The sequence below is a fragment of the Engystomops pustulosus genome, chromosome 1 (genome assembly GCF_040894005.1).
Source record: "Engystomops pustulosus chromosome 1, aEngPut4.maternal, whole genome shotgun sequence".
NCBI lineage: Eukaryota > Metazoa > Chordata > Amphibia > Anura > Leptodactylidae > Engystomops > Engystomops pustulosus.
In genome coordinates, this window is record NC_092411.1 from 254,859,562 (window position 1) to 255,003,740 (window position 144,179).

Sequence of the window (144,179 nt, forward strand, 5' to 3'; positions counted from 1 at the left end):
AGAAAAAGTTAGCCACAAAATGAAATCTTAGTGTAATAGTTCAATTAATGTGTCTTCAATGTTTTGTTGCTGTGCCGGGTGCCTAGGACACTAAGTGGGCCCTAACAGCAATACCAGTCTGCCACTAAACCAGTCCAAAGTATACTACAAGTCTGTACAGTGTGTGTGTGCGTGTAAGACTCTCGTCATATTGGTCAATGCTTCAGGGACTTCCTGTGGACTGTATTACGTGACTGTTACTCACTCTCTCCTCCAGATAGAACACAACACGGATGAAAGCGGGCGCTGGGAGACTGGATGTCACTGGGCAGGGACGTGTTGCTGTGTTCTGTAGAATTAGCTTTAATAGAATTTGCATTTTCACAATTGGGTTAAATTATGCAAGAATTCAACTTGTTCATCCTGTGTTCATAAACCGTCGCCACCAATTCCGACACTGAGTATTTTTGCGTCTTTCGGTGTGGATTATTTCTGTGTCTGTGATAATATTGATGTATCTCCGTGCTTATGGCACGTATCGTTTATTTCTTTAACTTCAAAGGCAACGAAGATGAGAGTAGTTTTATTCTCTTTCGGGAACAATCACATCATCATCATAATCTCAGGTTTCTTTGTTACGAGGCTTATCATGCGGAGTAATGTGCTCGCTGAATCAGAAGCCATATCTCTTTTGATTAGTCAAGTGTTCTTCTCACTCTGGGGTTTATTTGGTAACTATAAAACTCCTTTCTTTTCGACTTCTCCATTGTTTTAGATAAATAAGCATGGGTCTTCTCTTAAAGGGGTTCTTCAAAATTTGCTAAAATGATGGCCTGGTACCATGATCTTGGTAAAATTCACATTTATCTGGTTAAAATGCAGTAGCGATAGAGCCATTCAGATGAGCAGCTGTGCCTATTCTGAGTGTCAGGGTCTTGAAGATCAGTCATCTGAAATTCTAAGGACGGTCCCTCAATGTTTCAGTCATTTAAAAGGAATCTATCTGCAATTGTGACCATCCAAAGCTACATACAGTTTAAGGTATTGGTCCTGAACAGGGTCGGCTCCAGGTTTTAGTAGGCCACTGGGTGACAGAGCCTCAGTGGGCCTCTTTGTAGTGAACTCATGTGGCAGCATTAAAAATTCAGAAACTAAAAAGTCTCCTGTTCCTTAAAATATTCCCTAGTTTATCATACCAGCCCCCTCATTAGATACAGTCCTCCTTACCTCCATGGATTCCTTATATACAGCCTATGTGCCCCCCCCCCCCCCAGCAACCTTGGGCCCCAGCACTTGCCCCGTGCTGGCGCCGGCCCTGGAGATCTCTGTATTAAAACTTGTGTGTGTAGTAGTATCAGCAGGACTGTTAAAAATTGATTTATATTCTGGGATTGTAGCTGGACTTGGAACACTCTGATGCCCTTGTGTGTGAGATCTTTCCACTATACACAGCAAAGCCCCTACCAGATTATTAGCTGTTGTACTAAGCCTGCTAGATCATGGGGAGGGGCTGTACTATGTTTAGTGAAGAGATCTCACACACCAGTGCAGTAGAGTGCTCCAGGTGCAGCTACAATCCTGGAATATTTATAAATCTTTTAGCTAAAATCCTGAAAAATAAGTGCAGTTTTCATGGTCTGCTACTGAAAACACACACAAAGGTATGGTTACACAACTCTTTAGGGCTGCTCCCTAACTCTATATGCAGCTTTGAATGTTAATTGGTATTTAAATTAACTTTGTAGCAATCGGAAGCCAAGTGCATGTACACGAGGAATAACATTGTTTCTGGGCATTATGTGACTAATAACCTTAATTTTCCAGCTCTTATGATCTCTACAATCCATGGTCTTTTCCATAGAACTGACACCACACTGAGTTTATGACCCTCTTCCTAGCAAGATGGTATTCAAGAGAGATTGTAGAGTGAAAAGCAGATTATGAGGGAAGGAGAAAGGATTATAGGAGAAAAGAAGCACTTTTCTCTGATATATTACACAGTTTGTTGTAGTTACTTATGATATTGATTTATGGTAAGTTTGTTGAAAAGTCTGTGACCATGTAAAATTTAACTAAACCTTTGGTACAATTTTTTTTATTGCAGAAATGAAAAGTGTCAGTGATGATAGGAAACTCTAATATGCTTCATTAAGTCAAGCATATTCTCTGTGCTTCTTCTTTCTCCTGTCGTGAGCAGTGTATCTGAGATTCTGTACATAGCACAGAAGATGAGGAGAGCGGGCTAATAAATGAATAACTGTTTCCACATCTAGAGAATATTTCCTTTAATGGTTCATCTCTCTGAGGACATTACATTATCCAGGGACTGTCTGTAAAGAGTTATGTCATTAGATCCTTTATCAGGCTCCTTTATCTCTCAGCTGTCAGTGGATTGAGGGCAAAACATTGAACATTTTACTGTAATAAAGCAAGTTTACTATTATCATCTGCACTAGTCATTTCTGATAGTTTGTTAACAGTACAGTCATTTTTAAGGACTTTGTTCATGTGAATTCATTGAAAATACAGATCACATGATAGTCATATGTGCTGCTATGAGTCTGCCATTGGGGCTGCAGCCCTAACCATGTAAAGGGAGGCCTAAAGCAGAACAACATGTGGCTAGATTAGCAATTCCTTCCATAAGGTTAGGTGATGTGGACAACCTCTATCCATATTGTCAAATGGGATACATGATAAGAAAGTTAGGGCCGGCACCAGCACTGGGCATACCCGGGCAAGTGCCAGGGCCCAGAGCTGCTGGGGGGCCCACATAAGACTGTTCATCAGGAATCCATAGGGGGGCTTTATATAAAATAACCATGACAGGGCTGTTTAGGATGATAAACTAGGGAATATTTTAGGGAATTGGAGACTGTTTTAGTCTAGAATTTTTAATGCCGACATATGAGTTTACTGCAAAGGATCCCACTGAGGCTCTGTCACCCAGGGGCCTACTGAAACCTGGAGCCAACCCTGTCTATAAACATACCTACCTTGGAAGCTTTATCATCTCGAGAGGGTAGGACACTGGGTGGCCCTGGTATCACCTCTCCATATTGAGGGGGAGTAGAATGTGTCCTTATCCCATCTGCCTCTCCCTGGTTCCCTAAACTGCCTGTTATTTTACCAGTCCATCTATCCGACTAGCATCCCACCACTGCGTTAGCCCCCTGGTCTCCGAGGCTCCATGCACTTGCATATAGACTTAATTGGGCATTCCACCCCTGCACAATCTACAAAGAATACGGAATAAACTGTATGTAAAAAAAATTTTCAGTCTATGAATCTTTACATGTAAATGACTTATCTGCGACTCTGTAGACCCTTGTCGTTGGCTTTTCTAGACCTCACGTCTACTCTTACTTTACTGACATTTTTACATAGAAGCTTTACCACCACCAGACTCCTTGACCCCATCATATACAGTATTCATAGTGTGCACCGATATACCAACGCCAAAGCAGCGAGCACATGAATATTCATTGTTCTGCACACAGACGGTCATGTAGCATCCAGGTCTTTTACATGCCTGGTGTTTATAATGTAATTAATTATACAGGACCCGCAAATTGTCACCCAATATTGTGACCCTTATGCACTGGGAGCAATGGAGGCGATTCATTAGAATACAAGGCGGGATTCTCCCTGCAGAAGTCATAGAAGACCGACCCTTTGTCATTCTGTACAGGTACGGAGCTACACAGAGAACATTATCATTTACATCATGTAGTCCTCTAATTAGTCTTATTAGGGAATATTAAGTTTTCCTAATGTGCTAAAAAAAAGTTAGAATTTCATCATTCTTGTTTTCAGTCCCACAACATATTGTAACAGGAGCGATGCTGGTGTCGTATGATGGAAATTCCCTTATATACATATAGTAGGCCAATGGCTATTCCCATTACTTGTACATGTGACCCCTCTCCTTGTTATCCATAGTGGAGGTGCCAAGAAGGAATTCTGTTTGTTATAGAAATTTCTGTAAATGCAAATCTACTCCATATCTCTGCAGTTTCTACCATAGGTTCCTCAGGATGAATCAGATTTATTCTTTTTTATTTCTCCGTGTATCAACCAAAACTTCTCTCCGGCCCTTGGTTGGGTTCAACTTTTGCATTGCAATGATATAATTCTGAGGATCTGCAATAGTAAGTGACATGCAATCCGAATCTCGATCAATGATGGTAGCCTCCAACACAAAGCAATAACACGTCCAGCGGTCCAGCGTTGGACCGGAGTTCCTTAGACCCACCAGATAAAATTATTCTGCAGGTTCACCATTCATTGTCTCCTAGAAGAATAATTATTACAGCCTCCAAATTAGTTTGTCTTCTGCTGGGGTCCATTATTAAGTTAGAAGCTGGGCCCATCAGAGGATCCTCAGGTTCTCTGGTGGCTCAGTCCAACACTGATTACTTAAGGGGACAGGAAGTGGGAGACACTACAGAGGACATTATGTTTTATGGTGGCCACTAATATTCTTTGTGGGCATACTAGGGAGCAGGTCAGCTTAAAATTCTCTTCTCTTGCCTGTTTTAAAGTCTCGAAAGTTTAGAGGTAAGCCCATGGGCATGGACAACAGTACAGTCTCTCCACAGTGATGAAAAGGGAGATCATAGATCACACTGATGTGATCCAGAAGCTCTAAATTTTGAAAAACTTTTGACTATAAGCCATCAAAGTTTGCTGTTATGTTGGACAGGACACATCATAACTGATAGATGGCAAACCCTCAACTCACTCCTTCATGCTGCTTACTACCAGGAGGCAGTGAGCATACATTTTTTCCAGGGATCTGTGGGCATGAGAAGGTGGTCTGGTGTCTGGTGTCTAGCCAAAAATGTATGGCTTATATTGTCTGAAGAAGCGGCCCCTTCCCCACACTTATACAGTATTTTTAATGCCTACCCTGCTTCCATTGTCCACTGAATGGACAATATACAATGTCCATGGCCCAGTCTTGGGCCGTGGCCCGATGGTTGAGGAACACTGCCTTATCGCATCTATCTCCCTACATACCTTCATCTATTAACTTAATGGTAATCCGTGTATTAAGGTCTAGGCTTAGACCACTTGTTGCCGTGTTGTAGGATTGACTTCCATGACTCCGCTGATTGATTCAAATAAAGATCTTCCTAAAAATCCATCAGTTCTACTTTCAGGGAGTAGCAGTTCCTCTTATGGGGACTTTGACCATTAAGGTCGCCGTGCAGATAAGTGGAGACTTATAGCCATGGATGCTCCACTAGGGGATTCTGGGAAATAAGCAAATAAGTTTTCCTTATCCCATCCAGTACTACTCTCAATGAGTGATGTGTATTACCTTCTGAAGACCCCCAACTCACGCTGCAGTGAGTTAATGCATCTACCACCAGGAAGAAGGGCAGTATGCAAATGAACCTTAGGGGCTCCAGGCTTCATAGATGTTAAGGGAGCCTAGAGCCCCTCAGGCTCATTTGCATACAGTATTTCATCCTGGTGGTAGGTGTCCTGTAAGGGGTGGCCAGACATACACAGCTCTCCCCGTTCACTGCTATGGGACTTCTAAGAACAGTCAGGCAGCAGTCTTTCCATACTTTACAACTTTTAGAATGTAGAAAGAGGGAAATGTTCATGCCCTTTAATGGGAAACACAACTCCCATCATCCAGGGCAGGGGACAGACCCCAAAATCAGTCCTGGTGATTCAAGGTTGAGTTGGAAGTTTTTTTCCATTTTTCCATAGAAGTGAGCGCAGAGCTGAGCCATTGGAATGAGAGGATTCATGGGACCAATAGTTTTGCCATAAATGCCAAGTATTGGAATATTCTATAATCTAATAGTGCACAAGAAGATGCACTCTACTTTTTTTGGGTGGGGTGTTTGTTATTACTGGTAAATGCATTCAGCGTTTTAGCAAATCAGTTAACAATATAGAAGCTGTTTAGGATTTACTGGTGTGTTGTCCTGTGATTTAGCAGATATTTAAAGACATAAATGTAACTGGATGTTTCTTGGGAAGGCGCAGTAATCGTGTTTCCAGGGATGATAATAGTGTGTGAAGTCTGATGATGCAAATGGCAAACATTTGTTCCCAATTAGAGAAGTGTTATATGGAGCAGAGGAGATGCCGCTGCAGCACGGAGGTGCTCACTGAACCGCATTTACCGCAATTCTAAAATCTACCCATGCCGTGACCTGACTTAACCTCTTCATAGATAATGGGGTAATGGTTCCATTTTTGTGACAGGCCAACATTTTAGATGCCTGTATCATTATTTGTATAGCTATATAGAATATGTATAGCTATTCTATTTCTATAGCATCTATAAACATGGTTCTTGTGTCATATTAAAGATAAGAATCTCATCTTTTAGATCACATCAGGCTTGTGGTTCTATGTTCTAAATACAGAAAGTAAAAAAAAGTGGGAATTGTATCTTTATCTGCAGCAAAATGGACCCATTTATGTCTTTCACTGCCTGTATCTCCAGTTCTGTAGCTCCCAGAACCACAAGTGACATGTTATCTTAAAGATGAGATTGTCATTGTTAATATGACATCAAAAGCATAGGGCATACATGATTCGTCTCACGTGCACATAACTTTGGAGATTTTTTTTCTAGGTACTGAAGGGGTTCAGCTCAAATGGGTTTGCAAAGAAAAAGCTTTCATAGATGACAGGCTTCATATTGAAGCTGTGGTTTTATTCCAAGAAAAACATCAGCATCAAACAAAACATATAGGAACAAAAAAATCCTTGCCTGTCCACTCACTAACCAGGGGCAGCTACAGCCTGTGTGTGCCGGTCTCAGTCTCTTCTCCTCCAGTCATGCAGCTCCCTTACCCCTCCCCACTTCCTGTCATGTGCAGGAAGAATGGATACACAGGAGACTCAGGCACACACAGGCTGCAGCTGCCCCTCCCCTGGGACTCACCACAGGCTGCTGGCAGGGTGCCAGGTTATGTGAATTAAATTTATATACAGTACTGAAATGATTCAGAATGCTGACAAAGGCATTTTTAAAATCAGCATAGAAAAGACTGCTGGGGGCAGCACGGTGGCTCAGTAGGTAGCACTTCTGCCCTTTAGCGCTGGAGTCCTGGGTTCAAATCCCATCCAGGTCAACATCTGCAAAGAGTTTGTATGTTCTCTCCGTGTTTGCGTGGGTTTCTCCGGTTTCCTCCCACACTCAAAAACATATTGTTAGGTTGTTTAGATTGTGAGCCCCATGGAGACAGGGACTGATTTGGCATGCCTTGTGCAGCGCAGCATAATCTGTAGGCGCTATATAAATAAAGGAATTATTATTTATAATCTGTCACCAGCTAAAAATCACATTTCTTGTGAGAGGTTCAACTTAAGGTAGAAAATTCTATAAAATCTACCATCAAAATCCATCATGTTAAACCATGGACACTTACTGATAGATCCAGGCACCGTGACTGTGGTATTTTTAAATTTGTTTTCCATGGGCTCCTTCCTTCTAAAATCAACTTTTAAAATTATAATAAAGAACCTGAAGGGCTACTAGGGCAGTTTTCAGAACCACTTTGTGGTGCAGATTCACAGGTTGTTACACTGTCTCAGCCTCCCCGCTGCTTGATGTAATCTCAGCACGCATTGTTGGGGTTGGGGGGCGGGAGTGCTCTTTGCACAAAAAGGCGACAAGCTACATCTTTCTATCCTGATGAGCAACATAATGGGGGTCATTTATTAAGGGCCCGATTCGCGTTTTCCCGACGTGTTACCCGAATATTTCCGTTTTGCGCCGCTTGTACTTAAATTGCCCCGGGATTTTGGCGCACGCGATCGGATTGTGGCGCATCGGCGCTGGCATGCGCGCGACGGAAATCGGGGGGCGTGGCCGAACGAAAACCCGACGTATTCGGAAAAACCGCCGCATTTAAAAACCGAAAATGTGTCGCATAAGGACCGCTTACCTTCACCTGGTCCAGCTCGGTGCATTCCGGCGCGATGAGTTTACTTTCAGCGCAGCAGCGCCACCTGGTGGACGGCGGAAGAACTACCTTATTAAATCCCGGCCGGACCCGAATCCAGAGCGGAGAAGCCGCCGCTGGAACGCGAATGGACCGGGTAAGTAAATTTGCCCCAATATGCTCAACAGAGGCATTAGGAGCCTATGGGTAGTGGATGCAGTGTGGATGCATCCTCTCCCTACATTCAGGGGGGGGGGGTCCTCAGGAGACATATCCCACTGTATAAGCTGAATACGTCTGTGCCATATGTTTTAAGGACGCATCGCAACCCACTCCCCCCTCCGTGATGTGTCTTTACAATGTATGGCACAAAGCTAAATGTGAACCCAGGCTAAGTATATATTTTCTTGAAGAGCTTAAAAAATTAAAGATCTGAAAACCATCAACCCTGAGCTAGTGCAACGTTGAAACTGTAAGGCTACATTCACTAAACCCTTGGGGGACGTTAACGTATGTATGTGTAATGTAATGTAGCCTTAGGATGGAATGAATTCCACGTTCTCTTACCAAATGGGCAAAACACAAGCAGCCTATATCCACAATAGAATTAACATGTCACTGATTCATGAGGGTGGGGGTTGGGAAAAATATGGCCTTGTACATTAATTGATGCAAAATCTGAGATCTATGATTGTTGTAGGTTGAATATCTAACACAATCCGTATCAAATCGGTATTTTATCAATATCCCAACTATGACATTAAATGCTAAAAATAATGTACAACCAAGCAGCATGAGAAATCAGATAAGGTTAGATACATAGGATAGATGAAATAGAACCTTAATAGATAAAATGGATGTTTGAAGACAGATATAGATAAATAGAGATATAAAGATAGAGAGATAGTTAGATATGAGATAGATAGATAGATAGATAGATAGATAGATAGATAGATAGATAGATAGATATGAGATAGATAGATAGATAGATAGATAGATAGATATGAGATAGATAGATAGATAGATAGATAGATAGATAGATAGATAGATAGATAGATAGATAGATAGATATATAGATAGATAGATAGATAGAGCAGCCTGACAACAGACAACATACAGGACAATCATAGACATTGGCGAGTCTGATGATTCTCTTTGTGCTGTGGCCTCTGGGAATGCAGTGAAGAGATCAGTGCGGTTTCAGATTGATCAGAATATATTTGGACCCGCACCTCCGTGCTGCAGTGATAAAGTAATAATGGATATTAAATGTCACTGATGATAAGCTGTCAGTCTCCCTCACAGAAAATTAGATAAAACCTGAATTGAGGCAAAGTGCTAAATCTCATCACAGAATGTGATTGTACGTGTAAAACATAGTGGCTAGGACTAGGCCAGTATATCCATATATTGTTATATTTATCACTTCCATGTCCGTACTTGGCTGCATTCACTTGATGCTGGAAGGTACTTGGCACTATGGCCAGGAATATGAACATATGAACAACATAATGCTACAAATAAATGAATACAACAAAACTCAATGTCATTTATGACTTAACGGATCTTACATAGTTTGCCTTCATTATGCACCAAATTTGATAGTCTTTATAAAGTAGGTGGAGTTATCTCCAAGATGGCCACCACATGATGCAACAACTCCCATGATCCCTCAGTTCTCAGTAACTCCTCCTCCCTCTTATGCTCTGACCCCAGTGATGATGTAACCGACTGTCCTGCTCTGTTATCATAGTAATGATGTGTAACTGCCATCACCTCACTGAGATGACGTCTCACCACAACACTGGCCATACCGGATGCACTGCAACCAACCCACTACAGCCAAACATAGTGGTGATCACATGACCTGCCCAGGCAGGTGCGGGACATGTGACCAGTGGTCTCTTCTGTCCTGTATGTCCACCACAAGGACAAAGTCACAGGACTGATTAAAGGGCCAGTAGCATATTAATTCTTCATTATTATGTATTTCCACATAATTTTTCTGCTAAGGGGAACAAAATCTTAAATAACAACTAATTACACATTAGCTTATATTTAATGACCCATTCATATATGGATTATGCTTATTCCTGAAATACCCCTTTAAGGCTCTACCTTATTTTCTTTATAATCTGACGTGTCTCGCTTCAAACTTTTATAACTTTTGAACACTTTAACTTACATAATGATTTTAAATTTCTTTTTGCGGGACGCATTGTACTTCGCCTTACAAATTGTACAACAATTAAAAATATTTCTTGGGGAAAATTTCTAAATTGAAACGTTTAGGGATCATAATTTTTTAAAATGAATTTGAAATCTAAGTTATTAGAATCCCCCTATGAATCATCCCATTTTCAATAGTACACGCCCCTATTAAAAGCCGCTTTTATGAAGATTGTTAACCATTTCAGCATGGTACTTAAAATAAAATAGATAAATTTTACATTCATTTAGCCTTAAAATTTTTCAGACACACCCCACATGTCGATGATACTTGTTGTATGGGTACACAGCGAGGCGCAAGAGGGAAGGAGCCCCCTGCAGCTGCCAGCTTTGCCCGATTTTGGATGGCTATGCCCCATTGTTCAAAATTTTGTAAATTTTTTTTTCTGGGGGTGGGGGGGGGGGGGGAAGATAAATTCAGTACTTAATTTTTGACTTTTTATTTTGGTGTTCACCGTATAACTGAAGTCCCATGTTACCTCTATTCAATGGGTCAGTATGATTATGGAGATACCATCCTTAGATTTTATTTTCTAATTCAGGAAAACATAAGAAAAAAAATACCTATTGTTTTGCATCGCAGTCTTCCAAGTGGCAGCACACTTATTTTTTTTTATGGTTTTTATTTTGCGGTACATGTTGTATTTTATACCAGTATGAATCTGGAGTAGATAAGCTTTATTTGACCATGTTTTATTGCATTTTTTTCTTATATGAAATAGGTAAAAATCATAATTTTTGGCCTTATTTTTAATAGCATTCCTCGCACCTCTACAATGATGATATATTTTTATTAAATGGCTCGTTACAGATACAGTGATTTTTTGGCATATGTCATTTGATATGTTAATGGGTTTTATTGGCATTATTATTTACCATATATACTTAAGTATAAGCCGACCCAAGTATAAGCTGAGGCCCTAATTTTACCACAAAAACCTGGTAAAACCTATACTATATTTTTTTACTCAAGTATAAGCCGTGTTTGGGTTTTCAGCACATTTTATTGGTATTTACTTTTTTTAAATTTAAAAACAATATCTTACTCTTTTTTTGTTTATTAGTTCCACCATAGCACATGAACAAGCAATCATGTATAGGCTGACACTGACGATAAGATCCTGTCACAAGGGTGGGGGCAATCAGGGAAGAAAGGGGGGAATTCCCAGGAGGCCATTTTTGATGCTGCTGTCCCGCTGACCGCACCATATAATGGAGCTCACTCCCACCGAGGCTGTTACACTGCTGTAAATTATAGCTGACACCCCGTGTTTCACAATGTTGGTTCAGCTGTGTTGATGAGCTGAAGTGGCATTGTCTCCATAAACTGGATAATAGAAAGAGGTCTCTGATTTTTCTTGACCCATCTATCAGAATTAAGATATAAAGGAAGTTTCTGATGATCATTAAGATATGATCCGTTTCATCAGATCATCTGTGGTCAAAAATACAAAGTCACTCCACATGGTGCCACCAGGCTGCCCTATATTCTAGAGGTATTTCCCACGCTAGGACTATGACTTGTGGTGACACATCTAACACTCCTTGATTCTTTCCATAAAGGAGTTCTCTGCAGGTTAAAAAAAACAGCATTCGTCCAAAAACAATGGAACACCAAACAATGGTTTGTGAGAGTAAAGTAGCTTAGCTGTATAGAGGATGAATAGAGCTCAGCTGTTGTACCATACGCTACCAGTAGAGGAGCCATTTGTGGAAGGAAGCAGCCATGTTTTACAAGCTCCAGACAAACCCCTTTAAATCTGCTTGGCCAATCCATCTGTCTCCTCACTTTTCCTCTGCGTCTCGTCTCTGCCAGTCTCTCTACTAGTTTCCAATTGCACAGAGAATTCAGTTGCAAATATTAACCATAACCATATATAATCTCTGAACCAATCAGCCAATACCTTCCTATGCATAATCTATAACCCATGCTTCACTCTATTACCATCTGCTCTTCTCACAATCATCTCCAGGACTTCTCCCGTGCTTCCCCCGTACTCTGGAACTCTCTACCACAATGTCAGACTGTCACATCGTGAACCTACCTGTTCAGGATCACCTACAATGCACAATAATAGCTCTGCTCCCTCACCTCGTGTCTCCATCCTCCCTCCCATATAGATTATGAGCCCTCAAGCTCCAGGTCCTCCTCCTACATGTTCCAGGTCAGCCATGTTATCTGTCTATTGCACTCATTTGTCTTATATAATGTATGTGAACCTTCCTTTCAATATAAAAGAACCATGGAATAACAAGAGCCCAAAATATGGTTTTTATTATTTTATTTTTCATAAAATATTTTTTTTTCAATATTTTTTTTTTATAACTTCATTATATCCAAGTAAATACATAAGTCAACAGGTTCATAAAAAAAAGATCAGAAATCTCTCTCGACCCAGGAGCTACATTATTCTAACATTACTACACATTCACGTATGTTCCGTATGTCCTTATAATCCGGCGCTCCACATAACTAGGGGAGCGATACAATCAGTGGGTGCACATCCATTGTCATTGGATACCGGTGGAGGGGTTATTAATGATCCTCTATACTGCTGATGACTACTACATGATGAAGGACTACGGATGTGGTATATGAGGCCATACAATAAGGAGAGCACCAGCAGCAAGGAAGCCAAGAATACAAAAGTAGCTTATCCTCCATCTCTGTTAGAAGCTCCTCTCTAATATTTAACATTGGTTATAAAGTTGTACGTCTGAAGCACAAGAAGCGATCTCACCCCTTTGTCCGCTGCAGACTGGGTCACTACAAATAATGGCTACCAATCAGTCGCCACCTTCCAACAACCATCATTCAGGACCAAAATGGATCATGTTACTGTATATTCCCATCACCTAATGGTGAATACATGTCTCATTGTGGGGGTCTGACACATGGAACCCCCCTGATCACTACCTCCCCATGTGTAATAGCTTGTCTAGGACCTCTCTCGAGGAGTCCCATGAACTTCAAATGGAGCACAAGAGAATGTTTGCCATTCTATTCTGAAGATCTATGGGGGGTTACACTAGCTGGACCCCCACTCATGCCACACTTATGCCGAATCCTGTGGATGGTTAAACAGAACCTTTAATTGCAGAATGTCTTTATAGTAGTTACAGCACAATTTTTTGGACACATGCTTTTTACTTTGAAAACCAAAAAAATGCTAAAATTCTGCCTTCCAGCAGCCACCACTAGATGGAACTCACTGTATATAGTTTATACTTTAAACTCAATACCAAATCAGTATGCCATCAGCTCCCAAGCTCCCCCTAGAGGTAAGGCCAGACAAAAAGAATTCCATCACTTCACTTGTCTATGGAAGGGATCTGGAGCTTTGTATCAGTACTACTATAAAGCAATGCTCTGACATGTATCAGGACCGAAAATGGGAACTAAAATGTAAAGGTTTAATGTTTAAGGCCAAAGCCTAACATAAAAGAGATTTGTAATCCTGTCCTGGAAAATATAATAATAGAAAATACTAATCAGTGCCTAACATTGGGCTCACCCTTACTCACTGTGACAGTATAGTAATTCCTCCCTGTGTATATACATAGGACTGACTACACATCAGCTCACAGGCACCCACTATTGCTTTCACCTAAATATATAGAGGATGTATTTTACCATTGAAATAAATGCCCTCTTATCAATAAATAAAAATATTCCTAAAAATAAAATTATTTAAAATCCACGTGAAAATAACAAGGAAAACTGGAAATGTATTTCTTCAAAAATTGAGATATTACAGATATGGCATCAGTGCAAAAATGTCTATACAGATGATGAATGGAGGGTGAGATATTATAGGAGTAGCATGGGGGATGAGCCGTGCTCGGAGGTTTTTTGGCCGCTTCCACCAGATTATGACAATTTATTCATAAGTTTCTAGGGGGAAATACAGGAAAAGCAGAGCAAAGTTGTATAGTGTGGCATCTAGTCAAGGGGGTGTGTCCTTATACAGTCTGATTATGCAGTACACACTGCAGTGTAAAGAGACAGACCGTCAACTGGCCACGCCCATCTGTCAATGTATTCTTATTTCTTTTATAAGTGGAACAGGCAGGAAGCCAAGTTATATTAGCACTCGGTGGTGTTTGTACAGCTACTAAATAATCTAAGATAGATATTTCTCGTGGCCTCAATCTCAGTCGGCCCCACAGAATTTATAGGGGCAGTAACACATGAAGGGGCAGTATAGATGTATGGACACTGTTCCATTCAAATGGTGGACATGGGAATCAAAGCCAAATGGGATCCCAGCCAACAATGATCCGTACTGGTTATTAAAAAAACGTATCTATATTTTTAGATCTAGCCTGGATGTTACCTTCAGGCAGTCATTATGTCATGATTTTCGGAAAGTTAATAGGATAACAACATCTAATCTGATGGTAGTATTTTTTAAAGGGAACCTGTCCCCAGGTTTACCCCACTAAGCTACTAGTCCCCTAGTAGTGTATGAAACGTCCATTCTAGAATTCAGGCAACTCTTCTCATCCCTTTTTCACATGAGACGAGTCAAGTTTAGTGGTTGAAGGGGGAGCATCAATAAAAAAGCCAATTACTTCTGTTTTATAGCACATAAAATATGGTTTTTTTGTGTCATATTAAAGATAAGAATCTCATCTTTAAGATCCCATAATGGTTCTGTGACCCCCAGAAATGGACATCCTCGCAAGGTAAAGTATAGGCGCAAACTGGATCTTTACCTGCAGCCTGCATTTCCAGCTAGCTCTTTAACTGCCTGTATCTACGGTTCTGTAACCATAAGCCGGAAGTGACCCGAAGATTTCATCGTTACCATGAGACAAATCATGTGTTCAGGTAATATAGAACCAATGAAATTGGCTTCTGAAGTGACCCTCCCCCTGCAACCACAAAACGTTATTCTTCTCATGTGAAAATGAGGTGAGAAGAGTCATATTTGAGAGACTTTGGGGGAGATTATTTATCATAAAACGGGTGAAATTTCATATGGAATTATAAGTACATTTCATACCATCGCTGAGGGGACTAATAGTAGGGTAAAACCTGGTGACAGGTTCTCGTTAAGCCCAGTGCAGGGGATAGTTGATCGCTGTCTGAACCCCAATAATCAAGAAGAACAGTAGCCTATAGTGAACAGGACTCCTACTATTGGCTGTCCTGTATGCCATGCCATAGAGATCAATGATCTATAAGACAGACTTGCCTTGTGTGTCACCAGTTTATGAGAAAGCTTAGTGAAAATTTGGGCAAAGGGGGAGATTGAGGGTGCAGTCACACGTCGCGTTTACTGCATGCGTTTAAAAACGCATTGCTACAACTGAAGGGAGATTTGCCTAATTAAACAGCTGTTAACACCTGCATTTACAAAACTCATGCGTTAACCGCAATGTTAACACATGCGTTAACAATGCGCTAACAACCGCATGCGTTAACACTTGCGTTTTGTATGCAAGTCAAAACTATATTTTATAATTGTAGTTCCAGACAAAAATTGTTTTTGCCCCAGTGACAATTGGAGTTTCAAATTTTTTTGCTGTAATAGGACCAAGGATTATTAATAAAGCTTCATTACAGACACCTTACAGCTGATCATTGCAGCCTGGGGCTATAGTAAAGCATTCAGAGAGCTTCACCAGAGGTCACAGTGGGCAGAGGCGTCCGTCTGTAACTAGGGGTCGTCCGTAAGTTGGGAGTCCTTTAGTAAACGCTTTGTAATTCCTGTAATTCCTTGTACGGTCTTAGCCTGTGGCATTTCAATATTATCCTTTATATAATTTTCATCCCCTGGTATTAACAAATGAAAGTTTCTACTGAATAGCAGCAAGCGGAGGTCTTGCAATCAATGTCCAATTTTAGAACTTTTTTTTTTTTTTTTAGAATGCGGATAAAAAAAAGTTGTGACATAGTATCTACTATAACTGCTGTTAGGGCAATCCGGATCATCATATCATTCCAACATTTCCAAACTAAAGTGGAACACCGAGTAACAAGCTCATACGAGCGCAGATCATGTAGGACTCCGCCAAGTTACTGTATGGCCGGGATCATGTAGTGTGGAGCTCTGTGCTTCTTTCTATATAGCAGCATTCAAGGGGGTTTCTGGGTTTAGCACAAATCCCACTAACGGCCAAAGAGACGCAGAATAAAAAAGGAATATGAGATGTTTGCACTCTCTTTTCTAGACATGCAGACCTCGTTCTGTCTAGTTCTGTCTCTGCCAGGACTGGTGTGACCCCTGTGAGGGGCACAGAGAATATGTAGCCTTAGTGCTCACAGGTTACAGAACACATCATCGAGGATATCACTATTCTTCGACATGTGATGATGAAGGCCTATGACTGACCATATCTAATGCACATTAGAGGTAAGTGTGCTTAGTGACACCGGAAAACCCCCTTTAAGGGAACCTGTGAGCAGTTTTAACCATACAAAGGTGTATACTGTGGTAGGTATTGTCCCTGGACATCTAGGGAACCATTACCGTATTTTTCGGCCTATAAGGCGCACCTCTAATAAATGCCTGCTAAGACATCTAGGTTCATATATAAGGCGCACTGGAGTACAAGGCGCAGGATCAAATGCAGTACCTAAAAATGACCAGCAGGTGGCAGACCTGTGCACAGTTCAAGCCAGCTACACTTCCCGGGAAACTTGTCTTCAGCGTGTCAGAGCTCCGATCTCAGAGGTATGGGCTGCTGGGGGTTAATGCAGGGTGATGCAGCAGGGGTTAAGCGGTCTCCCTCTGCCCCTTCTCCTTCCCTCCTCAGCCAGGGTGATATTCCTGTGGGGTACCCTGTGGCTCCTTCTCTTTCCCCTGTTACAGGGCTGTCAGATATGTGGGATTGTTACTGATGATGATTGGCTCGTGGTCGTATGGCAGCTCTGGTCTCTCCGTGCTAGGGGAGGGCAGGATGGGCACAATGTGAGTTGTGGTGCCAGGGCACTTCAGGAGCTAGGGACCCTGTATACTGTGTGGGAAGGTGCAGGAAATTTCTGGGGATGGAGCTATTAAACACTGGTAAATGTACAGTACATCTTGTCTGTAGTACATTTCTGTATAAGTTCATATATAAGGCGCACCGGCCTATAAGGCGCACCTTTGATTTCTGAGAAAATTAAAGGATTTTTGGTGCGCCTTATAGGCCGAAAAATACGGTACATTGTGTAAGTTGTTAGTAGAGACAGGATGGTGATAAGTGAAGTTATATTCCAGCTCTGCAGCTCCTGTAAGAGCTCTAGGAGGGTCTTTCAGCCTGAAGAGCTTTCTGTGCTCTGCTGCTCCACAGCCCCTCCCCTTAGCTGAATCAGGACATTGATTGGAGTATTTCATCAGCAACTCAGAGATGAGGTGCGGAGCTGTGGAACAGTTCGTTGCAAAGAGCAGAAAGCTCTTCAGGCTGAAAGCCCCGCCCAGAGCACTTGCCGGAGCTGAAAACCTGAATTTAAAGTTTACTTTTCACAGTCCTGCTGCTGCTTTCTACACACACAAAATTAAGGTTACACTAGTCTCCAGGGATTACACCTAGCACTGTCAGCAGGTTATCAAGGTCAAAACTGATGACTGATTCCCTTTGACTTAGATTTTACTATTTACAATAAAGCATTTTCCCTCTTCCAAGCAATTTGTTCTTTTTTGTAGACAAGATATGATGAAGTAATGGTCTCTGGGATTAAAGGAGTGCAAATGGTTCATTTACTACTTATAGTTAAAAAATAACTTTGCATCTAAAAGGAACTAAATACAACAAACTAAAAAGCTACATTTCCTGGCAATGGAATGGAATAAAACAATGGTTTTTTTTTTACTGAATTGAGGCAGTTTTACAAATAAATAACACTCGCGTTCCTTTGTCCTGCACAAAACAAATGTAATAATGTTACAAGGGCGGACTGCAAGATGCTCTTGTAAACATGACTTATTATGCCAGGCATTTGCATTGCAGCGCGATCGGCGCTCATTTACAATTTAGTCATGGAGCATGCACCCTGGAAAATGAAATGAAGCTTTTCGTACGGCCTTCTCCTTCCTTCTCCCTCTATGAATTGCATGAATAGGAAATTCTTCGGCTCCTATAAAATTTCCAAGTCGACGTGCCGCACGTCAGGATTGCGTTGCTGTGAGAAAGGAGGAGAAGAAGTAATTAATGACACAAGGAAACATTTGCATCCGGGGCACATTATTCGGGCTGTGACAGTAGAAAAATGGTCTGTGCTATAGATATCTACTAGAAACGATAGCAGTCGGGAAAGAAATGCCCCCTGCCTGCAGATCGGTGGACGTGCTCCGCACCCACAATCCGCTCACATCATAAGTGAGGCTTAATGGCCATAATTAACACTGGAAAGTCCTCTTCTCCCAGCCGCCGGCAATGTGTACACAGAAGTTCTGCAGAAACAGACGGAGGAGCAGATGCCACCAGCAGGTCTCACTCATGACCACGCTCGCAGGTCGGAGCGATTCAGCACCTCTATCAGTAGGGATCCAAGTCTCCTCAAGACAGACTCATATACTCAAGGGAGGTTGTCACCCCAAGAATAATACATTGTCTGACAGCATCATGCCTACACAGTAACGCACAAATACAAATGAAGGGAGAGTATGGACCAAGGACACACAACCTTTTGTGCTCGGAGGGTCACATTTTGAGAAGGAACCAATAGCAATTGATCACATGAAGTATAAAATGACATTTATAGCCTCAAAAAATAATAATTTCATAAAAGTTTGAGAAAAATTAGTGTCTTCTCTGTTCGAAGACCATACAAGCGTGTGGCCACCTCTACAGCTGTCTATAAACCACTGAAACTACACCGCCACACAGGGCCGGAGTAAGGTAGGTGGAGGCTCCTGGGCTCAAAATCTAGTGGAGGTCCCCCGCTGAATGTAGCCCAGACAGTGGTACAGATTACTATTCTAAATTATCATTAATATTGTTAACTTTGCCTTACTGACATGTTAGCCCAGCTGCTGGCCTAGTTGGTAGTAGTAGCAGTAGTAGTGACCACTAGTCCTAGTCGCCACACGCCACTGTTTCCCTAATAGTTCTCTCCCCTACTCTCACAGATTGGCATGAGTGATCTATGAAGAAGTAAACCTAAGGCTGCATTGACATTAACATATGCCCAAACGGCTACGGCCGGACAGGTATATGTCAGCTGTGATGGAGAGGAGGAAGGGTGACCCCTCCCCTCTTCATAGAAATCTACTGCACGTGGCCCGTAACACAGGGTACTGAGTTTTCCCCTCTGTGTGGCCATTGCTTTCTATGGGGGATGCATGTACAGCCGTACATACGCCGCCCCCCATCAGCCTAACTGATGGCTAGGATTTGGAGGGCAACAAGTACCGCCAACTAGTGTTGGGTACTAAGAGTTGGGGGGGGGGGGGGGAGATCTGGTGTCACTCTGCATACAGAAAGCCATCGAGTAGGGCTGGACGGGAACACACTCACTATGGGTCACAATCACAGCATGTAGGCAGAAAGGAGGGCGCACGTGCAGTACGGAGACATCACCGCTGCGCATCACTTTATGCCGTCGTGAATACATATCCCAGGAGGGAGGCTGGGACCGGGAGCCAGAAGGTCAGATTAGAATAAACTGGCGGCACGGCACGGTTACTCCGGCTATGACACATTTCCAGCAGTCCAAGCATTGGTCGTGTCTGTGTGTGAATATAAAACTTTATGAGGCTATAAAAAAAAAAAAATAATGAAAATAAAAAAAATGCAATTACCGACTTCCAGAGTTTGCAAGTTTCTGTATTCTATGCACTTCAGACTTTCAATATAAAAATCTATCAGTGCTGCTCTTATGAAAAGCTACATTTAACATGGAAAATCATCAGTCTGCTCCAAAAGACTATTTCACCTTCATACATCGAGCAGTTATTAGCCGTGATGTATCTGCAATGAGTTTACAGAAGGGGCAGCGTGTGCCAGGGAGGATTACATCCCGTGTATTACCCCGGGGTAACATTGTATCTCATTGTTTAGTCAGCTTGTCCTTAATGCCCCTCTCCTCATCCATCCGATAGATTTGCCACCTTAGGGTGACATCTTATAGAAGGTCCCAGTGACATTTTGAACATTTTTATTTATATTTTCACAGTTTTAGTGCAGTTGCCAATGACAACAACAACAGACACCTGATGGAAGGTACTACCGGAAAGGTCATCACATATACTTGCCTGTATGCATTATACTTATAGGACTGTATTATGTATAGACACTAGTATGTTACAGAGGACACTCACCAGGTGAATTTGGGGACTATTTATACAACTATTGTTTAGATTATTGTTGCAAGTTTTGGGATCTTTCCAGATAATGGTAAAAAAAAATTAGGCAATGTCCATTTAACAACTTCCATTTATATCAGACATCACCATTCAGAGCCAGACTGTACCCCGCTGGACCCCAATGGTGCCAAAGGATCCGACGTAATATCTCAAATCTGACAGCGTTGTCATCAATACATACGGGGTAGTGATGCCTTTAAGGGGTTGTCCAGCCTTTTGATACCGATGATCTATATTTAGGATATGTCACCTATTAAAAGAGATTGGTCAGTGGTCCTACACATGGCACCTCCAGAAAACAGTACAGAGAAACAAGAGGTTTGTGACAATGGTGTAGTGTAGACACAGACAGCACAGACTGTAGACAAGGATTAGGAATATTTTCCGAAAAAAAAAAATGATCTTGATCATTGGCTACTTGTAAGTCCCAATTAAAGAGCACCTCACACAGCATCTGCTACATCGATAGTGACTACAGGACAGTTTATGAAGGTAACCAAGTTGCTGGGGGATAATTGGTGCATTAAAGGGGTTATTCAGGCATTAAAAAAAACACGGCTGCCACCTTCCAAAAACAGCGCCACACCGGACCATGGTTTGGGTCGTAAGTAGTTAGAGTAAATTTATTTCTAAATTACCAAGAAGAGGAGCTGATCGAGAAGAGTTAATTACTTATGGCTTGTATGCAAGATTGCTGCAACCAGACTTGGGAATCAGTGCTGGGTTGTGTAATGTAATACTTCTAGACTAGCGCATTACTACTATTAGGCCTCATACGCACATCGCGGGCCGTAGGCTAGCCGTATATACAGCAGCTAACATACTGCCGCCACAGAAGTACATTGTGCACGGCAAGCACACGTGTGTCACCATACCATGCCATCACTGGAACACTGGATGTACTCATACACAACTCCCTATGGAGATGAGAGGGGTGAGGAGTGCTCACCCATCCCCTACTCCAGCCAAATGCAAGCTACGCCTGGCCTTACTGTGTTAGATTTGAAATTTCATGTCCCGCTTGCCAAAAAGGAAAGTGATCTGTAATATAAAGAGATATTCCCTTTAACCCCCTTTCCGGGATGTATGTATTGTATAACATCAAGAGACGGGCACAGTCTTAGGCTACATTCACACGATGTATGCCCGCTGTACCGTAGTACGGCGGGCATACATTGGCGCTGCGGAGAGGAGCAGGGGATGAGCGCTGCTCACCCCCACCTCTATCCATAGGAAGATACAGCGCACGGCACTGTATCACGGGAGAAGAAAGGACATGTCCTATCTTTTCCCGGGCTATAGAGCGGTATGGTGCCACACGTGTGCTGCACCGTGCCCCTCCTGTACAGGTCCGTGAGCCCATAGAAGTGTATGGGGGGTGTATATCGGCCGTACATATTTTGGCCGTATAGACGTCCCCCATACATGTGTGTGAATGTAGCCTTAGGCGGTGTTCACATGGTGCGTTTTTAAAGGCAACACTCTGTTTCCATCAGGTTTAGCAAACCCAATACCTCAGCATGTGATCATGGTTGGAGCCTTTCTATTGGATCTCAAATCGCTATCAAAAGGCACCATGTGAACGCAGCCTTAGAGAGATTTCATCTGACTTGGTGTCTGGGGCTCAGCTTCTGTGTTCTGTAATAAACAGGTAGCAGTATGAGCCGGGGAATGTGTTTAGCGTTGTGTACTGCACGTAACGCGCTGTATTCTTACCTCACCTAATGATGCATAACTTAATGTGACAGATCTCATCTCTTCAGTACATGCATCAGCAGACAGCCTGCGCCTGGATTATATGACTGCATTATAGAAAGTGCATACAATAGATAAGCAAACAAGTGATATAACCGCAAGCTCCGGAGAACAAACAGTCACATCCACGAGAAAGAAAATCTACGAGATAGGAACCGCCATGTGCAAATCACAGATAAATTAGTAACACTGCATGTGCCATCCCCTGTTATACAGATACTCCCATATCTCTTCTTATATTCATTGGGAGGGACCTGCCTTATCACATATGTGTTTCCCATGAAATACTTGCAAACAGCACCACGAGGGAGATGTATCAGGGCTTGTAAGACAGTTTTGTGCGTACTGGCCCTGAAATAGTTGCAATGCCAGGAGCACGGCCAGGAATTGCAACTATTCCCACCCTTACGCCTCCTCCACTCCAATTGGGAAAGGGGGCTGTTCCTAGCGGTGGAGTGAGCCGGCTTTGGGTGTTCTCTTTATTGCGTACTACCTATAGTTCCGTATAATTCTACGCCAGACAGAACCCCGCGTAGAATCATATGGCAGCGCAGTCTCCACCCCAAATTTATCTGGAGATTGGAGGCCCTTGATATAACCAGTGCATGAGGGAGGCACAGGGGAGGCATCATATGTTGGTGCACCATGTGTCTGTGTATGATACCCCCCCATATGTTTTACATTATTTACATGCAAAGCACATGGTGCCCGTTCCATAATGAACACATTCCAATGGAAATGCAATTGGGATTGGGCTAAAACCCTTTCCTCTTGCATTTGAATTGCCTTTCAAAATGCTATTCAGAAGCCACATGTGAACACGTCCTATGGTTGCACGTTTACGGGATTGTTACGGTATAATGATGGGGAAAAAAAAATATGAAACAATGAAAACTTTGCAAATAAATCAACATATGACAAGAAGAAGTTTCTAAATGGCCACAGCTGTAGCCCTGCACCTTCTATGGTCTATGTGCTGATAACCACTTTAATAGCAAATTTATTAAAAGACCGGAGCTCATATTTCATAAAATTATAAAGCATTTCGGTAATAATCACGTAATTAATCTTTAATTATCATTATGCCAAAAACATGATAGATTATTCTGTTAAACAGCAGACCAGCAAATTAATAATGTGAGGCTATTATAGGGGAATACTGAGACGGCGCCATCTAGTGTATGACATACAGTCATTAGTATAGTAAGAGTGCTCTGTAGGCCTAAGGGCCAGGACACATCTCTGATTTGTCGTAGTTATGGTACTTGCATCCATTTTTGTGAGCCGAATTGAGAAGAGACGAGTACAAAATGGATAAGTTATAGTGGAAAGACTTGCATCTGTTCTGTGTGTTTGACCACTTTGGGTTTTTGCTCATAATAACTGAAGCTAATAACCGAAGACCTAAAGGAAATGTGAACTGGGTCTCAGTCTGAGATCTGTAGTCTCCTCTGTTCTCTAGTACTGTAATATCTCATTAAAACATTGTAATGACCCCCCCTTATCGACCCCACGTAATAATTTCACACATAGAATTCCAAGAGGAATAACAGAGGAACCTCAGAATGCAGAGGTCACAATATTGTACACGCATGGGGACAATACACTTATTTACTTACAATAGTTTTTTAAACAAAAACTGAAGATACTATGATTTAGTATAAAAAAAATAATAATGAAAATGCATTTTTAATGTTTTGTTGGGTGGCAAGGGCTGAGGACAGGATGAGGTTAAAAGCAACTCATTTTTTTAACAATTTTCTACGGATTCGCATCTATTCGTTAACTAGAAAGATTGATTAAAAAAAAAGTTACAAATCTGTAAATGTAAATCTTTCTGATTTTGGAATATGATTTCGTTAAAGACTCTGAGTTTTTCGTTTCCTCGTGTTGTGAAGCTGGCAAAGAGGATCCAAATATTAAATGAGAGAATGTCCTAAATTTCGCAGGTTTCTTCGGGAGCACAGTGCGAGCACAGCGTGGTAAAACACATGTACACAAAACTGAAAATAAACTCTCCGGGGAGCTGACAAGTTGAATAGTGAAGAAATTAGCGACTATAAATTAGCAGCAGCAAAGTCTGTTGTAGAAACAGAGAACTTAAATGTCAAAAATTCGCTGCCTCATTTAGTCGGGGGCTCAGTCACGGCAGGGACGCTGCCTCCTGGCAGGCAGGGCTGCACTCAATCTACTCTACTTAGAGAATGTAAACTGGCTCAGAGCTACAGTATAACCCCAAATCCAATATGGAAAGGGGTTATACAGATATTATGATAAAGCGGACCTATCCTCTGTCCAGTGGTCACCGTGCACAACCTCATGTAAATAATAACGGCCCAACGCATTCACCCCTTCAAATAGCTTATCTTATCCCACATACACAATTCTATAAGTTTCTCCAACTGAGACATGCGTATGAAAAGACGATCAAGGATGAAAGGATTCAAACTTCAAATCACAGTGTCCTAAAAATAGCAGTAGGAGGGCGCCCGAGTAAGGGAATTATATCCTGTATTTACTCTAGATTACTGGAAGAATACTTAAAAAAACACCCTCTTAATATAAAGGATAAATGGGAAGCAGATCTGGGGGAAATTTCTGACACTCAATGGAATGTAGTATTGGAGAGTATACCATCATTGTCTCCGTCAGAGGCCCAAAGATTATCACAAATTTATATTTTGCATAGGGTGTATAAGACGCCAAGCATGCTCCATAAAATAGGAATTCGGTCTGACTCTTGTTGTCCTAGATGTTCAACTCCAAATGCTAATCTACTTCACATGATGTGGGAGTGTAGGGAGTTGGAGGAATTCTGGAAGCAAGTTCTCCATTTAATACGGAAAGTATTGTCGGTGGACTTGGAACCGGACCCGAGAGCCTGTTTATTGGGTCTGATTGAAAGTGACACCATGAAAGGAGCTACCTTGTTATGTGCACAAAAAATTTTATATCTGGCTCGTAAGGCCATAGCGGCTAGGTGGATCCAAACCTTGGCACCTACAGTGCAGGAACTCATAAACAAGGTCAATAATATAGTCAGGCTGGAATGGGGAGTGTATCTGAAAAGGAAATGTCCTAAGGCCCCTTCTCCACTGGCGTTTTTCACGCGCGAGTTCTGCGCGTGCATTTGACGCTCAGAACTCGCATTGCACTCTGTCCCATTGTATTCAATGGGTCTTTCTCCATTAGCGTGGTTTTTAACGCGCGTGCTTGCGTTCGTTTGCACGCGCGTCAAAATCGCAGCATGCTCTATTTTTGCGGGTCACGCGCGTTTTTCACGCCCCATTCAAGTCTATGGAGATGCATCAAGAACGCATTGCACTCGCAATCATTGCAAGTGCAATGCGAGTGCAATGCGTTTTAAACGTAAGGGTTGCTAGGTGACCAGAATAACATTATTTCCCCTGCTCGCGATCGAGCATTTAATTAAAAAAACACAATGAAGAACAGTGAAGAATAGAATAAAATCATTGTACACAGTGAACACAGTGACCACAGGATCATTTAAGATAAAAACACAGTGCAGAACACAGTGCAGAATAGATTACAGATGTTCGGCACATCTGCTTACTTGTCGGGAGATACGCGCGGAACGGTGCGAACAAAATAGCATGTGAAGAACAATATATATGTGTGAAGAACACATTGCAGATGTATTTAAACATCTGCAATGTGTTCTTCACACACATATATATTGTTCTTCACATGCTATTTTGTTCGCGCCGTTCCGCGCGTATCTCCCGACAAGTAAGCAGATGTGCAGAACATCTGTAATCTATTCTGCACTGTGTTCTGCACTGTGTTTTTATCTTAAATGATCCTGTGTTCACTGTGTACAATGTTTTTATTCTATTCTTCACTGTTCTTCACATCTGCTAAATTGTCGGGAGATAATATACGCGCGGAACAGTGAAGAATAGATCGCCGATGTTTGCAAATTATCAGAAGACATTATTTTTCAATTAAATAACACATTTTAATCCCAAACCATGGTCCCTTTGAAATATGCTCGAGTCTCCCATTGAATCGCGCGTCAAAAATGCGCCGAAAACGCAAAAAAAACGCAAATTACTCCAAGGAAAAATGGAACAAAAACGCAGCCAAAACGTCAGTTTTTCACGCATTGCACCCTGACGTGAAACGCAACGCTAGTGTGCAAGAGGCCTAAGAAGTTTGACAGGATATGGGGCAGGTGGTTGAATACGGCGGGATTACCAAATAAAGCTCTGATAGATCTGCGGAACAGTACTCGATACCAAATGATGTTGTTAGGCACATAATGAATAGATATTTCTTTATCTAGGTCCTCTACATTCTTTAGTAAGACTTATAAGATCTGGAGGAGTGGTCCTTTGATACAATTATAAATCTAGCCTTAAACCGTCTGCTACATGGTAAAGGGGTGGTGGGGGGGGGGGGGGTTGGAATGTTATGATGTTGTATTACTTTGGTCTTTTGTGTCATAGACTGTATGTTATAAAAAAAGTGTAAAAAACCACAATAAAAATGTTTTGATCCAAAAAAAAAAATAGCTTATCTTATGGAATAGCAATATAAGGATCTGAACGGGAATGGTATTTTCATATTCCTGTATATGTCATAAATACCTGTTACAGGTGAGACCCACATGTTATGAGAAGGGTCTGGGAGCAGAACTGTTCTAGTTGCCCAAGGGAACCAATCAGAGCTCAGCTTCCATTTTACCATAGCTGTTAAAATTAAAGCTGTGCTCTCATTGGTTTCTCCCGAATCTCATCCTGTTAATATAGAGAGTGACTTTACATGCATGAAGACCCACATCAATGTCTATGGTGTAGCCAATAATAGGCAAGCAAACATGCTCAGCCATTGTAGCAGAAGATGAAAATATCCCATTAATCGCTGTTGGTTCTTTCAACCTTTTTCTTGTTAATCCTAATATTTGCTGCAGGTTCTAAACCAGTGATGGGCAACCTTTTGAGCTTGGTGTGTCAAAATTCGCCAAAAAACCGAGCATAACTCGGGTGGTGTGTCACCTTGAGAAAAAAAAACTAATTTTGTGATATTTAGAGTTTAAATAACAAATACGTATAGTTATTTAACTTACCTGCTTAGTGACTTCTTTGTTAATCTGTTAGTTGTTTTTTTTTGTTGGTCTTTCTGTTATTTAACTTGTGTGGGGTGCCATGAACTAAGATATGTGAGGGGGAGGGGGAATTCTTCCAGTGATGGCAAACCTGTGGCAGTCCAGCAACAGCTAGTTTTAAGGACATTTGTGTCCTGAGAAGTGCCCCCCAAAGAGTGTACATCACAGCCCAGCCCAGCAGAGCTCAACTCAATAAATTAACTTACCTAACTGGCACAGGCTCCAACGACACCACGAGCCTCCTTTACTCCTCTTCAGGCCGCTTCAGCTCCTGTGTAGATGTTCCCGCGCAGGCACAGCATAGGTTGCGTCTTTGCGAGCTGGGGCTGCTCTGTCTCCACGCTCCACTCTGGCGTCATTGGGCGGCCTCCGCAGAGCAGGACAGGAGCAGCAGCTGCGATCTCTCTGACTGAGATGCAGCCGCTCGCTGCAGACCACATCGCCGACCACATCGCCAACCGACCGCCGACCGGGCCCCAGACAACAGACAACTACACTACAGCAATTTTTCTCCAGCAGCCGTGTGTCACTGAAAATGGCTACGTGTGTCAGTGCTGACACGCGTGTCATACATGTTCTAAACGGAGCAGAAGAAATCTCTGTCACTATGCTTGCACAGAACTACCCCTATGTATATACCCAGTCTACCCAAAAAATGAAGGGGCAAAACCCTGCAAACTGCACTATGTGCAGTTTGACTTAGTAGTGTGCAGGAGGCGCCAGAATCAGGAATTGTGGCACCCGTTCTACACAAATCTGGTGCCCCCTGCACTGCCCCAACAAGAGTGCACCACTTTTTTTGATGCATCTTTAAAATGGGGCGTGCTACACATTTCTGTTTTACTTTGCACCAGTCCGACTGAGCCCTGGAAAGCCCCTTTCACTGAGGAAGTTTGTTTCGCATGAGGAATGGTGCAGCCGTGACACAAAAGTGCGTGTTTGCGGCAGATTTGTGTTGCGTTTGCATTATGTTGGACGCTGTAGAAAATTGTGCACCTAAAGGGGCGTGTTACTGCTTAGTCAAAGTTTTCGCCACATCTATTAGAGTGACACAACAGAATTCTGCATAATGATAGTTCACTAAAGAGGTGCAACTGTGTGCAAACTTTTTCGTAATAGTGCTCATTGCGCCAGATAACTGAACACCGTGCGCCACTATTGAATTATCTGGCGCACCTTGCACATTTGTGATGCGAGCGGCACAAAGGCAGATTCCAACAGTTTTGAAATATCTGGTCTATAATCTTTACTTTACCTGAACTGTACCCGGAGTACAAAGATACCATAAAAGAGAAGAAAGGGACTTGCTGCTCAGAGTAACAGCACAACTTTGGTTCTTCCAGAGGAGATCAAGAAATAAAAACTGTGCTGTGACTTATTGCTGTTGGCACAGGCCCCCCCCCCCCCCAAATTAAATCTACATTTTAGGCACCTAAATAGCCTGGTTACCCACAGTTTTATGGCAATTCACTAGTTGTGCTGTGGATAACCAGGGCGGTTTTCCTGCTAAATAATATATAAATCAAGAAATACAGCTGTCACTCACTTTAAGTTCCTTTTCAAGTCTGTCTACTTCAGCTCCCAGTGTGTCTATGATGTTCTCCCCGTGTTTAAGCATAAAAGCTTCCAAGTCTTCTGGAGTCTTCACCTGTCGGATTTCCTGCAGTATAAATAGGAGAAAATATAATGATCCATATTACTTAAAGGAAATCTACCATCACAATCAAGCATGATAACCCAGGGACACTAACTCATAGATCCAGGAAACACGACTGTACTAATCATCTTATATTTATTATCCACGGCCTGCTGCCTTTTAATAGCAATTTTTATGCTAATTAGCCTGAAGTGCTCCTGGGGTGTTACCCTGCCCGGCTTCATAGGCCATTACATTTTCTACCCTTCTGCTCCCTCAGCCCTTCCCCCTCCCTGTTTGATGTAATCTCACTGCAGCAGAGGACATTTCAGCACACAGTGGTAGAAGGGAATACTCCTGCACAGCCTGTGAATCTTCTGCATGGAGGGGCTCTGGGTAACACCCCAAGGAGCCCTACAGGTTCATTAGCATAATTTTATAAGATGATTTTTTATAAGATGATTGCTTGTGAAAGATGAAAACAATATAAAAGGGCTTTGGGGTAAAAAAAAAAGTCAGCACAGGCTGCATCTATAAGAAGACCAGACCTTGTTGGCCACTTTGTATGAATGTATGAAGTGTAGGGTGAATATATTTTATATATATATATATATATATATATATATTTTAAAGACTTTTTAATGTCATTTTGAGTTGTCACAAAGTACACTGCATCCAGGTGCATCTTGGGTGGTGTTCACATGATACGTATACTGCACTAGAAAATGCATTGCAATCATTATCATTAACTTAAAAATGTCAAAAACGCATATGTTTTTGCATGATCTGTTTGCAATGCATTACAAAGTGCTGTGCACCATGTGAGAAGAGCTCTCGGCAGGAGACACATGGGACGGCGCAGCAGCAAGTTATCCACAATGATTTATATAAACAGCATAGTGGATCGGAGATCTACATAACCCACTGCAAGTTATGAATATGCAGCTAATTAATTATTACTCATCTGTCCCTGATCTCAGCATCGATGCCCCCAAACCAATCCAACAGTCACCGATGAAAACACGCGATAATGTCCGTTTTTCTCGGGCGTTAGTCTGGTCTCCGTCTTTCTGAGATTTTCCATTTCTTGAGATTCGGAGGTAATAGACTTACTTGTAACACCTGGTCGATATCCTGCTTTTCCAAGTACGACCTGGTTACTACTCGGCCATCAAAATCCACCTCGGCTTTAAACCGCACTTTACTCATTCCCATGTCTGTGGCCTTTACATCGTGAATGGCCCTGGAAAAAAACATATGAGATCTAGAGCGAACAATATATATCCTGAACATGTGTCTGGCATATAACCTGACTTTCTGTACATTTTAATACACAATTTACTTTGTAAATGGATAGAAAAAACCCTCCTCTACTCTACAGCGCTATGTACCATTAGTGCAGATTAAATGACTATTAATATACATCCGCCGCAGATGAAATGTGTTCTGGATAAATAGGATACAAATTAATCCCGGCCTTCGATGGCTTATGTTGTAGGACAATAATTGTCTGCGGTAAGTACAAGGCCCCCGGTATCGGGTCTGGTACATGGGTCTGCACATTGTGAGCTCTGGTAACATGCGGCTTGTTCTAAGCTATAACAATAGATAGTGATTTACCTTCCATTCCATTAATGATCATAATGGGGATCATTTATAAAAGCTGCTAATTCTCAAATAAAAAGAAAAAATCAAGAAAAAGTCTGTGCGTCAAGAAGCTTTCAATTAAAATCATAAAGGAGCGGAAACTTTCATCTTGCTAGTAGGAGGTGGGATAAAAAGAGCAACTTTTTTATCAATTCACTTTAAAAAAATGTATATATACATCCTGCATTCCATATGGATTATATACAACCACTAGGAATTACTGGGGGCTCAGAGGCCAGAAAGGGGGGGCGCACCTGATGCTACAAACTTCCAGCATGCATTGGTGATCTCGTGCTACTCTCCTCCTGAATGTCGCCAAACTAACAAGAGGAAGAGATTTCTTTTGCAGAAAGATTACAATAATTCAAGCACAGTAACTAACTGTGGGAACAGGGACTAAAAGTTATTTCACTAAACTTATATACTGGAATAGTGTAAGACAGTAACAACCTGTGAAGCTGCAGCATGGAGGGGCTCTGCCAATGCCCCCAGGAGCCCTTCTGGCTCTTAAGCATAATTTTAAAAGTTGATTTTCGAAGTAAGGAAGCCATAGATTAGAAATAAGATCTAGTGTCCCTGGTTTATCATGATGGATTTTGATGGTAGATTTCCTTTAAAGGCCGGAGCTACTCCGCATCCGCAGAACGCCGCAAATGTCGGGTACTCGGATGAGTGAGCGCAGCTACGATGAGCTGTGTGCCGAAGATGAAATGGTAGAAGGAGAAAAGAGGCTACTGGGGCGTGGAGTAGCTGCGACTTGTAGCCTCATGTCCGGCTACTCCATGCTCCAGTAGCCGCTTAACAAAATTTAAATATCAGCGGATTAAAGTTTTCTACCGTAAAAGATAGCCGGGATGTGAGGATTAGCCCAAAAAAGGGCTATCCTCATGTCCCATTCATCCACCTACCACCCGTTCTACCTTTATAGGTAGAATCGTGGTGGTAGGTTCCCTTTAACATCATTATAAAAAAAGGATTTTATTTTGCCTATTATTACATCTAAAACCATCTTTGCTGACAGTGCTCATACCTTACAGCAGGGTCACTCTCTAGGAGTTCAGTGAGACGCTGGACTTGTTCTGGTTGTATTGATCTACCGATAAGAGCCTCGGTATTGGTGTAAATAAGGAATGCGGATACTGCTCCTAATAACGTGCCTACGCCCAGCGAGCCCAGACTATCATAGTAAGGATTTCCTGAAAGAGATCACAAAACCACAAGAGGAATTTTGACAGCAGAAATCGAAAAAAAACCAAACAAACAAAAAAAAAAACAGCAATACTATGCAAAAATGGCACACGTCTGAAGGCAGCTAAGGTGGGTGTAACAAATAAGTGGCGCACGTTTATGGAGAAGCCACAAGTCAGTAGAAAGTCACTGTAGGCAGCACTAGAGATCAGCAGAGCGGATAAGAGTATTAGAAACCTTAAAATTGAACCTGCCTCTGTGACAGGTGACACACGATAAAACAAAGAGACGCCAGACCCCGCGCTTGGCAGAACTAACAGATGTGGCTGCCGAGATTTATGAGGTGAAAGAAAGCATTAAAAGTTCAGAAAATAGCAGCGAATACACATAATTCATGGAGATTTGCCTTGGGTGCCCCTGTCCAATCAACAAAATGTTTCCAGCAACTATATCACAGGCTGATTTATTATTAACAAAGAACCTGACACCAGATGCCGCTGATTGGAAATGGCGACTAATCAGACAGAAACCTACATCCAAGGCAGCGCCATACATGGACCTGACCCAACTATTAGGAACATATAGAACTATACAGACTACTAAGGCAAAACTATACACGGAACATCTGCAAAGAGTTTGTATATTCTCTTCATGTTTCCTCTGGGTCCTCCGGTTTCCTCCCACACTCTAAAACATACTGCTAGGTTGATTAGATTGTGAGCCAGACAGGGACTGATCTGGCAAAACTCTGTGCAGCGCTGCGTTATCTGTGTGCTATATAAATAATTATTAATATTTTATTATAAAACATGGACGTGACACAACTATCAGGGAGATGCAGGACTATACAAACTACTAAGTACTACGGCAGCCCTGTATATGTTACACGTGAATTGTGATCATACAATTGGAAGACATAATACTATATAGAGGGTGATGACACACAGACTATTATATTGTTATACATGTTACACATGGATGTGATCATACAATCAGAGGATATAATACTACATAGACTGTGATAAACGTCATAAAATACTAAACAGTGAGGAAGATTAACCCCTTCTTGGCCGATGGTCATTGGTGCCTAAATAACTAGGTCAATTTTTGACATTTTGCTAAGACTTTCTTTAAATGACAATCACAAAAATGTTTACTTTGTTTTTTTACATGACATGTGAGACTTTAACTTAATAGGATCGTTTTATTGAATACATTTTTTTTTTTTTTTTTTTACAAGTAGTAACTTTTACCAAACTATGTTATAATTATGTACAGAATTATTCCATCACCCTTTCCCAGGTTCAACTACAGATACAGATGGTGCATGTATATCTGCAAAATGAAAGTCTTTCGTGCAGCTCCTTCTACATTCTGCTTTTAGGTGACAGGCCGTAAGGGGCACACTTCAAAGGGTCTATATCTCATGAGCCCTGGCACCTAAAAACACAATTCTAGAAACAATATTAAACAAGAGAATCCCCACTTTAGGATCGTGCATGGATGCTTAACAGAATTCACTTTTACATTTACAATCGGAAAAAGACAGCTGTGCATAAAAATCAAAAATTTTGGTACAATTTTAAAAGGAATGCATCATCACATTTGCACATATACAGCCAGTGACAGGTTCCTATAGAGCCTATTAACTGACTGATCCCCTTCTTTTAGCTAAAATTAGTTTCACTTCCATCCACATAAATCACCTTTTATATCTTATATTACCTGGCATCAAAAAGGGCGTGTCCTGCTCATCCGGCCCCACCCATATAATCCTTCCCATGCCTTATGCCTCCTTACTTGTCACAGTTGATGTCAGGTGACCAGAGTGACATGATCTCAGCCCCTTAACAATAGCAAACTGTACCCCATGCAGGTATCTGACCACATGAATTCACAGCTGCCTCCATGGACTGTTACTCATCTCCATCCTCCATGGAGGCTGCTGTGACTTCCTGTAATCACAGTCATGGTGTACATCTTGCTATTGTCAGAAAGCTAAAGGACCTGTGATGATGTCACTGGTCACATGTCATGAATGTAACATAAGGCACCATGTAATAAAATTGACACAATATTTCCCATTTGTACATAGAGCTTTATATTTCTGTAGTTGAATATTAGCATACAGTCCCTAAGTACACTGGGGCAAAGCACTCTTTTGAAGAAACACAGAGCTGTCAGTCAGAATAATGGGGTGTGGCTCACTGGCAGCCTGTGAGAGAAGAGTCACAGATACCGGACATGAGTCACAAAAGCCCTTTTTAAGCAGTCATTGTTACTTAGCGTGGTCAAAATCTGGTGACAGGTCCTCTTTAAAGGGTGGATATCTCCTGTTCTGTAAAAAGGGTTTTTCCCATGAAACAAAATGGGCCCTATCCACAGGTCTTGGTGATGAGAGCCACAATGATCATGAGAATGGGGGAAAACCCCCTTAAGCATCCATACACATGGATCAGGAGATATTGCCCTTTGAAGCTGGCCACTGTCATGACGTCGATAAACATACTTTCTGCAAGGAGCATGTACAAGTAGGACATATACAGCCGTATGGCAGTTGTGAAGGTGTTAAGTATCCTATTTTGTATAAAATGAGATATAAGTGGAGATGCGATTATCTGTTTTACATATGTAGTCCCAACACAGAGACCTATGCCCAATCATGTGAAATTCTGGCGTCCCCAGAGGATTAGGAGTATGAGTAGGACCCAAAGTACCCTGAATCTTCCCAGTGATTTAGAGACTTATCCTCTATCCACAAGACAGAGAACACTAGGGGACCCTCAATGATTAGCGATGGCCCCGCCAAAGTCCCCCATGAAAATAGGGATAAGTACATGCTTGATCCTTGTTTCATTGGCTTTCATACCAAGGTTGCATGTTATAAGTATAAGGAATCACAAGGTGATCAGTGAGGGTCCGGCAGCCGGGACTTCCACCAACCACGAGAATCCGTAGAATGGGGGTCCAGTTCTCACCAATGGATGGGGGGGGGCAGCGCAAGCATGCCTCCTACCACTCCATTCATTAGTATGGGAACAAAAAAAAAAATTTGACAAACGCATTACTCAGCCATCCTTTGCACTTACTAAGTAAATGGGAGGGACAGAGATACCCAAGCACTGCACTTCCACACAATTGAATGGAGCGGCAGGATAAATGTGGGACCTACCACTCCACTGTCAGTGAGAACAGAACCCACATTGTCTCAATCACTGGGGGTCCAGTTCCCGTAATGTGTGGAGGTTCCTATGGAGATCTAAGCCACAGAAACACCTAGATATAAAGAGATTTCAGACAATGGTTCTAACGTATAAACCGCAAAACCTAAAAATTACCTGTGAGCGAAGTCAGACCCATACAAGAGGCAGCCATGATGACTCCCAAAACTGCAGCAGCATCCTCCATCAGAACCACATTAGTGCTGGGATCCTTGGACTGGATCACTAGAAGAACAAAGGCAGAGTTTACATTGCTGCAATATGGCCATGATAGGACTCTTGAATTTCAGTGTTCACACTATGGTGGACGGATCATTTATACATCAGCTGCAATGTATGGCACTGATGGCACTGCAACCTTGGTGCCGTATCAGAGAATCAGTAGGTGTACTACTAACGTACTGGTTATAGGGATTGTCAGGAGGTTGGCTGCTTGCTTCCATAAACAGCTCCTCTCCTGTCTATTGGTATTGATACTAATCTCCTTTCATTTCTATACAGCTGAGCTGCAATACCAGGACAAACCATAGTGAGACATGGCACTGTTTGGGGGAAAATGAAGCCACTTTTTCCAATACCCCCTTTAAAAAAACGTCCTCAAAGGTCATAGAGACCCGTTCAACAAGGATGTCAGCAAAGAACGGGCACATGCTATCAATCATACACCATGTTCTAAAAGAAGTTGTATGAAGTTCATATTAAGGGTTTGTTCTACATTTTCCAGGAACAGCGTCACTCTTTTCTAGTGGCTGTGATTGGTGTTGTGCATAGCCACTACTTTTGTACAATAGGTGACATAGCTTTTAGTATAAGAGATGCATACTGGGAAACATAGGGGTATGAGGCTACAAGCAGATCTAGTAATGTGAAACCCTATAACCAACAACTTGATCCACTGGACAAAGAGCTTGAAAAGCGTTGCATTGATTTTGATGGTAAATTTTCTTTAGGTTGCATTATAATTATCCATCTACAAGGAATGGACATTGGTTATTCATTTGTATTGCCTTTAGTATGGAACCAGGAGAGATTCCCTTGAAAAAGTGGATAGCCGCTCTAAAAACTTTATTGCAATAGTTCCCAACCTGTGACTTGGGATCACCAGCCTGGGATAGTAATCCATAAGACTACCACAAGGACATGTTAACCAGAGAGTGTATTGAATGCTATACTCATTTTCTAAGGTGTGTACCATCCATTTTACAGCCTACCCTGTAGCTGATAATGGGGGACATTTAAAAACCATGGACTGGCAGCACCACATTTTACCCTAAAGTACTGCAATTGCATGGCTGAATATGGCTATGGCAGGTTGGGGAGATGTGCCATATGGTGGAGACTATAGACTGCTGGGGCCTTGCACTTACCATACTCATAAAAGGACAACCCCTTCGTTCTTGCGCTTTTCCTAATCTCGTTTATAGCGACCAGGAGCGTAGCTATGATCAAATATAGAAAAAATTAATTTAGCAGAGAACCTATAAAGGATATCTAGGATACAGATCCGTGGTTCTGGGTCATCACATGCAGGCCATAGCAGCGCATAATCTGCCTCTTGTCCAGCTATGTAACATAGCACATGCATGAAGACAATCACCAAGTAATAATAGTATGGCCACATCTAAATACCCGCTATGGTAGTATAACTACTATAGTGCATGCAGAAAGAATAGCCAGGATTTCAGAAGGAAGAAAACAATATCAGACCATTTCTTACCTCCTTCAGAAACTAATGATCCCGCCAGAATACAATACGCCTGCAATGAGAAACACCATTTTTTTTCTCCCTTCGGAGCCATCTGTCAGAGTATATTATGGGGGGAGACAAGTCTTACCCAAAGTAGAGATTCTATAGGCTGCGGGTGGAGTAGCCCCATGATGCCATGGTACCAAGAGAGGCCAGCACCCATCATAAAAATACCAACGCCGCTGATCAATGAAGCGATGTAGCGCATATTGGTAAAACCGTACCTGTGCGACAGAGAGCAATCATTAATGGTTATTGTTATTAACATATTACCATTCATAAAACATACAACCCCCACAACTGTCTCATGTTTTATCACTTGTCCTCGGCAACCCCTTTTTTTCGGGTCAATTCAGGTCATCCATACACCACAACGATAACAAATTTCAATGGGCGCACTTACATTTCCCTTGTATGGTCAGAGCCGTACAAGTAGACAGAGATTTCTCAAGGAAAAATCAGCTGTGCACATTGGTGGGTTTGACTGGACAAACTTGGTCACCATTTTGCCAGAACCCAGTACACCTATATATCTGTACTGAGTTTGGACATTTACAGAGCGTGTTGGACCTAACTCGGCCCATGTAAATTCGCTCCTACATACTGATCTGTTCAGTCCCTGAATCACGGACCGTGCACTGTCCCGTTTCACAGAGTAATGATAGGATTCCTTGTAGCATAGTGATATATTATACAAAGATCCCTTCCTTCCTAGCTGTAAGCATGATTATAGTACATGATTATAGTGGGGAAGCAGAGACTCCTTATATCATATCACTATGATACAAGGAATCCCATTGTTTGTCAATGAAACAGGACATTAGATAAATAAAAATTGATTAAGCAAAGAAAACTTATTGTGTGTGCCAAAAATTCATCTGACATTTGTGGACTGAGGAACCCCAATTTTTGAGCACCACACAGCTTTTGAAGAGTCGGAACCTCTGCTATCAGACATTAGATAGTCCGTGATTCAGGGATGGACCACAGCAGTTTGTAGGAGCCCTTTGAGCCACAATGCTCGGTCAATGTCCAAACTCAGTACAGAGAAACTAAGCTACAGTTCTGTTGTACTGTGTTCTGGACACGTTTCATATTTTTTTCCACGGACAGCGGATCAGTGAAAATACAAGCCAATGTGAAAACACTCATAGAAATCAATGGCTTTGTGAGGCATACGTGGAAATCACTAAACCACGGACATGAAAAACAACGCCAATGTGAAAGAGCCCTAAATGAATGGCTGTCAGTGTAATATTCGGACAACCTGATCAGATTTTTGCTGCTGTATACCAGCAGGAAATCACTGCAGATGTGACACTGCTTCCAACATTTCTGGTACAGACCCACAGTTTGGGTTCCATTGCTCTGAGTATTTTAGGTGAAATTTAGTAAAATCTATGGCTGCGTTGACACGTGGTTTTGAAACGCAATACAACAGCTGAGGAGAGGAGCTTTGCTGAACTACATTGCTGTTAACATTTGTGTTTACAAAACACAATGTTAAAGCAATGATTTACCGACCTGTGAACATAGCATTAACATTGTGTTAACATTTGCGTTTTATAAACACATGCGTTAATATTTGGGTTTTGTAAACGCAACATGAACAAGTTGCTAAAGCATTGCTTTAACTTTGCGTTTCGTAAAACACAAATGTTAACAGCAATGTTATTCGGCAAATGTCCTCAGCTATTGCATTTAAAAACGGCATGTAAATGCCACATGTGAACGCAACCTAAACAGCAGCTAACCCTCTGTGTACACCGATCGCAACCCCAGACTAAAGGGGGTCTATGTGATCTGTGTCTAGCGCAGTTCCATGTATGGCCACAGAAGCATTTTGTAATAACATGTTGAATTAAATACTGCAAAAAAAATACAAATTAAGAGCGGGCAGAAGCATTTAATGCTATTATTATGATTGCCTGCCCTTTTGCAGTGGTTTTTTTTTAAAAAAAAGGAAAAAGTAATTTCATTCTGTCTATTTTTTCTAATCCTTTCCCTGCATAGGCTATTTAGATCTAATCTTATTACTTTAATGTTATGCACCGCAGCTGCTGATGAAATTGATTTAATCCCCTTTTTTTAATGCATTCAGATGTTTAATGAACAGGGTAGTGTTTAAATATTCGCCGAATCCCATCCCCAATCTAATTCCTCTTGTCGTTATGAGCCATTTCAGAAATGTTTTGATACATGAAATACATTTTCATGTTTAAAATTTTACAGCTTTTAGAAGCCCAAAAAGCAGGTAATTATGATCTGAGAAGGGGCTGTGCTTCCTATGCAGAGGCGCTGTGCACGAGGGCGACTGCCAGGCAGGTGGAAGGTGCAGAGGTGCCAGACCTGTCCTCTGCAGAACGTTGCGCCGTAAGCAAACAAAGTCGCTAATGTACACAGAGTGGGAAGGGGAAACAGAACGTTACTTAAAACATTGAAAACTAATGCAGGAAATTGTTTGCTGAAATCGTAAAAAGGTGCATTTATAGTCATATAAAGTGATTGGTTTGGTTATTATGTAGATGGGGTAAAAGTGCTGTATTTTAGGAAAAAAATTTTTATAGATAACATTTTAAACATTTAACATGAATTTTTGGGAAACCTGTCACCAGGAATGTCATTTTAGCTGGTTACAGGTTCCAATTACCTATGATGTTCATTTTAAAAATGCCTTTTTCATCATTCTGAGTCACTTCTTTATATAAGTTTAATTCACATTACCAGTCTCTCTGCCAGCAGCATGTGGTCCCTGGGGAAAGGGCAGCTGCAGCCTGTGCCAGTCTCCTTTCCTGCACACTCATGCAGCTCCCTAACCCCTCCCCCCACTTCCTGTCATGCCCGTGCCTCCTCATGCATCCTTCCTCTACTTTACACCATCCCCCTCCCTCCCCTGCCAGCTCAATGCACATGACAGGAAGTGGGAAGGGAGCTGCATGAGTGTGCAGGAGACACACAGGCTAAAGCGGCCCTTTCCCCGGGACTCGCCATAGGCTGCTAGCAGGGAGCCAGGTAATGTGAACTAAACTTATGTAAAGTACTAAAATTAAGAAAGCTGACAAAAGGCATTTTTAAAATCAGCATAGCATAGGCTCCTGGAACCTGTCAGTAGCTAAAAAAATATCACATTCCTGGTGACAGGTTTGCTTTAGCTGTAAGGGTGTCATACAAATTACGTGTTACCTGATGGCAAATCCAGCAGATTTCGTCTTGTTTTTGATACTTGCGAAATGGCTGTGTGATTACCCTTGGGGTAAATCCTGTTGCTATTCTGCAGAACGTGTGCAGATACCCCATTTACAACTCGGGGTTTAATCAACGAGAATACAAACCCTTCAGCTAAATAGATGGCTATTAAAAGGAGCTTCGCCATTATCACTAAACTTTACTAGTTTTGTGTAAACTTGCCGGGACTGACGGGTCATGTGACTTCCTGTGTCCTGCTGTCTTCCGGTGGATGGAGTGTACTGTACAGTCATTACTGTATGAATGTCCCCTCTGTGTTAAACATTTCCATAGCAGTGGTTGGAGTGGAGAGGCAATTACTGTGGATAGAGTAATTACTGCACTGCCTCCTCCATCCCCTGAAACACAGCAGGACACAGGACATCACAGGAAGTCAGGGTAAGTTGTACAGTGGGGGAAGGGGGGGTATTTAGACAGCCAACAATTGTGTAAGTTCTCTCACTTAAAAAGATGAGATGTCTGTAATTGACATCCTAGGTAGAACCTCAACTATGAGAGACAAATTCTGAAAATCACATTTTTAGTCTGATCATGTCTGATTTTTAAAGAATTTATTTGCAAATTAATAAATTGGAAAGTAAGTATTTGGTCAATAACAAAAGTTCATCTCAATACTTTGTTATATATCCTTTGTTGGCAATGACAGAGGTGTAATTTTTCCTGTAGGTCTTTACAAGGTTGGCACACGCTGTTGCTGGTATGTTGGTCCATTCCTCCATGCAGATCTCCTCTAGAGCGGTAATGTTTTGGGGCTGTCACTAGGCAACACAGACTTTAAAGGTTTTTCTATGGGGTTGAGATCAGGAGACTGGCTAGGCCACTCAAGGACCTTGAAATCCTTCTTACGAAGCCGCTCCTTCGTTCCCGTGGTGGCGGTGTGCTTGGGATCGTTGTCATGCTACACGGCCCAGCCAAGTTCCATCTTCAATGCTGGATGGATGGAGGTTTTCACTTAAAATCTCACTGTACATAGCCCTATTCATTCTTTCACATACACGGATCATTCGTCATGGTCCCTTTGCAGAGAACAGGTTTATACTTGTGTATAAGCCGAGTTTTTCAGCACAAAAAATGTGCTGAAAAAACTCACCTCGGCTTATACACGAGTCAAGCAAAAAATAAAAAACGTAATACTCACCCTCTGGTGTCCGGATCGTTGGCGCATGTCCCAATCTTCAGCGCGAGGCTCCTGATCTTCCGCGCGGGTCCCGGCGGCTCCTCTTCTCGCGTCCATGCAATCTGCAGCGGCGCACACTATGCACCCGCCGGCAGGCTGCATGGACGCGACTCTGCCTGCGAGAGAACAGAGAAGAAAGAAAAGAGAAGAGGAGCCGCCGGGACCCGCGCCAGCGATCAGGACGTCGGAGGGTGAGTGTTACGTTTTTTATTTTTTTTTGGCAGGGGGCTGCCTGTATACTACATTGGGGGGCTGCCTGTATACTACGTGGGGGGCTGCCTATATACTACACCCTTGGCTTATACTTGAGTCAATAGGTTTTCCCAGTTTTTGGTAGTAAAATTAGGGGTCTCGGCTTATACTCGGGTCGGCTTATACTCGAGTATATACGGTACTTTGGTTTCATCAGACCATATAAAATTCTCCCAATACTCTTTTGGAACATCCAAATGCTCTCTAGCGAACTTCAGATGGGCCCGGATATGTACTGGCTTAAGCAGGGGGGACACGTCTGGCACTGCAGGATCCCAAGTTCCTGGTGGTGTAGTGTGCTACTGATGGGAGCCTTTGTAACGATGGTCCTAGCTTCCTGCAGGTCATTTACTAGGTCCCCTCCTGTGTGGTTCTGGGATTTTTACTCACCATTCTTGTGATCATTACATGGAGCCCTTGATTGAGGGATATTATCAGTCACCTTATATGTCTTACATTTTTTAATTACTTGTTCGACAGTTGAATTCTTTACACCAAGCGGCTGCCCATTGTAGAATCAGTCATCCCTGCCTGGTACAGAGCTTCAATTTGGTTTCTTAGAGAGCCAGTGGCTCATTGTAATTAATCCTTTGTAAAAACACAATATAACGCAATACAGTAGTATTGCGGTATATGGTAGGAATGATCAGACTATCTAGGGTTAAATTTTTCTAGATAAATAATAGCAAGATCAAATCAAAAATTCTAATCACCCCCCATTCTTTCCCTAGAACTGATATAAAACTAAATAAACAGTCAAAATCACTAACATGTTAGGTATCGCCACATCCGAAAAAACGTCCGATCTATCAAAATATAAAAACAATTATTGCCGGTGGTTTACCACATAACAGAAAATAGCCCCCAAATGTCTGAAAGAAGACTTTTACACCATTTTACATAAAATAGAAAAATTTATAAAAAGTGATCGAATGGTTGCACAGTGCTCATAATGGTAGCAATGAAAACGTCAGCTCATCGCTAAAAATTACACCTAACACCATACATCGAAGTATGAAAAGGTATTAAGGTTAAATGATGCTGAAACCAATTTTTTTTAATGTATTAAAACACAAATAAACCTATATACATTTGGTATCCCTGTAATGGTACCGAATCAAAGAATAAAGCAGAGGCGTTATTTGGAGCGCACAGTGAAAGACTTAAAAACTGAGCCAAAAAGAAAGTGACGCAAATGCGTTTGTTCACCACATTTGGAATTATTTTTCAGTTTCCCAGTACACGGCATGGATTAATAAATACCATCACTGAGAAGTAAAATTTGTTACGCAGAAAATAAGCCCTCACACAGCTCTGTACACAGAAAATAGCAGAAGGTATAGATTTTTGAAGGTGAAGAGTGAAAAATGAACAGAAAAACGCTGCAATACGAAGGGGTTAAAGATCAGACCATGTGATTTCTAGATTTGTGGTCACATTTTGTCTCTCATTAGTTGAGGTTCTACCTAGGAGGTCAATTACAGGCCTCTCTCATCTTTTTAAAGAGAACCCGTCATGCAAAATAACCCCCCTAAACTAAATATATTTTCATAAACTGCCATTAGAGAGCATTGCCTCTATCCCTTCATTGTCCCTCTACATGCCTGTAAACCTAAGCAATGAGGTCCTAAAGCTGTATGCAAATGACCTGTGAAATGTCCAATGAAGCATTAGCATATTCAAGCTGTCCATTCTATTCATGAGTGGGAGGTACAGCCACACCCCCAGTGCATGACTGACAGCCTGTATAATGATGTGAGGCTGTATAATGATGTGCTTCCTGGTGCTGGTGGCCACGCCCCCTGCAGCCTGTGTGTGCATGTGTATGTGTATAGGAGAGATACAGCAGCTCCAGGCAGCCATGTTACAGCAGAACATGTCAGATTCATGTGTAGCTGATGTCTGTGTCTCTCACCTGTATATTAGGAGGATGCAGCATGTCAGCAGATGCAGCACACACACCAGCAATGCTTTACTATACATTACACATAGACATGAGCAGGGGGAGGAGAGGGGAGGGGTAACAGGGGTGACATCACTGCCTCTGACCATGTGACCAGCCTCATTTACATGATAAAGAATAGATGATTTTACAATGAATAATGTATGAAATAACTAGATAAAGCCTGGGATGGGATCCTTGTGAGCTGCTCCAACAAGTAGTAGTGACAGGACTAGTGGCAGAGACCTGATGACAGGTGTCCTTTAAGTGAGAGAACTTGCACAATTGGTGGCTGCCTAAATCCTTTTTTCCCTACTGTATATGAGGGTCTGGTACTTACTTACTATAGGGATAGTGGCCAAGACCTTTAAACCAGTGCATTTCCTAAGTCAAGAGCCTCTTGGTTTTGTTTTTTTTTGATCCAGGTATAGATCACACGCAGTGGTGACATATAGTACAGTGGTCACAATGCCACGTGTGATGTTCATTCACGCCATAGTCTGGTGTAACTAGGGGAACATCAGGGCTCCCATCAGTAGTTCTGATATGTAAAGTACAGTAAGTTCTTGTAAAATAACAATTCTGAATACTCTGGGTTGTGCAATATTGTCAGGCTGTGCACAAATACATCTTAGGCTACATTCACACTGGCGTATGGGGGACGTATATACCGCTGACGTATATATGGCCGATATATGTCCCCCCCCCCCCTAGACGGCAATGGGCGCACGGCGCCCTACGGGAGCGGTACGGTGCACCGTACCGCTCCGTACCCCGGAAAAAGATAGGACATGTCCTATCTTTGTCCGTAGTACGGCGCCACGCGCCATGACTTCCTATGGAGAGCGGCGGGGGTGAGCTGCGCTCACCTCCTCTCCCCGTGCACTGCCGTTGCCCGTTACGGGCGTGCAACGGCAGTGTGAATGTAGCCCAAGACTGGTAAAACCCAGCTGTCAATTCAGTTCAAACATTTCTAGTAGTAGTTAGATCTATATGAAAGAATTTCATTTAATGAAACATACAATTATTGGCCAAAACAGACCAGTGTGATTTGTGCAACATTTTGAGTGACATCAGTCAAAAGAAGAAATCTCTTCACTTCCTGCCTCACACAGCGCTACACATTGTAGAGTGGTGGCGATTGGTAGTGCAGCTTAGCCCCAATTATTCCAATGGAGCAGAGCTGCACACAGACCACGTGATGAAAAGACGTGGAAGTGGGCACATGTCGGGATTGTCCAGGTTAGAAATCTCATTGATCCGAATCCTAAGAATGAGGTGATCACTTTTACATTTCTGAGAAAAGCCTTCTAGCCCTTACAGTCAGTTTAAACATTTTTTTTTCTTTCCTACATTTGGTATGACCAGAGTTTAACACAATCTTTTAAAAGTCCTTTAATGCACTTCTAGGAGGACAGCATCCAATGAAAAGACCATTCGGTAAAAAGACATTTATGGCGATTGTATGTACACATTAAGCTCTAGAAGGTTTAGCACTTAATTGTCACTACATTTTCTACAAACTGTACATACATCAATCTCAGAAGTGACTACAAGAATCTCTGTAATACATCTTTATCAGAGCAAAGTTCCTTTTTATCTGCATTTCTGGCTCTTATCATCCTCCCTCCTAATCTGCTTTTCACTGCTGAACTCCATCTTGCTAGCAGAAGATATATAGAGGGGAGGGGGAGCAGTGCGTCACAGCAGCGAGGTCTCCACCCTCCAGCATAGAGAGGATTTCATAATAAAAGTATAGATACAGACTACAGAGAGATTTGCTACAAAATTAAAACATAGCTTTTGACAACATGAACAGTGCATACGATAAAAGTAAACATTGTTGTCTATTTTATTAAAGAAATCTGTGTCCTTTTTCCTCTGCCTTTCTTCCTTATTTTAGCAATTTGCGTCAATCAGCTTTTTGTCCTGTACCCAATGACAGCTGAGAAAATAACTTTACAAATGGTCTTTAAACAAACACTCTTAACACCTCACAGAGCTGAATCAAGGGAAATATTCCCTAGGCATGGCAAGAGTTAATCATTAGTCCTATTTGCTTGAGGTGGACGGGACTCTCAATGCTTTCAGATACACTGCTCACTACAAGGAAAAGAGCAGAAACAAGACAAGTTGCTTTCCGTAATGAGGTCCCTACAAAGTTTACTTTTAGGAATAGAAAGAGTGAATATGTCAGTTATATGTCTGAAGTGGACAGACCTTGGGCTCACTAAAGGAGAAAGAGGCAGGAAAAAGGCATAGAGAAGCTTCTTACCTTAAAGGAAAACTAACATCAAACTCCATCATGATAAACCAGGGACATCACTCATAGATCCAGTCACCGTGACTGTGGTACTCTTCTTATATTTTGTTATCCATGGCCTCCTTCCTTCTAAAATCAACTTTTAAAATTATGCTAATGGATCCTTCAGGAAGGAGGGAAGATAACCACCATGTCACGGTGCCTATAGCTATGAGTAAGTGCCCCTGGCTTATCATGCTTGATTTTAATAATAGATTTCCTTTATTTATAAGAAAGATATGTCGTAGTTAAAGGACATCTAACACCAGGATGAAAGATTGGATGAAATTGAGCCTGAGGGGCTCAAGGCCCTATTACCACCTATGAGCCCCTCAGGCTCATTTGCATACAGTCCTTCATCTGAGTGGTTAATGTCCTTTAAGATGTAGATGTAGCTGTTTTTAACACAACCTTTCAGCTAAATTATAGAAACCATCACAAAAATACTAGTGGCGCCATTGTTAGTCCTACATTGAGGCGCTATTTTTTCTCCATCATATGACACATCTGGTACTGCACTGAGGTTTATGTTCTGAATGGTGACAACATACAAGTGAACCGAGAGCCATACAAGAAACAAAGATTTCCATTTACTGCTTACAGACAGAGCTCATTAGTCAGTAAATCCATCCTCAGATCTTGTTATAGGCCAGTGGTGGCAAACCTATGGCACGGGTGCCAGAAGTGGCACTCTGAGCCATTTCTGTGGGCACCCAGACCATTGCCCCAGTTCACCAAATCTACCAAATCTTCCTGCAGTCCCAGGCAAGTTTAGAGATGCTGCTCTTAGCGCTATTTTAAAGCAACACTTCATTGGCTGGAACTGCGGGAAAAGTGAGAAGGTGTGGACAGAACTGCAATATCTTTGGAGGTCCTCCTACTGGACCCACCAGTCTTCCTCTACAGAGAGACCCTGGTGAGAAGCTATATGATAGTCTGAATTTGCCTCCTTCTTTCAATTGTATTGGTGGCCTCAGGGGGCCGATACGATTGAAAGATGTGGGAGAACAACAGGTAGCAATAAGTTACTGCTTAAAAAGTCATGTAAGCACTTCATGGTAAATAAGTGGATTTAGCTTGTAGTTTGAGCACTCGGTCTCTAAAAGGTTCACCATCACTGTTATAGGCTATTAAATACTAATTTACTGTTCTTACGGGTGTCCAGGATCCGGGGTCCGCGCAGACTGTGAAATACCTAAAGCCAACAGTGCCTGCAATATACAAGCAGAGAAGTTTTCAGGCCACATCCAAAGAAAGTACCTAAAAGTAAAGTTTATTAACCCCTTCACAATATACAGTTTGTGCATGAAAAAAACACAAAAAAAAGAGGAGCTGTTCGGGGCATCGGAAAGGTTTTTGTTTTTTAAATGTGCTAGGCAAACGGGCTGGCCATACACTGCACTGCCGGGGGCTGGCTGGCTATACACTGCCGTGGCTATATACTACCGGGGGCTGGCTATACACTGGGGAGGCTGTGACCAATAAATTCCCCACCCTCGGCTTATTCTCGAGTAAAAAAGTTTTCCCAGTTTTTAGTGGTAAAATTAGGTGGCTCAGCTTATACTCGAGTATATACAGTATCTGGAAGCAGAGAAATGTATAACAATAGATGGTCCCTTTTGCACTTCGAGCCTTGATATTGTCAAGGTAATTAATACCGATCATAAAACTGTAATAAAACAAATCACAAGTATAAACTAAGTAATAAAACTGTGATGCAAAGGCGACAAAGCTGCAGCTGCCTGTTCTACCACTGATGCCTTGTATTAGATGACAATCACTCGACTCTCCCCTTCAGAACTGGATATAACTCCAATTCCTTACATGCTGTAATCGATACGGATGCTGCATTTAAGTGGTTTAAGAGTGGAAACCACTTATAAATCCGACTGGTTCCCATGCATCATGATAACAGACCTCCAAGGGTTGCCATAACAGACAGGAGAACTACCAGCAGCGACAGAGCTGGTATGGAAGCCTATTTGGCCCAGCTGAAACTGGGTCTTATAGTCAACTGCTATAAAGTATCATATACCACAATACATACTGATGTATATTGTAAAAGTAATTGCATACTCATGTACTCCCAGAGAATCTGCCATCCAAATTAACGCACCCAAATAAATACTTCATTAAAATCTATTATTAAGAAGCATTGCCCTTACCCCTAAATGGTTCCTCTCCATGGCTGTAATGTTAAAAAAAAATCAGCTTGTAAACTCATATGCAACTCCCCTGATGCGAGTTCAATCGCTGTTAGTGAGTCCTGCATATTCATTGTTCCCTGTACTGCCCTGTCACCCTGTTCCTGATTGACAGGTCTGATAATGTTGCCGGCATTAATACTGCAGAATAGTCTGTCAATATTCAACTACAGACAACATACACAGCTCTGTTTAGTGTTCCCTTCTCACCTCTGTAAGATTTAGGGCTCATTCACAAATTTGCGGCCGCATATATGTCCACATAGACGGCAATAGCGTCACGGCGCAGATCCGGGCCGCACACCGCAAAAAGATAGAGCATGCTCTATCTTTCGGCGTGTGTGCGGCCGTGCGCCGCTATTCTCTATGGAAGGAGGAGGGGCCACCTCCTCCTCCCCTCCAGCACACGGCAGTATACTCACATAGCGGGCATACCGCGTGTGAATGTACCCTTAAGAGAATTCCTGTGGATGGGGTGAGAAGCTAGTGACAGATGAGCAGTGACTGTGTGTGACTCAGATGTTGGCTATATTTAGAGAAATCAGCCTTGCTCTTCACCCCTCCATCAGGAATTCTCTTCAGCAGAGTCAGTGAGGAGGGTTTGGCTGTATAATGCTGCTCCAATGCCTCCATGACTGGAACAATAAAAGTCTATTTTACAAGAATGATGGCTCTAATCTCATGAATAGCAGAATTAGTGGAACATATAGAAATACACCTAAAAGGTAATGTGTGAGGTTGCTGGGGGGGGAGGGGGGTTGTTGGTGGTTCTCTTTAAAAGTCGGAAATCAATTTCCACAATATTTAAAATATACTTAAAAACCCCTTTTCCCATTTCTTGTGAATAAAAAAAAACCTAATTGGTAGTGCCATGGCTGTAAAATAGCACATTAATAAATTATGCTGGAACTTTCCCCGTGTAACTGCTGTGGAAAAAAAATTTATCTAATTTGCTGTTTTGAAGTCACCAAAAAAGAAGTGATATATATTACCAAATAGCAAGAAAAAACTGCTGCGCCTCACCAGGCAAAAACAAATCTTCCCTATATACAGAGCACAATAAAACAATGACTACACCAAGGTTATAGAGGAAGACTGGTCATACACAGTAATATCTTGTGAATGCAGCGAGCGCGGGACAATTATCAGACATAACGGTAAGTATCTGCTTATCTCTATGCAGTCATCTGCCTCGCGTCTTGGGAGTTTTCTTACACTAATAAAATTTCTAGGCTACAAACATCTGGATAAAAAGGAAAATTTTATATGGTTACTGGCACTCGGTAAAAATTAATAACCTATTTAAAATTTTTCCGTGTAATTATGTTTCTTTGATTTAGCAAAACATTTTATCTGACATTTCTCACTCTGGACATGAACACCTGCTAACTCTGTAGAGGTTTTATTTGCAGCAGTTACCTTGTTTACAGCTCCATCCTTACATCAGTACTGACAATAGATGATGTCACAGCTTATCCCCTCCCTGTACAATGACCTCTATATAGATAACACTGACCCATCATTACATCACTACTGACAATAGATGATGTCACAGCTTATCTCCTCCCCCCTCCCTGTACAATGACCTCTATATAGATAACACTGACCCATCATTACATCACTACTGACAATAGATGATGTCACAGCTTATCCCCCACCCCCTCCCTGTACAATGATCTGTATATATATAACACTGACCCATTATTACATCACTACTGACAATAGATGATGTCACAGCTTATCTCCTCCCCCTCCCTGTATAATGACCTCTATATAGATAACACTGACCCATTATTACATCACTACTGACAATAGATGATGTCACAGCTTATCTGCTCCCCCTCCCTGTACAATGACCTCTATATAGATAACATTGACCCATCATTACATCACTACTGACAATAGATGATGTCACAGCTTATCTCCTCCCCCTCCTGTACAAGGACCTCTATATAGATAACACTGACCCATCATTACATCACTACTGACAATAGATGATGTCACAGCTTATCTCCTCCCCCTCCCTGTATAATGACCTCTATATAGATAACACTGACCCATCATTACATCACTACTGACAATAGATGATGTCACAGCTTATCTCCTCCTCCCTGTACAATGACCTCTATATAGATAACACTGACCCATCATTACATCACTACTGACAATAGATGATGTCACAGCTTATCTGTTCCCCCTCCCTGTACAATGACCTCTATATAGATAACACTGACCCATCATTACATCACTACTGACAATAGATGATGTCACAGCTTATCTCCTCCCCCTCCCTGTACAATGACCTCTATATAGATAACACTGACCCATCATTACATCACTACTGACAATAGATGATGTCACAGCTTATCCCCTCCTCCTCCCTGTACAATGACCTCTATATAGATAACACTGACCCATCATTACATCACTACTGACAATAGATGATGTCACAGCTTATCTCCTCCTCCTGTACAATGACCTCTATATAGATAACACTGACCCATCATTACATCACTACTGACAATAGATGATGTCACAGCTTATCTCCTCCTCCTGTACAATGACCTCTATATAGATAACACTGACCCATCATTACATCACTACTGACAATAGATGATGTCACAGCTTATCTCTTCCTCCCTGTACAATGACCTCTATATAGATAACACTGACCCATCATTACATCACTACTGACAATGGATGATGTCACAGCTTATCTCCACCACCTCCTGTACAATGTCCTCTATATAGATAACACTGACCCATCATTACATCACTACTGACAATAGATGATGTCACAGCTTATCTCCTCCCCCCTCCCTGTACAATGACCTCTATATAGATAACACTGACCCATCATTACATCACTACTGACAATAGATGATGTCACAGCTTATCCCCCACCCCCTCCCTGTACAATGATCTGTATATATATATATAACACTGACCCATTATTACATCACTACTGACAATAGATGATGTCACAGCTTATCTCCTCCCTTTTCCTCTATATAGATAAGTGACCCAACATTACATCACTACTGTAAATTTACTACTGACATTTACAAGAAAGTGGCCAAGTCCTTGAAGAATTTCCTGGCTACCAAATATCATGAATAATTGGGATACATTCCCTTTACACCCAAAAATCATGTGATGTTCACAGACCATGCAGCAGCGCCTGTAGTCTCCGTGTGGCAGAGGATCAGTGGATGAGAGGTGCTGATGGATGACTGATGGAGCCAGTGATAGGAGCGATTATACTTGTATGTATAGAGGATCCCTATAGTGGACATGTGCCACCCAGTCCATAACAGAGACTAGGCGAAACAGGGGAGCTGCCAAGCACTGACAACAGAAGAAAAGGATGTATGTGCTACTGAGACTGGACTATATGGACTGTGCCAAATCCTTCCTGACATGGGAACAATATAACATGTAATAAGGTGACAATAATAGCAACAGATCAGCAACAGCCAACTAGTGACATTCTGCTGCCCAGACTCACTTGATGAAAGGCAGCGCCACCTAGTGGCAATAATACTTCAATACACAGTCAATTAAATATCAGTAAATAAAGGTGTGTTTTATATACAATTTTGTCATGGTTTTTGATATCCAAACAGTCCATAGGACACATCTCTGATCCCGACACACTCCTCCTCAGTATCTGCAGTAATTGGCAAGCGAGTTTTATTTTGCCCCTTTTGCAGCTGCTACATGGGACTGCCCCATGAGATGTGAGTGTCCATCAGGGCACATTTTAAGCTAATGAAATTAAATAGTGAAGGTTCAGATTTTTTTTCCAAACTTTCTGGAAAGCTGTATATGTTCATTCCTGGGAAGCTAGATGGCCTATTAGTGGTGGGTCCTGTGTTATCTCTGTACATGTTATCAGATGACTGCTGAAAATGTATCTCCATAGAACAGGAAGCCTATTGTGAGGATTTTCTAATTATTTTGAATCTACGCTCTCCTTTATCTGTTCTCATTTTAGGAGTGAGAAAGCAAAAATGGATAATTTAGCCATAAAACTGAAAAAATTACATAAAAAAATAAGAAGAATTCATTTTTTTCCCCGTAAGAAAGAACAATAATTTTAATAGAGCCCATATTTTTGTGTGTCCCTGTGACTTTCTACATCCTTCTTGGATATGTTCAGAATAGTGGAAACCTGTCAATAGTGTAACTTACTGAAAATAATAATTTAACAACTTATTTGTCAATTTCTGCATGGAAACATTCCATACAATGTATACAGTATCTTTATAATCTCTTATGCAAAGATAGATCCTGAAATTCACAGAGGATAGAAGTATACGGCAGCCTCTTACCTGGTTGCATGTATCTGCTAAGGAGTGAATAGCTTCGGAGAACATACTGGCCGATCCCGTGTACACCCAGGCCAAAAGCTTAAAGAAAAAGTTTAACCCATTTCTGTATTCAAAAGAAATAAAAAGATTGGAATAGGCAATGTTACGCGACAAAATGACTGTATGTAGCAAAAATATATATGTCCAGAGCATACTACAGACCAAAACCCCATAAGTGTGCATTCACACATTGCACACTCAACTGCTTCATTATCAGGTTTGATGTAGTATTGTAAGGGTGCATCCACACGTGGCATCTTCATTGCGTTTACAAATGCAATGCAAACGCCCAACGGTGGAGCTTAGCTGATCGCATCTGCGTTTCCATTGTTGCAAAGGCAATGCAAACACCATGTGTGAACGCACCCCGAAGAGGAAACCTGTTCAGTAAATTCAGTGATTCACCTTTTCAGTTCATGTCTTCTCAAAAAAAAAAAAAAAAAACAACACCATAAAACTTATTACGACGCGGTTGAGATGCAGTTTTAACTGCAGCGTGCGAATGCGTTCGAACCAAAGGCTGGGGTATAACTCCCTGCATTAGACGGTGCCACAGTAGGATTTTAGAAAATAAAATTCACATGCTGGGACTACAAACTAGGATTAAGGCTACATTCACACATGTATGGGGGACGTATATACAACCGACGTATATACGTTCCCTCCTAGCCGTCAATGGGCGCACGGCGCCGTACCACTCCGTGGCTGGTGGAAAGATAAGACATCTTTCGCCGGAATACGGCGCTGTGCGCCATATGTTACCATGGAGAGGGGCGGGAGTGAGCGGCGGTGCTACAGTACGTCGAGCACACGTCTGTGTGAATGTAGCCTTAAAAAAAATGCTCCAGCACAATGAAAGAAACCCAACTTTATTGCAGATAATTCAAGTTATCCAACAGTTGCCAAGGTAAAACCAAAGGGTTTCAGGTGCCTCTAGCACTCATGTTTAATTGAGCCTTGAGGTAACCTACAAGATATATTGACAGCTTGCAGGTTGTAGTCCCAAATGGGTGCGTTTGTGTGGTTTTAAAACGCAATGCAACAGCTGCAGAGAGATTTGCCTAAATAAATTGCAATGAACATTTACAAAACACAATAATTAACGCACGTGTTAACACTTTGTTAAAAAAACACATGTGCTAATGCAATGTTACCGCATGGCGTTAATGGTTGCGTTTTGTAAATGCAATAAATCTCTCTTCGGCTGTTGCATTGCGTTTTAAAAACACCCTACAGCTTTGGGACTACAACCTGCCACCTGTCAATATATCGTGAAGGTTTACCCTTTTCACTTGAGATCCACAGAAATTCTTGACAACGTTGCCCTAAAAATCACTACATTTTCTGCATATTTTGCGAAACAGTCAAAAATTCTCTGGCGGAAATAGCATACACACCTGGACAAAATTGTTGGTTACCCTTGCACAACATGGTTCCTACTTAGAACATAACAGAAAAATCCATGTCAGGACTTGCTTTGCTGCATCTGGCACCGGGGGGGGTCTTGAATCTGTGTAGGGTACGAGGAAATCTCAAGACTAGCGGAGGATTCCAGAGAGAAATATGCTGCCCCATATCAGATGCAGGACAGGATAATGACCCACAACAGACAGCTAAAATCACCCAAGAGGAAACCATTAGACTGTTCTGAAGTGGCTCCTATGAGCCCGGACATAAATCCTATGGAGCATCTTTGGAAGGAGCCGAAACCTTCACACCCCAGACACTGGAGCAGTTTGCCCCCAAATACCTGCTGAGAGGTGCAGAAGTCTCATTGACAATTACAGAAATCGTGTGATTGCAGCAATTGCCTCATAAGATTATGTAACAACATATTAAGCTAAGGGAACCATCAGTTCTGTCCAGGACAGTTTCCATGAGTTTTATTTACGTTTTTTCAAAGTCTGTCAAAGCCTGGAGGAAAAGCAACGTCTGCCTTTCATTCGTTCATGTTCATAAAAATTCTATTTATTTTTACTTGTCAGATTCAAGTTATTTCTGTGACCATTGTGGGTTTTTCTTTCATTAAATGTAGGGACCAACAATTTTGTCCACGTGTGTATACAAATGTGCTACAAAAGCCACAACATTCATTTTGCAGCAAAATACTGAATTCCTGTCGCGGATTTTGTAACATATTTGCTGCAGATTTCTGCTGCGGAAGGCTTTTCTGCTATGGAAAAATTCGATAAAGAAAAACGAAAGCATATATGTGTTCCAGGTATGTCACCTATAAGAATGTAGTATGGCACATGTGAATAATACTTACATGCATATAGCTACCATAACAACTTTCCCAGGACCCTTTAAGAACATGGATGCTGTACTTAACCGGGGCTGAAACCAAACACAGACACAATGCATTCAGATTTATATTGAATTTGTCCACAAGACCAATAGATTGATGATCCTTCACCAATGAAATGTCATGGATAACAAGAATACAACAAAACTAAATGTATCGAGCACAAGTAACTTTCTGTATGTTATGAAAATGTTAGATACAATGTTGGGCAGTTCTCCTTTAATACTCGGCCTCTATGGGTACAGTCCCCAGGAAAAGTGTAGACTTCCCAGCACTGCAAACTAGAAATGAGTTTTACTTTCAGCAAATCAATAACGGTGATTTATGGCTTCATTATTCCACAATATCTCAGGTCATTACCCTAAACTTCTATTAGAAAAGAGATAGCGATACATTAGACATTTCATTTGTGGCTCTAATAGCCGCATTACAAAAAAAGATACCAACTACTTGGAGCTGAAGCACAGGTTAATGTCAGGTTAATGCAGAAAAAACCCAATACTGAGTGCAGAGATACAGACAGTGAGGACACCTTGTCAGCCACCATCATTAAAGGGGTTTGCCCATGAAAGAAAGTTCTCAACTTGGAATCCCCTAGTGATGATTATACAATAAAGATCATTTTAACCCCCTTACTTTACAATTTTACTCAGTTTTATTGCTGTTTTAGCTCCTATCACTCGGTGATGGTCAGTGTAAGATTCCAGGGTGTGAACGAGGATTATCTAAGCAGTCACTTCATGACTCCTCTGTGCTATGAGATGCTGTGTGCTGACAATGTGCTTAGATTATCAGGGCACAGGTTTATACACACTTCATTTAGCTTCTGAATATTCACAAGTATCCGACACACAGAAAAAGAGATGAGACAGATCAGAGATGATGGGATCCATGAGATGCACATGACACACTTCAGCTCTGCTACAGCTGAGCTATAATAACAAACACAGTCAGCTATAACAGTGAGCTATAGAACACCCAGAGTGCCTCACTCCCCTGGATAAAGGCAGAGTCTTGCCATCAGGAATTGTCTGTGTGTGAGCTTCCCTTGTAAAGCAGGGGGGGAGGGACAGAGATCAGACTGCATCAAGCAGACTGGAGAAGCTATTCATGAAAAGAATCTGTCCTGCCCGACCATAAAGATTTTATGATTTACGGTTAGATCCCGGGGCAGCAGAGATTGTATACTCCAGGACAGGATGGAATTAAACTACAATTGTCAATGTAGTCTCTTGCACCAAAAACTACACAGGGAGAAGTGCTATAACCGGATCTTTCTCTCCAATTTGGGCTGCATTTACACAAATGTATGCCTGCCCTGCTCTCTTCATAGAGCTGTACGGCATACGGCTGTGCACACGAGGGAAGATAGGATAAGTCGAAGACAGGAAGATAGGACGGTGCCACACGTGTGCCGATCCATGCAGCCATTGTCGTTTATGGGGGACATATGTATGGCTGAAAGCTTGTGGTCGTCCCCCATACGTTCGTGTAAATTCCGCCTTATACAGACATTTACTTTCAGCTCCATCCCCTGGTTGTATAGAAGAGCTGAACAGTGTAAATCTCAGGCTCCCACCAGTGTGAAACCAATACCATATACACTAACATTACTGTTCTTAGCTCAATGTTTTGATCACAAATTTTAGTAATAATTCTAAAACAAAATATCCATACCTTTGTAGTTCCTAGAAATTCTTTATATTCCTTCAATAACTTCTGATTTCTAAATAAATCTAAATAATGAAGATAAAACATGATCTTGGTTATGCATATCGTGGGAAAGGAGGAGGGATGGGAAGTTTACTTAAAGGGGTTTTCTAGGATTATGCTAACTGGTGGGGATTGTGCTATTGGAATAGTCACTTGTGGGTGGGGCAGCTATATGTGTGTATGTAAAAATTGTTTTAAAAAAATCTATAAAAATAAAAAAAAAAGGACACACTTCAGGCACCTTAATGCAGTCTGCAGCAGGGACAAAATCTGAACAAACATTGCTATCTTTGTTGTGAATTTCATGGTGTTTATCCAATGGATAGATTTTACATTTGACCATAACATTCACACAAAAACCGACATGTGGTGCAGATTCTAAATTCTGCAAGATGTTAATGGGCCAGAAAGAAAACTCCTAATGGGGCGTATGCAGGTGTGTGGAGACTTACAGCTTAATGCTCCACTGGGGGATTCTGGGAAATATGCAAATATATTTTCCAGGAAGGGATAAGGAAAGCATGAGGCATCTTTTCTAGGCAAATGGGCAATGACATGGTAGCATCCCATCGCTTTCAAAGGAAGAGCAACTTTGCCACGAATTCTACTTTGGAAAATGGCAAATTCTGTCATGTGAACTGTGCCTTAGCCTTATATCAGCCACTCCCCAGTCCTAGAATACACACAGCAATGTTGCATTAACCTTTTCTTTATTTTTTTTTTTTTTAACAACTCACTTTCTCTATATGCAATTTCCTCTTCCTTTCTTAACTTTCGTTCCCGGTAAATGGCTTCCGGGCTTCCCCAAACTTCCATAGCTCTGTGTAAAGAATTATCTCGCATCTTATACAATTGTCCAATGTTCATCCATATACATCATTTCTGAATAGAGTTGACAATTCCATCTTATGTCATGTAGTGTGTTTTAGATAAAAATAAGTCATCTAATAAGTGTAAGGCCTCATTCGCATTCCTTTTATGGCAGCCGTGAGCTCGCCACAGCCACCATTGACTTCGGTTATGTACGGGCACGGTGCAGTGGGGCCATTTAATCTTATCATATGGTGACTAGGTGGCCATCCAGCTACAGAGACCAGTGTGGTGAGCAGCGCTCACTTGTCCCAGCCCCACCTGTCCAAAACAGGCCACAAATATTCCCTTTTGCGGCCCATTACAGCAGAGGGTTGTGTGCTTGAGACCTAATGACAAGGTAAATTTATCATCTAGCATCAGCCAGTGTTAAAACTTTTAGTCTCCTCTATGTTTATACGGTCTATGGTCTCATGCACACAACCACAGTGTGGTCTCACCGGACCATGACCGAGCCAAGCTTCCTATAAAATGCTCCCTCCTTCCCTGCTACACCCGGGTATGGAGCGAGCATGCAGAATTTCTATGTGGAATGTCTCTGAATTCGGCCATTTTTAAGGTAGCCCCTATCTCCAGGGGTTAAACAGTAGCCTTATGAGGTTCTATTATGTACATTAGGTGTATAGTACACACAGATACAAGAGTGGACCCAGGTGTCACAGGCTGAGGAGCCCGGATTTCTGTGTGGCCCCTGGGTTGTCTATTAACCACTATATTAGATTATACCAACTATAAAGAGCTGAAAGAGACAACAAGTGCTAATGGTGTACTTATTTGTATATGTCCCCTATGAGTCGTAAAGCGCAACAGAATATGATGGCGCTATATAAATAGGAATTATTCTTCTAATTAAAAAGCACTACAATGGTAGCATGTAATAAAACCCATTCTGAGGGGCTGATAGTGTGTGAGCAAAGCACGTGTCCTATCTACTTACTTTGTTTCTACATCTGATCTTAGAAACACAGTGAACGATTCAGAGTCGTCGTGTGGACTCCTCCGCCTAATCTTCCGCAGTGGCTCCAGGTCACTGATGTTAAAAAGGGAGAAATAATGGAGGTTAATGCGGATAAACAGGATTTCTTTTGAAAAGAACGTCATTAAAATGCAAGATAATCTGTGCGTTACGAACAGCGTATTAACACAGCTTTTCCCTTTTCTCCCTGTTCAGTCCCAGCATCAAGTTACCACTTGCTTTTCCGGAAGTAAATAGGTATTCATTTCACTACAGGCAGTCCCGGGGTTATGTACAAGATAGGGTCCGGAGGTTTGTTCTTAAGTTGAATTTGTATGCAAGTCGAAACTGTATATTAAATCATTGTAGATCCAGACAAAAAAAATTTTGGCCCCAGTGACAATTGGAGTTTAAACATTTTTTGCTGTAATGGGACCAAGGATTATCAATAAATCTTCATTACAGACACTTTACAGCTGATCATTGCAGCCTGGGACTATAGTAAAGCATTCAGAGATCTTCACCAGAGGTCAGAGGGGTCTGTCTGTAGCTATAGGTTGTCTGTAAGCCGAGTGTCCTTAAGTAGGGGACCGCCTGTATTTGTATATTCCAGTATATTGTGCTGGTGCATAAGTGATGGCAGCCCAGCTATCATGTTCCTGGGGTTGCTGATCATAGGCATAAAGATGGGCTTTAACCCCTAATAGCTGCTGGAATTGTCACCTTGATGTAACAGAACATCAAGATATGACAATGGGTTAAATGAGAAACCTATAACTCCTGTTCATCTATGATGTGAGGCTCATTTTGATACCTGGGTTTAAGGCAGAATTCATTCATAGCTCGCACCCCGGTGATAAAGTTATTCTTCATATACGTGCTTCCATATTCTCTCTTCTTCAGCACCGCTTTCACTGGAACAAATACACAATCATAAGTAAAAACCTAAAGTGAAGGTTTTCAATGACTCCATCAGACTCCATGACATATTGTTAGAGACGCTCAGCAATCAAATAATTATCCCTTTGAAACAGCAAAAAATAAATTCCACCCCGATCAATGAAAAATCTTGAATAACTTCAGTATAAATAGCAGATACCAGCACCTCAAAGTGTTTTTTGACCGCGAGAAATGTTTTTATTTTTATGTAAAAATCGATGAAACTCTTGATTATTATCTCTCATTATTAACATATGATTTCAATGGAAAGAATATCCAGCATAGGCCAAGGAGCCAAAGTCCACCATAACAAAATGTAAGAAAGGGGATCACTTACCTTTGACTTGAATAGGATCTGGGGGTAAAGTAAATTTTTGTTCAGATTTTCCAGGATCCAGTCCTAATAAAGACATGAGAAATAACGTTACCAGACTTCATCAAAAAATATAATGAATCTTTATTTCTATGGCGCCATCATATTCCGCAGCGCTCTACAGATTATGGGGAACATATACAGACAGAATAAGACACCTAGGAGTAATAATAGGGCCCTGCTTGGAAAAGTTTACAATCTATGAGAAAATTCTGCATTTTTACCATCATTGTCTTGTACAGGATTATATTTATGGTCCATTTCTTATTGAACCAGTTGATTTTATATTGTGCCCAACAGCCACAAACTCAAGAAGAGAAAGATAGTTTACTGGTTACACCAGAGCAGTCTAGTCAATGTGAAGTTCAATGGAGTCAGCAGTGGAGTCCAATGAGCACTTCCATAACTCCATGGAGTTCCTGCTCCTGGTGCAGGGGGCTGCAGGGAGGCGAGGGGGAGCGCCAGGGGGCTGCAGGGAGGCGAGGGGGAGCGCCAGGGGGCTGCAGGGAGGCGAGGGGGAGCGCCAGGGGGCTGCAGGGAGGCGAGGGGGAGCGCCAGGGGGCTGCAGGGAGGCGAGGGGGAGCGCCAGGGGGCTGCAGGGAGGCGAGGGGGAGCGCCAGGGGGCTGCAGGGAGGCGAGGGGGAGCGGCAGGGGGCTGCAGGGAGGCGAGGGGGAGCGGCAGGGGGCTGCAGGGAGGCGAGGGGGAGCGGCAGGGGGCTGCAGGGAGGCGAGGGGGAGCGGCAGGGGGCTGCAGGGAGGCGAGGGGGAGCGGCAGGGGGCTGCAGGGAGGCGAGGGGGAGCGGCAGGGGGCTGCAGGGAGGCGAGGGGGAGCGGCAGGGGGCTGCAGGGAGGCGAGGGGGAGCGGCAGGGGGCTGCAGGGAGGCGAGGGGGAGCGGCAGGGGGCTGCAGGGAGGCGAGGGGGAGCGGCAGGGGGCTGCAGGGAGGCGAGGGGGAGCGGCAGGGGGCTGCAGGGAGGCGAGAGGGAGCGGCAGGGGGCTGCAGGGAGGCGAGAGGGAGCGGCAGGGGGCTGCAGGGAGGCGAGAGGAAGCGGCAGGGGGCTGCAGGGAGGCGAGAGGAAGCGGCAGGGGGCTGCAGGGAGGCGAGAGGAAGCGGCAGGGGGCTGCAGGGAGGCGAGAGGAAGCGGCAGGGGGCTGCAGGGAGGCGAGAGGAAGCGGCAGGGGGCTGCAGGGAGGCGAGAGGAAGCGGCAGGGGGCTGCAGGGAGGCGAGAGGAAGCGGCAGGGGGCTGCAGGGAGGCGAGAGGAAGCGGCAGGGGGCTGCAGGGAGGCGAGAGGAAGCGGCAGGGGGCTGCAGGGAGGCGAGAGGAAGCGGCAGGGGGCTGCAGGGAGGCGAGAGGAAGCGGCAGGGGGCTGCAGGGAGGCGAGAGGAAGCGGCAGGGGGCTGCAGGGAGGCGAGAGGAAGCGGCAGGGGGCTGCAGGGAGGCGAGAGGAAGCGGCAGGGGGCTGCAGGGAGGCGAGAGGAAGCGGCAGGGGGCTGCAGGCAGGCGAGAGGAAGCGGCAGGGGGCTGCAGGCAGGCGAGAGGAAGCGGCAGGGGGCTGCAGGCAGGCGAGAGGAAGCGGCAGGGGGCTGCAGGGAGGCGAGAGGAAGCGGCAGGGGGCTGCAGGGAGGCGAGAGGAAGCGGCAGGGGGCTGCAGGGAGGCGAGAGGAAGCGGCAGGGGGCTGCAGGGAGGCGAGAGGAAGCGGCAGGGGGCTGCAGGGAGGCGAGAGGAAGCGGCAGGGGGCTGCAGGGAGGCGAGAGGAAGCGGCAGGGGGCTGCAGGGAGGCGAGAGGAAGCGGCAGGGGGCTGCAGGGAGGCGAGAGGAAGCGGCAGGGGGCTGCAGGGAGGCGAGAGGAAGCGGCAGGGGGCTGCAGGGAGGCGAGAGGAAGCGGCAGGGGGCTGCAGGGAGGCGAGAGGAAGCGGCAGGGGGCTGCAGGGAGGCGAGAGGAAGCGGCAGGGGGCTGCAGGGAGGCGAGAGGAAGCGGCAGGGGGCTGCAGGGAGGCGAGAGGAAGCGGCAGGGGGCTGCAGGGAGGCGAGAGGAAGCGGCAGGGGGCTGCAGGGAGGCGAGAGGAAGCGGCAGGGGGCTGCAGGGAGGCGAGAGGAAGCGGCAGGGGGCTGCAGGGAGGCGAGAGGAAGCGGCAGGGGGCTGCAGGGAGGCGAGAGGAAGCGGCAGGGGGCTGCAGGCAGGCGAGAGGAAGCGGCAGGGGGCTGCAGGCAGGCGAGAGGAAGCGGCAGGGGGCTGCAGGGAGGCGAGAGGAAGCGGCAGGGGGCTGCAGGGAGGCGAGAGGAAGCGGCAGGGGGCTGCAGGGAGGCGAGAGGAAGCGGCAGGGGGCTGCAGGCAGGCGAGAGGAAGCGGCAGGGTGCTGCAGGCAGGCGAGAGGAAGCGGCAGGGTGCTGCAGGCAGGCGAGAGGAAGCGGCAGGGTGCTGCAGGCAGGCGAGAGGAAGCGGCAGGGTGCTGCAGGCAGGCGAGAGGAAGCGGCAGGGTGCTGCAGGCAGGCGAGAGGAAGCGGCAGGGTGCTGCAGGCAGGCGAGAGGAAGCGGCAGGGTGCTGCAGGCAGGCGAGAGGAAGCGGCAGGGGGCTGCAGGCAGGCGAGAGGAAGCGGCAGGGGGCTGCAGGCAGGCGAGAGGAAGCGGCAGGGGGCTGCAGGCAGGCGAGAGGAAGCGGCAGGGGGCTGCAGGGAGGCGAGAGGAAGCGGCAGGGGGCTGCAGGGAGGCGAGAGGAAGCGGCAGGGGGCTGCAGGGAGGCGAGAGGAAGCGGCAGGGGGCTGCAGGGAGGCGAGAGGAAGCGGCAGGGGGCTGCAGGGAGGCGAGAGGAAGCGGCAGGGGGCTGCAGGGAGGCGAGAGGAAGCGGCAGGGGGCTGCAGGGAGGCGAGAGGAAGCGGCAGGGGGCTGCAGGGAGGCGAGAGGAAGCGGCAGGGGGCTGCAGGGAGGCGAGAGGAAGCGGCAGGGGGCTGCAGGGAGGCGAGAGGAAGCGGCAGGGGGCTGCAGGGAGGCGAGAGGAAGCGGCAGGGGGCTGCAGGGAGGCGAGAGGAAGCGGCAGGGGGCTGCAGGGAGGCGAGAGGAAGCGGCAGGGGGCTGCAGGGAGGCGAGAGGAAGCGGCAGGGGGCTGCAGGGAGGCGAGAGGAAGCGGCAGGGGGCTGCAGGGAGGCGAGAGGAAGCGGCAGGGGGCTGCAGGGAGGCGAGAGGAAGCGGCAGGGGGCTGCAGGGAGGCGAGAGGAAGCGGCAGGGGGCTGCAGGGAGGCGAGAGGAAGCGGCAGGGGGCTGCAGGGAGGCGAGAGGAAGCGGCAGGGGGCTGCAGGGAGGCGAGAGGAAGCGGCAGGGGGCTGCAGGGAGGCGAGAGGAAGCGGCAGGGGGCTGCAGGGAGGCGAGAGGAAGCGGCAGGGGGCTGCAGGGAGGCGAGAGGAAGCGGCAGGGGGCTGCAGGGAGGCGAGAGGAAGCGGCAGGGGGCTGCAGGGAGGCGAGAGGAAGCGGCAGGGGGCTGCAGGGAGGCGAGAGGAAGCGGCAGGGGGCTGCAGGGAGGCGAGAGGAAGCGGCAGGGGGCTGCAGGGAGGCGAGAGGAAGCGGCAGGGGGCTGCAGGGAGGCGAGAGGAAGCGGCAGGGGGCTGCAGGGAGGCGAGAGGAAGCGGCAGGGGGCTGCAGGGAGGCGAGAGGAAGCGGCAGGGGGCTGCAGGGAGGCGAGAGGAAGCGGCAGGGGGCTGCAGGGAGGCGAGAGGAAGCGGCAGGGGGCTGCAGGGAGGCGAGAGGAAGCGGCAGGGGGCTGCAGGGAGGCGAGAGGAAGCGGCAGGGGGCTGCAGGGAGGCGAGAGGAAGCGGCAGGGGGCTGCAGGGAGGCGAGAGGAAGCGGCAGGGGGCTGCAGGGAGGCGAGAGGAAGCGGCAGGGGGCTGCAGGGAGGCGAGAGGAAGCGGCAGGGGGCTGCAGGGAGGCGAGAGGAAGCGGCAGGGGGCTGCAGGGAGGCGAGAGGAAGCGGCAGGGGGCTGCAGGGAGGCGAGAGGAAGCGGCAGGGGGCTGCAGGGAGGCGAGAGGAAGCGGCAGGGGGCTGCAGGGAGGCGAGAGGAAGCGGCAGGGGGCTGCAGGCAGGCGAGAAAGGCGATAGGATTATTTGTCTGTTCTGGGGAATGGGGGGGTGGGGGTGTCTCCAGTATTTGTCTGTTCTGGGGGAAGAAGGGTCCTCCAGTCCTCCAGTATTATTTGTCTGTTCTCTCTCCAGTATTATTTGTCAGGGGTCTCCAGCTTTAGGAGTTTTATGCCCTGTGGGTCTCTAGTTCTATTATCTGCTCTCTAGGGACTCCAATATTTGTCTGCTCTGGGGGTCTAAACTATTTTAAGCCTGCTATGTGGTCTCCAGTAGTAACATTATCTGCTCTGGGGTCTGCACTACAATTGCCTGCTCTAAATGCAGTGTGTGTTTGCTGGAGTGGTATTTATTGCTGTACTGTGGTATTTATAATGTCTTGGGTGGCATTTTGTGCTGTTACTGATGCAGCCCCTTAAAATGAAGCAGTATGATAGTATGGTCCTTGGACCAATAAATATTGCTCACCTCTGTTCTATTCCTGATCTAATTATTTAGCCCAGACATTTAAAGCAAATATTGAATTTTTTATACTTTATTATAGGTTTGTGGAGTCTGAGTTGGTCCATTTGGTGGAGTCCAATTGCACCAAAGCGGTCACCATACAGCACATGCACAATAAATCCGGGAGCATTACCCTGGCTTCACTTGTCAGATCACAAAAGCAGGCGCTAATGTGCCTCATCGGACACACATCTAGGCAAGTAATTTTACTTTACAAGTAGTATTTTTTTTTACTCATCCTGGATAAAATATAACTCTTCTCTGCTCAATTTTACATGTTGGAGGATTTTTTAACAGATAAACAGGCAAGATTTTACATAAAGGGGGAGGAGATAAGCTGTGACATCATCTATTGTCAGTAGTGATGTAATGATGGGTCAGTGTTATCTATATAGAGGTCATTGTACAGGGAGGGGGAGGAGATAAGCTGTGACATCATCTATTGTCAGTAGTGATGTAATGAGAGGCCAGTGTCATCTATGTAGAGGTCCTTGTACAGGGAGGGGGAGGAGATAAGCTGTGACATCATCTATTGTCAGTAGTGATGTAATGATGGGTCAGTGTTATCTATATAGAGGTCATTGTACAGGGAGGGGGAGGAGATAAGCTGTGACATCATCTATTGTCAGTAGTGATGTAATGAGGGGCCAGTGTCATCTATGTAGAGGTCCTTGTACAGGGAGGAGGATCATTGGGTTTAGGACCATCTCACACAGTAATCTGTATTATACACCGCAGAACCCAGGCCGTGCCCAGCCCTCATCTATGTAAGCCAAGTAACCCCCTTGGTGGCAGCACAGTGGTATCTTATCAAACAGGGTATCAATATCAGTTAATGTGACAGCGGCAGAAGAATTGGTTCCATAAAATTTGGCTCTTTTGAAGCCGAAGATTGAAAATGTGATTTTGTTTTTCTTCATAAAACTCAGGACAATCGGCGCTGACAGAAAGCAAGCAATGAATAATTCTAAACACATACATTTATCATGAACCATCACAGAAAAAGAACAAAACTTCCCCGAAAATGCAAACAACTGATGGATTTTCAGGGAAATTAATATCCGTTTGTTTTGCTAATGACGGCAGATGTTTTTGTCTTATAAATCTTATGCGGGGGAGATGGAGCTTGAAGTATTGCTGCTTAGATATTCAGGATCTGTAATAAGTGACTAGTTTGTTGCCTTAAACTACTTCTAGACGTGGCGGGAATTTAAGGATTTTAACTATTTGGCGACTGAATGTACAGGAAAAAAAGAAAAAGTAGGTTTTGATTATTTCACTGGGATTTCGACAGGGTTACAATTAAAGGGATATTCTCACCTTGTAACGTGGTAAAACTGAGGGTTGCACAAAATTTTGCCATTTATCACTGTCCACAGAAGGGGCATAACAAGCCACTTGGTGACGACTCTGGCCCCCCACCAATAATGAGAATAGACCACCAACAGTCAGAGAACAGGGGTCCATTCTCACTAATAGGTGGGGCAGCAGGGGGAACATGTATCCTGCAGCTCCCTTCAATACTATGGTAGTGTCAGAAATTGCAGAGCACAGCGCTTGGTTATCTATGGTACTCTCATGCCAGAGATACCCCAGCGCTGTGCAATTTCCATCGCTCCCATACTATTGAATGGAGTAGCAGGATACATGCTCGTCCTGTCGCTCCACCAATAAGTGAGAATGGGATTCCAGTTTCAGATCAGCGAAGGGTCCCAGTAGTCAGACCCCCAACAATCAGCTCGTTATCCTGTGAATAGGCTCCAACTTGAAAAATTGTTACAACCCCCTTTAAAGATTGTGAGTCTGACCAATTCTAAGAATAGAGTCAAATGCTAAATTTCTGCCCACCTGACTGCTATCTCCCAGCCAGCAGCCCCATACACTAAAATGTAGGTGTATTATAGTTCCCATGAAGTGAGTGCAGCCAGGGTCAGGATACTTATAGTAAGCGGGAGACTTATGCCCAACATAATGAGAGATGGCTTCAAAAAGTGCAGAGCCATCAGTCTAAAACCATGGAAAGCCCCTCCGGCACCTTAACTCTTCTATGACACTTGTATGATATTTTGGACGGTGGAGCATCACTCATTTATCCAAAGTTTATGTATTTATCATATACAAAGGTGTGTGATGAAGCCCGTCCCCACGGTAGCTTAAACCTCTTGATCTATCTACCGGCCATGACATGCTGGAGGACGAAACTACGCCAGGTCAGGCATAACATAGTTTTGCATAAAAAACTGTGAACATTCAGATATCAGAAGTGCGCAGGCACGAGGCGACTCCACCAGGGGCCAGACCTTTTCATGCCCCCTTCACCCCCATATGGTGTGGAAGAGGCACAGTCGTAGGATTAATCGCAATTTCTTGCAGTGATTATTCCAGGGCTTCTACATTAATAACTGATACATTTCCCTCAATGTTTCTGTATGGCTGGAGGCTTGTACCACTGCGGCTAAAGCTTTGTGTGTAATGTAACAAGGGGAACGCTTGCTGGGGCTAAAACCTAGTTCACACTTCAGTTATTTGTACCAGGTATTGTGAGACTATTTCAGGAAGTTCCTAGCAGGCCTCTATATCAAGGGGTGAGACTGTTACAGAGCATGGCATGACTCCGCTGCCAGATCCTGCCATTGTGCCGCCAAGTTACACAAAGACATTTCCTATTTACAGTGAAGGAATGACTTGGCACAACAAGTCCCTTGATATTTCGTTACCTCATGCAAAGTCACCAGGTTCTCCAGTACATCGGGCACGACTGCCAACATTGGTGCATTGCAACTACAGGTATACCTCGAGTTGTATATTTCTGATTCCTGCATGTGAGGCTACATTCACGTGCGCATATGATGTCTCCCCTCACAGCGACCAAGCGGGGAGGCCGTGCCGCAAAATATAGGACATGTAGGCTGCTTGCCTTTCAACGGAGAGGGGAGGGGTGAGGAGCGCAATCTCCTCCTCCCTTCTCTACCCGTGTCTGGTCTGAGTGAGAGCTCCTTACCCCTCCCCACTTCATTGAAAGACGAACATCCTATATGTCCTAGAATTTATGGCGCAGCCCAGAGAAACCCACTTGGTTATAACCCTGCGATTTTTATCCTTATTTATTGGCTTGGCGGCATTTGGTGTAACAGGTGCAAGAACTGCAGAGTAGTGGGGAACTGGACAACGGGGTGTAGACCAGTCACACGCATTGGTTAGACCTGTAGCATCTGCATAACAAAATAATCTTATTTTTTTGCCATTTCTTTCCCGTGTGGATTTAAAACCGATAAAATGGAAACTACTCAGTCTGATGGGAACAAGGACTTTACAATGTCCTCCGGTTTCCTCCCACACTCCAAAACATACTGGTAGGTTGATTAGATTGTAAGCTCCATTGGGGACAGGGACTGATCGGACAAGCTCTGTGCAGCGCTGCGTAATCTGTGTATCCTATATAAATAAAGGGATTATTAATAATAAAATCCCTGCAGACTATAATCTCTATACAGCACAGAGTCCTTTATTCTCCACTGTGACACAGAAGGTAATAATTGACTAGACGCAGTTCACACCTCCTGTACATGACACGGCCCATCTATATCTGTACTAGAAATCATAACCCTGGACAGAGGTCAGGGCGGATCTACAGACACGGCTACTGCTCAGGAGGTTTAGACATTTACTGGAGATTTTACTTCCCCTTTTCATTGTTATAACCATTTTTCAAATAGGTTTTTAGGTGAAAACAAGCGAACAGCAAGAAACTTCTGAAGTGATGATTGGAGAAGTTGTTACTTTACTTTTTTTTTTTTTTCTTGCCCAGACAACTTTTTGACATTACAAAAAAGGATTTTGGAGTTCAAATTCCTGCCTTCATCTTCTAGTCTTTAAACCCCAAAAACATTTTTTAAAAGAAAAAGCAACGAAAGGGGTTGTGCCAGGCATTATTGTTATGCCCTATCCACAGATTAGAGATAACATGCTGAGGGTCATTGTCCAACTACTGGAAGAACCACTGATCACCAGATCGGGAACCCTTGGGGGGGGGGGGGTTTACTAAATGATGGAGGGGCAGGTGGTGCACGTCCTCAGCCTCTCCATTCAATACTACAGGATCAATGGAAATTACAGTGCAAAGAAGCAACACTCCCCTGCAACTCATGTGAAAATGAGATGAGAAGAGCAATATTTGCCTGACTTTAGGGGAGTTTTTTTGTATTCGGTAAACAGGTATAATTTAACATAAAATAGGGAATTCTAGAAAGGACATTTTGGATACTGGAGGGGGTTAGTATCCAAGATAAAAGATACTGTAAAAGAGTCTGAAGTGACATCCACCTACAGCCTCTAGACTTGACTCATCTCAGGCAACATATGACTCTTCTCTGCATATTTTCACATGACTTTGGAGATTTTTTTTTTTATAGGTAAATGGGCGAGATGTCACATAAAAGAGGGAATTATAAAAATAACTTTTCATACCGTACCTGAGGGGCCAGCATTTTAAGGGGGTAAAAAGTTCTCTTTAAATGATGACACGTTGGAATCTATTTAGTGTTTTTATTCATCATTAAGTATTTAGTTTGTAAAAAATGTTGTCCACTGTCAGCAAATAAATTAATATTGTTTGTGTAATGAAAAGTTATAAAATTTCCCAGTTAACTTTCTGTCTCAATTCCTCACAATTTCTACATCTCTGCTTGCTGACATTTAGCAGTCAGCTTCATTGTTTACTTCCTGTGGATAAAAACCAGGCCATAATCATGTAATGTCACACAGGTACACCACTCGTTCGTATCACAGACAGTAATCAGTGCTGTGCGCTATAACGAGCCGTGCACCTGTGTGACATCACATGACCAGGGCCAGATTATCATCCACAGGAAGTAACCAACGAAGCTTCCTATAGAATGACAGCAAGCAGAGATCTAGAAAACTGTGAGGAATTGATACAGAAAGTATATTGAAAAATTATACAGCGTTTAATTATTTTTTTTAAAGTGGACAACCCCTTTAAGACAATATGTTTCTTAGCTTGATACGTAAAATTATAACGTGTAAAGAAATGTGCAGTCTTCTCATTTACCCCTCTGGAATTTGCAGGGTAAAGAGATGTCTATGGATATGTATGACATGTGGCTGACACGCAGTAACCACAGATCATACTTCAGTTTATAACCTCAGGGTAAATGTAAGGTGAGAATCTGATTATTACAGAAAAGGGAAAACCAGAGCATTTTGGGTCTGATTATGGGAGAGAGATCCCCATATGGGAGATTTTACCTGCTGTGGGTTTCTCTGTTGAGCTGGTGGCATTGAGCTCGGTTGGTCCAGATCCTTCCTTGGGTTCATTTGAAGAATAAAGACGGATTTGTGCTTGAACCGGCAGGCGACTGGACGGCATTAAACACAAAAGTCCTCTACTCTTCACAGAGCGCTGCCATCCTGCAGAAAGACACAGGTATATCAATAGTGAGGAGACAGGGTACTGCACACAATACAAGAACAAGCACCACACCCGACCTGAGGAGGAAGAGCTACAGAACCAGAACCAAGACCACCGCAGACCTCCTGTAGGTGGCGCTGTAATGCGTTTACGTGACACCCTTTAAGGGCAATTAGGGCTTCTCCCTCCAATCACACAGTTCTATATATGTCACATAAGGGATGACTCCTTTAAGGAAGCAACAGAGTAAAGCATCACATTAAAATTAAAGTAATTTAACCGATAACTGGCAGAAAATTGAATATCCTTTTAGGTCTTTCTCGTCCTGTCACATGACCCGAGTACCATCTGACCGGCATTATTAGTGTCACAAAGCCCATTCACGAGACTCCTAGTCATGCGAATGAAGTAGATGAGGTTTACGAGGGTCTTCTGTGAAATGAGACATTGGTAGATGGTACAGGACATCATTTATAGGAGCACCAGAGGTCGCAATAACGACTGTATAAGCGTCATAGATGCGTACACATGCGGTTTTACTCGCTCAAAAAAACTTTTCTGCTCCTATTGGGTCACGAGCTGTCCATTCATTAGCTGCAGCTTCGCGGCCCGATGTTAGATACGGGGTCAGCAATAGTCTGATCTGGGGGGAGGATTTGGCGGCATCACCCATAAGCCACATTCAGACGGCCATGTGCTCCCCAAATTGGATACTGAGCATGGCAAACCCCTGTGCTTGGCCCGATTGCATATGTGTTTCCATAGAAATGCATGTGATTGGTAACCGGGGCTCTTTTTTTTACCAATCGTGAACGCAGCCTAAGGGTGATGTCACACGTGGCGTTTTTAGGCCGTTTTTAGTTAGTGCATTTTAAGATCATAAAAAACTCATGCTTTAAAAAACGCATCCATTTTAAGAAACTGATGCATTCGTTTTTTACTATCTGAAAAACTAAAAACGGCCTAAAAACGCCACGTGTGACATCACCCTAATGCAGGATGTAAGATAACTATACTTGTCTCAATTGGCTATTTAATCACATAAAACACTGGCAGTAATTATATATATATATCTATCTGGCAAGCCCTGTGCAGCGCTGCAGAATCTGTGCAGAATAGACGTCTTGTAACATTATACACACCTTGGAGTTATTTATTTGTATTAATAAATATTTCCTCCAAATTGGCAAGAGGAGGTTTATTAACCCTGTGAAATGTTAGTGCAACGTCTGAGGAGCACGGTGTTCATACAAGAGTCGTCCTACAGGAGAGTTTCACTGCACAACCAGTTTAAGAAAAAGCCTCTAACAATACATTATCATAAAAGTTATTTCACAACTGCCCCAACCCAAAATTACTGGATGCAACCGGCAGCCTCTTGTCCTCCATGGAAAATGTGATGTAGTGTGTACTCTATATAGAGGTTACAGGTTTTTTTAGGTTTGTTCTTAAGTTGAATTTGTATGTAAGTCAGAACAAGTATATTTTATAATTGTCACTCTGGACAAAAACATTTTTTTGCCCCAGTGACAATTGGATTTTCAAAATTTTGTGCCATTGTGGGAACAAGGATTATGAATAAAGCTTCATTACAGACACCTTACAGCTGATCATTGCAGCCTAGGACTATAGTAACATCCAGAGAGGTCACCAGAGGTCACAGTGGGCAGAGGGGTGCGGCTGTAATTAGGAGTCGTCCAAGTTCCTCAAGTTAGCGGCCGCCTGTATAAGTTTGATATTACAGAATAGATAACACATAAACAAGTATTCATGGTAATTTTGCCGCCCCCCCCCCCCCCCCATGGGAAGTGCTGGGACCCACTTATCCACCGTGTTATGGAAAGCTCCAGAAAAAGTACCACCAGGTATATCCCCTTCTAAGATAAAAGTCATTTGAAGTAAGTCCCCTACTTAGGAACACCCGACTAACAAACAACCCCTAGTTACAAACGGACCTCTGGATGTTGATAATTTACTGTACTTTAGCCCTAGGCTACAATAATCAGCTGTAACAGTTATCACAGGTGTCTGTAATGAAGCTTTATTGTTAATCCGGATTCTTATGACAACCCAACATTTTTAAAATCCAATTGTCACAGAGACCAAAAAAATTTTGGCTGTGGTTACAATTATAAAATATACAGTTCCAACTTACATACAAATTCAACTTAAGAACAAACCTACAGAACCTATCTTGTACATAACCCAGGGGCTGCCTGTACATACTGTAGGGATCTTTAGTGTCATCACATTCTCTTAGGCCTCTTTCACACTGATGTTGTGGGGAGGGTTCATTCCTCCACCTCTCCAGACTAACGTTTGCTATGCCCGGGTGTAGCGCATGTTCGTCTGAAACTAGAATTAAACAAATTTGTGACATAATAGACACATAGGGGGAGAGTCCTCACAGTTTTCTGGCGTATAAGGAGTGAAAAAAATCTGTGTAAGAATTTGCAATAACAATAGCAACTACGCCATCTCCACACGATGTGGGTGTGGAGGGGGCATAGAGGGGCGCGGCGGTGGAGGGGGCATAGAGGGGTGCGGCGGTGGAGGGGGCATAGAGGGGCGCGGCGGTGGAGGGGGCATAGAGGGGCGCGGCGGTGGAGGGGGCCTGTGTTCTTTTGAAAAAACTGCAAATTTTCATTTGTTGGTTTTCACACAAAAAAACATAGCAGGCAAGCCCCTTGACATAACCGGCGCAACAAGGGGGTAGTGTAGCCGCAATCATACGCCGGGATATGATAAGTGTCCCCTGTATCTCTTATCTGGTCCCAGTGATCTATCAAGTGATTGGGAGAATAGGGGACTGGAAGACCAATTGTAACACAAGCTCTACCCACACTCCATCCACTTCTATGGCACTTCAGAGACCACTATCCCATAAGACAGTGGTGGCGAACCTATGGCACAGGTGCCGGAGGTGGCACTCAGAGCCATGTCTGTGGGCACCCAGGCCTGTCACGCCAGCACAGAGTTTTCCAGAAACTTCCTGCAGGAAGAAGAAGTAGGTGTAGAAAGGGCTGAATTATCATTGGAGCTTCTGCCCACGATTCTTCTTTCTCAAAAGGACCCAGGAGGAAAGCTACATTGATTATCTGAATATCCCCTCCTTCATTTAAAGAGGACCTGTTACCCAATTTATCGGCATTAGGAGCTGCTTACTGAAGTAAGCAACTCCTAGTGCCCGATCAAACGCCCCAGTGTTAAAGTGATAGCGTTAACGGAAACCTCCGGTAATGCTATCTAACACTGCGGCGGGGTACAGTGTAATTGTCGGACCGCTCACAAAGCTGTCCGACGTATTCATGAGGGGGCGGGGTTGGGGCGTGGCTGGGGCGGTGACTGCCGCCTAGCGCGCGGCAGTCACTGCCGGCCTATGGAGCGAGCGGGGCGGTCCGGGAAAGAGGCAGCGCCTCGGACCGCCCCCTCATGAATACATCAGACAGCTTTGTGAGCTGTCCGATGATTACATTGTACTCCGCCACAGTGTTAGATAGCGTTACCGGAAATTTCCGGTAACGCTATCACTGTAACACTGCGGCGTTTGTTCAAGCACTAGGAGCTGCTTACTTTAGTAAGCAGCTCCTGGTGCCGAAAATTGAGGTGACAGGTCCTCTTTAATGGTATTGGGGTCCTCAATATGCCAATACTATTGAAAGCTGTGGAAGAGGAGGGAGCAATAAGTTGCTGATTTAATGACCCTGTTGGCACTTTGTGATAAATAAATGGGTTTTTGGCTGTAGTTTGGGCACTCAGCCTCCAAAAGGTTCGCCATCACTGCCATAAGATATCCTATAGAAGGAAATGGAGTGGAAGTCAAGCATGCACAATAGCCCTCCACTCCATTGGTACAAGGCGCTTCCAGGGACTTTGGGTCCCCATTCTCCTAATCTCTGTGGGTCCCAACAGTCGGGATAGAGGTTAAAAGATGTATTCCTAGAATGAATAACTCTGTAATACTGTTACCTTTAGGCTAAATAGTGGCCTCTTTGGACAACATGACGTCAACGATATGGTCCAAAGAGGCCAATAAATGGCCAACGTGGGGCGAGTCATCCATGTCTCAGCACTTTTCAGGACTCGCAGGCTGGAGCAGGACTTTTGGGGTATGTGAGAAACCATCCATTCTTCATAGAGGTGGCCCAGGATGTACATGGGACCTCTATAGGATATTAACTTGCCTCTGGAGGTCACATGGACTGGCAATACACTCAAGAAGAAAGCAACACATCCATTGGAGAACATTCACTATATGCCATTTAAACTATTCTAGAAGCGTGCCCTAGTATATACAGTACAGCAGAATGAGGACAGATGCAAAGTCCTGTGTTACCCATCATCTTGTTCTGAATAAAATGTATGTGACTAGAGAACAAAGCAGTGAGCGCTGGAGGCTTTATGTTCTGGAGACCAGAATCATCTGACCAGAGGGTGAAATCCAGAAGCTGCAGCTTTATCACAGAGCATGTGCCCCAGAGCAGAGCTCAGCAGTGCAGGGATATAATGGAGACCACATCATTACAGCTTATTATAGCAATGGTCTGGTCATTCAGCACAGCGCTGCTTCCAAATAATACGGGTAAAGGGACTGAAAAGGAGACTAAATAATCCTTTCTTATGTGAAATCTCCACCAAAGTCATAACAAAATGAGCAGAGAAGAGTCGTATTTGTCGGAGTTGAAAGTGTAGATGCCACAGGAGAGGTGTCACATCAGATGCCCCCATCTTCAGTTCTATAGTATCTACAGTAGATACATAATTCTGGTATCCTATTAAAGATAAGAATCTTACCACAGGATAAGAATCAGACCACATGTCATCTACAGAACCAAAGATATAGACAGTTAAAAATTGGAAATTGGATCTTTATTTGCAGCTCATATTTCCAGATATGTATTTACCTGGCTTTAGGTTGTTTCTATATACCACCATACCAGGAGACATAGCCCACTGTCAGGGCAATAAGGAGGTCTTACAATGGCCTCTGGGTCTGCCATGTAGGCAAGTATTAGGCCCCCTATTAAGATGAGGTGTCTGCCTGTCAGTGTTTCATATAAGTGATGATCACAAGTGCGGAAAGAAACAATGTAGTAAATCTAAATAAAGTATAAAAGAAAAATCTCAGTTTCCCGAAATACATTTTATTCACCATTGCAAAATTAATTGTAACTTAAAAAAAAACATAACAGGTCTCACTGAATCCATACCGATCTAACCAAATCTAGCTGCCTTATTTGTCTTATCTGGTAAACAGCAGAGAAGAAAAAAAAATATGTAGAAAAATAAATGGAACCAATAAATTAAACAACTCATTTTCCAAAAAAAACTAGCCATTGCGCAGCTCCCAGAAAAAAAAAAAAGATTTTTAGTAAAAAGTGATTGTATTATGCAAAGCTTGAAATATACAAATAAAAATTTTGTATCAGTGTTACTATAACAATCCGGAGAATAGAGATATCCTGTTATTTATGCTGCATGATGAATACTGCAAAATTCATAATCTAAAAAACCATGAACTGTACAGACAGTCCCCGAGTTAAATACAAGATGCATAGGTTTGTTCTTAAGTTGAATTTGTATGCAAGTCAAAACTGTATATTTTATCATTGTAGTTCGAAAGAAATTTTTTGGACTTTCAAAATTTTTTGTTGTAATGAGACCAAGGATTATCAATAAAGCTTCATTACAGACTCCTTAAAGGTGAACACTGCAGCCTGGGACATTAGTAAAGCTTCACCAGAGGCCAGAGTGAGCAGAGGGGTCCATCTGTAACTATGGGTGGTCTGTAAGTCGGGTGTCCTTAAGTAGGGGACCGTTTGTATTTCTGTTTTTTTCCAATATTCCTACACAAAAACTAACAAAATCTAATCAATAAGTTAGTCATACCCAAAATTGATGCCATTAAAATCTACAACTAATCGCACAATACGGCTACATTGATGGAAAAAAATGTCACTCTCTGCACGCGATAAGGGGAAAAATGCTAAATTGTTGTGGTCACCAAAAGATTAAACTTTGGAGAACCCCTTTAATGTGAGGTGAGCTGCAGTAACACAGCTTGGCCACTGAAAAGAGAAAAGAGCTGCGTTTCAGGCTTTTTTCTCTTATCAATTCCAGCCCCGGAAGCTGAACCTCCACCAATACGATACATATCCAATGGAGAGGTCAGAATTATCAATATACCAGAAGAGCCCTTTGATTATAGGTAGTGATGAGTGGATGTGAACCAAACTTTGCGTTTCGGGTACCCCAGACCTGACCCTGAACTTCATTAGAAGTTCAACCCACCACTGCTACCATTAATGCTCAAGATGGGTCCACTAGTTATTTCATACATTATTCATTGTAAAATCATCTATTTTTTATCATGTAAATGAGACTGGTCACATGGTCAGAGGCAGTGATGTCACTCCTGTTACCCCTCCCCTCTCCTCCCCCTGCTCATGTCTGTGTGTAATGTATAGTAAAGCATAGATAGGAGGATGCAGAATGTCAGCAGATGCACTAATATACAGGTGAGAGACACAGACATCAGCTACACATGAATCTGACATGTTCTGCTGTAACATGGCTGCCTGGAGCTGCTGTATCTCTCCTATATACACACACATGTACACACAGGCTGCAGGGGGCGTGGCCACCAGCACCAGGAAGCACATCATTATACAGCCTCACATCATTATACAGCCTCACATCATTATACAGGCTGTCAGTCAAGCACTGGGGGTGTGGCTGTGCCTCCCACTCATGAATAGAGTGGACAGCTTGAATATGCTAATGCTTCATTGGACATTTCACAGGTCATTTGCATACAGCTTTAGGACCTCATTGCTTAGGTTTACAGGCATGTAGAGGGACAATGAAGGGATAGAGGCAATGCTCTCTAATGGCAGTTTATGAAAATATATTTAGTTTAGGGGGTTATTTTGCATGACGGGTTCTCTTTAAGTAATTTGTCTCCCATAGCAACCTATCACATCACCTCAAAGCAATGAGATCAAGAATCACTTGCTAAGGGGCTGTCACACAGTGCGTTCTTGGACCATTCTTGAACCGTTTTTAAATGCGTTGAAAATACATGCGTTTTGTATGTTTACCATGCATTTGGCCGGTTTGAATCCGTTTTACAGCTGCCTACACTTCTAGAAATAAAGATATACAGGTTCAAACCAGCCAAACACACGGAAAACATGTAAAACGCCTGTGGTTCCAGTGCGTTTAAAAGACGTCCAAACACTGTCCACGAGCGCACCGTATGACAGCACCAATAAAGAAACCCACACTTTATATAGGACATTATCCACATTGTAAACCAGCTGTATACACCGGCGGTTTTGAGGTTAGTAGAAAGTGAAACTGAATGTGTGTCATGGGAAAACCGGTCTGGGTAAGAGGGTGGTCCATTATGAACTAAACCAGTCACAGGGTCTCTCCCATATACAACACAGACCCCCATTCATTTCTGTGACAGTCATATCCTTCCCCCGATTTCCATGTAAATTGCCCACCATGAGCCTGCGGGGGGGGGCTCCATATAATCTGCTCAGTACCAGTAACAATCAATCCCTATCCCCATGGGGCCCACAATCTAATCAACCTACCAGTGTGTTTTGGGAACAATAGGAGAGGTCCTCCAAGAACACAGCTCTTTATACTGATACACAAATCTTAAAATATGCCCCGATTACCCCCAAGTATTCCCAACAACATCAGCAAAATGAACGTGGTCATTCATTCATCTGCACAAATCCTAGCAAAGATCTATCACAGATCCAAATAAATTGACTTGCTCACAAATAGCGCTTCTCCTCTGTAAGGGATGAGTCTGACATTGCAGCACAGTCCAGATCTCTAGATTATGAGCTGCAATACCTGGCACAACACAGGTACAGGGGCGGCGCTGTTTCCTATTAATAACCCTGGACATAACATGATATTGGGGTCACATACAGATAACAATATCCAGTATATCCTCTGCCATTATACCCAGTACTGAGGAGCAGCTGTAAAGTTATGTCTGGCCTCCTCCAACCACACACACACAGAAGCGTACCCACCATGACAGGCCCGGCCGCAGCTCGGCTGTACCGCATGAACACGAAGGTAAAGCCGGCAGAGTGAGGACCAGCCCCGGCTGCGGGCAGACACCCCCGCCATACTGAAATCCGGCTCCTTTCCGGCGGCAGCCCCAGTTCATCCAGCTGTCTGTGTACCTGTCAGCAACCCCGTCACTAGAGCAAGAGTAACAGTTATGAATGCCGGAATTGTCTCCAGCGCCATTTTGTTGTAGACACTACTATTAGATTCAGTGCAAATCGCCTACAAGAAAATGGCGATGAGAAGGGGCTATGTTGTGCCGCTAGGAGGATTTCTGTTTGTGTACGTCATGTGACTCATGTGACATAGCAGACGAGCGACAATCTACATTGTAGCGCCATCTATCGGGGATTGGCAGGATAACTCTATTATATTATTTCACAGCTTTATTTATATCAAATCAAACAATACAAAGTGCTATGATCATATATATATATAGTATTATAGCACTCTTTTCTTTTTTTACTTTTCCGTCGAGTTCTAAAAGCTGTGTGAAAAACTTTTTAAATTTTTTCACACATTTTTCTGGTTCAGCTGTAGTGGTTTTTGTTTGGTGAGATATAATTTTATAATTTTCATTTGTATCATTTTCGGGTTTTGTGCAACTTTTTAATCACTTTTTGTAACTTTTTTTTTTTACCAAAGTGACAAAAACTGCATCTTTTGTGTTGTATTTCTTTTTTAAGCAATCATTAAGCAGGAATATAATTATAGATCTGCACTTTATGAACCCAGTGATACCAAACATGGGAGAATTGTATTATATTTTTATTATAATAATTTAAATGGAATATAGGGAGTTATTGTTACATTTTTATACTCTCTCCATACTACTACGGCACGGGTCAGGAAGGGGTTAAAAGTTTTCTTTTTTTTTTTTACTGTTTTATTTTGTCCAAGGAGGGGACCAGAAGGTTTGATGTACCTTTTATATACCTCAATACAATAGTATGACAGTGTGAGCTGGCTGTAGGCTACAGGCTGTGGCAAGCCTCCGGGCCCTCACTAGGTCCCTGGCTGCCGTGGTAATGCATCGGTGCCTTCCGATCATGGCACAGGGTTCCAAGAGCACTTGCCCCTTTCTGTCCAGGGGTTTTGTTAAACCCTAGTCAGGTGGTGCTCACTCTCCAATCACACTCCAGTTCACATAAAGGAATACAATTGGACGATAACTTTAGCACAGTTAACTCTTGCCTGTTCAGGCAGGATCTACCACTGTTAACTCCTGATGACCAGGTCTAGGACCTTCCTGGAGGGTTCGCGACTCCCTCTGTCAGCTCCTCACCTGTAAAGGGCACTGTTCGTAACTACCCCCTGGCCATGTATTGCATATGTATATGATTCACAGTTGCTAATGAAGGTCTTATGACCGAAAAGCCAAAATGGAATACATGTGGATTGCTTGTCAATGTTTCCGAGTTAATATTGTTGACAACTATATAGCTTCTAAGACACGGTGGTAACAACTGACCGCAGCATCTAAGGGGTTAAACAGCCTCAATTGGTGATTGCATTGGCTGTGGCCTCTGCAGCAGGGGCTCCCTGTCTCTGAGGGCGCGTTCACACGTTCCGCTAGCGCCGCGTTCATAACGCGATGCTAGCGCACAGGGGGCGGAGTTTGGGGCGATCGCATATGCGTTTCCAGAGAAACGCATGCGATCGGGTTATTAATCGCATGCGTTTCCCAGGAAACGCATATGCGATCGGCCCGAGCCCCGCCCACTGTGCGCTAGCGTCGTGTTATGAACGCGACGATAGCGGAACGTGTGAACGCGCCCTCAGGATATACCAGTTCCTGCTCTGATCGCATTGGTCCTGGTTCTGAACCTGTGCAATTTTCTCAAGTGTGTAGCGCTAAAGCAGCACTCAATGTACTATACCAGTGATGGCGAACCTTTTAGAGAGCGAGTGCCCAAACGACAACAACAACCCACTTATTTATTTCAAAATGCCAACATGGCAATTTAAGCAATAAGTTATTGCTTACTGCTTAGTCAAAGCTTTCAATCTATTGGCAACCTGAGGACATCAATACAGTAGAAAGAGGAGAAATTTTGATTTTTGTAGTGTCCCCCCATGGTCCCCTGTACAGGATGAATGCAGGGCCCATGGCAGAAGCTCAAATTATAATCCAGCCCAGTCCACATCTTCTCACTTCTTTTGCAGTCCCAGGCAGCCAAGGATGGGTTGCTTTAAAGGAAACCTACCACTTGTAGTGGCAGGTTTCCGATGGCAATACCGAGCACCAGCTCAGGGTGAGCTGGTGCCGGAGCTTATTTTAGTTAGTGTTTTAAACCGCGGTATCGCGGTTTAAAACACTTTTTAAACTGTATAGCCGGCGCAGGGAGGTACGCGCTCGGCGCTTACCGTGCACGCGGCTACATAGGAAGTGAATGAGAGCCGCGCGCACGGTAAGCGCCGAGCGCGTACCTGCCTGCGCCGGCTATAACGTTTAAAAAGTGTTTTAAACCGCGATACCGCGGTTTAAAACACTAACTAAAATAAGCTCCGGCACCAGCTCACCCTGAGCTGGTGCCCGGTATTTCCATCGGAAACCTGCCACTACAAGTGGTAGGTTTCCTTTAAAATAGTACTGAGTGCACAATGTCCTCTGTGGCCTGGGATTGCAGGAGGAAGCCATGGGTCCTGTATTATAAACTCTATGCTGAGGACCTGGGTGCCCACAGAGAGGGCTATGAGTGCCACCTCTGGCACCCGTGCCATAGGTTCGCCACCACTGTACTATACCGTTCTTGTCCGTGTAGGGGTTAATACGTTGTGGATTATCTATCATTTTCACTTACATCATTGATGTTGGAGTGATGCCTTTTCTACTTTTACAGTTTACATTGCTTATTTTTGTCTAGTATTCTTAGCTATAGAGTTGTAATTGATATGTTGTGAACCAAAACTGCAAGTCCATATTAGTTTTATGTGCTTTTTATCTCATTTATCTCTGGGGTATCTGTTGCAGTTTCTATGAAGTGAGTTCCCCCTAGTGTTGACTACAGGAAACATGCCTGGAAGCAGGAGATGCTTATGAGTGATGGCTCCTCGCACCACTAGGACCATAGCAGGGATGTAACTAGGAGAAGCAGGACCCCATTGCAAACTTCTACATGGGGCCCCCTTTCCCACTTAAAAATATACAAATTACACTCATTTACATACCTATATACATTCATTCATGCACACACATTTATACACTCTTACATCCATACGCACACATATAGAACATATATACCACATATACACACAGTGCCATATACAGCATATATACACACATACAGTATATACACACACATCATATGCACATCACAGATACATACACATATACAGTATATATATATATTACATATATGTTATATACATATTATGCTGTACAATGTGCAGTATAATATGTATATAATGGTGCACATCCTCCATTCTTTAAATGGACTCGACTTTAAATAATCTGTTCCTTGGACACCTGGGACTCTCTCCAGAGACTTCCAGGCCTGTAATGCAGCAAAATCTGTAACCAGAGAACCAGAAGCAGACGGTATGAATTCTAAGGGTGATGGCACACATGGCGCTTTGGATGCGTTTTTGGTCCGTTTTTAAGCAGTCGATTAAAAAACGCATCCCTTTTTGAAAAACGCTTCCGTTTTTGACCAATTATCTTAATTAAAACTGTTCAAAAACGCATGCGGTTTTTTAACGGACTGCTTAAAAACGGACCAAAAACAGGTTCAAAACGCCATGTGTGGCACCACCCTAAGGCTGGTGCCACACGCACCGCTTTGTCTGCGTTTGAAAATGCAGACAAAGCCTCGCCTACCGGGGCGGCCCGATCGCATCGGCGTTTCTATGGAAACGCCTGCGATCGGGAACGAGCCGCCGGTGTTTTGCGTTAATTTAATGCAAAACACCGGCGGCTAGTTCCCGATCGCAGGCGTTTCCATAGAAACGCCGATGCGATCGGGCTGCGGCCCGCCCCGGTAGGCGAGGCTTTGTCTGCGTTTGCATTTTTAAACGCAGACAAAGCGGTGTGTGTGGCACCAGCCTAAGGGTGAAGACACACATGGCGTTTTTAGGCCGTTTTTGGGCCGTTTTTAGTTAGTGCGGTTTCAGATCGTAAAAAACACATGCGTTAAAAACCGCATCCGGTTTTTGAAAACGCATGCGTTTTTGTCAATTTTTTCGAGTTTGTGCAATTAAAAACGGACAAAAATGCATGCGGTTTCAAAAAACGGATGCGTTTTTAAAAACAGATGCGTTTTTTAAGATCTGAAAATGGCCCAAAGACGGCCTAAAAACGCCACGTGTGTCTTCACCCTAGGGCAGTGGTGGCGAACCTATGGCACAGGTGCCAGAGGTGGCACTCATAGCCCTCTCTGTGGGCACCCAGGTCCTCAGCATAGAGTTTATAATACAGGACCCATGGCTTCCTCCTGCAATCCCAGGCCACAGAGGACATTGTGCACTCAGTACTATTTTAAAGGAAACCTACCACTTGTAGTGGCAGGTTTCCGATGGAAATACCGGGCACCAGCTCAGGGTGAGCTGGTGCCGGAGCTTATTTTAGTTAGTGTTTTAAACCGCGGTATCGCGGTTTAAAACACTTTTTAAACGTTATAGCCGGCGCAGGCAGGTACGCGCTCGGCGCTTACCGTGCGCGCGGCTCTCATTCACTTCCTATGTAGCCGCGTGCACGGTAAGCGCCGAGCGCGTACCTCCCTGCGCCGGCTATACAGTTTAAAAAGTGGTTTAAACCGCGATACCGCGGTTTAAAACACTAACTAAAATAAGCTCCGGCACCAGCTCACCCTGAGCTGGTGCTCGGTATTGCCATCGGAAACCTGCCACTACAAGTGGTAGGTTTCCTTTAAAGCAACCCATCCTTGGCTGCCTGGGACTGCAAAAGAAGTGAGAAGATGTGGACTGGGCTGGATTATAATTTGAGCTTCTGCCATGGGCCCTGCATTCATCCTGTACAGGGGACCATGGGGGGACACTACAAAAATCAAAATTTTTCCTCTTTCTACTGTATTGATGTCCTCAGGTTGCCAATAGATTGAAAGCTTTGACTAAGCAGTAAGCAATAACTTATTGCTTAAATTGCCATGTTGGCATTTTGAAATAAATAAGTGGGTTGTTGTTGTCGTTTGGGCACTCGCTCTCTAAAAGGTTCGCCATCACTGCCCTAGGGTGATGGCACACGTTCAGTTTTTCAGATGCAGTTTTTGAAGCCAAAAGCAGGTGTGGATCATAATGGGTGAGACAAATAATTGAAATGTGCTGCTCCTCCTCCTACTTCTACTCCATTCCTGGTTTGGGCATCAAAAACTGCATCTAAAAAACTGAACGTGTGACATTACCCTAAGAATGATCTTTCCTATATTTGTTGACATGTGCATCATTAACCTCTTAACACTCTGCGAAGTGACTTCGCGCTCAGTATCCGGAACAGATCGGAACAGGGCCAGCATCGGAATATACTGGATGTCAACTGTAGCCAGTAGCTGACATCCTAGTGCAGCGATGGCGAACCTATGGCACGCGTGCCACAGACGGCACGCAAAGCCGTTTCTGTTGGCACGCATACCGTCGCCGGTAAGCCTCTGCCCACTGCCCGTAAAATTTTGTCTATGCGAGCGGCGGAACTACGCACCGCTCCATAGACAGAACCGCAGAGTTTTTGCGCATGCACGGTAACTTGGGAAGCGCTGAAAGTTTCAGTCGCTCCCATAGAAACCGCGCATGCGCAGTAATTATCCCGGGCCGCTCCGCTCTGCTCCCTCCCGGTTCGCTCCACTCTGCTCTGTCCCGGTCCGCTCCGCACTGCTCTGCTCCCTCTGTCCTGTTCCGTAGCCCCCCTCTCTACCGCTCCGTAGCCCCCCTCTCTACCGCTCCGTAGCCCCCCTCTCCTCCGCTCCGTAGCCCCCCCTTTCCTGCGCTCCGTAGCCCCCTTCTTTTCCGCTCCGTAGCCCCCCTCTCTTCCGCTCCGTGGCCCCCCTCTCCTCCGCTCTGTAGCCCCCCTCTCTTCCACTCCGTGGCCCCCCTCTCCTCCGCTCCGTAGCCCCCCTCTCCTCCGCTCCGTAGCCCCCCTCTCCTCCGCTCCAGGCGTAACCTGCATGCATTCCTGGAGAACCTTCCTGTAGAATAAAAGAAAATAAAGTTTATCTGTGTATATGTATGTAATATGTATATGTATGTGTATATGTATGTAATGAGTATATGTATGTGTATATGTATGTAATGTGTATATGTATGTGATGTGTATATGTATGTGATGTGCATATGTGGGTGTATATGTATGTGATGTGTATATGTAGGTGTTTATGTATGTGATGTGTATATGTCGGTGTTTATATGTGTATATATATTCTGTATATATATATATATATATATATTCTGTATGTATTTTATACTATATGGCGATAAGCTATATGCATTTTATACTACATGGCGGCATTCTGTATGCATTTTATACTACATGGTGACACGCTGTATGCATTTTATACTATATTACGTATATGGGGGGGGGGCGTCTCTCTATGGCTCGTTTTCTCAATTAAAACCTTGTTATTCTAGTTAAATTTTTGTGTTGGCACTTCACTTCGGCCTCTAAAAGGTTCGCCATCACTGGTATAGACAATCAATAGCACATGTGAACATTAAAGGGAACCTGTCACCAGGAGAGCCATTTTTAGCACTCCCCCAGTCCCCACAGAGCATAGTACATACACTGCCAAAGTGTTTTTGTATTAAAAATAGGTTTTACAGAAAAAAAGATATGTTATATTGTACCGTTCATTAGCATCTGCTGTGTGACTAGGCAGTTGCCCAATTGGGAGGGTCTGGAAAGGAGCAGTCCCCCCCCACCCTTGGGAAACATGTGTCCTTTTCAAATATATGAATAACTCCCCACACTCGGGATTGGCTGTAGAGGAGCAGGGGGCATCGCTAAGCCAAGTGATGGGGTTTTTCATATATTTGAAAAGGACACATGGAGGAGCAGTTTCCCAAGGGTGGGGGGGACTGCTCCTTTCCAGCCCCTCCCAATTGGCAACTGCCTAGTCACACAGCAGATGCTAATGAAAGGTACAATATAACATATCTTTTTTTCTGTAAAACCAATTTTTAATACAAAAACACTTTGGCAGTGTATGTACTATGCTCTGTGGGGACTGGCATACCTCCCAACCGTCCCGTTTTGGGCGGGACAGTCCCGTTTTTTAACCCTTGTCCCGCCTGCACGGACCGTTAAGTGAAAGTCCCGGTTTTTTTGCGGTTTCACGGATTTTTCCGTTTTGTCCCGCCCCCGAGTCCCGCCCCCCCCCCGAGTCCCGCCCCCGAGTCCCGCCCCCGTCCTGCTCAGGATACAGAGAAGCCAGGGGGCGGGGTGCAGCGTCCTCCTCCTCTCCAGCTCCCGGGCTGTCTGCTGCAGAGCCGGCACCTCCCCCATCCCCTCCCCTGGGAGGCAGAGCCCTCCCTGTCCTCAGGCTGCCACTTGCAGGCACATGGATGGATGGATGGATGGAGCAGTGCAGAGTGTCATGTTCTCTGCACTGCCCCTGCACAGCAGCCCCAGGGGATCAGCCTCCGTGCAGGCAGGAACTCTCCAGCACTGCTACATCAATAGCTCCCTGCCCCCACCTCCTCCTGCTCCTCACTGAAGTTCGTCTGATGAAGCAGAGCCGAGTGTGTGCAGCTGCTGCAGTGTGATAACAGGTACTCTACAGTGACTGCAGGCAGCAGCTAAAGGGTTAAACACTTTCCTCCATAGACCCCCTGCCCCCATCCCTAACCCCCCCAGTGCCCTTCTATTCTGCTTTTATTGTACCATATACTTAATCCCTTAACCCCTTAAGGACGCAGGGTTTTTCTCTCATTTCTCGCTCTCCAACTTCAAAAATCCATAACTTTTTCATGTTTCCGTGTACAGACCTGTGTGAGGGCTTATTTTGTGCGTAACAAATTTTACTTTCCCGTAATGTTATTTATTTTAACATGCCGTGTACTGCGAAGCTGCAAAAAATTCCAAATGTGGAAATTTTTTTTTTAAAAACCGCACGTGTCACGTTCTTGTGGGCTCAGTTTTTTCGACTTTGACTGTGCACTCAAAATAACACGTCAGCTTTATTCTTTGGTTCGGTGCGATCGCGGCGATACCGGATTTATAGGTTTTATTGTGTTTTAATACATTTTCAAAAATTAAACGAATGTGTGCAAAAAAAAAAAATAAAAAATTTTTGCCATCTTCTGACGCTAATAACTTTTTCATATTTCGGTGCACGGAGCTGGGGGTGGGGTCATTTTTGGCGAAATGAGCCGACGTTTTCATTGCTACCATTTTGAGGTCTGTGCAACATTTTGATCATTTTTAATTTCATTTTTTATGTGATGTAAAAAGGTGTAAAAGTCGCATTTCGGACATTTGGGCGCCATTTCCCGCCTCGGAGGTCACCGCCGCCCGTAACCGTTTTTATATTTTGATAGATCGGGCATTTTGGGACGCGGCGATACCTAATGTGTTTGTGATTTTTACTGTTCATTATGTTTTATATCCGTTCTAGGGAAAGGGAGGTGATTAGAATTTTTAATATTTTATAAATTTTTTTTATTTTTAAAACCTGTTTTTTCTTTTTTTTCCACTATTTCTTAGACCATCTACGGTACATTAACCCTAGATGGTCAGATCGCTCCTACCATATACTGCAATACTTCTGGCTCATTGTAACGAACCTGCAGAAGCCATGTAGCCTCGTGTCAAAAGAAGACCCGAGGCTACCACGGCAAACGATCGCCGCCCCCCGATGACGTTCGGGGGCACAGCGATCGTAAAAAAGACTTTGCCGGCGACAATGACCGACTGCGGTTATTAGCGGTGGGGGTTTTCTGCAACATGCAAAACCCCCCACCTTGTATGAAGAGGACTCAGCCCGTGAGCGCTCTTCATATACTCCTTATACTCTCTGCGTCGTAGAGCTACGGCGCAGAGCGTTAAGGGGTTAAAGGGGTTTTCCCACAAATACAAGTTAGGCTCTATCCATAGGACAGGGCTTAACCTGCTGATGTGTGGGGGTTTCAGTGATGTGACCCCCATAGATCATGAAAACGAGGGGTCTGTTGGGGTCCACATAAGGTCCATGTCATCGCTCTATGACAGTAATGGAGCAGAATGGTCATACACGGCCGCCTGCTCCATTACTCTGACGGAACGATTTTTGCGTTTCCATATTTCACTCCCCACTTTCAAAAATCAATAACTTTTTTATTTTTCCACGTACAGAGCTGTGTGCGGCCTGTTTCTGCGTAACAAATTATACTTCCTAGTGACAGTATTAAATATTCCAGGCCCTGTACTGGGAAGCGGGAAGGAAAATATCAAATGTGTTTTTTATGGCTTTCACTGCGCGCTCAATAGGACTCCTCCCCTTTACTGCGCTCCATAGGACCCCTCCCCTTTACTGCGCTCCATAGGACCCCTCCCCTTTACTGCGCTCCATAGGACCCCTCCCCTTTACTGCGCTCCATAGGACCCCTCCCCTTTACTGCGCTCCATAGGACCCCTACCCTTTACTGCGACAACGAGCATGTCCCCCCCCTAGACAACGAGGATTTCCCCCCCTAGACAACGAGCATTTCCCCCTGCTAGACAACGAGCATGTCTCCCCCTGACCCCTAGACAACGAGCATGTCCCCCCCCAAGACAACGAGCATGCCCCCCCCCTAGACAACGAGCATGTCCCCCCCCCCAGACAACGAGCATTCCCCCCCCCTAGACAACGAGCATGTCTCCCCCCGACTCCTAGACAACGAGCATGTCCCCCCCCTAGACAACTAGCATTTCCCCCCCCCCTAGACAACGAGCATGTCTACCCCTGACCCCTAGACAACGAGCATGTCCTCCCCTGTGGCTGCGTGCCCTTTTTTGTGTGTTTGTGTTATTTTTGTCTTCCAGGACCGTGCCTGCTGTGGACTGCTTCGGATTCGAAGGATTACGTCTATGACCGACATTTCTAACAAATAAAATGGTCAACGAGGGTGTGTCTGTGTCTTTTGTTCAATAAAATTTTCTGAAAACGGTGTGATTATTTATTTTTTTGCGACACTCTTCATAGTTTGCCGTAGTAGTGGTGCCGGCTAGGTGACGGTGCTCATTACTAAGGGCTGGCCTTAGTGTTTGCACTACACTAACGCCCATACCATTACCCCGGTACCCACCGCCACCAGGGGTGCCGGGAAGAGCCGGGTACAAACCAGTACCTGACCGTCTATAGATGGTCAGGTGTTGGGGCGGCTGCAGGCTGTTATTGTTGCGCTGGGATAGCCCCCTAACAGTGGCCTATCCCAGCTCAGTAATAGCAGGCTGCTGCTGCTTTTTTGTATCAGGCTGATTTGAACAATAGGGGGCACCCCATGCCGTTTTTCCCCCCCATTTTTTTGTAAAAATGGGGGAAACAGCCTGGGAGCCCCCTTTAAAGGGGGGACCCCACGCATATTTTTGTCAAAAATTTGAAGAAAAAACGGCATGGGGTGCCCCCTATTTTTCAAATCAGCCTGATACAAAAAAGCAGCAGCAGCCTGCCATTACTGAGCTGGGATAGGCCACTGTTAGGGGGCTATCCCAGCGCAACAATAACAGCCTGCAGCCGCCCCAACACCTGACCATCTATAGACGGTCAGGTACTGGTTTGTACCCGGCTCTTCCCGGCACCCCTGGTGGCGGTGGGTACCGGGGTAATGGTATGGGCGTTAGTGTGAATTTGCCAAAAAAATTAAGGCAAACACTAAGGCCAGCCCTTAGTAATGAGCACCGTCACCTAGCCGGCACCACCACTACGGCAAACTATGAAGAGTGTCGCAAAAAAATAAATAATCACACCGTTTTCAGAAAATTTTATTGAACAAAAAACGCAGACACACCCTCGTTGACCATTTTATTTGTTAGAACTGTCGGTCATCGATGTAATCCTTCGAATCCGAAGCAGTCCACAGCAGGCACGGTCCTGGAAGACAAAAATAACACAAACACACAAAAAAGGGCACGCAGCCACAGGGGGGGACAGGCTTGTTGTCTAGGTGGGGGACATGCTCGTTGTCTAGGGGGGGGGGACATGCTCGTTGTCTAGGGGGGGACATGGTCGTTGTCTAGGTGGGGGTACATTCTCGTTGTCTAGGTGGGGGTACATGCTCGTTGTCTAGGGGGGGTACATGCTCGTTGTCTAGGGGGGGTACATGCTCGTTGTCTAGGGGGGGGCATGCTCGTTGTCTAGGGGACATGCTCGTTGTCTAGGGGGGGCATGCTTGTTGTCTAGGGGGGGCATGCTCGTTGTCTGGGGGGGACATGCTCGTTGTCTAGGGGGGGGCATGCTCGTTGTCTGGGGGCGGACATGCCCGTTGTCTGGGGGGGACATGCTCGTTGTCTAGGGGGGGACATGCTCGTTGTCTAGGGGAGGACATGCTCGTTGTCTGGGGGGGCATGCTCGTTGTCTAGGGGAGGACATGCTCGTTGTCTAGGAGGGCATGCTCGTTGTCTGGGGGGGGCATGCTCGTTGTCTAGGGGGAGTGGAATATGCCCCCCAATTATATACATAAATATACATTGGTGCCAGTGGATGCGTTGAAGGTATGAGCAGTGGCGTGGCCAGGGGGTGTGGTTAGGGGGCGTGGCTAGGGTGTGGCTTCTGTGGGTAAAAAAATCGCCGCGGCGCTCTTCGCGCGCCGCCATTTTGTCCCTCTTTCTCCTCCACAAAAGTTGGGAGGTATGGGACTGGGGGAGTGCTAAAAATGGATCTCCTGGTGACAGGTTCCCTTTAAAAGAGACACCTAACCAAACACAGCAGGTATACGTCGGTACAAGTTATATATCTTATAACGCTTATAAATTTGAGAAAGACTTTAACCCCTTCAAGATGCAGCCATTTGTAACAAGGCTCAGTCCCATTTTTTGGATTCTGACTTGCGCCACTTTATATGGTTATAACTTTTGAACACTGTTACTTATCAAAGTGATTCTGAAATGGTTTTTTTCCTCACATGTTGTACTTCACTTTAGTGGTAAATTTTGGCTGATAAGTTTTGCGTTTATTTATAAAAAAAAGTGATGAATAGTGATGATAAAAAGTGATGCAGATAGATTTACCACCTAAATAAGTTACTGAATAACATTTCCCATGTGCCTACTTTACATTTTCATAATTTTTTAAATGTCTGGATAATTTATTTTGATGTCACGCGGCTTACAAATTGAATATCGCTTTTCCGTTTTTTCAGAATTGACTATTTTGGGGATAATTACTGTTTTGAATGAAATTTTAAATATTAAATATTAAACATTTAAAGAACCCCCTATATCAGTGATGGCGAACCTTTTAGAGACCAAGTGCCTTCTACTGTATACCGGGTTGACATAACACCACCTGGGGACTAACTTCAGCCTTTGTGGTTGGCAGACAGCTGTGCACATGGCCGGCACCAGCACTGGGAATACCTGGGCAAGTGTCAGGGCCCAGAGCTGCTGGGGGACACACATAAGGCTGTACAAATTAAACAGAGGGGGGCTTCCCTGATAAACTAGTAAATAATTTAAGGAACAGAAGACCGTTTTAGTTTATTTTTAATGCTAAAATGTGAGTTCACTGCTGTCGCCCAGTGGCTTACTGAAACTTGGAGCCGACCCTGATGTGCATGTGGTAGTGTCCTTCAAGTTACTGTCTAATAATGTAAGTTCTGGTTTGCACTGCATCCATGTGCCCCTCTTCACTTGTACCTCACAACAAAGGACCCTTTCCACCACCATACAGCCAGTGGGCTGTGGCACTCGGATGCTGTATAAGTGCACCAAGTGTTTTGGTTACTGTATTGCATCAGCATTTGTAAGACAAAACCTAAAACACAAAACAGGTGCAAACATTTCCAATATAGCTAATCACTGGCCCACAGCTATTAAAGTGTTTGCTCCAGTTTTCTGTCTGATTTTGCACTGAAAATAATGTGCAAACTGCTTGCACATGTATTTATGAAGTGTCTGTGTCAGTTTTGTGTCGCGGCTGCCCTGTTTCGGACAAGAAAAAAAAATGTGCACTTAGAGGGGCTGTTACTGCTTAGTCCAAATTTGCTCTACATTTAGTGTTCATATGCAAAATTGTTTGATTATTTGTGCAATCACTCCAGCATCAGCGGTCCTATCCCTGGACAACAATCTAATTTCTAAGGGACAACATAGCTACATTTATGGGGAATTATCTTCAGACATACATTCATACATTTTTCAATAACATCTAATTAAAGAAATGTATTGATGTGGCAGATGAATTATGATAATTATGTCAATGCCCATATAAAAATGACCCTTTAATTAATGATAATACAACACATAACTTGTATTGCTATAAAGAACTGGATAATGGAACAATATGGACCATAGGGTGGCCTTAAATGGATTTATATTATTTAATATGCTAATATTTATTACTATTAGGCATGTATTATATTGTACCACCAGGACCAGACTAAGAGTGTTTAGAGCAGTAAATCAAATGGAACCCCCATACTGTGCAGGCCAGGGACACATCCTAACAAGGTCAATTAGGGCTAAGATACATAGGGTGAGGTTTATCAAGGCTTGAATGCGTGAAGGGGGCGGCACACTAGCTATAATCTGCGCCCAAGGTTATAGCGCAATCTACAGGAGTGCGGGAGTGCTGCTGCTTGTCAGATACTGATGGTTCTCCACTTAAGGACACCCGAATTACAGACGGATCTCTCTTGCCCCCTGTGACCTCTGGTGAAACTCTCTGGATGCTTTACTAATATTGCAGTAGTATTGCAGTATATAGTATTAGCAATCGGACCCTGCAGGGTTAAATTACCCTGGAGGATCTGAAATAATGGTAAAAAAATAAAAAATGAAAAAATAGTAAAAAGAGTAAAGGTTTAAATCACCCCCTTTCCCTAGATCACATATAAAAGCAAATAAACAGTAAGAATCAGAAATATGTTTGGTATCATCGCGTCCCCAAATGTCCGATCCATCAAAATATAATAACGATTTTTCCCGGTGTTTAACCCCGTAACCGATAATGGCACCCAAAGTAGAAAATGACACTTTTTTGCCATTTTGAAAAATATAAAAAATTCTATAATAAGTGATCAAAAGGCCGTACAGTCTTCATAATGATAGCATTAAAAACATCATCAAAATTTGCAAAAAATTACACCACCCACAGCTCTGTGTATTGAAGTATGAACTTATAAATAACTAATAAATAAGTTATTAGTCCCAGAACATGGCAAAATGAAGAATTTTTTTTTTTGTACAGAAGGTTTTAATTTTATTAAATGTATGAAAACATTATAAAACCTATACAAATTTGGTATCCTCGTGATCGTACCGAACCATAGAATAAAGTAGACTGTAATTTGGGATGCTTAGGGAAAGCTGTAAAATCCAAGCCCACAAGAATATGGCGCAATTGTGTTTTTCCATCATTTTCACTGCATTCAGAATTTTGTTCCTGCTTCCCAGTACATGGCATGGAATATTCATTAACAGCACTATGAAGTGCAATTTGTTACGCAGAAAACAAGGCCAAACACAGCTTTTTACATGGAAAAATAAAAAAGTTACAGATATTTGAAGGTGGGGAGTGAAAAATGAAAATGCAAAAACAAAAAAGGGTCTCGTCCTTAAGGGGTTAATGTTTATGACCTCTTTTTAGGAAAAAATCATCAATATCAAACCAGTGAGAATCACCTTTTTAAAGGTCTTGTTCCTCGTTCAGTGACCTGAAGCAGTGCCATTCTGAGCCACTACAAGGTAGATGGCGCTGTGCTACTTCCAGCACTGATCAGTGGGGGTGCCAGGAGATGAAATAAGTAACACCAGCCTACAAAAATATTAAGAAAAAAACAAACCACCATGGTAAATTGTACAATTTACGTCCTATGCAAATATTTCAACTTGTCAGCATCAACTTTTTACATAGATAAAAGCCTCAGTAAATAAATCTCACTAAACTCACCCCAAATCTGGGCAGAAATTACATTAAGCGGTTTCATTTTCTCGGCATCAATAAATCCTGCGTACAACTGCCCGGCAGAGAAACAAAGCAATTGAATTTGTCTTGAAATATTATTTACCATCCAAAGCAAATGCTGCGAAAAAAGGGCAACTCCAAATTGCAAGTAAAGCCGTTGTTTACCTCAATCCCACTAGAAAGCCCCTGATATTTCCAATTTTCGTGCCGTCAAATGTATCATTTTTGCTGATTTAAGCACAACGCTCCGCAGATATGGATCCCTGAACTTACGCTGCCAGCTAGTGGTATGGATAATTCACTGCTCTGATCCAATTTTACAATCAGTGGGGACCAGTAAATCGCTGCAAAAAAGAAAAGTCGAATGAGGTCCTTTTTCTTTAGTGTCAGCAACCTGTGATGATTATGTTTATTAGATTTTACTGAATGGGCTTCACATTTTCTCAAATATGCAGGCGAGCTTTATTTCCCCTGGAGTCTTGCATTAGCATTTCTGTGCCTCAGTCCCTGAATAGAAAACAACAATAAGTCTTTCAATTTATTATAACATTGTGCAGAATGACGCTGCTCCCTGGGAGATCTCCACAGTTGGGGAATAGGAGTAAATTTTAACTTAAAGGGGTTGTCCATTTTCAATAATTGATATGGTTTGTGTAAGGAAAAGTTATCAAATTTTTCAATACACTTTCTGTATCAATTCCTCACAGATTTCTAGATCTTTGTTGCTGTCCTGCTATAGAAAGCTTCTGTGTTTACTGCCACTGGATAGAAATGTGTCCATGGTCATGTGATGTCTCACAGGTGCACAGCTCGTTAGTGTCACAGAGAGTAATCAGAGCTGCGTAATATAACGAGCCGCGCACCTGTGTGACATCACATGACTAGGGATATAACGAGCTGCGCACCTGTGTGACATCACATGACTAGGGATATAACGAGCCGTGCACCTGTGTGACCATGGTCAGATTTCTATCCACTGGAGTTAAACATAGAAACTTCCTATAGAATGACAGCAAGCAGAGATCCAGAAAACCACGAGGAATGGATACAGAAAGTATATTGGAAAGTTGTTTAACTTTTCCTTACACACACAATATCAATTATTTTCCAAAAGTGGATAACCCCTTCAAGTTCTAGTTTACATACTGTAGATCCCTGCAGCTGGATTACTAGAAAGCAGAATTTTACCATATTATGTAGGAAAGTGTGTGGTGAAATCAAAAACATCAAAATGAACAAAAATTTGTTACCTTTGGAACAATGTTTTAAAAACGTGTCAGTTTTTGACCATTTACCATGCGTTTGGCTGCTAACAACGTGTTTATCTATTACGATAACTGGGAAAAACGGACAAAAATGGATGCGTTTTTAAACAGACTGAAAACACATGCTTAAAAAGGGACTAAAAATGCCATGTGTAACATTACCCATACTGATTTTGTACCCAATGCCCTGACCTGGCCTTAAATGGATAGACAAACCCTGAAAAATACAACTGCACCCCTGGTTACACACCCACACATAGTGGTGGCGTCCATGACCAAAGGGATTTTGAAGAACTGGTCCAGACCTAAACCCCAAAACCCTTAAAGGGGTATTCCCATTTCAGCAAATAAATGTTATTGTTTGAGTAATGAAAAGTTCTACAATTTTCCAATATACTTCCTTGTGGTTTTCTAGATCTCTGCTTGCTGTCATTCTACAGGAAGATTACTATGGTTACACAGGTCCATGGCTCGTTATAACCCACAGACTACTCTCTATGATACTAACAAGCCGTGCATCTGTGTGACCATGGTCAGATTACTATTCACTGGAAATAAACAATGAAGTTGTAACCAATGAAGTAGCGATCTAGAAAACTATGAGAAATTGATACAGAAAGTATATTGGAAAATTGTATAACTTTTCATAATACAAACAATGGGGCCGATTTTTTAAAAAAGTGTCCTAAGGTTAGACAGTGCAGAGATGGATTAGACCAGTGGTGGTGAATCTACGGCACGGGTGCCAGAAGTGGCACCCAGAGCCCCTCTCTGTGCGCACCAAGGCCATCACCAGAAACTTCCTGCAGTCCCAGACAGCCCAGGACTTGCTATTTTAAAGTGACAGTGCCACTTGGGACTAGTGGAGGAGTGGGAAGGTGTGGACAGATCTGGATTATCAATCATTGTAGCTCCTGCTCCGGCCCTGACAATTCTTCCTGTTTATGGGACCCTGGAAGGAAGCTACAATAAACATCCAAACTTCTTTTATTTTCTGCTTTATTGGTGTCCTCATAGGGCTGATATGAATGAAAGCTGGGACAGAGCAGGGAGTGTAAGTCGCTAATTAAATTTCTATCTTGGCACTTTGGGATAAATAAGCGGGTCTTGGTTGTAGTTTGGGCACTCGGTCTCTAAAAGGTTCGCCATCACTGGACTAGACAGTCTTAGGGTGAAGACACACGTGGCGTTTTTAGGCCGTTTTTAGCTAGTGCGTTTTCAGATTGTTAAAAACGCATGCGTGTCCGGTTTTCCGAATGTGCGCAATTAAAAACGGACAAAAACGTTTAAAAAAAAAACTGCATGCGTTTTTTACGATCTGAAAATGTACTTGGAAAAAACGGCCCAAAAACGCCACGTGTCTTCTCCCTTCGTCTGGTTCTGGGAGATAAATCTGGTGCAGTATAAGATTGTCTAGTTCTACTCTGCTGCTCCTATGAGTTGGCTTATTTTACGCCAGAAAATAACACACAATTCTCAGTGTCTGCAATTTTTCTGGCGCACGGACCTTTATGGCGCAAGGCCACGTCCCTTTTGTCAAGCTAGTCATAGGAAACCCAGAAAACTGTCTAAAACCCTTTATAAATTTGTAGCAGACAGTATTTTTTTTTAGTGCAAACTACAACAGAGTTATGTTGTAGACAAATGAATAAATCTCCCCCATTCATTTGCCATAATGGATTGCCCATTTAATACCTTTTTTTTGTTTTTTTAAAAATAAATTTACCTTTTGGCCATGTACTAGCCGTTTTTTGTTTTTTTTCAATGGTTAACTCACGACCACAAATATTTCTATGGGCTCACACACGTTTCCATGTCCCCGAGTGTGTGCCCATTAATTAAAGAACAGGTTCTATTCCTACTTAAGTTTTCAGCCAGGGCAGTCCTCTTCTGCTGCCGTCTGACACATGAAGAGACAGCTTTAATCTTTCCACGTGGTACCAGGAACATCTCTTCCAAGGTCTTCAACCTAGATAGAATGTCCCCATGCTTGGACTTTCCCACTGTTGATATTGATGATTACTTTCAGTGCATAGTTTCAAAAATTGTATGACTTTTTTTCCATTACTGTACTTCTGCTATCACCTAAAGTTCTAAGTTAGAGCCATGTGTATATTTAATTTCTCAAAAAAATTAAGTTTAACAAAGATTAAAAAAAAACTTTTGTTTAGGATATTAATTTTTAGGGTGGTGAAGCACATGGCATTTTTCGTGTGTTTTCAGATCGTAAAAAACGCATGCGTTTTTGACAGGTTTGACCAATTATCTTAATTCAAACTGGTCAAAAACGCACTAACTAAAAACAGCCCAAAAACGGCATGTGTGTCACCACCCTAAGGGGTTGTGTAGGATAAATGTATTCAAGGGCAAAGGAAGACAAAAAAGCTAATTTTTATCCTCTGCTCCAAACACCACTAGAGCCAGTAATAAGTCATAGCAGCCATATGCCGTCTTTGTGATCTAAACACTGCTGCCTCTGTACACAGAGACCAGGATCCATGGGACCCATGCACAAGAGCAGAGGTGCAAGTGTAGGCTGCCAAACACTGTGTCCACTATGACCAATCACTAGCCTCAAGTTTCTCTAAAATACTCGAAATGTCTGGCTTTTCAGTATTTATGAAATAGGTGTAGGCTGATGCTACCATCTCACCTGGAGCGTAATGCTCAACTTACCGTAACTTATTTCCATGAAGAATGAAAACGCAATGTGTTTTTGTATGTTCATCATGTGTTTGGCTGGTTTGAATCTTTATTTCTAGTAATGTAGGCCTCTGTGAAATAGATTAAAACCAGCCAATGGACTGTGTGATCGCACCCTTAAATAAATTGTGATGGTAGATGCAGCAGATTCCATGAGTGAGGACACATCCACCTGCGCTTGGTCATAGACTCCAGAGGCCACTAGCCACAAATTAAATGGTGCAGAACAACATGTGATGTCGTCACGTGTCACTTGGGTCTCATCTCCTGCAACAAGACGGCAAGAGAAGAAAACAAAGAATAATAGGGTTTTTTTTTATTTACCTTTGGCTGCTGGGGGGGGGGGGCAGCAGGCACTGTGACTACTGGGGGGTAAAAAGCATTGAGACTCCTGTTGACACGCACTATGGCTACTGTTGGCAAGAACTGTCACTACTTGGGTGAACATTACTACTCCTGGGGGCAAACAATGTGATGACTGGGAGCAAGGACCAAGACTATTGTTGGCAAACACTGACTATGAGCAGCCACTGTAACTACTGGGGGAAAGCACTGTGACAACTTGGGGCAGGCATTATGACTCTAGTTTTAAAATTTATTTTACTTGCAGACCTATCGACTTCCATGTCTGTGGCTCAACTAGTAAAAAAACAATAGTCTTATTTAATGATGCTCTATAATTGTCAATTTATGAGTAGTAAAATAAACCACACAACACAGACACACTAAGTAGAGATGACAGGTCCTCTTTAACCCAGATCAGTCCATTTATTACACTGCAGAACAGTATTTGGTTGTATTGGTGCAAATATGAATTTTATTGCATTTTTTTTGAATGTGTACACTTTAAAAAACAAATTGGACATTTTCAGAACCTACTTACACCTCAAAATTCTCTAAAATCACCTTGTAAATGAGATTAGGTTCTATGTACATATGAATAGTAACCTTCATACAAATCAGAAGGAAAACATCTCAGAACCATAAAGTAACATTTGTTTTAATTTGTACAACGTCAATAGGTCTATGTTCCCGGAAAGCTGAATCTAGAACATTAAGATATCTAAGTATTCTCTCTTACAAAGTTGTTCGATCTCAGACAAAAACTGTGCAATTTTTTTTTTGCAACTTAAGTATTAAAAAAAACCTCATGCTGCACCTTTTGTAAGGCGGTCACTGGAAAGAAGATTTCTGACAGAACAAGTGTGTACAAACTAGGCTCATGTCAGAGGGTGTAGCATTCAGTCTTACATTCACCTATGGGGGAGAACGAGAGGGATCACTCTAAGAAATTGTAACAAGTGATGTATAAAAAGGCAGAAGAGAATTCAGCATTGTGTGCCTGGACCTGTGCGGATGCCATCATAATTGTAAACCATCTGGATATCGTACGGAGAGCAGAAATACCAGCTGCTAATGCTCATTTACATACATAATGTATAATTTAATTAAGAATAACTTATGCAACGGTTGGCGCTAGTCGGCTTATAAAAGCAATGCTGCTCAGACACAATCTTCGGACAAAGTCTGGACATGCTGGTTTCATTACAAGGTGCTCCAAGATAATCCTCAGCTCTGTGAACAGGGTCCTGGAAAACGGGATTAAACATACTTGATATTAGCTGACTGGACAGAAAAACATTATGTACTATCAAACCCTTATGTATTTTCTACCAAGGTCTGTGTAAAGTGTTGTAGGGTCTAGGGAATTTTCATACAAGGCCCCATGAGGTATAAAAACTGCACACGTTGAGGATTCTATGCGGACAATCCGCGGCATATTACAGTAGCATTTGAGAGAACCTGCCATGCAAATCAACCCACCCCAAAAAAAGACTTATTAAAAAGAATTGCCCTTATCCCTAAATAGTTTTTTTCCATGGCTGCAATGTTACAAAAATCAGTTTGTAAATGTATATGTAATTCACCTGAGGAGTCATTCATACTAAGCGAGTCCGTATAAAAATTTATTTTCCCTGCCTCCTTGTTCCTGCTTGACAAGTGCTATGATATTCTGATGTATGGAACATTGAGAGCTCTGTTACATCATTCAACACTTCATGTCATGTGACCAGGGTGATGTCATCTAAGCTCTGGTTCCATTTGCAACATATACCCCATGTATGTATCTGATGACATTAAATGACAGCCTCCATGGACTTTACTTCTCCCCATCCACCATGGAGGCTGCTGTGATTTCATGTGATCAGACCCATACACAAGGTAGACGATCCAAATGGAACAGGACTTTAGAGAGGACGTGGAGAGGAGTAGAGTCTGATGCCAGGGAATATAAGATAAGGTTGATTTATTTGGATGCAAGGGAAACAATTTTTTAGATAAAAAGGGTGTCAGGTAGTTAATTGAGCTCTATGGAGACCTGTCACTAGCTGTAGTTGGGAAAATGTGGTAGTGACAGGTTCCTTTTAAAGGGAATAGGACTTGGAAAAAAATAAATGTAGATGTTACTTTTCTAGACATTGAATTCTATGGGAGAGTGAAAATCTGAATCAACGTGCGTAAAGAGATGGAGAACAAAAAAACCCCAAAAACTAAAAATGGAAGGTGAACGGAAAGTCTTCCTTCCACCATCCATTCCCCATCGACAGAAATGTATGGGTGCAATTATTACTAGGAGGATAAATAGCATTTTTTTTTTTCACAATTTGAAAAAAAGGTGGGAACAGAATTTGGAGAACGCAGGTGTGAACTTCAGTATTCAACATTATCAAACTGAACTTCCTACAAGACAAAAAATGAATCTCATTTACATACATAAGGATAAACACTTACCGGCAGTAGGGATTTCTCCTGGAGGTATAGCGCAGCGTCAGGAATCTATAGTAAATAAAAGGCTGCAACAGGCTTCCCTGGCCACTAAAATAAAAGCAAAAAAAAAATACACATAGGTATGCATATATGGAATCTAATGAGGCTTCTATTACACTTACATGATGCAAAACATATACTTTATGCTACTGAGAGTTTTATGCTTTGTTTATCGTGGAGCGCATAACAGTATTCAGCTACTTATGTTATTTTGCCTTCATTGTATTCATTTCTCCGTAGAACTGAAGGGGGAGTTGGCACTACCTTTACAGTATGGCCAAAACATAAGGGGGACATGTACTATGCCTTGTACACCAGTTTTCTTGTGGACAAGGCTTGAAAAAAAGTTGCAGGGACTGCAACTTTTTGTTAGTTTCCCGCCATCGTCTCCTGAAGTGGGCGGGCCAGAGGTGGGTGCCGTATTTACTACAGTCTCTGCCAGAAAATTTGCAAAGTCTACATCTGTAATCTCTGGAAATTCCAGATTTACCAAGAGGTCAGCGCATCTTCGTAAAACCAGCATGCATTGCAACAGTCTTAATAAATCCCCTCCCATTGTTTTTCGCTTTACATATAATATCTTATTTTTGTCTTTTACAGCATTCAAGAAACAGTGCGAGTAATGTGAAGCTGTAGGACTTTGGAGAAATCTCTGAGGGCGACACTCAACCACCCACAGGGTCCATATGGACCAGTGGCTTAGTGTCCCAAATCGCCCTGTATGAATTCTTCAGCAGGAATATTAAAAAAAAAACCTTAATACTCACCTCCTTTGCTCCCTTCGGCACCCGCGCATTGCAATTAGTGCAGCCGATGTAGGACAACCCGTTACACTGGGCATGTGCCATGAGTACGACGCAGCACAATGAGGCTGGAACATTATCCCGGCATCACAAACACTGGGAGGAATAGGACCTGTTCCAAGTTTTGCGTTTCGGGTAGAAGACAGAGCAAAGGAAACCACAACTGTGTGTATGAGCCCTTAGAAATTAATTTGTCGGTGTGCTTTCCACTGGATCAACAGAGAGCAGGAGGGACAAAAACAAGTGCAAGGAGCCTTGGATAGATCAGTATAAAGAAAGAGGAAGGAATCTATGGTGACACATTGTGAGTTGTGCTGTTGCTAAATTGTTTTATTTGAAGAAAAAAAAAATTCTAAATATTTTAAAGGAGGGGGGGGGGGGGGGGGTGAGGGGGGGGAGAGACATTCTTACCTGAGCAGCATGAAAACTGTGGCTGGCATTAAAAAGATCTCATTACAGGCAATGAACTTCAGAATATTCTGCTGATTTGAATTCAGTTTCTCCAGAAGACCCCGGACAAATGGCATACTGTTAGCACCCTTGGCCTGATAAAAAGATATACATTTAAAATATTTCACAAAACCCAATGTCATCTAGAAACTTTATCACAAGGGCTCAATGGGGCAGATTTACTTGCCCAGTCCATTCGCGATCCAGCGGCGCGTTCTCTGCGCTGGATTCGGGTCCGGCCGGGATTTAATAAGGTAGTTCCTCCGCCGTCCACCAGGTGGCGCTGCTGTGCTGAAAAGCATCTGAACGCGCCGGAATTCACCGAGGCCGTCTGAGTGCAGGTAAGCGCGTCCCGAGTGACACATTTTCCGTTCTTAAATGCGGCGTTTTTTCCGAATACGTCGGGTTTTCGTTCGGCCACGGCAAGTCGGAAATATTCGGGTAACACGTCGGGAAAACGCAAATCGGGCCCTTAGTAAATGACCTCCAATATGTTTAAAGAGGACCTGTCACCAGATTTTAACCACCTTGAGTAACAATGCCTGCTGATAAAGGGTTACAAGTTCTCCCCATATCACCTAAAAATTAGCTGCACTGTACCTTAATTACAGACGTTTTTTTTCTGATATGCAAATTAGCTTTTGTGACTCATGTCCGGTATCTGTGACTCTTCTCTCTCTGAGGATGCCAGTGAACCACACCCCATTATTCTGACTGACAGCTCTGTGTCTATTCAAATCTCTACTTTTCCTCCTTGTACTTATAGGCCGTTTGCAAAGCTCTATGTACCGATGGGAAATATTGTGTCAATTTTTTTTAACACGGTGCCTTGATATGTGATCAGTGACATCATTGCAGGTCCTTTAGCCTTCTAAGAATAGCAAACTGTACACCATGTATGTGATTACATGAAATCACAGCAGCCTCCATGGAGGAAGAGGAGGAGTAGAAGTCCATGGAGGCTGCTGTGACTTCATATGATCAGATACATGCATGAGGTACAGTTTGCTATTATTAAGAGGCTAGAGTACCTGAGATGATGTGACTCTGGTCACATGACATAAACGGTGACCAGTAAGGATGCATAAGGCATGGGGAGGATTTGATGGGAGGGTAGCGGGGGGAAGGGGGGGGGGTCGGTCCAGCAGGACACGCCCCCTCTGATGCTAGGTAATATAAGATAAAACGTGATTTATGTGGATGTAAGCAAAACAATTTTTTTGCTAAAAGAAGGGCATCAGTCAGTTAATAGAGCTCTATACAAGATTGGAAACCCTATCAATAACTACTCATTTGCACCCTAGTGGGGAACAGAAATAAAAGAGAATTTACACCCTTAACACCCCCTGGGGTTAGAGGTTCTGCGACTCCCCAGACCTAGCAACATTAATGGGTTTTTGCGGTGCCTTCAGCAGACTCAACACTATTTCACATGATGTTAACATTTTTTTAATTTTTTTTTTTAATATTTGTTAAGCAAAAAATATCAATTTTTTAAAATTGATTTATCTAAAACACAAAGCAGTGACCACATAGTGATAACACGGCTGTGCTTACATCACAGCTATAAGAATGCACCAGGTACATAACACTAGACCCCTTTCCTCTATAGCCCTTAACACCTGTTATCTATAATGGAATGATAGAATGATTGCAAATGTCTCCAAATTCTGGCATCTCACGAGTTTACAAGACCAGGAGTAGAATCCTGATAGATTTGTTATATCAGAGATATTATGTCTTGCGACATGCAACTTCTATATTATGATCTTGACAAGAGACAAGGTATAAAACTAAACCAAACATTATATAAAGAAGAAACCTACATGACAAAAGATGCCAGCGAGACAAGATAGTAACAAGTGAGGACACAATACTCACATCCAGGACCTTCTTGGTATACGTAGAAGCGTGCAGCAGCGAAAACAGCAGAACTGGGAATATACTCACTGAGAAACGTATTAAGGAACTTTACTTTGGCCATTGTCCCTTAAATATAACCTGAAACCCCTTCTGTTTACGATCATCTACAACATTCAATACTTGCACTTCTCTGCTCCCTCACCTCATGAGCCCATCTACCCTTTCATATAGACTGAGCGCCCCCAGCAGGCAGGGTACTACCTCCACTACTGCCTATGGAGTTTTGCTTTTATTGTACAGGAAGTTCCTGGGTTATGTACAAGATAGGTTTGTTCTGAAGTTGAATTTGTATGCAAGTCTGAACTGTATATTTTATAATTGCAGCTCTAGACATTTTTTTTGTTGTTGCTGTACAATTTTCAAAATCTTTTGCTGTAGTGGGAACAAGGATTATCAATAAATCTTCATTACAGACACCTTACAGCTGATCATTGCAGTCTGGGACTATAGTAACATCCAGAGAGCTTCACCAGAGGTCAGAGGGGGTTGAGGGGTCAGTCTGTAAGTCAGGTGTCCTTAATTAGGGAACAGCCTTTACTTATCTTTATGCAGTGTATCTGAACTCCTAATCAAACTCCTACAGCACCATGGAATTAATGCTGCTCTATAAATATCCAATAATAACTTTAAAATCACAAGATATAACATTTTATTTCTTTATCATTCTTTTGCTATTATTTTTTTAAGGGATCGAAACCGATGTAGTTGGTTTTGTATTTATTTTCGGTATATACACATCAGCAACCAACAATCTTATAAATATGAATGTTAGATAACTGAACCGAAATGCGTGCTCCCAATTCTCCACCCTCCCGATTATCAATGTCACCCTCTAACATAGTCATTTTATAAAAAGGATACTTGTGACAGGGTAGGAATTGACAAAGATGAGTGAATACAGCAGGTAGTGGCAGCTATCCTCTAACAGAGCCTGGCTCAGAAATGCCCGGCTCAGCTGGAAGTGTGGTAACCTCTGGTGTAACCGCAGGGCACTGGTGAGGGCATTAGCCAGCAAGGCACGCTGATAAAAACTGGCAGCTTCATGTAAGCTAGAGAGGGGAAAAAAAAAAAAACAGGGTAACTACAGACGCTACAAGCAAATCTTTACCACATTTTAATGATGAATGCACATTATTACAGTTACTGTATAAGGAAATGGGAAAATGTTAACATCAAAAATTTCAGCACTTTCAAATTTCTAAACAACTGCTCCTTCCACAAACATAATTCATCCAAGAGCTAAAGAGCATTTTTATGAATTCTACAGGTAAATCAGACGCAACACTGGAAAACTGTTCTTTTTCATATTAAAGAAAGCTCAGTGTGTACATACCCCAAGGGTACATGCACCAGGTTATGATCACGCCGGACCTGGCAAAGATTTCCTTCCCATGCAAGTATACTGCACCAGAATTACTCTGGTTATGCGCTGGTGCATGGATTAATGAGGTTGATGCACAAGTCTTAACAATTACCCCTAAAAATTTTATTTCTGAGGAACAATTCACAATCGTTTCCCTTCTGCTCATAAAATATATACACTCACATAATAGACATTCATAGGTTCACTATGAACATGGCCAGTACGGTTACTTTATGTGCAATTACCAGAATACAGGGTTTGTCCAAGTATGTTAAAAAATATATAGGTGGTTTCATGGGGGCGCTGTGCAAAAAAAAAAAAAAAGCCCAAATAACATATACTTACTTTTTCTGCTGCTCCTGTGCCACTGTTTGTTTACAAGGGCAGCCAACAACTTCCGCCCGCCTGGCACATGCACCCATCTGCTGTCCCAGCAACTGCTACACATCTAAACTAAAGTTATATCAGGCACTGGGACAGGGGATTGGGGTGCCAGGCGGGCAGAAGTTGTTGAAGCCTAGCGTGTCTGACCTTGTAAACAAAAAGGGGTACAACACTGCCGCTGGGCGTTGAGGGACACAGAGAGCGCCGGAATAGGCAAGTAGAAAGCTTTTTCTTTTTTCAGCCCCCTCTAGCCCAGCTATATATTTTTGAACATACTCTGACAACCCCACAGACAACCCGCAGACAACCCCTTTAAGGGGGGTGGCAGAAGAGAGATCCTTTTAGATTTGCAAAGGAATTCTAATCGTATTGAAGATTTACAAAAGGTTCAAGAAAACCTACCCTAAAATAGGAAGAATAAATAATGCTGAACAGTAGACTGTGAACCACCGAGACAGCCACATAGCCGTGTCTAGTTTATTCGCCATCAGGAATTGCTACAGGAGAAAACAAAAGAAATAATTGTTATCAATTTTTACTTAAAAAAAAAAAAAAAAAAAAAAAAAGTAAAAAAACTTGGTATCAGTGACAATTTACCTTTATAGGTTTTACATTGTCTATATTGTCATAGATATCAATAATAAATATGATACATTTCTGACTGTCTGTAGCCACCACTAGGGGGGGATGCAAGTTTACTGCATAGGAAATACATAGTATATCAATAATAAAGATACAGGCAGCTAGAACCACACATGGTTTGCTTAGAATTAGGATAATGGAACAGGAAAATACAAACACTATAAAGATATAAAAAGGATACATTAGCACAGAATGACAGTGTTAGGTATAAAGAGCTAGACATTAACATGATGTACTTTCTATGCAGTTGAATTCTGTATCTAAAAAAAAAACATATATACAGGCTTTGGGGTAATTTTCTGATGTATTAGGATAGGAGATGTCTTCATTATCAGATTATCGGTGTCTGACCCCACATAGTGAACAGCTGATGGGCTGATAGGTCATTAGTGTTAAAAAATAGTCCTCTATTCCGCAAAACAGAATTTCAGGCTAATCATCTTGCAAACTGACGTTCTCAAACCAGGACCAAACAGTGGTCCAAACAACCTCACTATAAACCAATAGGCCAGAACTTCTATGGTATGAACTGCGCAAACCATTTATTACAGAACAGTCACTGGATGTGGTAAACCCTTGTCTCAATATGCAAAAAACACCTATCATCACTCACAGATGCTCATCCAAAACACAAGGACATAATTATGTGGAACCTTCATCTTGCCAAAAACGTGAGATTAACATATAGCAGCAACAAAGGAACATTGGTGGGAATTTAACGTGTGCAGGCGTTTGTTTAAAGAACCCCCCTTTTTGGCTGCGTCAGATACATCAGGACACTTAGGCTAGCAAAGTTTCAAAAAATAAAAACTTTAAAACGTTTAAAGGGGTTATCCGGGTTTAAATTTTTTTTTATGGCCGGGCTGGGGAGGGCTATTTAAACATAATAAACATGTACTTACCTCCTCCGGTGCTGCCGATGTCCCGCGCCGCGGCCGGTCTTCTCCGTGCGCCGGTTTCAGTACAAGGGCGCACAGGGAGCTTCCGGCCGGCCAGATGCTCCCATGCGCACCATCTCCCAGCGCTTACAACGCTGAGAGATAGGGACGGATGGGAGGAGCCGTCCACAACGCGGACCGGAAGCTCCCTGTGCGCGGCTTCCGTGCTCCTGTTTGTTTACAGAGGCACGGATCGAAGTGACCGCGGCGCGGGACATCGGTGGCGCCGGAGGAGGTAAGTCCATGTTTATTATGTTTAACTATCCCTCCCCAGCCCGGCCATAAAAAAAATTTTAAACCCGGATAACCCCTTTAATGTGCAGAGAGGCTAGCCCTCTCCACCAACGCCTGCACCCCTTGGCATGAAAGGGAAAATAATGAAAATTACTGGCAGTTTGCAAGTAATTACAATTATTTCTGGACCTGTACACTAAAAAACTGACGTAACGTCCTGATAAATATTAACCCATCTTCTTCCCGTGTTTTGTGACATTTTAACAATAAAGAAGGATTTATATTTTTTCATCGTACTCAATCCTTCTTTATTGTTAAAATGTCACAAAACACGGGAAGAAGATGGGTTAATATTTATCAGGACGTTACGTCAGTTTTTTTCGTGTTGTGCCGGTGTACTACCATTTCTCTTCCTGCATGCGCTATACGGCTATAGATCAGTCTTTCCGTGCACCAGATGATCTACACAGAAGGAGTACAGCCTAGATGATCCTAAGGTTGGGTGAGCCGGCATTTTTTTCGCTTTTTTCTACCTAGTAGTCAAAGTGTTATATGTTTGTGTCTGGATTGAGCCGACAGCCGTTGTCTCCCCGTAATACCTGGATCACACACTTTCATTAATAATATTATGTCACAGCACGAGGAATTGGACACAGAGTCTACGAGCCAGAATACCTCCCATAATGACACAAGGAGGAGTAGAGCAGCAGCCATTTTTAATACAGGCTCTTCAGAGTCTGACTCTGTGTCCTTGGACTTTGTACATTGGGACAAGTTGTTGAAATTAAGTGAAAAGGAAGCTCGAGTTTGGTGGGATGCGGAAACTTTAAGCTCTTATATAGAGAAAAATATGATACCCAGAGGGTTAAGAATTAAGAAGATACCCACCACCGAATACTCTAAAGCTTTCCTGGAGAACTGGCATGAAGCCTTGAGTGAATGTTCGCTTAAACTGATGCGACTTATAGTGGAACAAGAGCAAATTATCTTATCTGAAGTTAAAACAGAGATTGATGATTTGAAAGAATCGCTCCAAAAAAATCTACCGGATCAAATTTATCTACAACAAACAAAAGCAATTGCAGAAAAAGTGAAAACATTGGAGGACAGCATTACCGCAATAAAAAGGAAGAAATTTGAACGCGATACCATAGATTATCGCAATAATGAAGTTTATGAATGGAAACGACGAGAGCAAGGGCCTTATACCAACACAGGCACGCCCAGATCCATTTTAAAAAATCGGAATAAAAGAAGTAAAAAGAGAAATTATAATTCTCGAGTGAGTTTTTCAGACACTGATGACTCTATGGACAGTCTATCCTCTAGCCAAATGTCTTACCAAAAGGGGGCAGAATCGAGTGGAGCAAGACCAAAAATCAGAGATAATACAAACAAGTCCAAGTCCGCAGTGAATCAAAAACCAGGTGATACACCGTCAAAAAACGGATCAGACGGTCGGGACGCAAACACCGTAAACATGGGTGTGAAGACTCGGGCCAAGAAGGACAAATAACAGAATCTGTTATAAACCTGTCTAGTAGGATCCTCTCCGATCATCAATTAAGAATATTAGCTAAAGGCCTCAAGTTCTCTCCTACGGTGGACTTTAATTTATTTAATACTCTACTGGACATTAACAAACTAGCACGTAACATCACTGTTAAGAGACATTTTAGTGATTCGCTCATGTCATGTTTAAACACAGAGGGGTTAATGGAGGATGTGGTACCTGTAGATAATAAAAATAATGATTATATAGCAGACCTAATGAGATCTGATGTAAACATCAGCAACTTTCACGATCAGAGCAATATATTAACACTAAGGTCTCTCTCGTGTGAACAGCATGAAGTTAATAATTCAGTTAATAAGGAATACCATGTTTCTAATGCAGATTTTTATCCCGTCAATTCCCGGGTTCCAGTTTTGGATAATTTCCAAGACATAGTGGAGAAAGAACTGGTAGCTCTCCATAAGAGGGTTAAGGAAAAAGGTCATCGGTATAGGCATCATAACTTAACCAAAGGGGAGAGAGAGGCACTACAACAACTGAAAGAAGAGTCGGATCTGATTATCAGGTCGGCGGACAAAGGGGGGGCCATAGTAGTTATGGATGCTGCCCTCTATAAACGCCTCAATGAGGAGATGTTGAGTGATAGTAATACCTATCGCACCTTAGAGTCCAATCCTACTAGTCTAGTTAAAAAACGCTTGTCTAAAATATTAGAAGAGGGTCTAACATTGGGTGTTATCACACAAAAAGAAAAAGATTACTTGTTTGTGGAGGACCCTATTACGCCAGTTTTTCATTCGCTCCCCAAAGTTCATAAAAACATCTTCCCGCCACCTTTAAGACCTATAGTGGCAGGGATAGGGGGAATAGGAGAGAGACTGGGCGAATGGTTAGACCATTTCCTTCAGCCCATCACCAGAGTCACCCCATCTTACCTACGGGACACAAAGCATTTGCTACAGATCATGAATAATTTTGAATGGCATAAAGAGTATAATTGGGCGTCGTGTGACGTTACCGCTTTGTATTCATCCATACCGCACGAACTAGGACTATTGTTCCTACGCAGACATTTAGATAGCTATAGTACTTATAGCACAACATTGAAAGAGTACATTTTGCTCGTTACTGGCTTTCTATTACAAAACAATTTTTTTTATTTTGACGGCAAGTATTACTTGCAAGTGGAGGGGGCCCCTATGGGGGCCAAGTTCTCCCCCTCCCTTGCGAATATTTATATGTCGCAATGGGAGGAGGCGTTCATCTTCTCATCATCCAACCCACACCAGGCGTCCATAGTATGGTTCGGTCGGTACATAGACGACCTGGTGTGGGTTTGGAAAGGGTCAGAAACATCCTTTACTAACTTTGTCAGTTACCTGAATGACAACCATATGAATCTAAAATTCACATCTATGTTCGGGGGAAAGTCAATCCCATTTTTAGATGTTACTCTAATAGGAGAAGACAACAGAGTCAGAAGTATACCCTATAGGAAAGAGATGGCTAGAAACACTACTCTGTTAGCTTCCTCTTGTCACCCCCCCCCATGTAATACAAAATATTCCATATGGGGAACTGATACGCCTAAGAAGGAATTGTTCTGATAACGACGATTTTGAAAAAGAAAGAACCACACTTAGGGCTAGACTTCTCCAGAGAGGTTACCAAAATTGTTACATTGAGAAAGCTGAGAACAAGATATTGAATATATCACAACAGGATTTACTGGTAGAAGAGTTAAACTCAAAATCTAAAGACAATGAAGATAAAAATAGGAGAAGTAACTACGCCTCTACGACACGAAAATCAAAGACTCCCATAATTTTCTCTACAGCCTATAGCAGGCAATATAAAGAAATTACTAAGATAGTTCAAAAATTCATTCCCATTTTACTACAAGATTCTTGCCTGCATAATATACTGGAGGGTGGTATTAGATGTGTAGCCAAGAGGGCTCCCACCTTAGGTAATGCTCTCTCACCCAGCCTTTTTAGTAGTCAAAACTCTGGGGGAACATGGCTAAACACCAAAGGCTGCTACAAGTGTGGCCACACACAATGTAAAGCATGTAAATTTGTTGCGGTAGATACAAGTATTACATCCAGTAGTACCAACAAGAGCTATCCTATTCGATCATATCTTAATTGCAATACCAGCAATGCCATTTATTCTATTAAGTGCACTAGTTGTAACATTCAATACATAGGCCATACCACAGGTCCTCTGAAAGTCAGGATACGCCGCCACTTGTCAGACATTACTAATGAGTCAAGTGGCATTTCAGCGGCCTCCAGGCATTTTAGAGAATCTCATAATAAATCCACATCTCATTTCATATGGACTGGTTTTGAGAAAGTTTCACATCCAATTAGAGGGGGTAGCATCAAGAGAAAACTTTTAAACAGAGAGAGTTATTGGATATTTGTAATGGAAAGTAGAGTACCGCAAGGCATGAACAAAAGACAAGATATCATATTAACGTATTAAGGCATTGTGTGCTGTTTTGTGTGTATGCTGCTTCTCATTCTATAGTCCATTTTGGACTATTTTGCACCATATTGTGTGCATACATATATTGGTCTAATTGTGCCGTGTTGTGTGCACACATATATGGATTTAGCCTCACAATGCTGCTTATATGATATTCTTTACATGTAAAAAACTATGCAACACTTTCAGGTTTGCTGTGTTTGTAAGTCTCTTTGTTACCCCTTCAACACCAGCTCTATAACATCTATAATATAATATTTGTCATGTTCAATTGAGTGGTAATAGGCTTATGTCTCACTTAATTATATCTTTTACATTAGATTATTGGTATATTATCGTGTGCTAAATTCAGTCCATGTAATATAGTCTTGTTTCCAATGGTCCATTTCTATTTTTGTATCTCAACAAATTAGTTTGTATACATTAATAGTATCTAGCACTAACATATTGTTTATTTTATGTATTCATAAGCATTTTAAACTGATTGTTTATTTACCTCTGCCGCACAGTCCCGAGATGTGCCTCCGATCATGTGACTAAGGGGGTGGAGCTAGGATCACGTGATTCGGAGGCTCGACCGGAACTCTGTGACGTCAGCTTAGAGGGTTTTCCCTCCGGTCTATTAGCCAGCTGAGTAACATAAAAGGCGGCTGTTTTTGTATGTTAGACAGGTTATGATTAAGACGGTGTCCGTCGAAACGCGTTAACCCATCTTCTTCCCGTGTTTTGTGACATTTTAACAATAAAGAAGGATTTATATTTTTTCATCGTACTCAAGTGGTGGTCTTCGTGTTGTGCCGGTGTACTACCATTTCTCTTCCTGCATGCGCTATACGGCTATAGATCAGTCTTTCCGTGCACCAGATGATCTACACAGAAGGAGTACAGCCTAGATGATCCTAAGGTTGGGTGAGCCGGCATTTTTTTCGCTTTTTTCTACCTAGTAGTCAAAGTGTTATATGTTTGTGTCCTGATAAATATCCCCCATTGTCTGCATAACTGTCCTGATCTATTATTTCATAGTATAGCACAGTAGCCACACGCTATACTACAGCCTGGATACAGAGAGTCCATGTAGTACTGTAGCCACACGCTATACTACAGCCTGGATACAGAGAGTCCATGTAGTACTGTAGCCACTCGCTATACTACAGCCTGGATACAGAGAGTCCATGTAGTACTGTAGCCACTCACTATACGACAGCCTGGATACAGAGAGTCCATGTAGTACTGTAGCCACTCGCTATACTACAGCCTGGATACAGAGAGTCCATGTAGTACTGTAGCCACTCGCTATACTACAGCCTGGATACAGAGAGTCCATGTAGTACTGTAGCCACTCACTATACGACAGCCTGGATACAGAGAGTCCATGAAGTACTGTAGCCACTCGCTATACTACAGCCTGGATACAGAGAGTCCATGTAGAACAGTAGCCACTCGCTATACTACAGCCTGGATACAGAGAGTCCATGTAGTACTGTAGCCACTCGCTATACTACAGCCTGGATTCAGAGAGTCCATGTAGAACAGTAGCCACTCGCTATACTACAGCCTGGATACAGAGAGTCCATGTAGTACTGTAGCCACTCGCTATGCTACAGCCTGGATACAGAGAGTCCGTGTAGAACAGTAGCCACTCGCTATACTACAGCCTGGATACAGAGAGTCCATGTAGAACAGTAGCCACTCGCTATACTACAGCCTGGATACAGAGAGTCCATGTAGTACTGTAGCCACTCGCTATACTACAGCCTGGATACAGAGAGTCCATGTAGTACTGTAGCCACTCGCTATACTACAGCCTGGATACAGAGAGTCCATGTAGTACTGTAGCCACTCGCTATACTACAGCCTGGATACAGAGAGTCCCTGTAGAACAGTAGCCACTCGCTATACTACAGCCTGGATACAGAGAGTCCATGTAGTACTGTAGCCACTCGCTATACTACAGCCTGGATACAGAGAGTCCATGTAGAACAGTAGCCACTCGCTATACGACAGCCTGGATACAGAGAGTCCATGTAGAACAGTAGCCACTCGCTATACTACAGCCTGGATACAGAGAGTCCATGAAGTACTGTAGCCACTCGCTATACGACAGCCTGGATACAGAGAGTCCATGTAGTACTGTAGCCACTCGCTATACTACAGCCTGGATACAGAGAGTCCATGTAGTACTGTAGCCACTCGCTATACTACAGCCTGGATACAGAGAATACACAGGTCCATGTAGTACTGTAGCCACTCGCTATACTACAGCCTGGATACAGAGAATACACAGGTCCATGTAGTACAGGGGATTGAGGACTTCGAACATCATATAACATGAGCCCATCTGTGATCGACACTCTTACTCCTGGATACCACTCCGTTTTACCATGTCTGGATCATCCCTCATACCCGATTTCTGTCTCTGACGGACACACGTACAAATGTGGACCTCCCACCTGTTTTATTATTTTCTTGCTTCCATGTGCACATCTTGTCCCATGTAGACATCTATCTATGTCTATTTTGTCTTGCTTCCATTCTGCTTATCCACTTGTACTTCTGATTCTGGAGTTTCTGTATATACCCCATGTGATCGTGACTTCTATTAATTATACAATTATTTATTATATTATGCTTTAGACTTATCTACGTTATTACTGTCCCCGTGGGGCCCTGATGCGACTTGGTCCGTTCCGCCGCCTGTATGCACATGTACTTCTCCATATTACTCTCCTGTTCGATGTACTTTACTTCCTGGCTACCTCAGCGGTCGATAGGTTTTGTCAATAGGTGATTTTTTGTCGTTATCCTCTTCACTATTTATTTCTTTGTAGGGATAACTCGCGACGTTTATGGTACGTGATACCTACCTGGCATCTATATTCAGTCCACAATCTTTGACACTATCAGCACTTTATTTGCGCCGTTATTTGCGTCGCCATATTGTATACTCCTTGTCACTTGGCTCTATACATTACTTTTATTGTATAATAAGTATTTTATATGATTCGCTTAACTTAGATACGCAAACAATTAATACACATGTATTTGTAGTATTTTGTATATATTCTATAGCACTTGATATTATTCAGCACTTTATCTCTTTAGCACTTTAATTGCGCCGCTATTTGTATAACGATAATAATTTTCCTGTTTCCCTTTTTTTCTCTTTTTTTATTTACATGAGCTTGATTGCCCTTTATAATGTAACCTAGAGATATAGATGGTACATTTGTTGTGATAACCTCGTGTGCGGTTTTTCATATTGGTATGACCTAAACTCACGCAATGATTAATCCTAAATTGGTTTGGTCACAAATCACTCTTTTCTTTCTTCCCATGCGCCGCCAGTTTGTTGTATTCATCTTTTTTGTGCGCCATTTGTACATACAGATACTGCTTCTAGTTCCCTGCAACATCACCTACGTTGCCATGGATCTCCTCTTGTATTGGTCCGTGCTGGACGGGGTGTGCTGCGTTTGAGCATGGACCGCATGAGTCATGTGCTTACTGACGCACTTTTGGTTGAAACCGGAAGTGACGTCGCGCAATACTGGCGTTCCGGTCGCATCAGGGTATCCCTTTGGGGCTATTTAAGGGCACACAAACCACTACACCTTCATCCCCTGACGAAGCCCGCCAGACGGGCGATACGCGCGGGGTCTTCTATCCTCCCCTGGTCTTTACCAACGGTAATGTAGTCTTGATACATATATGAGATTGTGGCTTGTTATTACTTATAGCCTTTATTGCATTGATATTGTATACCTATTCTTCACCCATCTCATCTTTCTACTATTCCTTTGAATTAACATACTACCACTTCCTGGGGAGTTTTTGTGACTGTACACCCATTTTTCTGGGTTTTTAAATGTTTTTACCTATGCCCTTTTTTTGTTTAATAAAGAACTTTTCCTATATACACATCTGCTTTTTTTTTCTCTCATTTGTTTATTGACTTACATAGAGGTGTTGACTTTCTTTAGTATTGATGATTTGCCCCGTTTTTCAGTTATACTGTAGCCACTCGCTATACTACAGCCTGGATACAGAGAGTCCATGTATTACAGTAGCCACTCACTATACGACAGCCTGGATACAGGGAGTCCATGTAGAACAGTAGCCACTCGCTATACTACAGCCTGGATACAGAGAGTCCATGTAGTACTGTAGCCACTCGCTATACTACAGCCTGGATACAGAGAGTCCATGTAGAACAGTAGCCACTCGCTATACTACAGCCTGGATACAGAGAGTCCATGTAGAACAGTAGCCACTCGCTATACTACAGCCTGGATACAGAGAGTCCATGTAGTACTGTAGCCACTCGCTATACTACAGCCTGGATACAGAGAGTCCATGTATTACAGTAGCCACTCGCTATACTACAGCCTGGATACAGAGAGTCCATGTATTACAGTAGCCACTCGCTATACTACAGCCTGGATACAGAGAGTCCATGTAGTACTGTAGCCACTCGCTATACTACAGCCTGGATACAGAGAGTCCATGTATTACAGTAGCCACTCGCTATACTACAGCCTGGATACAGAGAGTCCATGTAGAACAGTAGCCACTCGCTATACTACAGCCTGGATACAGAGAGTCCATGTAGTACTGTAGCCACTCGCTATACTACAGCCTGGATACAGAGAGTCCATGTAGTACTGTAGCCACTCGCTATACTACAGCCTGGATACAGAGAGTCCATGTAGTACTGTAGCCACTCGCTATACTACAGCCTGGATACAGAGAGTCCATGTATTACAGTAGCCACTCACTATACGACAGCCTGGATACAGGGAGTCCATGTAGAACAGTAGCCACTCGCTATACTACAGCCTGGATACAGAGAGTCCATGTAGTACTGTAGCCACTCGCTATACTACAGCCTGGATACAGAGAGTCCATGTAGTACTGTAGCCACTCGCTATACTACAGCCTGGATACAGAGAGTCCATGTAGTACTGTAGCCACTCGCTATACTACAGCCTGGATACAGAGAATACACAGGTCCATGTAGTACTGTAGCCACTTGCTATGCTACAGCCTGGATACAGAGAGTCCATGTAGAACAGTAGCCACTCGCTATACTACAGTCTGGATACAGAGAGTCCATGAAGTACTGTAGCCACTCGCTATACTACAGCCTGGATACAGAGAGTCCATGTATTACAGTAGCCACTCGCTATACTACAGCCTGGATACAGAGAGTCCCTGTAGAACAGTAGCCACTCACTATACTACAGCCTGGATACAGAGAGTCCATGTAGAACAGTAGCCACTCGCTATACTACAGCCTGGATACAGAGAGTCCATGTAGTACTGTAGCCACTCGCTATACTACAGCCTGGATACAGAGAGTCCATGTATTACAGTAGCCACTCGCTATACTACAGCCTGGATACAGAGAGTCCATGTATTACAGTAGCCACTCGCTATACTACAGCCTGGATACAGGGAGTCCATGTAGTACTGTAGCCACTCGCTATACTACAGCCTGGATACAGAGAGTCCATGTATTACAGTAGCCACTCGCTATACTACAGCCTGGATACAGAGAGTCCATGTAGAACAGTAGCCACTCGCTATACTACAGCCTGGATACACAGAGTCCATGTAGTACTGTAGCCACTCGCTATACGACAGCCTGGATACAGAGAGTCCATGTAGTACTGTAGCCACTTGCTATACTACAGCCTGGATACAGAGAGTCCATGTAGTACTGTAGCCACTCGCTATACTACAGCCTGGATACAGAGAGTCCATGTAGTACTGTAGCCACTCGCTATAGTACAGCCTGGATACAGAGAGTCCATGTAGTACTGTAGCCACTCGCTATACTACAGCCTGGATACAGAGAATACACAGGTCCATGTAGTACTGTAGCCACTTGCTATGCTACAGCCTGGATACAGAGAGTCCATGAAGTACTGTAGCCACTCGCTATACTACAGCCTGGATACAGAGAGTCCATGTAGTACTGTAGCCACTCACTATACGACAGCCTGGATACAGAGAGTCCATGAAGTACTGTAGCCACTCGCTATACTACAGCCTGGATACAGAGAGTCCATGTAGAACAGTAGCCACTCACTATACTACAGCCTGGATACAGAGAGTCCATGAAGTACTGTAGCCACTCGCTATACTACAGCCTGGATACAGAGAATACACAGGTTCATGTAGTACTGTAGCCACTCGCTATACTACAGCCTGGATACAGAGAATACACAGGTCCATGTAGTACTGTAGCCACTTGCTATGCTACAGCCTGGATACAGAGAGTCCATGTAGAACAGTAGCCACTCGCTATACTACAGCCTGGATACAGAGAGTCCATGTAGTACTGTAGCCACTCACTATACGACAGCCTGGATACAGAGAGTCCATGAAGTACTGTAGCCACTCGCTATACTACAGCCTGGATACAGAGAGTCCATGTAGAACAGTAGCCACTCACTATACTACAGCCTGGATACAGAGAGTCCATGTAGTACTGTAGCCACTCGCTATACTACAGCCTGGATACAGAGAATACACAGGTTCATGTAGTACTGTAGCCACTCGCTATACTACAGCCTGGATACAGAGAGTCCATGTAGAACAGTATCCACTCGCTATACTACAGCCTGGATACAGAGAGTCCATGTAGAACAGTAGCCACTCGCTATACTACAGCCTGGATACAGAGAGTCCATGTAGTACTGTAGCCACTCGCTATACTACAGCCTGGATACAGAGAGTCCATGTATTACAGTAGCCACTCGCTATACTACAGCCTGGATACAGAGAGTCCCTGTAGAACAGTAGCCACTCACTATACTACAGCCTGGATACAGAGAGTCCATGTAGAACAGTAGCCACTCGCTATACTACAGCCTGGATACAGAGAGTCCATGTAGAACAGTAGCCACTCACTATACTACAGCCTGGATACAGAGAGTCCATGTAGAACAGTAGCCACTCACTATACTACAGCCTGGATACAGAGAGTCCATGTAGAACAGTAGCCACTCGCTATACTACAGCCTGGATACAGAGAGTCCATGTAGTACAGTAGCCACTCGCTATACTACAGCCTGGATACAGAGAGTCCATGTAGTACTGTAGCCACTCGCTATACTACAGCCTGGATACAGAGAGTCCATATAGTACTGTAGCCACTCGCTATACTACAGCCTGGATACAGAGAGTTCATGTAGTACTGTAGCCACTCGCTATACTACAGCCTGGATACAGAGAGTCCATGTAGAACAGTAGCCACTCGCTATACTACAGCCTGGATACAGAGAGTCCATGTAGTACTGCAGCCACTCGCTATACTACAGCCTGGATACAGAGAGTCCATGTAGTACTGTAGCCACTCGCTATACTACAGCCTGGATACAGAGAGTCCATGTATTACAGTAGCCACTCGCTATACTACAGCCTGGATACAGAGAGTCCATGTAGTACTGCAGCCACTCGCTATACTACAGCCTGGATACAGAGAGTCCATGTAGTACTGTAGCCACTCGCTATAATACAGCCTGGATACAGAGAGTCCCTGTAGAACAGTAGCCACTCGCTATACTACAGCCTGGATACAGAGAGTCCATGTAGTACTGTAGCCACTCGCTATACTACAGCCTGGATACAGAGAGTCCATGTAGTACTGTAGCCACTCGCTATACTACAGCCTGGATACAGAGAGTCCATGTAGAACAGTAGCCACTCACTATACGACAGCCTGGATACAGAGAGTCCATGTAGAACAGTAGCCACTCACTATACTACAGCCTGGATACAGAGAGTCCATGTAGTACTGCAGCCACTCGCTATACTACAGCCTGGATACAGAGAGTCCATGAAGTACTGTAGCCACTCGCTATACTACAGCCTGGATACAGAGAGTCCATGTATTACAGTAGCCACTCACTATACTACAGCCTGGATACAGAGAGTCCATGTAGAACAGTAGCCACTCGCTATACTACAGCCTGGATACAGAGAGTCCATGAAGTACTGTAGCCACTCGCTATACTACAGCCTGGATACAGAGAGTCCATGTATTACAGTAGCCACTCACTATACTACAGCCTGGATACAGAGAGTCCATGTAGTACTGTAGCCACTCGCTATACTACAGCCTGGATACAGAGAATACACAGGTCCATGTAGTACTGTAGCCACTTGCTATGCTACAGCCTGGATACAGAGAGTCCATGTAGAACAGTAGCCACTCGCTATACTACAGCCTGGATACAGAGAGTCCATGAAGTACTGTAGCCACTCGCTATACTACAGCCTGGATACAGAGAATACACAGGTTCATGTAGTACTGTAGCCACTCGCTATACTACAGCCTGGATACAGAGAATACACAGGTCCATGTAGTACTGTAGCCACTTGCTATGCTACAGCCTGGATACAGAGAGTCCATGTAGAACAGTAGCCACTCGCTATACTACAGCCTGGATACAGAGAGTCCATGTAGTACTGTAGCCACTCACTATACGACAGCCTGGATACAGAGAGTCCATGTAGTACTGTAGCCACTCGCTATACTACAGCCTGGATACAGAGAGTCCATGTAGAACAGTAGCCACTCACTATACTACAGCCTGGATACAGAGAGTCCATGTAGTACTGTAGCCACTCGCTATACTACAGCCTGGATACAGAGAATACACAGGTTCATGTAGTACTGTAGCCACTCGCTATACTACAGCCTGGATACAGAGAGTCCATGTAGAACAGTATCCACTCGCTATACTACAGCCTGGATACAGAGAGTCCATGTAGAACAGTAGCCACTCGCTATACTACAGCCTGGATACAGAGAGTCCATGTAGTACTGTAGCCACTCGCTATACTACAGCCTGGATACAGAGAGTCCATGTATTACAGTAGCCACTCGCTATACTACAGCCTGGATACAGAGAGTCCCTGTAGAACAGTAGCCACTCACTATACTACAGCCTGGATACAGAGAGTCCATGTAGAACAGTAGCCACTCGCTATACTACAGCCTGGATACAGAGAGTCCATGTAGAACAGTAGCCACTCACTATACTACAGCCTGGATACAGAGAGTCCATGTAGAACAGTAGCCACTCGCTATACTACAGCCTGGATACAGAGAGTCCATGTAGTACAGTAGCCACTCGCTATACTACAGCCTGGATACAGAGAGTCCATGTAGTACTGTAGCCACTCGCTATACTACAGCCTGGATACAGAGAGTCCATATAGTACTGTAGCCACTCGCTATACTACAGCCTGGATACAGAGAGTTCATGTAGTACTGTAGCCACTCGCTATACTACAGCCTGGATACAGAGAGTCCATGTAGAACAGTAGCCACTCGCTATACTACAGCCTGGATACAGAGAGTCCATGTAGTACTGCAGCCACTCGCTATACTACAGCCTGGATACAGAGAGTCCATGTAGTACTGTAGCCACTCGCTATACTACAGCCTGGATACAGAGAGTCCATGTATTACAGTAGCCACTCGCTATACTACAGCCTGGATACAGAGAGTCCATGTAGTACTGCAGCCACTCGCTATACTACAGCCTGGATACAGAGAGTCCATGTAGTACTGTAGCCACTCGCTATACTACAGCCTGGATACAGAGAGTCCCTGTAGAACAGTAGCCACTCGCTATACTACAGCCTGGATACAGAGAGTCCATGTAGTACTGTAGCCACTCGCTATACTACAGCCTGGATACAGAGAGTCCATGTAGTACTGTAGCCACTCGCTATACTACAGCCTGGATACAGAGAGTCCATGTAGAACAGTAGCCACTCACTATACGACAGCCTGGATACAGAGAGTCCATGTAGAACAGTAGCCACTCACTATACTACAGCCTGGATACAGAGAGTCCATGTAGTACTGCAGCCACTCGCTATACTACAGCCTGGATACAGAGAGTCCATGAAGTACTGTAGCCACTCGCTATACTACAGCCTGGATACAGAGAGTCCATGTATTACAGTAGCCACTCACTATACTACAGCCTGGATACAGAGAGTCCATGTAGAACAGTAGCCACTCGCTATACTACAGCCTGGATACAGAGAGTCCATGAAGTACTGTAGCCACTCGCTATACTACAGCCTGGATACAGAGAGTCCATGTATTACAGTAGCCACTCACTATACTACAGCCTGGATACAGAGAGTTCATGTAGTACTGTAGCCACTCGCTATACTACAGCCTGGATACAGAGAGTTCATGTAGTACTGTAGCCACTCGCTATACTACAGCCTGGATACAGAGAGTCCGTGTATTACAGTAGCCACTCGCTATACTACAGCCTGGATACAGGGAGTCCATGTAGAACAGTAGCCACTCGCTATACTACAGCCTGGATACAGGGAGTCCATGTAGTACTGCAGCCACTCGCTATACTACAGCCTGGATACAGAGAGTCCATGTAGTACTGTAGCCACTCGCTATACTACAGCCTGGATACAGAGAGTCCATGTATTACAGTAGCCACTCGCTATACTACAGCCTGGATACAGAGAGTCCATGTAGTACTGTAGCCACTCGCTATACTACAGCCTGGATACAGAGAGTCCATGTATTACAGTAGCCACTCACTATACTACAGCCTGGATACAGAGAGTCCATGTAGTACTGTAGCCACTTGCTATACTACAGCCTGGATACAGAGAATACACAGGTCCATGTAGTACTGTAGCCACTTGCTATACTACAGCCTGGATACAGAGAGTCCATGTATTACAGTAGCCACTCGCTATACTACAGCCTGGATACAGAGAGTCCATCTAGTACTGTAGCCACTCGCTATACTACAGCCTGGATACAGAGAGTCCATCTAGTACTGTAGCCACTCGCTATACTACAGCCTGGATACAGAGAGTTCATCTAGTACTGTAGCCACTCGCTATACTACAGCCTGGATACAGAGAATACACAGGTCCATGTAGTACTGTAGCCACTCGCTATACTACAGCCTGGATACAGAGAGTCCATGTAGTACTGCAGCCACTTGCTATGCTACAGCCTGGATACAGAGAGTCCATGTAGTACTGTAGCCACTCGCTATACTACAGCCTCGATACAGAGAGTCCATGTAGCACAGTAGCCACTTGCTATACTACAGCCTGGATACAGAGAGTCCATGTAGTACTGTAGCCACTCGCTATACTACAGCCTGGATACAGAGAGTCCATGTAGTACTGCAGCCACTCGCTATACTACAGCCTGGATACAGAGAGTCCATGTAGTACTGCAGCCACTCGCTATACTACAGCCTGGATACAGAGAGTCCATGTAGTACTGATCGCAGGCAAGAGATAAGGAGGGCAATAGGCCATAAAATGACCGCACCGACTATGTTTAACTTATAAACCAATTCTGGAATGTGTCAAGAGAAATCCTAGTGTGGAAAGAGTTAATATTTAATAGGTTTTAATTGAGAACATTATTTACTGAGGTGACAGCAACCAAAGGTCACAAATCTGCAATGTCCCCACACATCATAATAGTGTTAGACTAGATCCATATCACCTATATACCCCAAATCCCCTAGCACTCACAGGAATGCAAAGCACCAAGTGCCCCGTGTGTGGGAAATGAATGCTTGGCCACCGCTTTAATCACTTTTAAGGAGCTTTTGGGACAGACATCACCTCCAACCCCATAAAAATAAACTGGCCCACATTTATTACAGCCACCAGTTTTTAGTTCCTTTCAGTGGAAACTGCTTGCAAATGTATCTATAAAGTGGGCGCTGCACTATTCCCAATGCAACACAAAGGGGCTGAAAGGGGCGTTCCAGTGCTCAGTCGGACCGTGCGCCACATTTACCATGAAGAGTCCGACAGAATTGTGTGGCAAACCCCCCAATAAAAGTTGGTGCGCTCAGGTGTAGGAGCAGTGCAGGGGGCGCCAGAATCATGAAGAACGTGTGCCAGAGACACTACGCGGTTTTTGATAAATATGGGCCGCTGTGTGCTATGGTGAGACCTGTGCATATGGAGAACATTATGGGACCTTGTAGGTTGCAGATTCCCATAGTGGTTTGTAGATAAGGGATAAATAGTATTAGTAGAAAAGCCCTTTAATTTCTCTAGTGACTTAAAGCTGTTTTCTGGCCCCATCTGTATTGGACGCACCTCAGGTCATTAATGTGTGACAAAAACACAAACACTCTTTCCTTTTTTCACTTGGTACAACATTCTTTTTTTTTTTTTTTTTAAGGTACATAAAATCATAACGGACCACAAAAAGATGGAAATCTACTCACCACTGCGCCTCCCTGAGGAGCGCTGTTAGGGGCAGAGTCTGCCATGTCTGCTTATTCTGGAATAGACAAGAAAAAACAGCGACTTAAAAAGGTAACAGTAGTAATAGTAAAAGCTATCAGGGGGGGAAGACTAATGTGACAAGCACCAGGTGGATCCAGTCCCATCCATTCTCCTATGGTTATAGAGACTGATGGTGATAGTAGATACTGTTGGTCTCAATGTCTTGTAGCAAACATAACTTCTGACAACAAATATACAAGCAATATACCTGCTGTTCTCCTTATTAATCTTTGTGGACCAGTTCCCTATATTTGATAGAACCAGACAATGTGCAAATCAGGGCTCTCATCCTTGGGCTCTGTTCACACTGATGGAAAATCCATAATGTAACCTGAAACAGCCGAGTGGCAGACCCCCCCCCCCCCATTACCAGTAATATCACTTCTAGTATTGTACATGAGTTTATCTTATCAGTTCTGTAAATCCGTTCATTGACCTGAAAAAGTAAACAACTGAAAAAGATCATTCACCCCTTACATCCCTATAATCATAGTAATAGGTAAAACACACAACATATTTTGTGTTCTTTAGAGGGAATATTCTATTTGAGATATATTTATAATCTAAAGGTATCTATTATTGTACTGCATGGAGTATGATAATAGTTATAATGTTAAATTATAACCTCCCCTATTACTGCCATAAGAGGTGCACATTACCGATATCATCTACTCATATATATGGAGGAGGGCAGAGGCCAAGTCTGGAAATTACAGAGAGAATCCCTAAAGATAGCAGCCTGATGGAACAGGCCACAAGTGTTGGAGCGGAGGTGAGCATATCACATAGACAATAGATGATTAAAGGAAATCTACCACTACGGATCTACCTATTAAAGGAAATCTACCATCATTGATCATGGACCATAAACCAAATCTACTTACATGCTGGTGTGTGCCCACTTTATTAGGATCTGCTCTTCTTTTAACTTCTTATGCCCTCGATTTTGAAGAAAATATGCTTTAAAGATTATGCTAATTAGCCTGAGGGTCTCCAGGCTCCATTAACTTCTATGGAGCGTGGAGCCCCTCAGGCTCATTTTGAAACTTTTTTTCGTAAAAACTATGGCATAAAAATGTTAAAGAAGAGTGGATCCTGACAATGGGGACACACACCAGCATGTAAATGTACTTGGTTTACAATCCATAATCCTGATGGTAGATGTCCTTTAAGGTAGATCCAGTGGTAGGTGCATCTAAGTATGTAAGGATAGCCCTCTTTAGGGCTAATCCCTTACTCCCCTCCATCTTCGCTAATGTTTAATCAGGGTAATATGCAAAGAGGCGGAAAAGCTGGAGCTGAGGCTACGTGGCGCGGCTTCTCCACGCCCCAGTAGCCTCTTTGATTGTGCGGAGCTGCGCGCACAAAACACAGGCCAGCGTCTGTGTGATCTAGGCTCCAAAGCCAGAGCTACTGCGCAGAACACCAGCTTCGGGGACGAGTGCACACTGAAGATGTCTGGGTAGGAGGATCAAAAAGGCTACTGTGGCGTGGTGTATCCGCGCCGTGCAGCCTCATCTCCGGCTACTCCACACCCCAGTAGCCTCTTTAGAAAATGTGCATATTACCCTGATTAAAGATTAGAAAAAATTGAGACGAGTAAAGGATCAGCCCTATAAAGGATTATCCTTACATATGTTAGATGCACCTACCACCGGATCTACCTTAATAGGTAGATCCGTAGTGGTAGGTTTCCCTTAAGGTAAAGTTTTAGGTTGGAGAGTCCCTTGAAGAAGCATGTAACATCTGTCTGGCTTCTGCACGTCATATGAGGTGAGGATTTCGTCACACCAGGGGAGGGACTGACCACAGTTGTGCCAAGTGGGATCTGTAGATTACACCACACTGGAAAAACCGGAAATCCAGAAACACAGACCTTATTACAAAAAATACGGGGAGGAAAGTCAATTATACTCCTGGCTCAGCCCAACCACAGTGTGAATGAGACGCCATTTATCTCCATACACTGATACACTAATACCCATCTTATACCCAGGGCATACGTCATCTGTATGGAAATGGCCCTGTAGACGGAATTATAATCTTTGATATTTTAACCCTTTATTTGCATCATATTAAAAGGACATTCTCACCATTTACTCGGTGGTAGACTGTCCAATAACGCACCCTCGTTATCTGCAGGGCATGAGGGATCCTCTGAGGGATACATTGCAAATCTTACGTTATGGGACAGTCTACCACCGAGAAAATGGTGATGGATGTCCTTAAAGTATTTCTTGGTCTCTTGTGATACAATGTAGCAGGAGCAGGGGATACATTATATCCATAGGCTTTACATGAGTATAGTCTTATATAGATTAGCCTGGCAGCAGCAGCCATGTTCCCCCCCGTGTTTTCATTTTCGGAAAGGATCCCACAGCTGACAGAAGGAGGGTAAGGGGTACAGGACACCAAGTCACCTGAAATGAATATCTAGTTCTGGGGATAGGTCATCAGTATATGAGGTACAATACAACTAGTAAATCCCCTCCCTCTGCTCCAGAACTGCTGCTCTGGTTCTCCCCCATTGTCTATGTTCCTTAGTTGCGTCAATGTCATCCCCAGGTCCACACGTGACTGGTGCGGCTGATCACCGGCCTCAGCGTTGTGCAGTTGAGGCTGATGAATGCCCACGTTGGTCGATGGGGATGACAATGAACAACCAAGTAAACAAGGACAGTGGGGGAGGAGCGGAGCAGCAGCGCTGGAGCAGGACTTCCATTTGACGCCATTTACCATCTTTGACAAGTCATTATTATATGTGTCCAATACCCCTACCCGGCTACTTTCAGGTGTATGATGGGTCCTGGGCACAGGGCATAGGTCACCTAATTAGAACAGGAAATTCCTTATAATCTTTGATAATTTAACCCTTTATTTGCAGCAGATTAAGGATTTCTTGGTCTCTGCTATGTGGCACCGGTGATACAATAAGGACACATCACCACACAATGTATATAAAGCAGGTGATACATTGTATCCATCGGCTGGACATGACCCCAATCCCCGCCTCCTGTGCCCATTCATTCTCCATGATGCCCCGGTGCCTGCCCCCTGCACAGCGCCGGCTCCCCGGGCCCCGCTATACACTCCGCGCCCTCCCCATCACCCGCTCTCACCGCACTCAGCTCCCGGCACCGGACACTCGCTTCCTCCCGCAGCGACAGTAACCCGATGACGTCACTCCGCGGCTCCACTAATCACAGCAGAGAAAGCGGGGCAGGAGGCGTGGACGCACAGCGGCAAGGGGGTGGGACCTGTCGCGAAACTAAGGACGTCATGGTGATTGGCGGGAAAAAGAACCAATAAGAGAGAAGAGAGGAATGACAGTTCTGGAAGGTTCTGGATGCAGTCACGTGAGGTCAGAGCCGTAGGATGAGGATGGTTGCTGTATAGCGGAGCTTAAGTCATGTGACTGGTCATGCAGCTCCGGCCAGCGCTATGTAGTGTCAGATACTGAGCCTTGATGTGAAAATACCATTCACACGAACGTGTTCTCCGCTCCTGTATCTCCGTGCTGTATGCATGTGTATATATGTGACGATTTTTATCCGTATTTGCGCGTATGTCACTGTATCTGGTGGTCTGGCAAATGATGGCTGGCTATTGGCTGGATGACAGGATGCTCCTCCCACTGGTTCTGATTACTGCGTGTATATACTATATACAGCACATATGCTATATGTTTCCATACACTTCTATGTGGCTTAGGGAGTGGAAATACATGAGAAAATAGGACATTTGTATACGACTCGCTTACGGTACGGCGCGCTAAATGGATGTCCAGTGAAATGAATGGGCCCCTATGCTGCCCTTATATACAACTGTTTTCATACATCTGTGTGAACGCAGCCTTAGCCTACAGTCACTTGGACACGTGTGCCTGGCAGCGTGCTGGAAAATAACACCTCACTGCCGGAGAAAGAGCGTGCTCTATGTTTTTTGTGGCCACGGCTCGGAATGGTGATTACTTGTACTCACCGTACTGATTCAAAACGCCATGTGTGCCGCCGGCCTTATACTGTTATAGAAGGCCCCTATCACACGACGTATGAAATTTTAAAAAGTCATACGGCTGGTGTACATCCACATTCTTTTTAATGGGCAATACTACCCCTCATTTAAATGAATGTATTGCCCACTGTTCCGTGAGTGGGACGTAATTTTTCACGTATTTACATTTTTGTACATCCCCACATATTGAGATCCCATTGAAGTCTATGGGACCATAAAAATGATAATATCCAGGGATCTGAGGTTGTGCAGGCTAGTAACATCATTTGCCAACCCACTGTATGTTATACGGAATGGATACCGTATATGTGCACACATAGTTAAAAAAATGTATATTCGGCAAAATATGGCACGGAAATGTATTACTGAGGATAGCCTACGTGATTGAGAAAGGGGCCAAAGGCTGCGTTGTTCCGAGGCTGCAAAAAAATGGAATAATGGGGGTGGGGCATTAACCCCTTAAGGACCAGGCAATTTTTTTGTTTTTGCGTCTTTATTTTTCACTCCCCATCAAAAATCTATAACTTTTTTATTTTTCCATGTAAAGAGCTGTGTATGGGCTTGTTTTCTGTGCCACAATTTACACTTCATAGTGGTGGTATTTAATATTCTATGCCGTATACTGGGGAGCGGGAAAAAAATTCTGAATGCAGTGAAAATGCTGAAAAAAAAAATTTGAGCCATTTCTTGTGGGCTTGGATTTTACGGCTTTCACTGTGCGCCCCAAATAACATGCCTACTTCATTCATTGGGTCAGTTCGATCACGGGGATACCAAATTTGTCTAGGTTTTATAAAGTTTTCATACATTTACATAAATTAAAACCTGTACAAAAAAATAATTCTTCATTTTGCCATCTTCTGGGGCTAATAATTTTTTCATACTTTGCTGTAGAGAGCTGTGGGCGGTGTAATTTTTTGCGACTTTTGGTGACGTTTTATTTTTAGGATTATACGACCTTTTAATCACTTTTTATTGAATTTTTAATATTCTTCAAAATGGCAAAAAATTTCTATTTTTCTACTTTGGCCGCTATTTCCCATTACGGGGTTAAACGCAGTTATAATATTTTGATTGGGCATTTTCGCATGCGGTGATACATAATGCGTTTATGTTTTTACTGTTTATGTATACGACTTCTAGCGAAACAGGGTTAATTACAATTTTTAGGTTTTTTAAATATTTTTTTTAGTATTTTTTTTATTTATTTGTTTTACTATTTTTCAGACTCCCTAGGGTACTTTAACCTTGGGTTGTCTGATTGATCCTACCATATACTGCCATACTACAGTACGGCAGTATTTGGGGATTTTGCACACCATCTATTATAATGTGCAAATCGCATATTGTAATCGCCTAAAACATGATAGCCTCGGATCTTTGTGTGACCGAGGCTGTCATGGCAACGGATCCCCGCTCCCCGATGACGTTACGGGGAGCGACGATCAGAGCCAAGATGGTGGAGCCCACGAGCCGCCGGCTCGTTAATGCCGCTAGCAAAGGCTAGCATCGATCGCGGGGGTTAGCAATGGGGGTTTGCTTCATTGTGAAGCAAGCAGCCGGTGAGTATGAAGAGGGCTCAGTCCGTGAACCCTCTTCATACTCCCCCATGCGCAACAAGACCTAAGGGTACGTCTTATTGCGCTATGGAGTTAATGAGGATTTCTACGCCAAAAAACAGGTGAATTACCGACAGTAACACCAGAAATTGCGATTATACATTAGTATTGCAGGATGTTATCATGAACAAGCAATCAGATGATTGCTTGTTCATTTCCCATGATGGAAACTGTAAAAAAGTGAAAAAAAATATGTTATTCAATAAAAAATAAAGTTAGAAATCAATAAAAATGTCCATAAGCCATAATAAAAAATAACTGTTATAAACCCTCCAAAAATTATGATTTTTACCTATTCAATCCCACAAAAATTGCAATAAAAAGTGATTTAAAAAAACATATGTACTCCAGAATGATACTGGTGCAAAGTACAGCATCTCCCGCATAAAACAAGCTCCGTAGCCAAAAAAGTAAAAATGTTATGCCACTTGGAAGACCGCAATGGAAAAATGGTAGATTTTTCCCCACATTAGGGTTTTATTTGACAAATTTAGTAAAACGTAAGAAAAAATATTCATGTCTGGTATCCCCGTAATCGTATCGACCGATAGAATAAAGATAACAGGGTTATTAGACTAAACTGTGAACAGGGGGGGGGGGGAGTAAGATATCCAATACAGAATTGATGCTTTTCTACCCCTGCCCTTTTTTAAAAAAAAAAAAAGTTCCTAAATTTTTAACAATACTCACCCCAAAATGGTAAGACTGGAAAAAGCTTCTCATCCCGCAAAAAAATGCAGTCACATGGCCCCAATAACAAAAAAGCTTAAATTTTATAGCCTACAAAAGGGGCCAATTAGGAAACTAAAATCCTGGCGGCTGCAGCGCCCTCCTTCCCTTCTGCGCCTCGCTGTGCGCCCATTAAACAAGTAACGGCCACATGTGGGGGGTCGCTGCACTTGGGAGAAATTTCATAACAAATTGTATGGTGGTTTCTCTTTTTATTTTTTGGAAATGTGTAAATTTTAGGGCTAAATGAACGTATAAGGGAACAATATGACCATTCTAAATTTCACCTCCATTTTGATTCAATTACTATGAAGATTTCAAGGGGTTAAAAATCTTCCTAAAAACAGTTTCTGATAGTTTGAGGGGTGCAGATTTGAAAATGAGTTGATACATAGGAGGGGGGTTGATGCTAAATATGTATTTAATAATAAATAATACTGTATTTATCCCCAAAATAGTAAAATCTGAAAAATCGCTATTCGATTTGTAAGCCACGTGACGTCAAAATAAATTATTCCGACATTTCAAAAATGATGAAAATGTAAAGTAGACATATGGGAAGTGTAATTCAGCAACTTATTTAGGTGGTAAATCTACCTGCCTGAAAACGCAATGACTTTGATTTTTTTTGTAAATAAACACAAAACTCATCAGCCAAAATTTACCACTAAAATGAAGTACAACATGTGGGGAAAAAACTATCTCAGAATCGCTTTGATAAGTAACAGTGTTCAAAAGTTATAACCATATAAAGAGACGCAAGTCAGAATCCAAAAAAATGGGACTGAGCCTTAAGCTATAAAATGGCTGCGTCCTTAAGGGGTTAAAATGGATAATGTTTACTCTGGACCATCAATAGTTCTAGTTTTCTATGTGATGCCCTCCTCGGGACAGATAAATCCCACCCCATATGGTAATTAGGCCCCCCCCCCCCCTGGCTAGTCCAGGGTCCCTGGTCCAGTTTATGGTATTCTTTCTGCTTGGCTGGTTAGGGCAGGGAAGCGATCATGTTCTGTACAAGTATGGCTGTTGACTGTAAGTTTTGGCGGTTGCCTTTAGAGATGAGCGGAGCTGATGGCCGGGATAGCGCTCGGGTCTCCCCTTGGCCAATCATTGCCATGGCTAGTTGTTAGGTGTCCATTTGCCGGATTGGCCGTTTGGCCACCGATATGTCATGGTCAGACAGTCAAACCTGTACTTGAATATCGGGAATGTCATCTTTACTTGTATTCCAGCGTTCCACTGTATACCAGGGTCTCTACGGTGTATTTTTGGGGATTTTGTTGGTTTCTGTAAAGATATTATTATATGTCATTTATAATAAAGATTAAAATATATTTTTTTTACGTAATGTCTTATTTTATGGTTGTGTATGTGTCTGTGCTGATAGACTTTGTGGTTTTTTAATAACATTAGAGAGGCTTAAAAATAGTGGTGCCCAAACTTGGAAAATCTTGTTTATTTACCTAAAAGGTCTAGTAACAACCTCCAGTTACCAGGCTGTTATAGGCAGCGAACAGAGTCCCAAAACAGGCTTGGGTTGGGGCAGAAGTGAGTCAGTAAACATAGACCATCATCAAGGCAAGGTTGAAACCATTCTACTTACCCTTTAACCCCTTATGAGACTTGGCCTGAGGCCTCATACACACGAATGTTCTTTCCTTAGTCTCACAACGCCATGTATTTCTATGGGCTCATACACAAAGCTGAGGACCTCAGCACCTCAGCACCGTGACTCCGCCTAGTGCCCCTGAGAGCAGTGGGAATGTCCCATATTGCCGACTTTATGGAAGGAAGTTAACACTGTCCTGCCCGACATAGTGAATCAGCCTATACTGTTTGCTACAAAAATGAGTTTATTTGTCTATTGGATGTAATCTCCATCAGCTCCATAGAGATGAACTGGGCAATCGACCAATCGACTGGCTGCTCTGGTCAGCGACAAGGGGTCCGACTAGGGTATATCGGATCCCCGTTCTTGTGATCTGTGTGGGTCTCATCACAAAGACCCCCACCATCAGCAATAGATTCACAGGATAGGGCAGTGATGGCTAACCTATGGCACTGGTGCCAGATGTGGCACTCAGAGCCCTTTCTGTGGGCACTCAGGCCATCACCAGAGATGACTCCAGGCTTCCTGCAGTCCCAGACAGCCCAGGACTTGCTGTGCACAGAGCTATTTTAAAGTGACAGCTCTACCTGGGACTATTTTTTGCTTTATTGGCGTCCTCAGGTGCTGATATCAATGAAAACTGTGACAGAGAAGAGAGTATAAATCACAAATTAAATTTTTGTGTTGGCACTTTGCGATAAATAAGCGGGTCTTTGTTGTAGTTTGGGCACTCGGTCTCTAAAAGGTTTGCCATCACTGGGATAGGGCCTAACTTGTTTTGCGGGCAAATCCCTTTAAAGACTCTGTAAGGTCTAGAGTTTATTTTAGCCAAAAAAAGTAGTATATGGTGTACCGTATTTTTCGGACTATAAGGCGCACCATCAATAAATGCCTGCTAAAACGTCTAGGTTCATATATAAGGCGCACCTGATTATAAGGATGAATGACCAGCAGGTGGCAGACCTGTGCACAGTTCAAGGCAGCTTTTGTCTGTAAGTAGGGTTCATATATAAGGCGCACCATTGATTTCTGAGAAAATCAAAGGATTTTTTGTGCGCCTTATAGTCCGAAAAATACGGTAGTCATCTCCAATGATTGTAATGTAGACCGGGTCTCAGTAAGATGCAACCTAATTAGAATTTCCCTCTGCTTTGGAAACTCATGGGGGTAATTGTTAAGGGGTTAGAAATTCTGTCGCTATAGAGACCTTACGTTGTGTAGAAGTCTGGGAGCCCTGAAGGCAGAAGCTCTAACATCCACAGAGAAGAAGATGTAATATCTGTACGTTTTGGTTACCTCCAAACGATATAACAATAACCTAAGGTGAATGGTAACCAGGACACATGACTGCCCATAACATTTCTAGTTACATATTCCTTCTGTAGGAAGATTTCCAGGTTTTCTGTTTGTGTACAGTATAATATTCTATGCGGTGACTTACGCCCCAGGGTCTCCAGAGTCTGGAAAGTCTTTGGAGTCTTAATTATTCCGCTCTCATTATGCATCAGCATTATTAGGGGATGTAAGCTGTGACACTAATTCATCCTTGCATCTTGTGTGTTTAATGTGAGGGATTTATTGGACCTGGTTATAATTTCTATTCTTGGTCCAATGTAAAATGTGAGCGACAAGATCAAATATCAAATTACCAAAGAGACCCTAAGATTGGTTTCAATCTTACACTATACGACTCTACACAGCAAGGAGACTCTGGGCATTTATCATAAGACAGTGCCTTCTGAGCTAATTAGATGGTTTTTTCATATTCTTTTTTCTATAATACCTTATACATTATATACAGCTTGATATGTAACACAAGAGACATTAACCCTATTCCTCATGCACACCAAACTATTGGGTCGGGTGTATGAGAAAGCTGGTGGGCAGCACCCTCTCCATACAGGGTGGGTGTTCGCTGCATATTACAGCAACCACCCACTGTTATCATCTGAACAGTGCAGGCATCAGGGTTTTAAATCTTTATTTGTTTATATGCCCATAAAAGCCGTTGGCACATGGCTAACTCAGCTGTGATGGTGCCGTTACTTACCCTTGTTAGTGTTATAAACCGCGGTATCGCGGTTTTAACACTTTTTAAACTTTAGAGCAGAAGAGGCTTCGGCGCTGCGTGCGCACGATCGTGCGCACTCCTGTATAGGAAATAGCGGAGATGTTGCGCGCGCATGGTCGCGCGCAGCGCCGAAGCCCCTTCTTCTCCAAAGTTTAAAAAGTTTTAAAACCGCGATACCGCGGTTTATAACACTAACGAAAGTAAGTACCGGCACCAGCTCACCCTGAGCTGGTGCTCGGTACTTACAGCTTACCCCTGCCATTCTAAGTGGTAGGTTTCCTTTAAAAGATCTTGTGCTAGATCCCTATTAACTGCCAGTATGACTGTAGTATGCCAGGGGGTTCTGAAAAATAGAACTAAAATTGAACACCACCCCCCCCCCCTTAGTTCAAATCACCACCCTTTCCATAGAACTGATATAAAAATAAACAGTAAAAATCAGAAACATGTTAGGTTTCAGCGCATCGCAAAAGTCACAATCTATCAATATATAAAAACGGTTATTCCCAGAGATGAACCCATTTAGCAGAAAATAACGCCAAAATACCTAAACGCCACTTTTTGGTCATTTTGCAATTCATGAAAGTTGAAGTAAAAAGCGATTACATCCCGCAAAAAGTAACACCTTACACAGCTTCATCCGCCACAATAGGAAAAAGTTATTAGTGTCAGAATTTTTTTGTACAAAAGGTTTTAATTTTTAAAAATCTATTTAAATACAATAATCATCCTGTCATCCCTGTGATCATACTAACCCAAGGAATAATGGGTAGGTGACATTTGGAACAAAAAGTGAAAGGTGTAAATGTATAGCGCAAAATTTAATTTTTTTTTGCCAATTTCACCACATTTGGAATTTTTTTATTTATTTCCCAGCTGCCCAGTGCATGGGATGGAATTTATGGATTTTTAAAGGTTGGGGGACAAAAAAACTAAAACACAAAAGCAAAAAAGGGACAAGGGGTTAACTTTTATATTTAAAGAGTAGTGATGTGCCAACCAGAATCGCAATGTTCAGGTTTGTACTAAACTTCATTAGAATCAAGAGCGGGTTTGGAGCAACCCCCCCCCCTCCCTCATGTGTTAACTCTTTAAATGTCGCTGCTCTCTGATTAATTTTGAAAAGTTTGCTCATCACTATTAGAGAGCTGTATGAAGGATTGTAATCTGTGGGACAAATTGTACTTTGAGGGGTAGGTATTTAATATTTGTGTAATGTACAGAGAAGCTGAAAAAAAATTCCAAATAAAGTGCACAATTGCAGTTGTACCATTTTCTTAGGGGCTTTGTTTTCACTGTGCGCTCCAAATGTCACTTCTGCCTTATTTTATTGTATATACTGTAGGTTTTTTTATGTTTTAGCACACTTTAAAAAAAAAAATTTACAAAAAAAATTGCTCTCCATATTCTGACACCAATAACTTCTTCATACTTTGGTGCATGATGTGCCAGATAAATCCCCCCCCCCATGGTTTCATCTTCCGTCATAGTTACCAATACTATAGGGTCATTGGCCAGAATAATAATAGTAGTACTGCACCTCACTCCACTTGGAGTAAATAGGCTGCTAAAGTAGGGCAACCAGTCCATAGATAAATAAAACAAAAACAAAGCTACTTTCGGATAAATTATGGACATTTATTAAGTGAAAAGCAATCCAAATAGTAAATGTATGTAACGTTTCGGTCTTAACCAAGACCTTCATCAGCTTTTCTCTCTGGTGGAAGCCTTCTGATTTCTATGAAGCAGTCAGCTCCGCTTTATCTACTCTTCACTTCCCCTGCAATCCGTGTCTGATGAAGGTCTGTGTTAAGACCGAAACGTTACATACATCTACTTTTTGGATTGCTTTTCACTTTCCAATATTTCCATAATTCATCCTAAAGAAGAAGCACCAAGTTTTGGTTTTATTGGCCAAAATAAAACTAAATTAAAGCTAAATAAAAAAATAGTGTATTTTTTTCTGGTTATTGTCATAGAGACATAGATTTTTCTCTTGTAACTTATTGGAAACATTATTTGTATATGGATTTGTCACATATAAATCTATAGTATGCATCAATACTATACGGCCTAGCATCCTTATGGGCATTCCTCATCTCTGAGTGCATCAGTCCCTCTAACCTGAGGCCATAATCATGTTTGTAAATCATTAACAGATGACGGATGGGGCGCATCTTTACAATAAGTCCCTTCTATGCCATTTATTTTCTGGAAGGTTTGTGTATAACCTTGGGTTACACCACCATGTTATCCGACAAATAGAGATTGTCTTCAAGAAAATGATGATTAGTGGTAGAAGCTCAGTGCGAGACAATGTGGTCTTCTGCGTTCTCATCAGGAGGACTAGATGACATAAAACTGAGTGGACACCGTGCTATAAAACAGCGTTACAAATATCAGAGATTGTCTATATGGAAGGCAGGAGCTGGGGGCAGGGATCCTATATATTTATGGTAGAAGTTGAGTGCTGAATCCTTCTTCTTAAACCTCCTCTTTTTCCTGCCTGCTCCTGCATTCCTATTTTTCTCCATTGTGCACCCCCTTGCCCTCTGTAGGTGAGCCCTTTTCATACATGGTGTCACCCAATCGGTGCTGGGACCGATGGCGGCAATGCGTGGGCCTGTCATTCAGAAAAATCTGTAATAGATAGACCGTTTGAGATAACCAACAGATCTGCCCTGTAATGCAATAAAGTAGTATTACAGTATATGGTAGAACCGATCAGACCCCCTTGGGTTTAAGTACCCTAGGGGGCCTAAACATACGGTAAAAAAAGTTTAAAAAACATTCTAATCACCCCCTTTCCCTAGAACTGATATAAAATAAATAGACAAATAAAATCAAAAACATTGCTGCGTCGCAAAATATCCTGATCTATCAAAACATAAAAGTGGTTATTTATGGAGTTGAACCCCTTAACTGAAAATAAAGTCCTACTCAAAGATCTAGGCCCAGTGACTGTGGTAATCTTCTTATATTTGTTATCATCCTTCTAAAATATTAAATCAACTTTTATGATTATAGTCTGAAGGGCTCTGTGAGTCTTTCCAGTGCCCTCCAGTGCTGTAGCATCACAGGCTGTTACAATGAGCAGAGCAGGTCTTTCCTCCTCCTGCAATTCCTGCTGACGCTAGCTTATAAAAGAAGAGGGAGGGTGAGACGTGCAGTTCTTTGTAACAGCCTATGAATCTGCAGCATGGAGGGGCTCTGGTAACACCCCCAGTCATTAGCATAACTTTTAATTTTGAAGGAAGCAAGTCATGGATAACAAATATAAAAATATTACCAAAGTCATAGTACCTGGATCTATGAGTAAGTGCCCCTGGTTTATCATGACAGATAGTGATAGTAGATTTTCTTTAAGGGGTTAAAGACCTGTCTTAATCTACTTTAGTTGGATGGGGATAATAGTACTGAGTTTAGGACTTTAATGAAATAGCTCTTCAAATTCACTCCAAAGTGAGTCTTCCAGTCTATAGTGTATGTCTGACACCAGGGAGGGCTGCGGTGTTAGAAACCTTGATCCAATTTCTGTGGGAACACCATGCTAGAGCAGTTATTACTGAACTAGTAGAAACAGACTGTTTGCATCACTGCAGAATTGATTAAGTTAGTCTAGATTGTTCTGTGAACTATATATCATTGCTATAAGATTATGGCGGGTGTATATAGAGACATGGAAATCACCCTGTGAGATATGATTGCATTACTCTGCGATTCCAATATCATTCTGGTGCAGGAGATGTTCTTACTGGATGTCTAACAATCAGGTATTGTAATTGGGATTTGGCCTTCCGGTTGCTCGGGCCCTCCTGGTGCCTTGTCAATAGCTGTTAAATGGCTGTAGATAGATCTTATTACACACAGCAATAATGTGTTTTTTCATTATTTAGTTGTCTTCTCCAATCTAATGGTGTATTTATCAGAGCAATGGAAACCTCTTTATGTGCGGTGCAGACACTCCACAGACATCTGTAAGTGCAGCCGTCATCTATTGCATTGTCACTTCCCATTCTACCAATGTTCTCTTTCAGTAAAACACATTGCTGAGCATCGTATTCATTAAAGGTGGACACAGCCTAATGCTAAAGCAGGGTTTCAATTTCAAGAAGGTCTCTAACAAGTTCAGTAAGGATGTACATCATTGTAGGCAGAGATCTGTCTAGGATTCAGACTAAAGGGGTTTTCCAGGAAAGTAAAATGATGTCACAGCGCTGCGTCTTGGGACACTCCTGCCCCCTCTGCACTTCCTGTGCCAGGACCACTAAAAAGTAGGGAGGCCACTTTGCCAACTCCTGGTTGAATTGGTGACCCATATAGGGTACCTTTCACAGGACCATGTGTTCACCCGAACTGTACCTGCACTGCCGGGAATGCAGCCGGGTGCAGAAGGGAGGGGGAGTGAGTGATCCTCAACCCTCCCTTCTCAATAGGAAACCTTACAGTCACACATTCAATCCACTAACACTGCCCTGACATTGTAGGGTGGGCAATACGGCCACTCAAATGGAGGAAGGTATTGGCCATTGAAGTGAATATGGCCCTGCGCTATCCATATTGAAATGGTAAAGTATAAGTAGCACAAGGCCCTGATGTGCAAGTGGCCTTAGGATGTATTCACTTTTGTTTTTTGTTTTTTACATGCTTTGCATATAAGCCAGGAAATCTCCCATAGTAAAAGGCTGTGTGTATCCATAGACTTATAACGGCAGATGTAAAATACCCGTTCTACGTCTTTCTGCACAGTATATAGGAAACGCACAATAGCATGTGTTTCCATTTCCATTCCACTTTCTTTTGAGCAACATATACATTCAGTGAAGGCCATAATAGACAATGGGGGATGGATGCAAAGTATTGCGTCCATTACTTAACTCTGCTGAGCGTATATTCAGGGAGGTCCCCAGTGATTTAACGGTCCATTTAAGCTACATCACTGGGGGAAATACTCCGAACACCAGCAGCAGCCATTGTTCAGGCTTAATTTTAAAGTTAAAAATATTATATAATAAAAGATTAATTACCTCTTTTTGAGAAGCAGAATGAAATCTCCATTAAGATTCTTCTGTATATATTTGTATATACTGTAATGTTTTACAATTTAGCAACTGTTAATGATTTTCCATATTATTAAAGTTCTAACATTTGTATTTTTGGGGACTATTAAACCCACAGCTAGAAACTTAGTGGCACATTTGACATGAAAAAGTCATAATTCCTGGTGCACGGACAGGATTTGTGACTTTACCTGCACACCACCCTCATGCCAAGTGGGCGTGACGGATCATTGGGAGGGTGCATTTACTATAGCCTGGTGCAGGTGAAAGCACTATTGTACGCCAGGCAGGACCTGTGGGGAATTAAAGGACACCTGTCATCAAGTCTGTGTCACTTGTCCTGTCACTACTACCTGTTGGAGCAGCTCACAAGGATCCCATCCCAGCCTTTATCTAGTTATTTCATACATTAATCATTGTAAAATCATGCACTGGGGGTGTGGCTGTGCCTCCCACTCATGAATAAGCTGGACAGCTTGAATATGCCAATGACTCATTTGACATTTCACAGGTCATTTGCATACAGCTTTAGGACCCCATTGCTTAGGTTTACAGGCATGTAGAGGGACAATGAAGGGATAGAGGCAATGCTCTCTAATGGCAGTTTATGAAAATATATTTAGTTTAGGGGGGTTATTTTGCCTGACGGGTTCTCTTTAATATGAGCACATGGTGTGCTGGAGCCTCCTCGTATATCCAGCTCATTGTCCACTTACTTAGGCAATATGAAGACTGGCACACAATGCCACACGATGCCTCGTCCTGACACCTGGCATTATTAGGATGGCATAAGGGTCAAAGATACAGGCCGTGCACCAGGAATGACCTTTTGTATAATGCATGATAAATAACCCCTAAATAATGCTACTTCATGAGATTTTTTAAAACCCAGATTCCAGATAAAATGGGGGGGGGGGGGGGATTTGGGACACCCCCATTCTCATTACTTAGTTGGCAAGTCTCTCTAAAATTGGTGAGATGGACATTTTCCCAATGTAAATGGGAACAAAAATGGTTGTACATGACTGGCACCAGATGTACAAGGCTTATGATGCTCTAGACTGGGTTTAGTAATTGACCAGTTGTATCCATAGTATAGATGTATAGTATAATGCGGCTGTCTGATGTCCATGTGAAACAGGACCAAAGCTGTAGACCCCACTCTTCCTGTTTGGAAATGTGATTGTCATCTGATTTCAGTAAGGGAGGTGCCGTTGATAGTAATGTATTACTAATTACTCTATAGTCCTTTCATGCTGCATTGTGCCTCCTGACCTGCTCACATTCTCCTTCCCTGGTCCTGTGCTGCTCTATTCTTACAATTTATGTTTGCATTTTCCTTTCCCTAACCTTTGACCGTCTTTTTGTCAGCCACCTTGTGCTCTAGTAGTGTGGCCCTGCTTCTTGTCTAAACGTGCGACATTAATATGTCATGTATTAAGGGTGTCGCTCATTATTGCCTAGTATCAGGGCTGACAACCTCTGTTTTCTTGTGTTCTTTTGACTTGACATAAATCATTGTCAGGAGATGTAAGTAATATTATCATTAAATCTAACAACCTCAAATAATACACAGAAAGAAATACACCTATATTAATAAGTTACGCTTGAGGACTTGTATTTTGTGGGACAAGTTGTATTTTCCAATTTCTCCATGTTACGGATAAATAAGAAATTATAGGTCTACCAAAATTAAAAGAAGTTTATTAGTAAATCTTTCAAGTGTGCATTGAATTATAATAAAGAAAAGTGATGCAACTATCCAATTGTCTTATAAATTCTAATATTCAGGTCTTAAATCTTAAGGGCTCTTTCACATTGGTGGTTTTTTTTCACTTCTGTGGTTTAAGTGATTTCCACATATGCCTCACAAAGCCATTGATATATATGTGTGTTTGTATTTGCACTGATCTGTCCGTGGAAAAAATTAAAATGAATGAAACATGTCCTATTTTTTCACTGATGTGGATCACAGAAGGTAATAGAAGTCTATGTGGCTTTTGGGATTTGACAGTATTTAACAGGGGATTGTATCACGCGCGATTGGATTGTGTCACAGCGGCGCTGGCTTTCATGCGACAGAAATCGGAGGGTGGGTCGTCGGAAGATCCGACTGATTCGGACTCAGCGCGGGATTTAATTTTCAAATTGTGTTCCAAGATCAAGCACTTACATGCACCAGGAAGAAGAAGGTGAACCCTGGCGGACCTGAGCGGGGAAGCAACACCTGCAGGGTATCGGGCGGACAATCTTAGTGAATCGTAGCACAGTGCATTATCGTTAGAACAATGCACTTTCTGTGAACTCCTCAGACAGGTAAGTAAATGTGCCCCATTGGGTCCTCAAAATGAGTCTGAAAAACCAGGTGTTATGTTTTCAAAGCTTAAAATGTTAAATCTTCCGGTTTCTTTGCGGAGATGGTGACAAAATGGATGCATTTTGGAGAAAAAACGAGCCCTAAAGGTAAGTGGTAGCCAAATAAGAACACTTGCGTGCATCCACAAGCTGAAGACCTTCATGATAGACACATGATACACATCACAGAATCAAAACTATGAAGAACTTTGGTCGGATTGAGGCAAAACTGGTCCTTCTTTGACCACAGACAAATAAAGATTAATTAATTTGCTTTTAGGTTTAAATACTATTGAAGTTTTAGAAGAGGATGTCTACTTGCTAATTTGTTCTTAGAGGGAAAAGGTGTTTTTAAGACAGCGCTCATTCTGGAGGTCCTGGACGCGTAAGAAGCAAAAGAATGTGTCCCGTCAGTGTACATGCATAACAATAGGGACTGTGCCCTAGCATCCTACCACACGAGTTGTTTTATCCCTCCTCTGGGACCACATTAAATACCTCTTAGTCATGACCATGCTGTACGTAAGTGACTGATGGCTGTCAGACAAAGAAAATAACTGCAAACCTGAGCTAAAAAGCTGTGTGCTGAGGACATATCCCTTTGACCTTTCGGATACTAGTTTGGCATTTTTTCCACAAATTGCTACATAAAATTTTCTGCTGTCCAGAACCTGATCCCTATTCTACTCCAAGACATGAAGGGTCAACCCTTGACGGCATCTCAGGACCGCGCGTCATTGTGGTCAAAGGAGGAATATAATTCATATGACTCCTACCACCCATATTCTCCAATTTGCTTCTCTCTGAAAGTGTCACATAGATTTGAATTGAAATGTGGTGACTGCTGAAAAATTTGCGGTTGTATGGATTTCTAAAATGTTTCTGTTTAAAGGGAACCTACCACCACAATTCTACCTATAAAGGTAGAACGGGTGGTAGGTGGATGTATGGGACGTGAGGATAGCCCTTTTTAGAGCTAATCCTCACGTCCCCGCTATCTTTTTAAAATCTTTAATATGTAAATCTTCTAAGCAGCTACTGGGGCGTGGAGTTACCGGACATGAGGCTACACGTCATGACTACTCCACGCCCCAGTAGCCTCTTTTCTTCTCCTAGCCTGACATCTTCGGCGCGCAGCTACGAGGAGAGAAGTCGACGTTCTGCGCATGCATCTACTGCGCATCCTCACATCCCGTACATCCACCTACCACCCGTTCTACCTTTATAGCTCCCTACTATGTAACTAGTGGCACATGATAGGGGTCATTTAGTGGCTCTGTGGTGACATATAGTACTCACTGGCGTGATAATTCATCAATGCACTCAGTACAGAAGGTCACCAGTGTTGAGCGGACCCGAACCGCAAAGTTGTGGTTCGTTCCCAACTTCATTAGATGTTTGGGCCCGGGACGGATCACAATGACCCCAATCTCCCCACGGCATTAATGCCTGTGTTCAGTGCTGGAACTGATTGTGGACATTACATTTTAGATGCCAACGGTGCTGTCACTGGCGCCAATCTGCCTGGTGCATGGTGCTGTCATTTTGGGGAGGATTGTTACTCACCAATGATGCTGGCAGGTTAGTGCCACTGGTCATTTAAATGCTGCCAGGGTACCTCGGGTATTACTGGTTGTGGAGGTCGAATTTCAATGGGTCTGCTCATCACTAGTCACCATTTATTTTCTGATTGGTTGGGGCAATAAGCGTGCCAACCACTACATAACTATGACCCCTGTAGGTAAACGTTATTGCTGCCATCATTGATTTAAGGTTATTGTATTTCACATAATTATGGGTAATGTAAAATATGTTATACAAAATAATTTATTTAGGGGTACTATATATAATAATGAATTGGGTGACTGTTTATGTTCTTTTTAATTTACTGTATGAGTGTATGATTTATATGGGGTCTATGGGATGGTTAGTTGTGGTGTCAGGTATATTTGATGTATGTTGGAGACCCAGTTTTGTCAGTTGTATTCTGAGGGGTATATATTATTTAGGAGCACAGTGTGCGGCATTGTTGTGATGCAGGGGGAACTATTCATGTCATCTTGATGGTCTGCTCCTGGGTCTGTACCTGATAGAGTAGAATGGTCACCTGTGAGTTGCTGGATGCCACTTCTGACAGTGTCTGTTCAGTACTGTATTCACTAACTAATCTCGTCCGAGCAATGAGCCGTTTCTAGTACGCTAATACTTGAACGAGCATCAACCTCGGACGTGTATACTCTCTCATCTCTAATCACAACACATCCTGAGGAGAGAAAAGCTTCAAGCTACAGGCAGATAAGTTCTTTATCCAAGGAAGGAGAGTGAGATACAGCAAATCTCATAGTGTGAGAGCAGAGATGTAGCAGGGCTGACTGTGTCATGTGCATCTCCTGGATCTCTCATCTCTTTTTCCATGTGTTAGTTAGTAGTACAATGTTCAGAAGCTAAATTAAAGTGTATATAAACTGAATTTTACTAAACAAAACTATATATATCAATCTATTGAGCTCCTCCTGCTCTAAAAAATGAAATAGGTAGACTGCTCTTCAATTTCTTCGTGACAGGTTCCCCCAGACTATCTGTACAGTTTTTTATTATTTTTGCCTCGCACACGACAGCGCTATTCTGATTCTGCAATTTCATACGGTACCATCTATGATTAATGAGTTGCCGTCTAGTGCAGCAGTCTCACCGGTGACATTGAATCTCAGATTGTTATTAGAATATTCTCCTCCTCATTATACATTCAGATGGTGTACTGCAACTTTCAATTACAATACAATGAAAGCTATGTGGACCACTCATACAGTTATCCCCTGCTTAGGATGCCATTAAGTCTCTTTCTATCTATCAATTGAGATGTAACTTCAAATGGATTTCGCTAATGGTTATGTAACTCAGAATATATGTCATTAAAAGATATGTATATATGTCATTTACTGACATGTAATGTGGAATCATCATTCACTTATAGGTGACTCCTGATGTAGGGCACTCAGTATGTAGTTACGACCGTGTAGATTATGTACAGTAGAAGATACCTAGCTCTAAATGAATGGCAATGGCAATTCCAATGAGCATTGTCTATTATGATGAATGCATTAAATGTGGCTTCCTCTGATGTATATCCACACCCTATACATTCAGTGGCAATAAGCATCTATTATATAGCACTCATATTGTAATGTGAAGACCTACCGGTGTGTACTCCTCTAGTGGATTGCATGCTCGAAAAATTATATCTCACCGTCTATATATACCCAAGCGTGATAGGACTTTAGAATTGAGAATTGTCGTACATTAAAAATCATCTAAAAATTCTATAATTAAAGGCATACTGAGAGTAGTCTGAACACTCATTGTTTAAAGGGGTTATCCGGGATTAAATTTTTTTTTATGGCCGGGCTGGGGAGGGCTAGTTAAACATAATAAACATGGACTTACCCCCTCCGGCGCCGCCGATGTCCCGCGCCGCGGTCACTTCGATCCGTGCCCCTGTAAACAAACAGGGGCACGGAAGCAGCGCACAGGGAGCTTCCGGTCCGCGATGTGGACGGCTCCTCCCATGCGTCCCTATCTCTCAGCGTTGTAAGCGCTGAGAGATGGTGCGCATGGGAGCTTCCGGTCGGCCGGAAGCTCCCTGTGCGCCGGTGTAATGAAACCGGCGCACGGAGAGGACGGGCCGCGGCGCGGGACATCGGCAGCACCGGAGGAGGTAAGTAGATGTTTATTATGTTTAAATAGCCCTCCCCAGCCCGGACATAAAAAATTTTTTAATCCCGGATAACCCCTTTAATATAGTCTACCACAGCCCCTCTCAGTGATTCCAACCATAGTTGTGTTTAAAATTACACCTGCACCGTCAACTGTAGTGCTAACCACTGAGCCACCGTGCTGCCTGTAATAACATGAACGTAAATGTCTAAAGTTTATAGTCTATAAAGGCCCTTCTGTAAGATGGGGCTGGTGTGTCAGGTATAGGTGATGGGCATTGAAAGACCTAATAATAATTCCTTTATTTATATAGTGCACACAGAGCTTGCCAAATCCATCCCTGTCCCCATGGGGCTCACAATCTAATCAACCCACAAGTTTTGGAGTGTGGGAGGAAATCGAAGGACCCGGAGGAAACCCACACAAACACAGAGAGAACAAACAAACTCTTTGCAGATGTTGCCCCGGATGGGACTTGAACCCAGGACCCCAGGGCTGCAAGGCTGTAGTGCTAACCACTGAGGCGCCGTGCTGCCCTGTACTAACATGAATATGAATGTCCCAGAGAAAAAGTCCGAAAAAACAAATGCTAATGTT

The 144,179-nt window shown here is 43.3% G+C and overlaps 3 protein-coding genes across 3 annotated transcripts in view; 1 reads left to right on the forward strand and 2 right to left on the reverse strand.

Annotated features, from left to right (window-relative positions):
• Positions 1-428, forward strand: part of BEND4 (BEN domain containing 4) — a 122,675-nt gene extending 122,247 nt beyond the window's left edge. Inside the window, exon 6 of the mRNA XM_072124992.1 lies at positions 1-428. This exon is cut by the window's left edge and continues 268 nt beyond it. The gene's annotated coding sequence lies outside the window, so the exon portion shown is untranslated.
• A 15,526-nt stretch (positions 429-15,954) lies between these two features.
• On the reverse strand, positions 15,955-77,771 carry SLC30A9 (solute carrier family 30 member 9). The gene is made up of 18 exons (XM_072125011.1): positions 77,467-77,771; positions 69,244-69,405; positions 59,366-59,428; positions 58,904-59,003; positions 58,072-58,164; positions 57,002-57,084; positions 56,229-56,287; positions 54,516-54,583; positions 52,208-52,310; positions 46,825-46,880; positions 36,839-36,974; positions 36,721-36,760; positions 36,371-36,442; positions 35,121-35,228; positions 31,625-31,790; positions 30,061-30,190; positions 28,858-28,971; positions 15,955-18,243 (listed from the first exon to the last, which is right to left on the reverse strand). Exons 1-18 carry the CDS (start codon positions 77,564-77,566, stop codon positions 18,199-18,201), a joined length of 1,698 nt encoding a protein of 565 aa, XP_071981112.1. The 5' UTR covers positions 77,567-77,771; the 3' UTR covers positions 15,955-18,198.
• A 19,458-nt stretch (positions 77,772-97,229) lies between these two features.
• On the reverse strand, positions 97,230-125,686 carry TMEM33 (transmembrane protein 33). The gene is made up of 8 exons (XM_072125024.1): positions 125,528-125,686; positions 122,348-122,403; positions 104,658-104,752; positions 103,370-103,557; positions 102,467-102,534; positions 100,547-100,680; positions 99,297-99,380; positions 97,230-98,092 (listed from the first exon to the last, which is right to left on the reverse strand). The coding sequence occupies exons 2-8, from the start codon at positions 122,390-122,392 to the stop codon at positions 97,963-97,965; spliced, it is 744 nt and encodes a 247-aa protein (XP_071981125.1). The 5' UTR covers positions 122,393-122,403; positions 125,528-125,686; the 3' UTR covers positions 97,230-97,962.
• Between the last annotated feature and the right edge of the window lie 18,493 nt (positions 125,687-144,179).

Bases quoted from the DNA above. Each gene is read 5' to 3' on its own strand.
- SLC30A9 (XM_072125011.1), bottom strand. From the start codon at position 77,566: ATGGCGGGGGTGTCTGCCCGCAGCCGGGGCTGGTCCTCACTCTGCCGG. The intron at 59,004-59,365 runs GTAAGTGATCCC...TATTTGTTCCAG, and splicing joins AGATCCTATTCAAGTCAAAG to TGAAAGCGGTGCTGAAGAAG. The intron at 56,288-57,001 runs GTGAGTTGTTAA...TTCATTATTTAG, and splicing joins GGAAATTGCATATAGAGAAA to ATTTATTTAGAAATCAGAAG.
- TMEM33 (XM_072125024.1), bottom strand. From the start codon at position 122,392: ATGGCAGACTCTGCCCCTAACAGCGCTCCTCAGGGAGGCGCAGTG. The intron at 102,535-103,369 runs GTATCCTTTTTA...TACGTTTCTCAG, and splicing joins CAATTCCTACCCTGTCACAA to TGAGTATATTCCCAGTTCTG. The intron at 99,381-100,546 runs GTAAGAATGTCT...CTTTTATTTTAG, and splicing joins ACAGTTTTCATGCTGCTCAG to TGGCCAGGGAAGCCTGTTGC.